The 137,847-nt window shown below is 37.9% G+C and overlaps 9 protein-coding genes and 1 long non-coding RNA gene across 11 annotated transcripts; 5 read left to right on the top strand and 5 right to left on the bottom strand.

Annotated features, from left to right (window-relative positions):
• The first annotated feature begins 4,409 nt into the window (after positions 1-4,409).
• LOC125238759 (histone H4-like) lies at positions 4,410-4,805 on the top strand. Its single transcript, XM_048146187.1, is given in 1 exon segment — positions 4,410-4,805. A coding segment is annotated over 1 exon segment (312 nt). The 5' UTR covers positions 4,410-4,424; the 3' UTR covers positions 4,737-4,805.
• A 3,877-nt stretch (positions 4,806-8,682) lies between these two features.
• On the top strand, positions 8,683-9,292 carry LOC125238800 (histone H3-like). Its single transcript, XM_048146243.1, has one exon. The coding sequence runs from the start codon at positions 8,742-8,744 to the stop codon at positions 9,150-9,152; it is 411 nt and encodes a 136-aa protein (XP_048002200.1). The 5' UTR covers positions 8,683-8,741; the 3' UTR covers positions 9,153-9,292.
• Positions 9,293-9,852: 560 nt separating this feature from the next.
• LOC125238831 (histone H2A-like) lies at positions 9,853-10,447 on the bottom strand. Its single transcript, XM_048146280.1, has one exon. The coding sequence runs from the start codon at positions 10,430-10,432 to the stop codon at positions 10,070-10,072; it is 363 nt and encodes a 120-aa protein (XP_048002237.1). The 5' UTR covers positions 10,433-10,447; the 3' UTR covers positions 9,853-10,069.
• A 1,322-nt stretch (positions 10,448-11,769) lies between these two features.
• On the bottom strand, positions 11,770-12,364 carry LOC125238659 (histone H2A-like). Its single transcript, XM_048146051.1, has one exon. The coding sequence runs from the start codon at positions 12,347-12,349 to the stop codon at positions 11,987-11,989; it is 363 nt and encodes a 120-aa protein (XP_048002008.1). The 5' UTR covers positions 12,350-12,364; the 3' UTR covers positions 11,770-11,986.
• Positions 12,365-13,613: 1,249 nt separating this feature from the next.
• LOC125238660 (zinc finger protein 595-like) lies at positions 13,614-36,741 on the bottom strand. The gene is made up of 20 exons (XM_048146052.1): positions 36,689-36,741; positions 36,197-36,303; positions 33,840-34,016; positions 33,188-33,308; positions 32,061-32,216; positions 30,823-30,940; positions 30,259-30,403; positions 29,117-29,224; positions 28,130-28,280; positions 27,252-27,367; positions 26,436-26,525; positions 23,875-23,981; positions 23,307-23,400; positions 21,980-22,084; positions 21,719-21,775; positions 21,024-21,168; positions 18,185-18,289; positions 15,816-15,936; positions 15,304-15,389; positions 13,614-14,220 (listed from the first exon to the last, which is right to left on the bottom strand). Exons 2-20 carry the CDS (start codon positions 36,253-36,255, stop codon positions 14,080-14,082), a joined length of 2,202 nt encoding a protein of 733 aa, XP_048002009.1. The 5' UTR covers positions 36,256-36,303; positions 36,689-36,741; the 3' UTR covers positions 13,614-14,079.
• Positions 36,742-38,284: 1,543 nt separating this feature from the next.
• Positions 38,285-51,587, bottom strand: LOC125238856. Its single transcript, XM_048146319.1, has 8 exons — positions 51,523-51,587; positions 50,488-50,603; positions 47,713-47,822; positions 46,965-47,063; positions 46,269-46,349; positions 45,014-45,066; positions 43,701-43,832; positions 38,285-38,396 (listed from the first exon to the last, which is right to left on the bottom strand). The coding sequence occupies exons 2-8, from the start codon at positions 50,598-50,600 to the stop codon at positions 38,367-38,369; spliced, it is 618 nt and encodes a 205-aa protein (XP_048002276.1). The 5' UTR covers positions 50,601-50,603; positions 51,523-51,587; the 3' UTR covers positions 38,285-38,366.
• A 1,772-nt stretch (positions 51,588-53,359) lies between these two features.
• Positions 53,360-93,212, top strand: LOC125238668 (mothers against decapentaplegic homolog 3). The gene is made up of 12 exons (XM_048146060.1): positions 53,360-53,667; positions 62,735-62,828; positions 64,486-64,591; positions 65,491-65,581; positions 66,193-66,300; positions 66,765-66,844; positions 68,079-68,259; positions 69,020-69,117; positions 78,618-78,725; positions 88,364-88,508; positions 90,493-90,616; positions 92,924-93,212. Exons 1-11 carry the CDS (start codon positions 53,465-53,467, stop codon positions 90,614-90,616), a joined length of 1,338 nt encoding a protein of 445 aa, XP_048002017.1. The 5' UTR covers positions 53,360-53,464; the 3' UTR covers positions 92,924-93,212.
• Positions 70,321-72,581, bottom strand: LOC125238669. The gene is made up of 4 exons (XR_007178459.1): positions 72,295-72,581; positions 71,834-71,984; positions 71,408-71,537; positions 70,321-70,903 (listed from the first exon to the last, which is right to left on the bottom strand). It is a non-coding gene; the product is annotated as an uncharacterized LOC125238669 (long non-coding RNA).
• Positions 93,213-102,743: 9,531 nt separating the features above from the next.
• Positions 102,744-114,374, top strand: LOC125238860 (GILT-like protein 2). 2 transcript variants are annotated; one of them, XM_048146324.1, is made up of 5 exons: positions 102,744-102,849; positions 103,188-103,225; positions 104,226-104,375; positions 113,073-113,258; positions 114,085-114,374. In XM_048146324.1, the coding sequence occupies exons 1-5, from the start codon at positions 102,759-102,761 to the stop codon at positions 114,337-114,339; spliced, it is 720 nt and encodes a 239-aa protein (XP_048002281.1). In that variant the 5' UTR covers positions 102,744-102,758; the 3' UTR covers positions 114,340-114,374. The 2 variants fall into 2 exon arrangements, with proteins under 2 accessions (XP_048002281.1, XP_048002282.1); XM_048146325.1 differs by lacking the exon at positions 104,226-104,375.
• A 13,567-nt stretch (positions 114,375-127,941) lies between these two features.
• On the top strand, positions 127,942-134,988 carry LOC125238664. The gene is made up of 4 exons (XM_048146055.1): positions 127,942-129,076; positions 131,789-131,948; positions 133,164-133,284; positions 134,453-134,988. The coding sequence occupies exons 1-4, from the start codon at positions 127,962-127,964 to the stop codon at positions 134,674-134,676; spliced, it is 1,620 nt and encodes a 539-aa protein (XP_048002012.1). The 5' UTR covers positions 127,942-127,961; the 3' UTR covers positions 134,677-134,988.
• The last annotated feature ends 2,859 nt before the right edge of the window (positions 134,989-137,847 follow it).

The following is a 137,847-nucleotide window of genomic DNA, read 5'->3' as shown; positions in this document are numbered from 1 at the left end:
CGTGTTTGTAACAAGCGTTGCTTCAACGATTCTGAAGAATGGAAGAATACATTTCACAAGATGACGGAGATCTGTCAAATGGTAGAAGAGAAAAACGTGAGATAGATGTATGTACTGACAAGTATATACTCTTTTCGACGACTGTCAAATCGCATGCCTAAAATAAATATGTAATTTTTTAAATTACTTTGGACTTTAATATCGGTGGGAAACGTCTGTTTTTAATCTACCTAAAATATTACTTATGTAGAAATAGGCATGTAATGAGGAGGAACACTCAAAGGATACGACAGATGGCGCCACCCTATTAGTCCGTGAGACGTGAGAGCGAGAAGCTGATAATTATGTTTTTTTCTCTCTCTCTCTCACATATGAATGACAGTGACATGCCTAGACTCTTGCATAGGCGCCGCCTGGCGGGGTAAAATGTCAGTGTACCTCCTCATTTACGTTAATGTGTAATAGAAGAACAGAATAAAAAGCATGCGACACAGCTCATCACCTACTCTCGGCCCAGCGCCACTGGCGTGATGGTTTGCCATATGGATTCCTAAATGTAAGACACTAAGGTCCAAACCAAACCACGCAAAAAATGAAAATATATTATTAAATAAAGGTCAAACTTATTGGGTGGATTATCATGCTGTTAATATTGTTAAATAGGGACAGTAAAAGTCAACCTCGTACTATTATCTGTTCCTAATTTGCCCGGTCAAATATTTAGATTTTTTTATTTCCATATAAATATATTGGTGGTTTTTATATGCTAAATATCTGAAATATTATGTGCTATTCATTTCTGCTTAAAAATATCTGTTGTTATATTTGCTCTAGAGCACGTTAGAAAAAATTCAAAAATTCTATATCATTAAAAAAAGTCTTATTTCCCGTCATATATTTAGGTGGCTTCGGGTTGTAAACCTTAAAACTGATTTTTTTTTATATGTGTCCACCATTAAATTACTGTGAGGTATTTTGCTGAAAGAAAACGCTTATTTTTTGGGCGTAGTTTTTTTTAATATCTTCCATTCCAAACTATTGGTGGATTCGAAAATATAGGTTTTTTAAATTGCGATTAAACGCTGTATATGAAAAAAAACTACTGTTGTAGAATTATTTTCAAAAATATCGCACCGTTCTTAGGCTATCAATAAAAAGCACATGAATGTTTATCTGTAGGCATCACGGACCTGGTAATGTAATAGGTCTAGCGAACTCAACCATTAATATTTTTTAGTTTTTCCAGATATTCTCATAGATGATTAAAAGAAACTAAAAATAGTTGAAACTATTGAAATAATAAATTATGTCACCTACACTGCCGTTTGTTTTATTTTCCATTTGATAGAGAAGATATTATTGAGGTAGGTATGTAGATTCTGAGTGGTGGACTTCACATAAGATAGATGCTAAATAAAAGTATTTTACTTAGGTCTTTGCGTAAAGAGAAGAGAAGAATGTATTGATTTCGTGTGTGTGTGGATTGAGTGAGCACCTTCCGAAAAAAAAAAAAAATATGCTGATCATTTAGTAAAAGTTCTAAAACAATTGTAAAACGAATCTCTGAATTTGTAAAAAGATAAATCAAAAGATACAGCCATTAACATGTGCTCACTCAGTTCTCACAAACTACCAACGAAAACAGTGAATATATACATTTAACATATAATATTTATATACTAACATTTAGTAAAAAATAGGCCAACCTACCTCTATAAATATTAGATCACCTAGTGACGTATTAAATTTTTTACAAATAGTTTCTTATGCTCACTCAATCCACACACTTTTGAAAAGCCGAATTTTGATGAAAAACATAAGATTTAGACCGCTATTATATGTGTATAGTTTAGTAAAAGTGAAATGGGAATTTGTAAAATACAAAACGAACCACTAACGTGTCAGGTTTTTTTATAATAAATTTTTGTAACTCACTCAGTCCACACGTTTTGAGAAAGTTAAAAATGTAAATATCTTACGATTTGTAGCACCTAAGACACTCGAAAGTACTTCAACATTTAGTAAAAATTTTTACTAAATATCCACCATCTAATATTTTATATTCGTTGCCTGGTTTTAAAGATATTCAGACATAACTTTTCTCATACAAATGTATCAAGTAGGATGACCACACTATGTCGGCTCCTGATTTTCCCCACCTTCCCATTGTCATATTGAGATTGGGGAGTTTCGTTCGTTCAATTTTGATTATAGTTTATATTAAACTAATACCATATTAATTCTCCATCTGCAAACTGTTTTTAGGTTATGTTCTTGGCCTAGTGATGATGTGTATTGTGTAATTTTTATCGACGTCAGGATAATAACCATATCGACATGCATGCATTAAAAAGGACATGAATGATAATTGGTAAGAAACAAAGAATATAATACTTTACTAGTAAGAAACCAGAACCTGGAAATCTAATCGCGCTAACAGATGAGCGTACCGGATTTGTAAGTGGGAGCGAGAAATAGTTATTCTTTTCTCGCTCCCACTTACAAATCCGGTAAACTATTATCAAAATTGAACGAAATTCCCCAATCTCAATATGACAATGGGAAGGTGGGGAAAATCAGGAGCCGACATAGTGTGGTCACCCTACTTGATACATTTGTATGAGAAAAGTTATGTCTGAATATCTTTAAAACCAGACAACGAATATAAAATATTAGATGGTGGATATTTAGTAAAAATTTTTACTAAATGTTGAAGTACTTTCGAGTGTCTTAGGTGCTACAAATCGTAAGATATTTACATTTTTAACTTTCTCAAAACGTGTGGACTGAGTGAGCACTTACAAAAATTTATTATAAAAAAACCTGACACGTTAGTGGTTCGTTTTGTATTTTACAAATTCCCATTTCACTTTTACTAAACTATACACATATAATAGCGGTCTAAATCTTATGTTTTTCATCAAAATTCGGCTTTAAAGTGTGTGGATTGAGTGAGCATAAGAAACTATTTGTAAAAAATTTAATACGTCACTAGGTGATCTAATATTTATAGAGGTAGGTTGGCCTATTTTTTACTAAATGTTAGTATATAAATATTATATGTTAAATGAATATATTCACTGTTTTCGTTGGTAGTTTGTGAGAACTGAGTGAGCACATGTTAATGGCTGTATCTTTTGATTTATCTTTTTACAAATTCAGAGATTCGTTTTACAATTGTTTTAGAACTTTTACTAAATGATCAGTATATTTTTTTTTATTTTCGGAAGGTGCTCACTCAATCCACACACACACATTGATTTCTCATATACTCGTATTTTTTACACATACTATTTAGGCCGATATTGCACTATCATAAAAATCACATGATCACAGACAACATGCCGTCCTTTTTCTTCGCGTCAAAGAAGAAGGGAGACATACACATCTATGATGAAATATATATGATAATGTGATATGGGCCTTAGTAAGAGAAGAATAATGAGCGGTTATGTATGTATTAAGTACATGAACAAACCATTTATTTGCAATCCGTAGGTATGGTTAGATGGTTAGCCAAGAATACAGTATGAATATGTGACTTTCATGGTCAAAAAGCCATAATAATCCAAATGAAATATTTATAATAGATATTGTATGTTTTCGTTACTTTCATATGTATCAAGTTTATATTATTTTAAGGTGAGAATATAAGTAAGTGTGTATTTTATCGATAATCGAATCGACAAAGTAGCATCCCTAGCAAAACAAGAACCTACTGACCACCTACCAAAAAGAGAAATAACTAGCATATATCCATCCCTTTTCAATACATTATCTAATTCATAAAGAAGTCAACGATTAGTATATGCATTTCACAAGCTTTGTTATTAGGGAGGCTTGAGGCACACTGACATTTTATCCCGCCAGGCGGCGCCTGCGCAAGTGTCGGCATGTCACTGTCATTCATATGTGAGAGAGAAATTCTTCTTCCCGCTCTCACGTATGGACTGATAGGGTGGCGCCATCTGTGGTGGTGCCTCCTCATTGTATGATGATGAGTGGTGGTGAGAAATATACACATTAACGAATGGACGGATGAACATTAGTCAACGTACTAATAATATTGTCGTTGCTCAAATGATTAAAGAACTTGCTGTTAGTTAACTATTTGAAACAGAAATTCAACAATCTCATGAACTATGTATACGACATTGAAATTCCTAATGAATGAAGGTATAAACTAAATTAATTTTAACGGATAATAATATCGGTTTTTTTATTGGCTTACGTTAGTTACCAAGCAGCCAATGGAAAAAGGCCCCGTCTCACACCATTTAAATATTCTGAGGGTACAACTAAAACTTCCTAAGCTCATCTACCCACCTAAATAAAAATCGTCATTCGACCGCGCCTATATAAATACCCAGCATATCGCTCCGCGCGCATTCTTCTATCAACCACCGAACTGTAAACATCTCACAATGACCGGCCGTGGCAAAGGAGGCAAGGGGCTCGGGAAAGGTGGTGCCAAGCGCCACAGAAAAGTACTCCGTGATAACATCCAGGGGATCACCAAGCCCGCCATAAGAAGACTCGCCCGACGCGGCGGCGTCAAACGGATCTCCGGCCTCATCTACGAAGAAACTCGAGGCGTGCTCAAAGTGTTTCTAGAAAACGTCATCAGAGACGCTGTGACGTAGACGGAGCACGCTAAGAGGAAAACCGTGACGGCTATGGACGTCGTTTACGCGTTGAAGAGGCAAGGCCGGACGCTGTACGGTTTCGGTGGATAGACTGGTGATAAATTTGATTATGGTTTGGTAATGTGAATGGTATTGACAAGGCCCTTTTCAGGGCCGCAATTATTCGTGTTTCGCACATCTAAGTCAGTGGAAAGAACTTTTTTTACAGGTTACCATCGTTGTGAAGTTGAAGCTACAGTAAGAATTAAGTAAAATAAAATTTCTAAAATGCTTTTGTTGGCTTCAGCTCCGCACACGCGTAGAAAGTCTCTGGTAAATTTTCACTTATACGGGAATGGTTTCTGGTATAAGTGAGAATGCTAGATATTTTGTACGCGTGTGCGGAGCAAAAGCTCAAATTGAAAAGCCAGGGCACACTGGCTGCATGCGTGTGCACGCACACGTAACTCAAGCACACAACGCTTGCGTGACGTGTGCGTGCACACCCTTAAGCCTCCGCCACACATAAAACCTTTTGTTAGCGTAGCGTAATGCACGCGCATCTCGCTCGCAATCCGCGATCGTTAGTTCCCGCCGGCGTCCGCTGGGCGCAACGCCAGCGTCCGTCCGGCGCACCGCTATCATTGCGCTCCGCCTACGCTCTCAAAACGCGCATGTGTCTCGTGTCTCGCGATCCCCTAACCTCTCGTGTATTGCGTCGCCATTTTGTTTTTCCTATGGTTTCCTCGTACGCGGATCCGCGTTCCAGCATAAGAGTTAAGTGTATGGTAGCGTTCCATTATAAGGACTTTCTGTTGAAGTTTCAAAAATAAAATCGTCCTTATTTCACTAATATTATGGTGACCCTTTTGTTGAAAGCCACATTACTTAGGTACAACACGACTTGCATTACACAAGTGTAAGTGTGCAAGGCAATTTTGAAATAAAACAGCTGAATAACGGTACTTTAACGGTTATCATATTTTTTCTTGTAAAATAGCGGGTGATTTCAGTTTTATTATTCCAATCTACCCTCAAATCAACATAAATCTTTCCAGCTACACCTATAAAAGTCGAGTTATATCATCTTGGCTTTCACAAAATAAAGTAGCGATTTGGACATCGTAGTTATATGCCCTGATCACACGTTCCGAGGATAATATGACCATTGTGCTCGGCACGTGTGGTCAGGGCCTTAGGTTAAAGTTAGGTTAGGTTAGGCAAACGTACGTTAACAAAACATTATTAATATTCAACATGTATCGTAAAGTGTATTAAGAATAGTTTGACTAGACAAGGCCCTTTTCAGGGCCGCATATATACATGTTTCGCACATACTTCAATTGTGGCTTTTCATGTAGAAGAGTCCTTAAGGATAATGACGTTTTCAATCTGATATTTCATCAGAAATTCGTCCTTATAGCACATGAAGCGTTTTCAAATTATCCGATCCGATATCGCGATAACGATATATCATACGTAGAGTGACTGGGAAGGATGTCAAAGTTGGCGCCTTTTATACAGGATATCCGTCCTACCTATTTCAGATCGGATAATGTAAAAACGCACTAAGGACCAGCCTTTACTTTATATTTCAGTCACTAGGTACTTCAATATCTTTACGGCTAGGGCGTTTATTGAGTCCTGAACGAAGCGAAGAATAGAATCCTGAGCGTAGTGACTGGTGGAAGTGTTCACGTCCAAAGTAGAAATACTGCTTGGTCTGCTTAGCAAAAAAGAGTAAAAGTGGAACTTATGATGTGTAGGTATGACAACAAAATACGTAAAAAATCTACATCACATTTTAATAGTTATTTGTTATACAAGGGGGCAAAGTTGTATTTTAACGCCGAGTGTGGAATTTTTAACACACGAGAAGTAAAATATATTTGCACCCGAGTGTAACACAAAACTTTTCCTCTCACTATATCCCTCTATGGGATAAGTTCGCCTTTGTACTTCGCATCTCAATGTATGTTATTTTTAATGTGTTTTTGTACAATACCTAAAGAGTACTACTACGACTACGACTACTACTACTACTACTACTATAGCGAGGAAACTACAACGCAAAAAATGCGTTTTCACCACACCAACTGGTAAAGGCTTTCTTTGCTATTCGAAAACAGATAGCAAAATTGCATTTTATCCACAAGTAATTTCATACAAATTTTAACTTGATGTATTAAGCTGGCTGGTAGAAGTTACCTACAAATGATAATTTTGAATCATAAATATTAAATAAATTGATGGATTTGATTTAGTTTCATGTTTTATAGTCAGTATTTTGTTCGTGTTGGTGTGGTGAAAAATTTTGTGTTTCACTCGGTGACAAAGTTTGTTTAACCTTCGTGCCTTGAAACCCTCGCAACGCTCAAGATTCCACTTTTTGAACCACTCGCTACGCTCGCGGTTCAATATTGGAATCTTTCGCTTGCTCGGGTATCAATATTGGCACGTGCAGTTAAACAACAACTGCTTCCAGTAGTTCCACAGGTGGTAAATCATCTTTATTACTAGATTCACCTACTTTTATCAATTTTAAAGCAGTTAATTTGACTTTATTCAAGGTCAAATTACTTTACCCACTAGTGGATAAAATGCGTTTTTACCCGCTGGTATTAAAGGACAAAACACGTGTTTCCGAGCTAGTGAGGGGAAATAGTTATTTGTTATACAAGGGGGCAAAGTTGTATTTTAACGCTGAGTGTGGAATTGAAAAACGAGCCAGTGAAAGGATTCTATAGTTGAACCACGAGCGAAGCGAGTGGTTCGAGAATAGAATCCTGAACTTGCGAGTTTTTTAACACACGAGAAGTAAAATAGATTTGCACCCGAGTGTAACACAAAACTTTTCCCCTCACTATAGCGAGGAAACTACAACGCAAAAATAGTTATTTGTTATACAAGGGGGCAAAGTTGTATTTTAACGCCGAGTGTGGAACTGAAAAACGAGCAAGTGAAAGGATTCTATAGTTGAACCACGAGCGAAGCGAGTGGTTCGAGAATAGAATCCTGAACTTGCGAGTTTTTTAACACACGAGAAGTAAAATACATTTGCACCCGAGTGTAACACAAAACTTTTCCCCTCACTATAGCGAGAAAACTACAACGCAAAAAATGCGTTTATCACTGCTTCCAGTAGTTCCACACGTGGTAAATCATCTTTATTACTAGATTCACCTACTTTTATCAATTTTAAAGCAGTTAATTTGACTTTATTCAAGGTCAAATTACTTTACCCACTAGTGGATAAAATGCGTTTTTACCCGCTGGTATTAACGGACAAAACACGTGTTTCCGAGCTAGTGAGGGGAAAATGCGTTTATCACTGCTTCCAGTAGTTCTACAGGTGGTAAATCGTCTTTATTACTAGATTCACCTACTTTTATCAATTTTAAAGCAGTTAATTTGACTTTATTCAAGGTCAAATTACTTTACCCACTAGTGGATAAAATGCGTTTTTACCCGCTGGTATTAAAGGACAAAACACGTGTTTCCGAGCTAGTGTGGGGAAAAGTTTTTTTTTGATAGTGGCTTTTTGAGCCGAGCCATTTTTAACCCCCGACGCAAAAACGAAGGGGTGTTATAAGTTTCACGTGTCTGTCTGTCTGTGTGTATGTCTGTCTGTCTGTCTGTTTGTCTGTCTGTCTGTCTGTGTGTGTGTCTGTCTGTGGCATCGTAGCTCTCGAACGGATGAACCGATTTTGATTTAGTTTTTTTTGTCCGAAAGCCGAGTTAGTCGGGAGTGTTCTTAGCTATGTGTCATATTATGAAAATCGGTCCAGTCGGTCGCGGTCGGGGGTTTTTTCAAAATTTGAATTTTGTGGTTATTGATAGTGTAGTGGCCTTCCAGCCGAGCCATTATTTTCAAAGTGAATAAAGTAACGGCACATTAACGGCTAAAATTATTATTTTAATCAAACGCGGGTAGTTGACTTCTAAGAAAATCAATATACCCTCATTTACAATGAATATTTGACACTACAATAGTGGGGGTAAGAAGAAGCTATATAAACGAAGCGTACTCTAAACTTCTCGCACAAAGTAAAGCAGTACATAATAATAATAATATACACACACTATAGTTAAGTTAGGTTAAGTGAATTTAACATAATGGCTCGTACGAAACAAACAGCGCGGAAATCTACAGGAGGGAAGGCCCCACGTAAGCAGTTAGCCACAAAAGCCGCAAGAAAGAGCGCTCCGGCTACCGGAGGAGTGAAGAAACCGCACAGGTACAGACCCGGCACCGTCGCGCTTCGTGAAATAAGAAGATACCAGAAGAGCACAGAACTCCTCGTCAGAAAGTTACCCTTTCAGAGACTCGTTAGAGAAATCGCGCAAGATTTCAAAACGGATTTGAGGTTTCAGAGTTCGGCTGTGGCCGCTCTTCAAGAAGCAAGCGAAGCGTATTTAGTAGCACTGTTTGAAGATACAAACCTGTGCGCTATCCACGCTAAGAGGGTCACGATAATGCCGAAGGATATACAGCTGGCGAGGCGAGTGAGGGGAGAACGCGCGTAAAGAAGAAAGAAGAAATAGCTAGATTATATTTAAAGAAGAAAGAAAAAAGAAGAAATAGTTACTATGTAGTAGATATATTATTTAGTAGTTAATTAAATAAGAAGTGAATCTCCGACAAAGCCCTTTTCAGGGCTGCAAAATTTCGTTGTTTCTCTGTCAATCGATCTATCACACTATGCTACTAACATAGTACCTGCTTACTTAAAATTGTGTCGCTTAACTTCAAACTTGGGTAAATCCATTCTGCTTCAAGGTTGAATATATAAAAAATATAATATGATCTAAAAGATAATCAACCTTATAGCAGAATGGATTTACTGTAAAAAACTTGAAGCGACACAATTATAGGTACCTACCTATACATTATTTCGTACGTTAGATACCTAATTACCTACACTATTCTTTCGCAGTAAAAATGTATAATTTAGTACCTATTTACTTACCTAGGTGAAACAGAAATTAATAGGTATTCTACGATGGGATCTGATGATAAAATTATGTACTCCACATACGGTCGAATGTACCTAAACCTAATGTGTCATCGATACCTATTTACTTATTTCAAAAAAATACCTACAAATAATCCTAAAAACATCCAATTGAGAATTTGTAATAAGGCACTTTTTATTTACCTATCAAGCAACTCTAATGCACTTTGCGTTTTCGATTGACGCTCAAGTTACAGAAACAATGAAAAGGATGTTGTCCTGAAAAGGACATTTGTCTTTCATAAATAAGCAGGCAAAATTAAATTATTCATTGAACACTATTAATATATTATTCTTCACTGACTTCTCGCATTTAACGGCTTCTCATTTGAAAACTCTTCACAGCGCTTCTCATAATTTATCTCAGCGCAGCGCGCGCGTCTTCATTTCACTAGAAATTTGTCGGACTAGATCACACAGTAACTTTCTTCAATCATCAGACGCTGGTTTGACAGTCTTCTTAGGCAGCAGCTCTTGACGGATAGAAGGCAGCACACCTCCTTCGGAAATAACGACGCCAGCTAACAGTTTCCTCAGCTCTTCATCATTTTTTACTGCTAGAAGGATATGTCGAGGAGCTACGCGACTTCTGCTGTTATCCTGGGCCGCTTGCGCTGCTAACTCCAAAATCTCGGCTGCTAAGTACTCTGCAACGCCAGCGAGGTATACAGCGGAGCCTACGCCGACTTTTCTGGCATAGTTCCCGCTTTTCAACAACCTATGTATGCGGCCGACGGGGAATATGATCCCAGCCTTCGAAGAGCGGGTCTTATTTTTCTTCTTAGAGTCCATGGTGGGATGAAGAATGCAAGATGTTGGCGGGTTGTTACAGAATCTCAGTTGTGCAACTAGTGGGGGGTTGATGCAGAATATCGAGGTCAGAGAGTGACCAATAGGAGGCTGTGAAGTGTTTTATTTACCTACCCTTAAGATAAATCTAAGTATCTACTCGATTTTTCGAGTTTAGATATTACACTTAGGGCCTATTTAGACGGTACGAGAACTCGCATACGAGTTTTATTACATTGCGGTATTTCATGGCTGTACAAAATTGTATGTAACCTCAACATCCCGCAATGTAACTGAAATCGCATGCGAGTTCGCACGCCGTCTAAATCAGGCCTTTTATAGATTGATGATAAAAATCGTCTGTGATTTTGTCGTGATTACTTATTTTGAAAATGTAAAAACCTTGGAAATATAAGACTAAGTCTGTATCATGACTACGCAGGGCGTGGAATTGTAAAATAACTTGAAGCATTGACCCTTCTCATTTCGCGACATGGCTTAAATAAAAACAATGTGTCTACAATTTAAAGACTCCATAGTTATTACCCTAAAAATAATCCATAACGGTTAAAGCTCGGCCACACATGCGCGTTTTGATAGCGTAGGCGGAGCGTCAGCGGAGCGCAACGATAGCGGTGCGCCGGACGAACGCTGGCGTTGCGCCCAGCGGACGCCGGCGGGAACTAACGAGCGCGGATTGCGAGCGGAATGTGCGCGGATTGAGAGAGGAACGCCAGCGTTCCGCCGGCGCACCGCTAACGATACGCTATCAAAACGCTTTATGTGTGGCGGAGGCTTCATGCGCGTTTTGTTAGCGTAGGCGGAGCTATCATTGCGCTCCGCTAACGCTCCGCTATCAAAACGCTTTGTTGATATGTTCGATCAATGTCTAACACACATCCGAATCAGATTCGAAGAATAATATTTCTCTGTGAAATGAGGGTAGTTTTATTTGTGCGTATCTCATCTACCCGCACAAAGCATAACAGAAATAAAATTCAATGTATAGGCAAGAAGCTACACGCTTTTATCGTCTTGTAGGTAGGATCTTGTATCGCAATAATCATCTGCCTACAAAATTGTAACTTAGTCAGTACCCCCTAATACGAGTAAAAAAACCGCTTCCCATCAGGCCGACCGTATGCCTGTTTACCACCGACGTGGTATACGAAAACTATTATATGTACAAGTGAGTATCTTACCTATTTAAATCTAGCTGTTAAAGTTAGTAAATGAAAAACAAAGTTTAAATTATTAGCGTTTTATTACAAAACTAAGTAAAATATCATATTGCACTTAAATGACTAGGTAAATATAAATGTCATATAAAATGAAAAGGATGTTGTCCTGAAAAGGACATTTGTCTTTCATAAATAAGCAGGCAAAATTAAATTATTCATTGAACACTATTAATATATTATTCTTCACTGACTTCTCGCATTTAACGGCTTCTCATTTGAAAACTCTTCACAGCGCTTCTCATAATTTATCTCAGCGCAGCGCGCGCGTCTTCATTTCACTAGAAATTTGTCGGACTAGATCACACAGTAACTTTCTTCAATCATCAGACGCTGGTTTGACAGTCTTCTTAGGCAGCAGCTCTTGACGGATAGAAGGCAGCACACCTCCTTCGGAAATAACGACGCCAGCTAACAGTTTCCTCAGCTCTTCATCATTTTTTACTGCTAGAAGGATATGTCGAGGAGCTACGCGACTTCTGCTGTTATCCTGGGCCGCTTGCGCTGCTAACTCCAAAATCTCGGCTGCTAAGTACTCTGCAACGCCAGCGAGGTATACAGCGGAGCCTACGCCGACTTTTCTGGCATAGTTCCCGCTTTTCAACAACCTATGTATGCGGCCGACGGGGAATATGATCCCAGCCTTCGAAGAGCGGGTCTTATTTTTCTTCTTAGAGTCCATGGTGGGATGAAGAATGCAAGATGTTGGCGGGTTGTTACAGAATCTCAGTTGTGCAACTAGTGGGGGGTTGATGCAGAATATCGAGGTCAGAGAGTGACCAATAGGAGGCTGTGAAGTGTTTTATTTACCTACCCTTAAGATAAATCTAAGTATCTACTCGATTTTTCGAGTTTAGATATTACACTTAGGGCCTATTTAGACGGTACGAGAACTCGCATAAGAGTTTTATTACATTGCGGTATTTCATGGCTGTAAAAAATTGTATGTAACCTCAACATCCCGCAATGTAACTGAAATCGTATGCGAGTTCGCACGCCGTCTAAATCAGGCCTTTTATAGATTGACGATAAAAATCGTCTGTGATTTTGTCGTGATTACTTATTTTGAAAATGTAAAAACCTTGGAAATATAAGACTAAGTCTGTATCATGACTACGCAGGGCGTGGAATTGTAAAATAACTTGAAGCATTGACCCTTCTCATTTCGCGACATGGCTTAAATAAAAACAATGTGTCTACAATTTAAAGACTCCATAGTTATTACCCTAAAAATAATCCATAACGGTTAAAGCTCGGCCACACATGCGCGTTTTGATAGCGTAGGCGGAGCGTCAGCGGAGCGCAACGATAGCGGTGCGCCGGACGAACGCTGGCGTTGCGCCCAGCGGACGCCGGCGGGAACTAACGAGCGCGGATTGCGAGCGGAATGCGCGCGGATTGAGAGAGGAACGCCAGCGTTCCGCCGGCGCACCGCTATCATTGCGCTCCGCTAACGCTACGCTATCAAAACGCTTTATGTGTGGCGGAGGCTTCATGCGCGTTTTGTTAGCGTAGGCGGAGCTATCATTGCGCTCCGCTAACGCTCCGCTATCAAAACGCTTTGTTGATATGTTCGATCAATGTCTAACACACATCCGAATCAGATTCGAAGAATAATATTTCTCTGTGAAATGAGGGTAGTTTTATTTGTGCGTATCTCATCTACCCGCACAAAGCATAACAGAACTAAAATTCAATGTATAGGCAAGAAGCTACAGGCTTTTATCGTCTTGTAGGTAGGATCTTGTATCGCAATAATCATCTGCCTACAAAATTGTAACTTAGTCAGTACCCCCTAATACGAGTAAAAAAACCGCTTCCCATCAGGCCGACCGTATGCCTGTTTACCACCGACGTGGTATACGAAAACTATTATATGTACAAGTGAGTATCTTACCTATTTAAATCTAGCTGTTAAAGTTAGTAAATGAAAAACAAAGTTTAAATTATTAGCGTTTTATTACAAAACTAAGTAAAATATCATATTGCACTTAAATGACTAGGTAAATATAAATGTCATATAGACGCAGAATTTAAAAACATATTTGTTTAGAAACATGAATTCACAAGTATTAGCCAAATTATGTAAACCGGGATACTTGCGGCTGGTCGTTAAAGCCAAAACGTGAATAATGTTCGACCATTGAAGGACGACTTTAGACATCCTTGGCGTTGCAAGGGTTAATCGGTGACGTCAGTGTGCATCTGCTATGCATTTGACGAGCACAGTATCCAACCACTGGTACTATGACGACTTTAGACGTCCTTGGCGTTGCAAGGGTTAGAGGTTGACGCCAGTTTGCATCTGCTGCGGCGGGGTGTTGAAGAGTAGCTTCACGTCGATCATTTAACGAGCGCAGTATACCACCACTAAAGTAATGACGACTTTATACGTCCTTGGCGTTGCAAGGGTTAGTGGTTGACGTCAGTTTGCATCTGCTGCGGCGGGGTGTTGAAGAGTAGCATGGGATCGAGCATTTGTCGAGCATTTAGAGAGGGTTGCTCGAGAAGGTTGTCTTGTAGAAGCATTTCGACGTTTAAGCCTGTCAGGTCCTATGTGGAATAAAATAGAGACTATGAAATATAAGCCTATATTAACAAAACTATTAGCTATAGCATAGATTAAATATAAAAAGATCATACCATCCCATACATTAAAATGCGACCGCCTAAGAACGCGCATACACTACACCACACATAGATGGCGCCACAAAAAATGCCTTGTTGCCATCGATTATTTGTAGATTGGCGTTAAGTGTCATTTTCGAGCCATAAATCTATGTCAAAAGTGACACTTAACGCCCTCTACAAGTATAATTGCAAGCTAAAGACATTTTTTTTGTCGCGCCATCTATGTGTATGCGCCATCTATGTGTGTGTGTATGCGCGTTCTTAGGCGGTCGCATTTTAATGTATGGGATGGTATGATCTTCTTATATTTAAGGCAGTGGTACCATCGCGAGCTAGTAAGCTATCAGCTATCGGCTATAAAAACGAACAAAAGATAAGCACCCGTGCAAATAAAAGAGACACGGCGATGTTTATAGTTACTCGTCCAGCGGTGAGCTATCAATATAGCCGTGTCTCTTTTATTTGCACGGGGGTGCTTATCTTTTGTTCGTTTTTATAGCCGATAGCTCATAGCTTACTAGCTCGCGGTGGGACCAGTGCCTAAGCTATGCCTAAAAGGTTTAACAATGTAGCTTGAGCAATTTTTGACACCAATCATTAAACAATTCAAGGGGAAATATGTGTTATTCTCGGCTCTAAAAATTAATACACACCTATAAGGCTAATTCGAATTACATATATTTTAGAAACTAATTAATTTATGAATTTGATTAATAGTACCCATATTATTGCAGGAGCCGAGAAACTGTACTTTCTAGATGAGTATTAACTTCCTATTTTATTTTTGTAACAAAATTTTTGGATCTAATTTGTGTCGCTTAACTTCAAACCAGGGTAAATCCATTCTGCTTTAAGGTTGAATATATAAAAAATACAATATGATCTGAAAGATAATCAACCTTATAGCAGAATGGATTTACCCAGTTTTGAAGTTAAGCGACACATTTGGCCGGTCTATATTATCAATCATTATGTATTTCCAGGTTATAAATTTAAAAAAAATACCTGTACTTGTGAGGGCGGGCCAACAAAGCGAGTACTTCTAGCAATGCCGCGCCCGCGCCGTGCGTACGTGATATTGGGGATCTCCGCTGCGATAAAATAACAATTCCAAATATACATCATCTTAATAGAAACAAGACTAAATACTCGAGCTAGTATTTAGTATGAATGAAAAGGTTAGTTTCCTACTAGTCAAATCGGCTTCTTTTTAAGAACTGTCAAAACGATTTGCTAATATGGAATTACTATGAAATACTGAGGAGTGACGTCACGGTCACTTCATTTACTTTATATCTTTCTCTTTGACTTATTAAATAGAAATTATGTTTAAACATAACTACTGTCCATATATTTCTTCTAATTGTGTGGTGCTTTATAACGTGCACTGCATAATAGTACATTACGATACAAGTGCGAAAAAAAGGAAGTTCGAAAAAGATTTTATTTTAAGTATAGGAAACTAGCCTATTATTGTTCATCTGCTAAAGGTGTGTTGTAAGTTTAGTTGCACTTACCAGCAGCATAGTTGGTTGCGTGGTTGGTGACTTGCGGCGCGGGGGTCCAGTTCACATGCTCCCGCGGCGCGTCCAACAACGCTAGCGCACGGGCGCTGTCCGGGATCGCGTGACGAGTGCCCTGACAAATAACAATCATTTTTATATTAAAGGAAAAAAATAAAAATATAAAAATGTTTAGAATCGTTAGCAGACGTTTCTGCTTAATAAAAATTAAATAACAATCATGTTTATAACCTAACCACAAACAGTTAGAATAATACTGTGTAACCTTTTTTGAGTAAAAAAAAAAATTAAAATTTTGAAAAAACCCCCGTCCGCGACATAGTGGACCGATTTTCATGAAAAACTCAGCTTTCAGCCAAAAAAAAAACTAAATCAAAATCGGTTCATCCGTTCGAGAGCTACGATGCCACAGACAGACACACACACAGACAGACATACACACAGACAGACACGCCAAACTTATAACACCCCTTCGTTTTTGCGTCGGGGGTTAATAAAAAAAGTGGAAAATGTCTGCCCTGGGTGAAACTTCAACTCACGGCATCTGGATCCAGAGGCCGTGAGTTCAAGTCTCACCCAGGGCAGAAATTTTGCATTTTTAAATTTATTCTAAGCCTAGTGGCATCGATTGCAGACGTTTCTGTTAATCAGAAGTTAATCAGAACAATCATGTTTATTTTGACCTCCGACGCAAAAACGACGGGGTGTTATAAGTTTGATGTGTTTGTCTCTGTGTGTATCGTCTGTGTCATCGTAGCTCCCGAATGAATGAACTGATGTAAAATTAGTTTTTTTTTGTTTAAAAGCTGAATTAGTCGAGAGTGTTCTTAGCCATGTTTGATGGATATCGGTCTACTGTGTCGGCAGTTTTTTCAAAATTAAAACTTTGTATTGTGGTTATTTTTAAACAACTTCAGTAACAAGCACTGGTTTTTGAAGATTTTTTTTTCATGCTTACTTGTAAGATAAAATAATACTTATATGCAAGAAAGTGAGTTATAAAACTTATAAAAGTTACTTTTTAAATTAAAGGAAATGAAATATAATCACGCCTCGTGCAGGGGCCCATTTCTCACAACTGAAAGTTACGAGTACAAGTGACAAGCAGAAGTCTCTTTCCCCTGGGGCCCATTTCTTGAAGCTACAAGTTACAATTTACAAGTGGTTAGCAATGTCTAATATGACAAGTTGAAGACTCCCGCTTGTAACTTGTAACTTTCAGTTTTCAGAAATAGGCCCGGCCACCATTGGTCGCAAATTCGAGCCGGCATCTTTTCTCTGAATTTAAAGCTATTCGGTATAGTTTAATTCAGTCCCTACACGATTCAAATAGATGAGTGATAAGTTCGCCTTTGTACTTCACATCTCAATGTATGTTATTTTTAATGTGTTTACAATAAAGAGCTACTACTACTATGTCGAGGAATACTTAACTCGAAATATGAATGTATAATATGAAATCTAATTAATAAAATAAATAAATGTATACCTATATAAATTTACGAATTGTTCTGTGATTGTAATTATAATATGTAAGCTTGACCTGTAACTGATATTATTAATAAATATGAGTATGAACAAAGATATAATAGGTAATTAGGTACAGTAGGCGACTAAGTAAAATAATAGTTATTTGTTATACAAGGGGGCAAAGTTGTATTTTAACGCCGAGTGTGGAATTGAAAAACGAGCAAGTGAAAGGATCTTATAGTTGAACCACGAGCGAAGCGAGTGGTTCGAGAATAGAATCCTGAACTTGCGAGTTTTTTAACACACGAGAAGTAAAATACATTTGCACCCGAGTGTAACACAAAACTTTTCCCCTCACTATAGCGAGGAAACTACAACGCAAAAAATGCGTTTATCACTGCTTCCAGTAGCTTCCACAGGTGGTAAATCATCTTTATTACTAGATTCACCGGTCTACTTTTATCAATTTTAAAGCAGTTAATTTGACTTTATTCGAGGTCAAATTACTTTACCCACTAGTAGATAAAATGCGTTTTTACCCGCTGGTATTAAAGGACAAAACACGTGTTTCCGAGCTAGTGAGGGGAAAAAATATTAATCAATTGATCCCATACAAGCTTTTGATCCTGGATAGGAATGAGATCGATTGTCGTTAAAAAAAATGTTTGTCAAAAATGCCCTTATTCTCGCACCCTATATGTTTTTTCCAAAATCTGTCAATGCCACTTTTCATCAATTTGAAATCGAGGGGTCTCCTTAGACCATTTTCGCGTAAGGCTACGGGATCTCATAGCTGCCCTTACTGAACCGCTATCAAAATACACCCTGTATACTCACGCTTTTTCAAAATTTACAATAAACATTTTGTATAACAGTAATCATAATAGACTTACCTTAGCGAAGGAGACCTTGGTGATTTCAAGGACGCTCTCCCGGGAGATATTGTTGACGGCGAGAGCATGCATCACCTGCTCCGAACTGGGATCCAAGCCCGCAATCTAAGGATCAAACATAAATATTTTAATACATACATACATACATACATACAATCACGCCTGTATCCCATAAAGGGGTAGGCAGAACACATTAAACTACTAAAGCTTCAGTGCCACTCTTGGCAAATAAGGGGTTGACAGAAAACGAAACTGTGACTGTGAATATTTTATGAAATATTGGACCTAGTTCAAAAGGATTAGGGATTGCAGTACCGGTACTGTTTTAAAGAACCGGGATTTTCGGTACCGATCCAATATGGAACCGGGATTTCCCGGGATTTTCGGTACTTTCGAGACTGGTGTAAATATTTCGCTGTTTTAAATAAAACCATATTTTTTTTGGGATTTGACATCTTTTATTATACATATAACTACTAGCAGTACTAGCGAGCCGCCCCGGCTTCGCTCGGCGTAATAAATAAATAATAAAATAAATAAATTAGGACATTCTTACACAGATTGACTGAGGCCCACGGTAAGCTCAAGAAGGCTTGTGTTGTGGGTACTCAGACAACGATATATATAATATATAAATATACATAGAAACATCCATGACTCAGGAACAAATATCTGTGCTCATCACACAAATAAATGCCCTTACCGGGATTCGAACCCGGGACCGCGGCGCAGCAGGCAGGGTCACTACCGACTGCGCCAGACCGGTCGTCAATAATATTTTATCTGCCTCTTTATTATTTCTTAGTATGAATCGGTAGAACATGGCGCCCATAGGTACCGTTGCAAATAAAAGGATCCATCGTCTAGTACAATTGCCATACAAATTAATAATTTTTCTTTTTGACAAAAACGAACCTAACAATTTCATCTCAACGATCATCAGCTCAACGAGGGTGCGGTGTGCTGGTGGCGGAACTAATTTGTTCCGTCTATTGTCCTTTGAGTCGTCGGCAACCCGAACCCTCCTTGGAACTTGTACTCTTTTCTGCTGTGTACTTAACACAGCGAAAAGGAGTGTACAAGTTTCTAATAGGCTGGCAACGCGCATGTGACACTCCTTGGGTTGCTGGCGTCCATAGGTTACGGTGACCGCTTTCCATAAGGCGGCTCGTATGTCGGTTTGCCACCGACGTAGTATTAAAAAAACATCTAATAGAATGAGTTTCTAATGGGCTGGCAACGCGCATGTGACACTCCTTGGGTTGCAGGCGTCCATAGGTTACGGTGACCACTTTCCATTAGGCGGCTCGTATGTCGGTTTGCACCGACGTAGTATTACATACGACGTACTATTAAAAAAAATCTAATAGAATGTAGTTACTTAATGTGTCTAATACTAATGATACTAGTAACTTACTTCTAAAAAGAGTTTAATTAGCGGATTTTCCAAAAAAATCTTAAATTTCTTGAAAAATTCACGAAACTTTCACGAAAAATAAAGGGAATTTAAATTTATGAAATGGAAAGTTTCCATCCATACAATTGTCCAATTGTCGTATGGAAAGTTTCCGAAGTTTTCCTTCACATAGGAATTTCAGAATTTTGGAAACTTTCCGTCGGCACATCAGTATGCGTGTGTCTTGTCTTGAGATCGGACCGGATCGAAAAACATCCTAGAAAAGTAGTCCAATAGTAGTCCAATTTTGTCCTTTATAAAGGACATTGGGCACTAACCTCTATAACAGCGAGATGTAGCGGGTGCTTGAGCCGCGAGTGCGTGTTGAGGTCGGACCGGATCCGGAACAGCTTGGGGCAGCGCGCGCAGCCCCACGCTCGGACGCCCGTGTGGATCAAGCGGTGGTTACACAAGACTGTACTAATATTGGAGTAGATACAACATAATTCTATAAAAGTACACTATTTTATCTATTCTAAAAGACACTGGGTATCTAATACTTACTTTTAAAACAGCCAGACTAAGTAGGCGCCCCGAGTCGAAAGTGTGTTGAGGTCTGATGAGCGGATTTCAAAATCTGATAAGTAGTTTTTTTTGTTCTGTATAAGGGACACTAGGTAGTTTAATTACTAACCTCTATAACAGCGAGCTGAGTTAGTCGGGAGTGTTCTTAGCCATGTTTAATGATGTCCACTAATCGGGGGTTTTTTCAAAATTTTAATTTTGTGGTTACATATTATATCTAAGAGAATGTACTTAATGTGTCGAACCCTAATGATACTAAGTACCTACTTACCTCCAAAAGAGCTAATTCTAGTGGATGATTGAGTCGTGAGTGTGTCTTAAGGTCGGACCGGGTTCAAAAACATCCTAGAAGGGTAGTTTAAACATATCATCTCTAAAAGACACTGGGCACTAACCTCTATAACAGCGAGATGGAGCGGGTGCTTGAGCCGGGAGTGCGTGTTGAGGTCGGACCGGATCCGGAACCGCTTGGGGCAGCGCGCGCAGCCCCACGCTCGGACGTGGATCAAGCGGTGGTTACACAAGACTGTACTAATATTGAAGCAATACACACTTTTCCTCATGTCATTTAATTTAGTACAAAGTAAACTTATTGTGTCCATTCCAAATGCTACCAGGTACTTACCTCTAAAAGAGCTAAGCCCAGCGGACAATTTAGTCTTGTGTGTCATGATCATGATTAGAGTGGATTCAAAAACCTTCTAGATCTACTTAAGAGTATTTTTCTGTTCTATGTAAGAGACACTAGATAGTCCAACGCCTCACCTCTATGATTGTGTATTGAAATCGGACCGGATCTAAAAACATCCTAGAAGAGTAGTTTAAATATGTCTTTTATAAAGGACACTGGGCACCAACCTCGATAACAGCGAGATGTAGCGGATGCTTGAGCCGGGAGTGCGTGTTGAGGTCGGACCGGATCCGGAACCGCTTGGGGCAGCGCGCGCAGCCCCACGCTCGGACGCCCGTGTGGATCAAACGGTGGTTACGCATCGCCGTTGCTCTAAAAACAGACAAAAAGGTAAAACACACCGAAATGAAATTAGAGTCCCAAAAATAGCGGACAAAAATAATCAAAATATTTGTGTATAAGTATTATGTATACTTAATGATATTCTGAACGTATTATATATTGCCTGTATAATTACATTGTTAGTAGTTATTGTAAATTGCTTATAGTTGTTATGATTTCTAAATTAATCACTGAACACACTTTCGCGAATTTCTGTTTTGCCCTATGGTTGACTGGTAGAGAATGACTTAAGGCATTAAGTCCGCTATTTGTACTTTTTTTTTCAATTGTGCAATATAGTTTAAGCAAATAAATAAATAAATATCATCGTTTATGTAACAATAATATTTTAAAATCACTAATAAAAATCACAGTAGAAATCACAATCACAAAGAAAATATTGATTGCATTGAAAGTACCTACTGCTTGTGGGATTAATAACCAATACAACATAATTGATTACATTAATAATATAATTACGAAATGCGCAAATCATCAACCATACTTTTAGCCTTTTAGCATACTTATAATGTAGCCTCACCTTCTAAAAGCCACCCCACAAACATCGCATGGAAAGGGTCGTTCGCCGGTATGAATCCTGTAGGAAAATTCAATTTACAATTAATACAATTACAATTAATATTTAACTAAAAACTACTGAGGCGATTTTTTTAATACCTATATATTTTACTGTAGTAATAATTAAAAATAGTGGATTTTTCAAAATTCGAGTTTGCAACACTGAGCGTTATACGTTGAACGTGTTAAACGTTTTCAAAAACAAAAATGCTAGAAGGCCCACCTGGAGTGCTCAGTAAGCATGGAGGCCGTGCGGAACGCGTGTCCGCAAACGGTACAGGTGTGTGATCGCGCACTTGGGTACTGCGTGTCTTGTCCGTGGACCTCTCTGTAGAACATTATTTCTATTTCTTTAATCTCGATTGCAATATAAGTTGAAAATATACAAATTAAGCTACATTAAATAAAAACCGGCCAAGAGCGTGTCGGGCCACGCTCAGTGTAGGGTTCCGTAATTTTCCGAATTTTTCTCAAAAACTACTGAACCTATCAAGTTCAAAACAATTTTCCTAGAAAGTCTTTATAATGTTCTACTTTTGTAATTTTTTTCATATTTTTTTAACTTATGGTTCAAAAGTTAGAGAGGGGGGGGGGCGCACTTTTTTTTCCTTTAGGAGCGATTATTTCCGAAAATATTAATATTATCAAAAAACGATCTTAGTAAACCCTTGTTTATTTTTAAATACCTATCCAACAATATATCACACGTTGGGGTTGGAATAAAAAAAAAATGTCAGCCCCCACTTTACATGTAGGGGGGGTACCCTAATAAAACATTTTTTTCAATTTTTTATTTTTGCACTGTGTTGGCGTGATTGATATACATATTGGTACCAAATTTCAGCTTTCTAGTGCTAACGGTTACTGAGATTATCCGCGGACGGACGGGCGGACGGACGGACAGACAGACATAGCGAAACTATAAGGGTTCCTAGTTGACTACGGAACCCTAAAAACGCAGTTTTAGCAGTTACTGAGAGTTAGCTATAAATATAAAAATACCACGATTTACATGATTTCTGTTTCTAGGTAAAGAGAATTCATTTCGACTGAGTAGCGCATAAACTCGTATACGATTCTCGCATACGTGTTTTGTTTACACGGATACATACAAACATCAAAGGCGAGGCGATTATCGCCTCCTCCCGTGCGATATCGTACGCACAGTTTACATGATACGATATCTTTTCTCGTACTTCGCGATAATCGTACGTTCGAGGCGAGAAACTCGTACCGTCTAAATGGGCCTTAAAACTCAGAAGAATAGTACAATAAGTACGTGGCACGCGACTACACAGGCGGGCGTACGCCCCTCGGCCACTTGTTCATTCGAATGAACAGCTAGCGCGTAGGTACTTAGCGCGCGACCGCGAGCGAGTGACGTAGACCCGGCCTCAGTGAAAAATTGGAAGCGGTTAACCATTTGAACGCTCAGAACCACTAAAGTGGCTGTCAAAGTATATCGTTTATTAATAGTGTTGACGTGTAGGCCACATTTTGACGCGAGAGGCAAAGCGTTCAAAAGGTTGAAGAAAGGGACAGATAGTTACTTGAGATGGTGTGGCAGCAGGTTGACAGGAAAACTTAGTCCGCAGTGCGTGCAGGCGGCTCGCGCGCCCTCCACGTGCGTCTGACCACTCAAACCTGTAACGTTTACATTCTTACCCCACTAATAAATAAATAAATATAATAATAAATAAATATTAGGAACACCATATGTATGTATTTATTTATTTAAGTATGTATATCGTCGCTTAGCACTCATAGTACAAGCTTTGCTTAGTTTGGGGCTAAGTGGATCTGTGTATAAGGTGTCCCCAATATTTATTTATTTATTTAATTAAGGGTGCTTTCGAGAAAAACGTCAAACTAAGCAAAGCTTGTACTATGCTATGGGTGTTAAGCGACGATATACATACTTAAATAGATAAATACATACATCGTCACTACTTTTAAAAAACTTGTATCTTCGTCTGTCAATGAAAAGAAAATTGTAGTAAGTATGTATGGAATGTATATAGACTTACTGCGTTTTAACTTTGAGAAGCAGCGTGAGATACGAGATTTTTTCAAAGTAGTGACGATATGTACAATAGGTACCTTGTAATGATAATATACCTTGATTGTCACTGATTGGCAATGACACGTAACTGTGCTCCTTCTTCCTATGTTTATAGAGCGCAGTTTTGTTTGGCAACACTTCGTCGCAGTCTCGGCACGGGATTCTTCAAAATTTATATTAAATTAAAATTAATATTTTCATGTGGATAATCGGGATGACGACTACATAAAAAAATGGCATTCTGTTTAGTCCGTCAGTTAGATCGTCCAAAAATACTGAACACATATTTTTCGCTTTTTCTAATTAATGAAAAAATACAAAGATATAGAGCATCAAAGTTCCGGAATGGGGGCTTGTGACGTCACTTCTAAGCAAAAAATTGTACCTAGGCGTGACGTCACGCGAAACTTCAACGCGCTGTACCGTCGTCATTTTTTGTATACGAGAAAAAATAAAAAATACGTGTCTAAAATTATTTGATAATATAACGTACGGATTAATTAGTTTTTTTTAGTCGTCTCGTCTATTATTAAAACACCACTTTAGCCTAGCGATAAGAGCGTGCGATCTCCAATCCGGAGGTCGCGGGTTCGAACCCCGGCTCGTACCAATGAGTTTTTCGGAACTTATATATGATGTCATTTAATATTTGTCAGTCGCTTTTCGGTGAAGAAAAAGATAGTGAGGAAACCGGACTAATCCCAATAAGGCCTAGTTACTCTTCGGGTTGGAAAATCAGGCCCCGTAGCCGAATGACATTTCTACAACGCGAAACGAAAACGAAACGCCGCGAAAGGTAGTCTGGCTCTGTCGCGCCAATACGCAAGAGCGATAGAGATAGACATCTACGAGCGTGTCGTTTCGTGAGCGTTTGTGCCATTCGGCTACGTATTCTGATGGCAGCCGCTTTCGTAAAACTAGTGCCTACGCCAATTTTTGGGATTTAGTTGTCAAAGCCGTGGTGAATGCCGGTATAATGCTAGGACGGGGAGGAGTTAGAACACTACTTTATTGTTGAACAAGTACTCTTATACCCAAAATTAACAGGCAACGGTACCTTTCGCTTAAAAATATAAATATTGGGGGACACCTTACACAGATCAACCTAGTCCCAAACCATAGAGGAATAAGTAAGGGAAGAGCTGTAATTCCATACATCAGTAAATGCGGGTTATTTGTATAGGCATAGTTAAGTGACATCTAGCGACAATCACGCGTCAACTAGCGTTAATTATCAGTACAACAGTGTCTCGTCTGCCAAAAATTTAATATTAGAACAGTTTACAACTTATATTACAAGCAGAAGGAATTGAAAACAGAATACTGATTAATACTATTGTAACATTAGCTAAAAATTGGTGAGCATTAGACTTTTCGTTCGTCGCGACATCTATTGACAAGTAGCAGTACTGATAATTCACGCTAGTTGACGCGTGATTGTCGCTAGATGTCAATTAGCTATGCCTATACAAATAACCCGCATTTACTGATGTATGGAGTCACAAATCTTCACATACTTATTCCTCTATGCGCCAAACTAAGCAAAGCTTGTATAGGCTACTTGCCTCCTAGTCAAATCAGCTTCTTTTTAAGAACTGTCAAAACGAATTTGAACGACTTGCTAATATGGTATTTATATGAAATCGAATTGAGTGACGTCACGGTCAACTCAGTTACTTTATATATTTCTACCTGACTTATTAAATAGACATTGATTTTAAAAATAACTTCTGTCCATGTTTTTCTTATAATTATCTGATACTATTCCTCCTCCTCCCTCCTTATTCTTATCCTTTTTGCTGTGTACTTAACACAGCAAAAGGGAATGTACAAGTTTCTAATAGGGTGGCAACGCGCATGTGACACTGTTTGAGTTGCAGGCGTCCATAGGTTACGGTGGCCGCTTTACATCAGGCGGGCCGTATGCTTGTTTGCCACCGACGTAGTATAAAAACTGTCAAAACGAATTTGAACGACTTGCTAATATGGAATTTATATGATATCGAATTGAGTGACGTCACGGTCAACTCAGTTACTTTATATATTTCTACCTGACTAAGGGCCAGTTGCATCAACCACATTTGACAGACACATCATCGTCACGCAGCAGAGGTCTATGGAACTTCCCATACAATAAAAAATAACGAATGCTTTAACGGTGACAGACGGTTTTGTGCAACCGGCCCTTAGAGAGAATAGAAATTAGATTTAAAAATAACTTCTGTCCATGTTTTTCTTATAATTATCTGTTGCTATATTTCGTGCAAGGTATAAAATATTTTATCTTTACTACCGTCAAGTTTCCTATTATGGGTGCTAGGCGACGATATACCCACTTATATAGATAAATACATACTTAGATACATAGAAAACATATAAGACTCAGGAACAAATATCTGTGCTCATCACACAAATATATGCCCTTACCGGGATTCGAACCCGGGACCGCGGCTTAGCAGGCAAGGTCACTACCGACTGAGCCAGACCTGTCGTCGTATAAACGAAAAGTGTAAACGAATGACACGTTGGATAAACACCCAGCTTATTTTCTTCGATGCCTATGGACACTGGACAGGTAATGGTTTACATCTATCAGGACAGTTCTGTCAGTTCTTACCTATAGTCAGTGTTGACAGTTTTCGTAGCCCCGGTTCCCTTTTCTGCAGGTTTGCCGTGCACCTTTTTTCTGTGGTAGGCCACGCTCCAACTAAAAAAAAACTATTTAGTATTTTGTGGAAAATGGGAACTAAAATGTGACAAATAATCCATACTATACTATATCATATACTGATCTTCTAAGATTATAAATGGGAAAGTATGTGTGTCTGTTTGTTTGTCCGTCTTTCACGGCAAAACGGAGCGACGAATTGACGTGATTTTTTAATTGGAAATAGTTGAAAGGATGGAGAGTGAAATAGGCTAGTTTTAGCCTCTCCCCCCCCCCCCCCCCCACATCCCTAAAAAGGGTGGAATTTTCGAATTTAACGCGAGCAAAACCGCGGGCATAAAATAGCATCCAAATAAGTATGAGCAATACACCGTGTTTTTTTTTTCCGTTAAATTCGACACGTCTTTAGGTTCATTATCAGGAAACACCCTGATAGTTAAACACTTTTAGTTAAATTCGTAAAAACATTTTTCATCGTTTTCATACTTAATAAATGAATTTATTAGCGTGAGAGACCCTCAAGAAAAACATTTAAGGTCACGCCAAGTGATTGACGGCACATGTCAAAACAAATAACATTAGGAATTGGTAAAGGCTGTCACACACGTGTTCAGTAATTATCTTAATTATTTTAATAACTCGATAACTTAAGAAGCTTGTTCCTAACATAAATCAATTGTATATGATCTAAAGAACCTTCCCTTAAAGTTAACGGATTTCAATAAAAACACCGTGTATAATCAAAAATAAATGAAAATCACTCGCCTGTTAGGAAAGGTCTCCTCACAATGTATGCACTTGTAGATGAAGTTTTCGTTCGCATGCTTCATTCTGCGATGCACTTGCAAGTACGTCCAGTGCAAGTAAGACCGCCCGCAGTCCTAAGCATTTTGAGAAATAAATATTATAGGACATTCTTACACAGATTGGCTAAGCTCAAGAAGGCTTGTGTTGTGGGTACTCAGACAACGATATACCAATATACGACAGGCTGTTTCATCATTAATATAGTTATAATAGTAATTATAACGCAACCAGTATGCTGTCCCGCACATCTCGCTGGCTCCGCAGAAAACCAGCGCCGTTGACACGCCTGTCGTGTCAGCTGCATTGCTGAGTGGAGAGCATTTCGGCCTCTCATTTCTACTTCTACTGTTTTGTTTTAAGTCTTTGTATTTCTATTTCTGATGTTTGTAGTGATGTATTGGCTGAATAAATGAATTCTATTCTATTCTAATTAATAGGTGGCGCTAAAAAAACGAGGTACGATTCTTAGTATGAACAAAGACCTATATAACTTCGTATAGACAGATAAAGTCTAAGAAAAAAACGTACCCCAAAACCATACAGAAAATGGTACGGTGAGCTAGATGGCGATACACCTTTGGGGTACGCTCGGCTAGATGGCGCTAATATTCATATTTGACATTTTAAAACATATCAAGCTAAGAATATGGGCCAAATTGTCAAAACTGAGGTTCAAAAGTTTTAAGCCTGTGACGAGAGATGGCAGTCTATGCACTGTGATTACACATTTCACTTTGACAGTAACGCTCTTTAATACTCGATCCTCTTTGGTATGAAGTATGTAAATTAAATAGTTCTTGGTAAAAGTAAACACCAAATTTGTTTAGAACTGTCACCTCGCACAAGAAGTGTTTGACGACAGGGAAGCCTCCATAGCCGAGCACGCCGCGCGCGGAAGGACCGGAATCTGCCCTACTCGGCCCTTCGTTCTTGACGTCTGCTAGCGGCCGTTTGTAGAAACCGTGCGTTGTTTTGTGGGTTGTACATCTGATGGAAAAATAGTGGATAATAATTTTATTTTCAAATAATAGCATCCTTCAAATGGATCTTTTTTTCTATATATACTACGTCGGTGATAAACTAAACAGGTATACGGGCCGCCTGATGGAAAGTGGTCACCGTAACCTATGGACGCCTGCAACTCAAGGGGTATAACATGCGTATTGCCGACCCATTAGAAACTTGTACACTCCTTTTTTGAAGAACCCCATACTGTAGTTCATCGGGAATACCATATTGTAGGTATAATCTTTTTTATATTTGAAGCTGCTTCTTAAGAGAATGAGTTCTTTCCATTGTGTCTACTCTAGAATTAAGACTTAGTTCTCTTGCATCAACACCGCTCTAGTCCGGTGGTTGTTTATCTAGATGAAACACACTGTAAGAAGCAAATTTTCATACATCGCAACTATATGGGTTCTATCCCTTGTGAAAGGCTCTAAATACGTACCTAGCATACGTGGCGAAGCTGACTTTGCAGATTTGACAAGTGAACGGGTTCTTGACCCCTTTACGGATAGTCTGATGGTTGTTCTAATCCTTCTCTAGGTAAAACACGGAATTCGTCGTCGATGTAGGAATCTAATTTTCATATATCGCAACTATATGGGTTCTATCCTTTGTGAACTGCTCTAAATACGTACCTAGCACACGTGGCGAAGCTGACTTTGGAGATATGACAAGGGAAGTGGTTCTTGACCCCTTTACGGATAGTCTGATGGTTGTTCTAATCCTTCTCTAGGTAAAACACGATGTAGGAATCAAATTTTCATATATCGCAACTATATGAGTTCTATCCTTTGTGACCTGCTCTAAACACGTACCTAGAATACGTGGCGAAGCTGACTTTGCAGATGTGGCAAGTGAACGGGTTCTTAACCCCTTTATGGATCGTTCGGTGGTTGTTCAGATCTTCTTCAAGGTAAAACACGCTACAAAGAAAAAAAAATCTTATTACAATTTGTTTACATGCCATAACGATTTATTTTGACATTTGATCGTTAACATATTTAGATATTTTTTTACAGACAGTTAGTAGAATACGTCAGTGTAACAGGATAGATAGCAGGATAGAAGCAAACACATATGGGTGTTGTATCAAGGGTGTATGCCTGTGCGGGTAACGGGGTATATTTACTTACTCTTCACCACAGAATTCACAGCGGAAAGCCTTGTCGACTTTGACAGCGCGTACAACAGCTCGTAGGGACGCCAGAAGTGACGTATGAAGTGAAGTGAAACGTGAAGTATGTCCATACTAATATTATAAATGGGAAAATGTGTGTGTCTGTTTGTTTGTCCGTCTTTCACGGCAAAACGGAGCGACGAATTGACGTTCAAGTGGAGACAGTTGCAGGGATGGAGAGTGACATAGGCTACTTTCTGTCTCTTTCTAACCCCTAAAATGGGGTTGAAAATTTGTATGGATCATTTCGTAATTTTTGAATTTCACGCGAGCGAAGCCGCGGGCAAAAGCTAGTAAGTAATACAAAATATGACTCACTCTTCACAGCTCGCAGGGACGCCAAAAGAGCATTTCTTTTTTTTGCCAATAATTTTGTTTTTTATTGTTTTAGGGAATTTTAGGTCAATTGTACTCAGAATCACGAGTACTTTCAATCTCACTGGGAGACAAAAAGTGTCTCAGAATTTCCATACATTTTTTTTTACTTTCCACTTTTGTTACCTCATACAACATATACGGAAAATGGTAACAAAATAAGAAAAAATCGTATGGGACAATTTTTTTAACTACTAGGATTGAAAAGGCTAGTAATTCTGAGTAGAAATAGCATATTTTTTTTTTTCAAAAATATCACACTTCATAAAAGTGGCAAAAAAAAAAAAGAAATGCTCAAAAGCGAGCCTTACACTTGAATATTATTGAGTTTATACAGGTTTAGTTAATTTTGGGTGTGATATATATACAAGCTGTATTAGAATAGAATGATATAATTTTGCTCACTCTTCACAGAATTCGCAGCGGAAAGCCTTGTCGACTTTGACAGCGCGTACAACAGCTCGTAAGGACGCCGGAAGTGACGCCAGGAGCGCCGCCGCTCCGGCGCATTGCGCCTCGCGTTCTATGCGCAGCGGCTGGCTCGGTTGTTCTAATAGGAAATAATACAATACAATAGAATACAAAACAGAATTGAAGTGACAGACAGAGTTAACAGACCGACAAGAAACTGAGTTGAAGTGAAGAGAAAAAATTAAAAAAATGAGGTTTTTAGAAAAAAAAAAAACTCATTTGAAGTGCCAAATTTATGAATAATAAACCTTATTACAAATGAAAATCTTTTTTGCAATTTTTTTTTTTCAAATTCGTGTAACATATTTTCTTTCTATTGGCCTCCTCGCGAACAGCCCGTATAGAAAATATGTAAGTAGATAATAGTACATTGTGCAACACGGGGAGGAAGTTGAATTTTACTAACGAGAGTAAGTTAAATCGCGACCGCTTGCCGGAGACTCAGGCAGGGCATTCCACTCCTTGGCATTGAAAATAAATGATCAATATCTATTTAACCTTCTTGTGTGGGCCGCACGAGCCCACTAGTGGGCGACAGCACGGCGGCAGGTTTGTCCTCTTCGTTTAGATCGCTGGAGAACGCTCCCAAACATTCTTGAGATTTCTTCACATGCTCCTGTTAATTACGAGAAAATATGTCGCATCATTTATGCAAAATAACCACGAAAAATAATCTATAAGGGACCGGCGGTATCCCCTTCAAGGATTTTGGAAAGTCAATACAAAATTTTTTGCCTTCTTTTGGCCTCTGAAAAACGTAGTTAAGTTCAAATCTTTCGAATTCCTTATGTTACAGCGCGTATAACTCTCTCACCATGTCAGCACAGCGGCAGGTGGGAGCGGGATAAAGCGAGTAGTATATAGCTGTCATCGTAGCTGCTGGAACGTTCTGGAACGTTGTGGAATGTTGTGGAACTGACCGACATTACAGCGGGTCATCACGGCTAGCAGTATATAACTGTCACCATAGCGGCTGGAACGTTCTGGAACGCGGGACACACTGACATTAAAGGGGGACAGGTCGAACAGTATATTACTGTCTCACCAGTGGCTGGAACGTTCTGGACGTTGTGGAACGTACCAGCACTATAGCGGGATAGAGTTAGCAGTATATAACTCTCTCACCTCTTTGGTTCTGTGACTGATCACATCAGAAATGATGTGATCCGTCACAGAACCAAAGTTACCGACATAGCTCAGTGAATTAGCAAACTGAAGTGGCAGTGGGCTGGTCACGTTAGTCGCAGGACAGATGGTCGGTGGAGCCGAAAGGTTCTTGAGTGGAGACCGCGACTCGGCAAACGTGGTGCAGGACGCCCTGTGACAAGATGGAGTGACGACATCCGCAAGTTGGCTGGTGCGGGCTGGATGAGATTAGCTGAAGATCGGGAGCAGCGGCGTGCATTAGGAGAGGCCTATGTCCAGCAGTGGACGAGGATAGGCTGATAATGATGAACTCTCTCACCATAGCGGCTGGAACGTTCTGGAACGCCCGTCGGCAAGCGGCACAGACTGGCACTAGGGCGGGACAGAGCTATTCTGCGTGCCCTCGTATTTGCATGCGCAAGCTAGAGCGGCGGGTAAGCTGCTTCATGCAGATGTGGCACTAGAGTGAGACAGTGCGAGCAGAATATCCCTGTCTCATAATAACGGCTGGAACGTTGTGGAATGTTATGGAACGTTGTGGAACAGACCGGCACTAGATCGGGATAGAGTCAACAGTATATAACTCTCACCATAGCGGCTGGAACGTTCTGGAACGCCCGTCGGCAGGCGGCACAGACTGGCACCAGAGCGGGACAGAGCGATTCCTCGTGCGCTCGCATGTGCATGCGCAAGCGAGAGCGGCGAGTCAGCTGCTTCATGCAGATGTGGCATTGGTAGGGTTTGATCTGGAATTACAAACATACATTAAACATACATTATTTCCACGAAGAACGAAGTACAATAAATTAAAAAAAAAAACGCCGCTCTTGTGTTTTTGGTGAAAGGTACTTCCGAATGTTGGATTATGTAGAAATGTGTAGGTATTTATTAAAACTGTCAAATTTTTTAAATTTTTTTTTTTTAATCGGTCCAGTAACGACGCGACAGCGACGGAGATATCGTGGAACAAACATTAAAAAAAAAGACGAATTGAGAACCACCTTGCTTGAGATTTGGGCGGCGGTTAAAAAGTAGGTTTTAGCGAAAATAAATTTTTAGTGAAAACTTGACTCTCTTTCCGCAGGAAACGAGTACTCATTGTGTGAAGTCTAAAAACTCCAAAAAATTAAAATTTTGAAAAAACCCCCGACCGCGACATAGTAGACCGATTTTCATGAAACATGGCTAAGAACACTCCCGACTAACTCAGCTTTCAAACAAAAAAAAACTAAATCGAAATCGGTTCATCCGTTCGGCAGCTACGATGCCACAGACAGACACACACACAGACAGACAGACAGACAAACAGACAGACAGACAGACAGAGAGACAGACAGACGGACAGACAGACAGACACGTCAAACTTATAACACCCCTTCGTTTTTGGGTCGGGGGTTAAAAAACCCCCGTCCGCGACATAGTGGACCGATTTTCATGAAACATGGCTAAGAACACTCCCGATTAACTCAGCTTTCAGACAAAAAAACTAAATCTAAATCGGTTTATTTATCCGTTCGGGAGCTACGATGCCACAGACAGACACACACACAGACAGACAGACAGACAAACAGACAGACACGTCAAACTTATAACAGCCCGTCGTTTTTCAAGTCATGAATTACGCAAGTGGGAACCATTTTTTTTTAGTTTGAATAGTTAGGTAGTAGGTACGCTTCATCATTATTTCTTCTAGTTGGTGAAAAAAGGAGAAAAATACCTGCAAATGCGTAACTCCGTGCTCATCCAACGTTTGCTTATCCAGGAATCTCTTGCCGCAAGTGCCGCAAACGTAGCGTCGTGTGTCTGTGTGCGTGCGACTATGCTTCGTAAGGGACGCTCTGTAAAAAAAGCCGTGTTTTCACTTAGTGTTCTGAACAGCTATGAGCGAGCATTCGTTCGTCCGTGCACCGATAAGGGTATGGAAGTCAAGTGTTTTCATCTGCGCACGAACGAACGTTCGCTCAGAGCTGTTCAGAACACTAAGTGAAAACGCAGCTTTATAAAGTAGAAAGCATGAAAAAATCAGGGGCAAGACGATGACAAAAATAAAGAAATTATGTTCCAGTTTTAATACTTAAATCAATAATAAATAAAGAATATGCCTACTTACAGGACCCTCGATCGCTAGCGGGTCTGCTTGTCACGTTAAAAGTGTACGTGGTCGAATATCTCTGCCCCTACATTTATACAGGATTCTAAAGGTAAATTAACAACTTATCAGGGTACCTGAGAAAGAAAGTCTTCCCACAATACTTGACAGGGCACTGGTATCGGTTCTGCTTATCGTGTTGAAAGTGCACGTGGTCGAATATCTCTGTCCCTACCTTTGTACAGGATTCTAAAGGTAAATTAGCAACTTATCAGGATACCTGAGGAAGAAAGTCTTCCCACAATCCTTGACAGAACACTGGTATCTATTCTGCTTGTCATGTTGAAAATGCACATGGTCGAAAAGCTCCGTTTCTGTGTTGAAAGTGATTGCGGAACATTCGAGACATGTGTACTGCCCGTTGGCATTCAGCATGTCTGTGTTGTCGTGGAATTGCCTGGAAGATTTGGTCACAAGAGAACAAAATTAGATTGCTGTTAGACCCGCTATACACAGGCAAGAAAGCTTGCAAGTAATTTGCAAGCTACAGATATATGTATTGCTGGCTTTTTTTAGTATGCCCTTATCACAATAATTGCATGGAGGATGGCATAAATTTATTTTTCTCCTCACTAGCTCGGAAACACGTGTTTTGTTCTTTAATACCAGTGGGTAAAAACGCAGTTTATCCACTAGTGGGTAAAGTAATTTGACCTTGAATAAAGTCAAATTAACTGCTTTAAAATTGATAAAAGTAGGTGAATCTAGTAATAAAGATGATTTACCACCTGTGGAACTACTGGAAGCAGTGATTAAACGCATTTTTTGCGTTGTAGTTTCCTCGACATAGTGAGGGGAAAAGTTTTGTGTTACACTCGGGTGCAAATGTATTTTACTTCTCGTGTGTTAAAAAACTCGCAAGTTCAGGATTCTATATATTGTCGAAACACTCCCTTCGCTCGTGGTTCAACTATAGAATCCTTTCACTTGCTCGTTTTTCAATTCCACACTCGGCGTTAAAATACAACTTTGCCCCCTTGTATAACAAATAACTATTTTACCCCCGACGCTAAAACGACGGAGTGTTATAAGTTTGACGTGTCTGTCTGTCTGTTTGTCTGTCTGTATGTGTGTCTGTCTGTGGCATCGTAGCTCCCAAACGGATGAACCGATTTCGATTTAGTATTTTTTTTATTGAAAGCTGAGTTAGTAGGGAGTGTTCTTAGCCATGTTTCATGACAATCGGTCCATTATGTCGCGGTCGGGGGTTTTTTCAAAATTTTATTTTTGTGGTTAGGTTATTGTAGTATTTACCGTAGTTAGAACTCACATAAATTATAACTACCTGATTGAATAGATAAAAGAAATTTATTTTATGAAAGGTAGATAGCAATCACTTAAAATATAACTATTCGTGTTATTTGGCAAAAAGGGTAGATCTAAATAACGTTAGTAGTTCCTACCCGATATTTTAATTGTTAAGGGTAGATTTAACATTATATTACTACACTCATCATTTATGTTTTTCGAAAAGGGTAGACCGAAATGAGGTAATTTACAAATACCTTCTCACTTATATTTTTAATAGTAGCTTTAAATAAATCAATTGTAACTACACTTTTTTAATTTATAACTACAATCATTGTGATTTGTGGAGTCCACAGGTGTTTTCATGATATGTTTTAGGCTTACATAAAACATTGTAATTTGAAGGCATATTTTTATTTACACACACTTAAATAAAAATATTGTACTAAGGCCGATAGTCCACTATCATATGTTTATGGTATTTATTTAAACTTTATTACACAGTAAAATAATGTACAAAATTACGTGCCTAAAACTGCCTGATTACGTAAAAGTATTCTTTAATAGTTATTTGTTTTACAAGGGGGCAAAGTAGTTGTTTAACCGCACGTGCCAATATTGATGCCCGAGCAAGCGAAAGATTCAAATATTGAACCGCGAGCGTAGCGAGTGGTTCAAAAAGTGGAATCTTGAGCGTTACGAGGGTATCAAGGCACGAAGGTTAAACAAACTTTGCCACCGAGTGAAACACAAAAATTTTCACCACACCAACACGAACAAAATACTGACTATAAAACATCAAAATAAATGAAATCCATCAATTTATTCAATATTTATGATTCAAAATCATCATTTATAGGTAAAATCTAGCAGCCAGATTAAGACATCGAGTCAAAATTTGTATGAAATTACTTTGCCCCCTTGTGGATAAAATGCAATTTTGCTATCTGTTTTCGAATAGCAAAGAAAGCCTTTACCAGTTGGTGTGGTGAAAAAATATTTTTTGCGGTTTGTAAGTCATAAGTAATAAAATATAGTGTTTTTTTTTTCGGTGTTTGGACAGTAAGTAATAACATAAGACAAACTTTAAAAAGGGTCAAGTAGCCTATTGGGCGGGGCATGTTGCCAGGCAGAGTGATGGTGGACCAAAATGTTGACCGAATGGTGGCCGCTATCGGATGTAAGAAGCGCCTGGCATCCGTTGGCTCGTTGGGTGGACATTCGAAAAACTGCGGGGCACTTCTGGATGAGATTAGCCCAGGACCGGGATAAGTGGCGTACACGAAGGGAGGCCTACGCTCAGCAGTGGGCGATTAACGGACAACGTACATGTGAAACTTCAGTCGCACTTTGGACGTGTAGGACTCATTGCAATTGTGGCACGTCATGATCTGAGGGTCTGACGTGGGTTCCGTAGCTCTCTTCTTACGGGGTCTCTGAAAATACATACATTAATAGTACATTGTGCAACGCGGGGCGTAAGTTGAACATTGCTAAGCAGAGTAAGTTAAATCGCGACGACTGGCCGATTCTTACGCCCCGAGTTACACACAATGTATTAAAGCACAATTGCAACAAAAATATGTAAAAAGAAAAAAAATTTGGTACTTGAAATTTCATAACTCCCCCGGGAGGACAAGTTTTCTATAACTCCCGTTCCGCCTGCGTGCAATGGCACATTTACTGGGCGAGTATGATGAAAATTTATTATATATTTTCCTCGCAATGTTTTCTAACGAAAAGCGATTGGTAATTATCAAATTATATTATGACATTTATGACAAAGTCAAAAATATAAATCTGCTTGTTTTATATACTTACTACCAGTAAATCATTATCACCAGAGTCCGATTGTTTAGGTCTACCTAGAGGTCTCTGTAAAAAAAAATCATTTTTATTTCTAGCTCCCTGCAAGTGAGTGAATCAACTTTTTCTTGCCTGTTATTGCCATGGTTACGGTCCCCTTACTCACACTGTTTTACGCAAAATTATGCTACTGAAATTATGCAAGCATGCATGTAGTCCATGTTTGTAGGTGGCAATTGGCAAATTAAGGAAAGGGCTTGTTATTGTTAACAGCAGAAAAATGCAAGTTTGCATAGTTTAAATAGCATAATTTTGCATAAAACCAGCGTGACTCAGAGGACCGTAACCATGGCAATAACAGGCAAGAAAAAGTTGATTTGCCCAAGTAATTTCTTGTATAAAGTAACTAATATAGGTCGAGACAATCCATTCCATACTAATATTATAAATGGAGAAGTGTGTGTGTCTGTTTGTTTGTCCGTCTTTCACGGCAAAACGGAGCTAAGAATTGACGAGTTTTTTTTTTTAAATGGAGATTGTTGAAGGGATGGAGAGTGACATAGGCTACTTTTTGTCTCTTTCTGACCTCTTCTTCCCAAAAGGGGGAAGGGGGGGAGTTTGTATGGAGCATTTCACTTTCGAATTTAACGCGAGCGAAGCCGCGGGGAAAAACTAGTATTATATAATATATAATCCAAACATATACGCGTGTCCCTAAAACCAATGCCAAAATGAAAAGGGGTGATAGAACATCTCATTAGCTATCACATTAAGCGAATTTAATGAATATTGCATGGTTTTCGAAGTATTGACACTTTTTTTTCTTTACGTTTTATCAAAGAAGATCAAGTATTATAGAGAGTTACTGTCAAAGTAAAATGTGTAATCACAGTGCATAGATTGCCATCTCTCGAACTCTCGACACAGGCTTAAAACTTTTGAACCCTAGTTTTGACAATTTGGCCCATATTCTTAGCTTGATATGTGTTAAAATGTCACATATTAATATTAGCGCCATCTAGCCGAGCGTTCTTCAAAGGTGTAACGGCCCAGCCACGACATTGGTCTAAGCGCGACAGCAGCGAGCGGCAACCATACGTGCGAATGAAAAGCCCCATCGCTGTGTCTCGCTCCAATGTATGGCCGCCGCTCACCGCTGTCGCGCTTAGACCAATGTCGTGGCTGAGCCGTAACGCCATCTAGGTCACGGTACCTTTTTCTCTATGGCTTTGAGGTACGTTTTCTTAGACTTTATCCGTCTACTTATACGGAGTTACATATGTCTTTGGTTTTATTAGCCACGAGTTTCATTAAACGGTTAATATTACGGATTGTAATTGTCTGAAATAAATGAATTTTATTTTATTTAATATCTCAAAAACCATGGTATTTTCATTAAGGTCAAATTCACTGTATGTGAAAGCTAAGAGATGTTCTATCAGTCCTATCACCCCTTTTCATTTTGGCGTTCGTTTTAGGGACACCCGGTAAATAGAAAATTTATACATAACGATACAAGTGCGGAAATGAGGAATCGGGTGGTGATAAACTGATAGATTAAAATACTATCGAAAAGAGTACTACTAAAAAAATCGTTACTGTGAGATGTACCTTTACAGTGTCCTTCTGAGAGGATAAAGTGACATTTTCATCCTTGCCCGAGCTCTTCCGCTTCCGGTTTCGTCGCTTGCATTTATGTGTTGACATGTCCACCATGATTTGACTGCGAGGTTTTAAAAAATATTATTATTTTGGTACTCAGTTAAAAGGTAGTAGTCAGCTGTATGGATGTGGGTGCTGGGCCGTCAAGAAGAATGATGAGAGAAGACTGCATGTGAATGAAATGTGTTTAGATGAAGATCTAAATCGCGAAGTTCCTACTTGAATTCTAATAGCAATGCAGCGAAGAGGATGATTTGTAGTTCCTTTTTCATCTGTACATATTTCTAATTTCAATTGTTTTGTCATATTTTTTACTGTCAATATTCATAAGATATTCATTGTAAAGAGACTATTTTAATACATAGTTTTTACAAATTCTGGAGTTTTAGACATAATCCCGTTATTCCCCGGTAACAAAATGAATGTTGCGATGGATGTGTGGTGCATAGCTGGGCACCGTTAATCAAATAGTTAACTTCCTTAATCGCTAATCCGTTACTAAAAAAGTTAACTTCGTTAATCGTTAAATCGATACATTTCGACAAATTTAACGTAAGTTAAAGTTAATCGTTAATCCGTTAACACGTGAAAAAAAACCGGCCAAGTGCGAGTCGGACTCGCGCACCGAGGGTTCCGTACAAACCTTATGAGGAAATGGGTAGTAAGGTTAAAATTATTTAAAAAAAATATATTATGTGATGTAACTAAAAATTTATGGTTTTCGTAATTTTTCCTTTATCTATGCAATAAGACGTTGCTTCGTACCAAATTTCAAGATTCTGAGTTCACGGGAAGCACCCTGTAGGTTTTGATTCCCTTGCAAGTGTCGAAAATTTGCGGCATAAACGGCTGTATCTTTTGATTGCGTTGGCTTAGAAGTTTGATTTTTTCACAGCTTCAAGGGACAGTAGACCTGAGTAATTGATATAAATTTCAGCTTCATACCTCCACGCGTTCCTGAGAAAAAGGGTCTTGACAGACGGACGGACGGACGGACAGACGGACAACAAAGTGATCCTATAAGGGTTCCGTTTTTTCCTTTTGAGGTACGGAACCCTAAAAAATGAACTTTTCTTTAAATATTTAGTTGCATCAGTATCCACTATAACGTATTATATTTCTGTAAAAGGCCGAAGTACAGCTAACCTATTGAACTCTAGGCTGCACGTGGAAGGCAGTGATCGCCTGAGCTACTGCCAAGAGCTGTGTCAGGAGAGATGCTGGCATTGCTGGCGGTGACGGGACTGTTGTGGCACTTTGGGCGGTAGAGGCTAGGGAAGCGAATGTGGTCGTAAATAGGGCTCGAATTTGCTGCCCTATCACTACAACAGTCGCCATGGTAAAGCTTAGGATTCACCGAATCAAAGTTAGTAAAAGCAAATCCATTCATCCTTTTTTAGGTAATATTTCGGACTTTTAGCAATAGACATCGGCAAAACCTAGGATTTACCGGCAAATCATAGGATTTGCCGTACTTCGGGCTTTTATAGTAGCGTTCAGAACGTGTTTTTCGCAGCGCGAATGGCGCCTGTGCCCTACTAGATTAACGATTAACGGACTCGGAGAAATTTAACGGAAGTTAACGAGTCCGTTAACATTTTTTCAAGTTAACTTAAAAGTTAATTCGTTAATCGAAATGTTAACGTCGTTAATTAACGATTAACGGATTAACGAGTTAATGCCCAGCTATGGTGTGGTGTGACAAGACTGGATAGGATTCGGAATGAGTATATAAGAGGAAGCCTGAGAGTAGCGCCAGTGACAGAGAAGAAGAGAGGAAGTACATTAGCATGGTATGGGCATGTAATGCGGAGGGATGAAAGCGATGTTATAAAACGAGTGGTAAATATGAAGGTGGATGGATACAATGGTAGTGGTAAGTGGAAGGCCTAATAAAAGATGGATGGAATGTGTGAACAATGATATGAGAGTGAAAGGTATTAGTATGGAAATGACGGCTGATAGAGAGTAATGGAGGAAGATGATCTGCTGCGCCGACCCCAAATAATGGGAAAAGGGCAAGGGAATGATGAGTTAAAAAATATTCTGAGGGAAGGGTATAGTTATATCAAGCCCATACAAAAAAACGTACCCCTGACATGTATGGGCATGGCGCTGTTTCGCAGCCTGGTAGTGGCCAAAATCATATTTTTTGCGTATTTTTTATAAGAACAGGCCCCGTAGCCGAATGGCATTTCTCCGACGCCAAACGAAAGCGATACGCCGCTGGCTCTGTCGCGCCAATACGCAAGCGCGATAGAGATAGATATCTACTAGCGCTTCGTTTCGTGAGCGTTTCGTGAGCGATTGTGCCATTCGGCTAGCCACCCTGATGACATGCTTCTTTATTTTAATATCATGATATCACGTCTATACACATTTTGAAAAAAAATTATAGGCATCATCAGTGTAGTTATGATACTATTTAATAGATGGCACTAAAAATGGAGTGTACGATTCTTTGTTTGAAGATTGTAAATCCATACTAATATTATAAATGGGAAAGTGCGTGTGTCTGTTTGTTTGTCCGTCTTTCACGGCAAAACGGAGCTACGAATTAACGTAATTTTTTAAGTGGAGATAGTTGAAGGGATGGAGAGTGACATAGGCTACTTTTTGTCTCTTTCTAACGCAAGCGAAGCCGCGGGCACAAACTAGTCCTATATAAATCAATCAATCATCGCCCAAATCAATTGTTTAATTTTATTTTTAATTTTGTTTTCTTTATTTTCTGTGTTTTTGTTATCTAAGTTTCGTGACGCATTGGTTTTACCACAGTATAATAAAGAGTACTATCGTACAGTATGGCCACTCCCGCTCCCCGCTGAAAGTGCCGCCCACCCCCTCTCAGTTACGTGACAGTTACCGCCTGTCAAAAACGCAGTCGACCTGTCATATCTCACTCATACAAGCATGGTACGCGTTCACCTACACGAGCTTAGAATGTGTGCTAGGAACGCGCCTCTTTCATATATTTGATCGCCAGTGTCCGAGGTGTGGTTTTACTGTAATGTCATGTAAACATGTTTTTACTAATAAATAAATAAATAATAAATAAATAAATAATCCTTGGTGATGACTGATGATGATGACAATGTAGCATCTAATGGCGGCCTAGCAGTCAGTGTCAGTTACTTAATGATGATGATGACTATCGGTATATTATATGCATTATAAGCTACATTATTCGGCTACTTCTAGATACATTTTCTACCTGCACTTAGCACATTTTTGAGGTTTCTTGAATACTGGATCTTCGATTTTTTCATCACCCTAGAATCCACAGAATTAGATTTAGATAGAAGAAACAAGTTCGTCTATTTGTATGGAGGCCGAGCATGTCAGATTTTGTATTGAAGTTGTTACTTGCCTATGATTTTAAATATGTCTCAGGCCCTTGAGAGTTTATATTTTTTTGTGTTGTTGCAATTAATATTACTTAAAGAGGCATTATTAATGTTTTTGTTGACTTCAACTTACAAAAATTGTCGCCCGAAAGCTGCAAGCTGCGATTAAAGACGGACAACTCAGTGTATTTTACTGAGTTCATTTGACACGCTAAGTAGACTATATGTTTGCTTGATCTATGGTATGTATGACATCTGTGCTAGAATATAATTCATATGGAAAATGTATAGGCAGATATTTATTGCAAAGTTACAGTGACGAATTTTTAGGTTATTGAAATTTTTATTTTATTCTAATATCAAAAAACCGGCCAAGTGCGAGTCGGGCTCGCGCACAAAGGGTTCCGTAGCAGCAAATATAATAAACTTATTATGTCAATTTATACACCTGGTGATGTTTCAGTGTAAGCACAATAACTTAACCAAAATTACAGTTAAATCAACCTATCTCAAAAACTATAAGAGATACTTTGATCAAACCAAAAATCGTTGAAAGAGTTAATTAGCATGCATCACCTCTATTTTTTTTAGAATTTTATACCCCGTAGTTATAAAAATAGAGGGGGGGGGGACATACTTTTTACGACTTTGAGAGCTGATATCTCAAAAACCGTTCACTTTAAGAAAAATGTTTTTTAGAAAACTTTATATCATTTTAAAAGACCTTTCCATTGATACCCCACACGGGTATGTACATCGAAAAAAAAATTTTCATCCCTCAGTTACATGTATGGGGGGCCCACCCCCAATTCTTTTTTTTACTATTTAGTGTCATAATTTTGTAGCGGTTCATACAACACATATTCCCATCAAATTTCATCACTGTAGTACTTATAGTTTCCGAGTAAATCGGCTGTGACAGACGGACAGACGGACAGACGGACAGACGGACATGACGAAACTATAAGGGTTCCGTTTTTGCCATTTTGGCTACGGAACCCTAAAAAAGGCCGTGCCAGAATAATCTAAATGATTCTGCTCCCATTGAGTTTGGGCTTGTAATTATTATGAGTGGTTTGAGCACTCTATGGCACTGGTCCCAGTGCGAGCTAGTAAGCTATGAGCTATCGGCTATAAAACGAACAAAAAATAATCACTGCCGTGCAAATAAAGGAGACACAGCTATGTTTATAGTTCGCCCAGCGGTGAGCTATTAAAATCGCCGTGTCACTTTTATTAGCATGGGTGCTTATCTTTTGTTCGTTTTTATAGCCGATAGCTCATAGCTTACTAGCTCGCGGTGGGACCGGTGCCTAAACTTTGTGTAAAAAATAAAATGCCCGGCATCTGAACAAAGTTTAGGAGTGAACAAAGTTTACATATGTAGTGCGAAAAGAGTTGCCTTCGTATTGTTACGGAAACGTACGAACGTGTCATGCTATTTCAGTCAGTCTCAGTACAAGATGTACTGACATTGACTGAACTAGCATGACAAATACGAACGTTTCCGGAAAAATACGAAGAAAACCTTTTTCGCACCACATCTGTAATGTATATAGTAACAGACATCATAGATTAAATATTAGAAGAACATACCATCCCATACATTGATATGCGACCGCCTAAGAACGCGCATACACTACACCACACATAGATGGCGCCGCAAAAAATGCCATTGTGCCATCGGTTACTTGTAGATTGGCGTTAAGTGTCACTTTCGAGCCATAAATATATGGCAAAAGTGACACTTTACGACATCTACAAGTATAATCGAAAGCTACAAGACATTTTTTTGTGGCGCCATCTATGTGTGGTGTAGACGGTGTAGTGTATGCGCGTTCTTAGGCGGTCGCATTTTAATGTTTAAAAAAAAAATGTTTATACTCAAAATAAACCCTTTTTAACAACATCAAATCTTCTGCCAAACTGCAGGACAGTTTGTTGGCAGAGGCATGGTTTGGGATGATATAATATGATCTTCTTATATTTAATCTATGCAGATATACAGACAGACTTACATGCAGAAGAGAGTGTAGCTGTTCTGCCGGTGTGTCGTCGGTATGAACGATCCATATTGCTTCTTCGTCGCTTGTGTCTAAGGCCTCTTGTTTAATTTCTAACTTGATTTCCATTGTGCATTCTTGTTTTTCCTAAAATACAGAAAAATAACTGAAAATGATTTTACCCACAACCACACCTCGGACACTGGCGATCAAATATATGAAAGAGGCGCGTTCCTAGCACACAGTCTAAGCTCGTGTAGGTGAACGCGTACTATGCTTGTATGAGTGAGATATGACAGGTCGACTGTTCGCGTTTTTGACAGGCGGTAACTGTGAGGTAACCGAGAGGGGGTGGGCGGCACTTTCACAAGCGCGGATCCAGCTTCGTGCCCAGGGGGGGGTCACGTGGTAAAGGCCCGGGGCCCCAGGGGGGGTGGGGGGGGGTCACGTGGTCTATTTGTATGGCCAACTTAGGCTCCAGGGGGGGGTCATGACACCCATGCCCCCCCCCCCTAGATCCGCGCATGCACTTTCAGCGGGGAGCGGGAGTGGTCATACTGTACGATAGTACTCTTTATTATACTGTGCCACAACAGTGGCCAAGTCATATTTTTATGCAAACGTGTATACTCGTTCGCATGAAAATCGCCTGATGATAAACCCAAGACACCAGAGGGGTTATCAGTTCGTTGCCGGCATTTAAGATGGGAGAATGTAATTTTCTTAAAATCTGTAAGGTCGTTTTGATCCGACCGAAAACACCGCAGGTAATATAATAATAGTTCATTCCAAAATGTCTACATAGCTGTAACTAGGTAATAGACTAATAGACTACTTGCCTAGTCAAATCAGCTTCTTTTTAAGAACTGTCAAAACGAATTTGAACGACTAATATGGAATTTATATGAAATCGAATTGAGTGACGTCACGGTCAATTCAGTTACTTTTAATATTTGTACCTGACTTGTTAAATAGAAATTGGATTTAAAAATAACTTCTGTCCATGTTTTTCTTATAATTATCTGATGCTTTATTTCGTGCATGGTATAAAATATTTTATTTTAACTACAGTCAAGTTCCCTATTAGGTATATTGTTCATTTACGCACTACAACTGAACGAAAATATTATAAATCCATACTAATATTATAAATGGGAAAGTGTGTATGTCTGTTTGTTTGTCCGTCTTTCACGGCAAAACGGAGCGACGAATTGACGTGATTTTTCAAGTGGAGATAGTTGAAGGGATGGAGAGTGACATGGCTACTTTTTGTCTCTTTCTAACGCGAGCGAAGCCGCGAGCAAAAGCTAGTAAAGTATAAAACATACCGTTTCAGGTTCCCCTGATTTTGTATTCTCCTCTTCCGACTTCGATACATCATCTGAAAGGAAATATCATAGATAAGATTCAATGCACTTTAAACTTTGCAAAGTATGTGCAAATAGGCGAGACCACTAAAAAAAACTAATTAGTCCGTCAGTTACAATATCAAAGAATTTTAGACACGTATTTTTTATTTTTTCTCGTAAACGAAAAATGACGACGGTACAGTGCGTTGAAGTTTCGTGAGACGTCACGCCTAGGCACAATTTTTACTTAGAAGTGACGTCACAAGCCCCCACTCCGCGCGGAACTTTGATGCTCTATATCTTTGTATTTTTTCATTAATTCATAGATTAAATATAACGTTATATTTAATCTATGATTAATTAGAAAAAGCGAAAAATATGTGTCAGTATTTTTGGACGATCTAACTGACGGACTAAACAGAAAGCCACTTTTTATGTAGTCGTCATCCCTTATTAAGTTTTTTCGCAAAAAAAAAAAATTTTTTTTTGCACAAGCTTTTATTGCCGACTGTACTTTTCTTTCAACAGTCAGTAGTCATCTACTGTTCTCCGAGACGTTTCTAAATACCCCTTACTCGATGGGGATACGACATTTCATTAGCGTTCCTACGGCCACCTTTCTGCTCCATCATCAGATCAGCTCCATGATACCATAATATTGCAGAAATATTTCAGCTCAATCGGAAACCGGGAAGTGGGTCAAATTTAACTTGCGATATTAGATTACACACAGACAAGCTTGTAATAAAATGAGAAGGAAGAATTCGACAACCGGTCTGGCTCAGTCGGTAGTGAACTAGTGACCCTGCCTGCTAAGCCGCGGTCCTGGGTTCGAATCCCGGTAATGGCATTTATTTGTGTGATGAGCACAGATATTTGTTCCTGAGGCATGGATGTTTGCTATGTATATACGTATGTATTTATCTATTTAAGTATGTATATCGTCGCTTAGCACTCATAGTACAAGCTTTGCTTAGTTTGGGGCTAAGTTGATCTGTGTAAGGTGTCCCCTATATTTATTTATTTTTATTTATTTAAATCTGTTTGTTTGAGAAAATGAATGCCACATTCACTACCAGACAAAAAATGGCGCACTACGTCAGAAACGGGTCGTAATTTATAACCGCCCGCTTGTATGGCGAGAACCCGCCACGCGGGTTCTCCGGCATCTGAGCAAAGTTCACGAGTGCCCACCAGGCGGGTTCTTCATTGCGAAAGTGTTCAATTGTCAAACCTTTACAATCGTCGCCACTTTTCTTATCATTACTCCTAGTTCTTCTAGCCACTGGGGACTGCTCACACTGTGTTGGTGATCCTACAATAAAATCACAGGAAATTCAGTATCACAGAGGCTTAGGTGCCTTAGGTACGGTACGTCAAACTATAACCCGGCAACCTTCAAATCTAGGGTGAACAGGCATCTTCTAGACGAGCTCACTCCATCGTAGGCCACGTCTTTACATTTGGCTAGTCTGTGGCCAAGAGTAAGCCCTTTTATAATTAAAAAAACTACATTTTGTAGGTAGGTAATCTTTACATCATAATTATACGGAGTCACATTAAAACTAAACTAAACCTAACTTAACCTAGTGGGACTACATTGTATCCGCAGATGTCTCCCAAGTCGCTGCCAGTACCTAATGTGCCCATAAGACTGGCCGGGTTTCCTCCGGGGATATTGGGCGATGCCAATGCGCTGAGTGAGGAACGAGCCAGCCTTACGGTCACCAGTGGTCTTAATTAAAAGATGTTTAAGCCGTTGAAATAATTTTGAGGCCTCCGGCCCCCATGGCCCCAAAGTTTCCACAGCAAAGGCTGCAAAAACGTAACCATCGCCTAAAGATTGCAGAGTTAATAGTAAAGCATGTTCAAAGTCAATATAACAATACATGACAGTATTATAATTTATAACATTAAAAATGTCACTTACCTTCCTTTTCATCGTCGTTTTTGCTTTCAGTTCGGGGCTTCGGAGCTTTATCGTGAGCTGCTTTAAGATGGCCCTTGAGCCATTTAAAATTGGCGTATCCTAAAATAAAACTAAATTGTAGATTTTCACTACAAAATTAGGAAAAATATTTAGGTAATCATTGACAAATAGAAGAAAGAATAAGGGGCCGAATATCGAACCCTGTGGGACTCCCTGACGAATTTTCGCTACCCGATGTTCATACCCACTATTTATTTCAAAACGGTTAAGGTTGTTTGTGACATGCTGTTCAAATATTTTGAAAATATGGCTTTTACTGACAGAGAACTGAGATTTGTAATCAAAACCTTGTGGTTTACTGTATCAAAAGCTGAACTACATTCCGATCAATTTTTAGCTTGGAACAAACACCTTGTCACAGTTTTCATCAACAATGGGGATATAGTTTGGCTTACAGACTTAAAAATGTGTAGATTAGGCACTGGTCCCACCAAAAGCAAGTGAGCGAAGAGCTATCGGCGATAGACACGAACAAAAGATAGTCGCTAGAGTAAATACAAGAGACGCGATGATAGAGCGAGCGAGTTATAGTTCGTCACCGGGCGATGAACTGTAAATCATTCGCTCTCTCTTTTATTCACACGGGAGCGACTATCTTTTCTACGTTTCTATCGCTCATCGCTTACTCGGTTATGGTGGGACCAGTACCTAAGGGGGGGGGCAAGATATATTATGTTTAGTATCTCACCATAAAAGCACAAAGGGCACGGAAACACCTCTCCGTCTTCTGTCACGTGCTTGTGAACATCACCATGCTCAACCAACTCCGTGAATTCTGCGAAAAGGCGCTCGCAAAACCTAAGACGAGAATTGCCGAGATAGTATCAGCATAGAGGAATAAGTAAGGGAAGTTGTAACATCAGTAAATGCGGGTTATTTGTATAGGCATATTAGTTAAGTGACATCTAGCGACAATGACAATAATTACAATCACACGTCGATTATAATCACGCGTCAAATAGCGTGAATTATCAGTACCACTACTCGATACCAGGTGGCAACTGTGTCTCGTCTGCCAAAAATTTAATATTAGAACAGTTTACAACTTATATTACAAGCAGAAGGAATTGAAAATAGAATACTGATTAATACTATCGTAACATTAGCTAAAAATTGGTGAGCATTAGACTTTTCGTTCGTCGCGATATCTATTGACAAGTAGCAGTACTGATAATTAACGCTGATTGACGCGTGATTGTCGCTAGATGTCACTTAACTATGCCTATACAAATAACCCGCGTGTAACTAATGTATGGAGTTACAACTCTTCCCTTACTTTTTCCCCTATGGTATCAGGTAAAAGCGCTGGTGGCCTAGCGTTAAGAACATGCGACTTCTCAATAACTGCAATCTGAATAAATTATTTATATTCTATACTAAATTTGATATTTGCCAATCGCTTTTCGGTAAAGGAAAACATCGTGAGGAAACCGGGAAAATCCCAATAAGGCCTTAGTTACTCTTCGGGTGGGAAGGTCAGATGGCAGTCGCTTTCGTAAAAATAATGTCTACGCCAAATGGGATTAGTTGTCGGGCCCCAGGCTCTAACCGTGGCGAATACCGGGATTATCAGGTAAATATTATTTTAAACAGTCTCTGAATGGATGAGCCAGTAAAACTAACCTGCATTTTAATTCAGTAGCTACATTATTATCACTCTGATACATCCCTAAAAACTCCTTTACTTCCTCATCCGCTTCTTCCAAATTGTCTATGACATCGTCTATTTCGGGACCCTCAATTATTTCAACATCACTAGAGCTGCCCTCTTTAAAAATATACGTTTCCGTGTTTATTTCTTTCGCATCGTCTTTAGATATAATTTCTCCGTTTGAACCGATTTCAACTTTGACAAAATCAGTTTGTTTCACCTGATTCCCTTTTAAGATTTCAGTCTCTATCTTGTCTATTATAGCACTTGCTTCACCAATGTTCACAAAACTGCTTTTTATGTTTTTGAAGTCTATGGAATTTGTTTTCTGAAATATATATTGCTGGTTGTTCCTGATCACCAAATATTCGTCAGGATTTAAGCTTTTACTTGGACTCTTTAATCTACAGGGTTTGAAATTATTGTCTAAGCACTGTTCACAGATGATTTTCAATTGGGTAGATAATTTCTTTTGCGGAGATGATCTGTGTAGTTTCTGATCTTCGTTGTCAAACAAATAAAGCTTATCCATACTGTTATTAACGAATTTCTCACAGATAAAGCAATTTTGGCTCTCATTTTGACCAATCAAAGTACCATCAACATCTATGTAAGGCATCGTTTTAACATTTGCAGTCTTATTAATAGGGCGAGAAGGATCAGTTTTGCGTCTCCTCTTATCACTAAAGCTTTGACTCTCATAAGGTACTACCGGAGTATCTTTAAACATGTTCAAAACTTCATCTCGCGTTATAAAATCGTTTTTATTATAAATGTTATCTTCATATTTCTTATAGTTGTCTCTAATAACACTTCTTGGTGATTTATTTCTGGATGTAACTGGATTTAGTGGTGTAAATGTTTTATCCATACTAGATTCTACGAATTTATGGAATTGAGCTGCAAATCCTGAAGCATTATTATTAACCAGTTTAAAAGGAATGCTGTTTATGAAAGGTTTCTTTGGGCTTGATGTACTAGGCCATTGAGATACAGGGCTAGCGACTATATTGATCATTTTCGTGCTAATTTCGTCTGATGGTTCAACGTCATCTATGTAATCATCAACATACTTGATAAATGGTATTTTTTCTGCTACGAAATCAAAAGGGGGGTCTTCATTGTCAAAATGTATTTGGGAAGCTTTGATTTGTGTTCCATCACCTAGAACATATACTAGACCATCTGTAGTATCATTTGGTTCTAGCATTTGATCAAATGTTTGTGTCATTGGGTACTCTAGGAGCCCATTTTCTGAATTTAGTAGGAACTGGTATATGTTGTCTGTTAAGGCTACTGGCTGGTTTCTGGTTAGTGAATTTAGGTCTACTTCATAGCCAAGTAATGCACTGCAATTAAAAATGATTTTGATTTAATTAAATGTGAGTGATAAGGACTGAAGTTTAGGACCTCAGAGGGTGAAGATCAAAAACGATCAAGTCTACTAACAAATGTTAGAAATGAAGAATAGGTGCCTAAAGCAGAATGGGATCATCCAAGACACTACCCGATAGTCCAAAATGGGCAAAAAGGTAATTTATTTTAACACTTTTCTGGGCCCTGCCAATCTAGAAAGTTTTATACAAAATCCAACATCTTAGTGATGTTTTTGCGATATATTTGAAGGCAAGCCACTATTCAGAAAAACGCAATCTAATTTGTACCCTTGATTGCAGTGTGTAGAGTGTAAATCACATTGAGGCGTACCTACGTGGTTGATGAAACATACTTTGCCAGGTTATGCTAAAAGGTCTGTTAGAAAATGCCTTATACCAATAATTTTTTTCTAAATAAATAATTTTTTATACTGACTTGGCTTTTATTAGGAAGGAGTGGAAATCATCATTCGGCTCGATATTGAGAGACACCTCCTCACCGGCTGCATTCTCTAAACAGAGCATCAACGGAGGCTGTTCCTCTGCCATTTTCTACAATAAAAAGACAAAGTATAATTTATTTACCATGATTCACTTAGCTACTCTATCAAAAACATATATAGCTCCGTATAGACAGATAAAGTCTAAGAATAAAATGTTCCTTGGAACCATCAAGAAAAATGTATTGTCGTCTAGATGGCGCTACACCTTTGGTGGGTTCTCGGCTAGATGGCCCTAATATCAATATTCGAAAATTTTAACATAAGTTAAAAATTTGGGCCATGTTATTGTCAACTGAGGTTCAAAAGATTGAATCCGGTGTAGAGAGATGGCAGTTTAAGCACTGTCACATCTGTGACCACACATTCCACTTTTTGATGATTTTACCTAGTTATTAATCAGTAGGTATGCTTAGTTATAAACTGCAAAGTTTTGCAAATAAATAGATATTTTAAAAAGTTTCAATAAATCTTCCTAATATCCATGATTACTCTGGGTTTCATTTATTGTACTTCCTAGTTATTTAAAATGTACATACATACATATAAAAATATAACTTTGTGCTCAAGTAATTTAAATCATTTTTTTAACTTATGCCAATCCAAAACTATATTGGAAAGTGATTCTACCAATTCTTTTTGTGGCATTCATATTAATTTTATTAATAAGTATCATGATCTAACGAAAGGAAAGGTAAGCATAAAAGTTATTCGTAAGTTTCGTAAGTTTGTAGGAACTTGCAAAGTAGATGGTAAACTTTTATCTTAAATCCTGTGATTTATATTTCCAGCCAAGCAAAGTTCATATTGTATACGACAAGGAAATGTAAATAAAAATTACTGGCTGGTAAAATACCAAATAATATTCAACTGCCAGTGTCATCAGAAAGTTCAGCACAAAATTTCGCAGTTTCGTTACATAGCGTACGCAAGAAATACCAGATTTGTACAGAAATTGCTGAAAAACTCACCAGTATTTCTATTCAAAGCAAAAATTCAACAGTTTTCACCAACAACTGGCACATTTTGATCGAAAAACAATTGAAAATTGAATAATTTGAAAGAACGATTTCAAATCATAACATAAACATTCCATCAAACCATAAACAAGATGACTGTTGAAATGTCAACGAGTAAAATGGGTTCCGTTTCGTAATTTTGTTTTAAGTAGTTTGCAAAATATTTTATTCATTTAGATTAACTATGCAATACAATATCCTATCATTAAGTCGAAAAATACTTGTTCATAGTCTATCAAACACAACTAATCAATCAGTAAGAACCAGGAAAATTATATGTACCTTCAATACATGTAATTCATGTCACTTTACCTACGCTAAAACGAGCACCCAAAATGAAAATGGAAAACCATGAATAGGTCACAGATATTGTGTTATAAATTAAAAAAGGTTTGGGACCTCCTAGTAAGTATATCAATACTTGTAACAGGACTCAAAATAATTGGATTAACAAATTTATCTTCTGTCAGACTATAGAGACAGATATATGAGTAATTTCGATCTTATAAATTAGTGATTATACTATTCTGTGACATAATAAAGACGCGGTTGGCCTTGTGGCAAAGGATGGCGTCCATTAGGCTCGCCAAATTGAATTTCAATGATTCACCTCCTAAAGCCTGGCGTCCACTAGGCTCTCCGAGTCAAGCCTCGTTAATTCGCTTTCTGCATTTCTTATGAGACTGCGTCGATAGGCGCAATAGAGCCGCCTCGAATCGCATTCAAAATGTATGAGGACTCGATTCGACGTGGCTCGATTCCGCCTTAGTGGACACCAGGCTTTACATTTATTATGAAACTGCGTCCATTGGCGACGCGCATGCAAGGTTCCAGGGGGGGGGTCATGGGGATCACCCCCCCCCCCGGGGCCTAAGTTGGCCATACAATTAGACCACGTGACCCCCCCTGGAGCCTAAGTTGGCCATACAAATAGACCATGTGACCCCCCCTCTAAGCTGGATCCGCGCTTGGCGACGCATCGAATCGAATTCACCGTTTTTAGCTAGCACAACTCGCTTGCCAGCTACGTACAAAATACTTGCATCTTGCATGTCAGTTCATTAGCCAGTTATTTTGTATGTGGCTGATGGCATGCTACTTGTGAAAATTAGGCATGTGTATCGCAGGCATAAGACTGGCTCAGTCACTTTTTCGGGTAGAACTAGGCAACAGAATATGTAACATTCACTACCATCTACCTATTTTAACTACTTGTATTGTTCACTAGACATACATTTTCATACACAGAGATCATTTTAACGTTACAATAATTTTATTATAGCCAGCCAAAAAATCTACGAATATGTTTAATGTATTCAAATTGTCTCAGGAATGAGTAACCAATTCTAATAAATATTAATACTTGCAGTAATTTTTTGTAATTATAATATGTATATTTTTTTGTAGTCATTGTAAAATAATTTTATTTTGGTTTTTTAATTATGGATCCCTAAAAGCTTTATAGCACTGAATTTGGGACTGGCTGGTATGTCTATGGATGTCTTTTTAAAAGTAAACATGTGCGAGAGGGATAGATGATACGAAAATTTTAATACAAGTATTTATATGTGACTTTTATTCCTTCTAACATAATTTTATATCTTCTTGTTAATATTGCTCATATTTTGTGTATCGCGTAAAATTATTCATTGAATTCCATATTATTATCAAATCTAGGATACGTATGCAAAACGTTTTAAAATATTTCATCTGTGCGAAAAGGATGGCTAGACCCTGTTGATTGACAACTGTTCTGTCATTTTTTCATTCATATCTCAACATGGCCGTCAGTGCTTTATCTAAATACGGATTGTAAGATTCGTGTGTGAATTTAGGAAAGTGTTTCATTGAATTTAATATTATTTTAATGACTTAATTGATACAGTATTGCGGCATGTTTCCTTTAACGCCGCCAGTTGTGAAGCGACTGTTAGGGTGGAAAAAGGGCCCCGAAGGGTCGTCTGTTGCTGAAGATAAGTGGTCTGAGAAGGCTGTCAAGAGCTTAGTAAAGAAGTTGAAGAAGAGTGGAGCCCTAGAGGAACTAGAGAAGGCAATCTCTAGCCAAAATAGTCATACTAAATGTGTTACAATACCCAGGCAAGTGCAATATTGATTTGTTTTTTTTGTGATAACAATCATGTGACGTTTCCGGTCGCTAAATAGATTTACAGTCCTTTCCAGGCAAAGTCTTTGCTCTCTTAAATTTTGGTTTCTGGATAGGTTGAGCATCTTACAACTTCGATTTAAACATTAGATAATTACTATGATTAGTGAACTTTATCAGTATACATATATAGTAGTTTTATTTTCTTGTTTGTTTATATTGTAAACAAACATTTTTACGACCATGAAAAACGTGTAACGGAACGTTAGTTCATTTCAATGCGGCTGGGTTGGTCATGCAACCCGGCTAAATCGGAGAACGCGCAAAGCGCATTGACCTTTACTTTGTCAACGACCACCGCATCTTGGTTACATAATCCCAGACAGGACGCAAAATCCAAAAAGGTCAAATTGCCGTCAAAACAAATCGAAGGAAAACGCAACCCTTGGCAATATGGCGGATGCATGGTTGTGACCTCGCGAATTTTTTATTGCCGTTTTAACGTAATAAAACAAAGGATTTGATTTGATCAGTGTGTAACAAAATTAGTGCAGAAACCGGTGATGTAAAGTTGGGTCCTTGATCGTGCTAATAAGTGGAATTGTGCGAGGATATTCTTGTTTAATATACAGCTTTGGATATTTCCTAGTCATTTTCGTAATTTCGTAAGTAAAACAACTTGTTAATATCTTCTTTTGTATTCCAATCAGAATCTGATTAGATTAGCTTTCACTCATATTTATTGAATACTTACTTGATAGGCTGATATTCTGCGAAAGATACATAAGTATACAGTCATGTATACATGTATTCAAGTAATACGAATAATAGTGATTTCCTTAGATGTGTAATATTTCTATGATGATTTCTATACGTATTCAATTCGTATGATAATCTCACTATTACTATGTCTACGATCACAACAATATCACAAACACGTTTAAACAATACATTATGTTAAATACTTCCTGATTAAAGAACATTTTGGTAATTAATACATCACTAGAATTACTATTTTTACTGTATTATTTGGCATTGCTCATTGTATGATTATTTGAATAATGTATAAATGGAAGTATACCTGGATGTTATTAATAATATCTGAGCATAAATAGTACATAAAAACCGTAAAAAAACATGTTTAATAGTAGTTTTTAGTCAAAAATGTTCATCAAAACATGAACATGTTGAGAAAAGTGCAGAGTGCCACTTATATAAGATGTCAGTGCCCTTCAGGTCACACTGGGGTCAAAGGACCTAGGGTAAAGGTTAAAGCTTGGAGGGTGAAGGAACTGCCTAGGTGTTTGTGTAGTAGGGTAATGGTGACTATTTGTACTGCTAGGAATAGAATGGTAAAACTTTTGAGGTAAAATATATGTTTTAGAATTTGTTTTGTTTATGTTGAAAAAAGGTTTATAAATTCTAAAAGTGTAGAGGAGATGATCCATACTAATATTATACATAGAAACTGTGTGTCTGTTTGTTTGTCCATCTTTCATGGCAAGATGAAGTGACCAATTGAAATAATTTTTTTTAAGTGGAGATAGTTGAAGAGATGGAGAGTGACACCCTATTTTATCTCTTTCTAATCCCCTACTTCCCTAAAATGGGGGTGGAAGTTTATAAAGTTGCCGTCAATAGAAATTGCGAACAATGTAAACAAACTGAATGGTTGAAATATCCATATTCCAACACTCTTTTATTGTTTTAATGGTCTAGGATCATGGTGTTATATTAATTGACTGAATAACACATTTTTAAGTCAGTATTTGATTAGTCAGAATGTAAATTAAAGCCATTTTGAATACGAGGTTTGTTTACATTGTTCACAAATTTTGTTGACGGCGACTTTATGGAACATTCAGCAATTTAATGCCAGCAAAGCCACGGGCAAAAGCTAGTTTGATAATAATGGATTATAGTCCTGCGGCGCTGGCTATATTTTGGGTCCTAAGTTAAAAAAATATTAAAGTTTATTTTGTTTTCGTTTATAAATACTTTGCTAACATATAAAATTTAATATTTCGTTTTGGGTCACATTCCTAGGGTGCTTTTTCAGTAATTTGGTAATTTATGGTTATAATTTTTAATTTCACCTAATGTGGTCAAAAAAATATTCGAGAGAAAAAATGTAACTGTAATGCATTTAGTATGACATTTTTAGCGTGTATACGTAGTTTGTGTTAATTTCCTCGAATGCTATATGACAATTTGTCATACCTAGCGAAACAGACGCAAAAAAATATTCATGTTAAAAAAAATTACAGGGTGTCCACTTTCTGGAAAGTCAGGGAAAGTCAGGGAAAAGTCAGGGAAGCTCATAGTGGTCATGGAAAGTCAGGGAAAGTCAGGGAAATGATTTGGAGGTCAGGGAAAAACTTGGCACCAAAAAAAAAAATCAAAAAGTATTTAAAAAATAATATGATTTCTTGGGTTGACCACATCCATGACAGCAAAGATCGATTCCCGGTAGTGATTTTAAGGCAACTTAAAATTGTCACTTTAGACTTTTCATTTCAAGTATAGTACCATGGCCTCCATCCCAGTGATTGCTAATGAGAGATGTCAGACATATCTTCATGCTCTAGCTGACCTTAATTTATCCGGCCCAAAATCGTAAATGCGGAAAAATCCAGATTTTTTTTTTACATTGCGTGCCCTACCCACATATTCCAAAATGGCGAAGGGGGTCGGGAATAAATTCAGTTATTGTGATTCAGATTAACTGGAAAGTTGCACCACAATGTCACCATTCATAACTTGCTTTTGCTAGGGCGATGTGAAAACGAAAAAGACAAAGTTACGTCGCTGTCCAAATTCTAAGTATCTATCCGACAATCCAAAGCGGAGTTCCTCATAAAGTCAATGGCGCATAACGTCACATAGAGGCGCAATTTTGTATGAGTCAAAGGAGCATAGGAGGATAATAAGCGTGACGATGATAGAACTTCAAAACACTTGGAAACCTAAAGGCATGTAGTGGCAAAACACCTAAAAGGGCATCCCGACGCTGAAAATAAAGAAAAAATTTCGCGCTCGCTTCGCTCGCGTTTAGTATTTTCCATTTCATCAATTTTTATTCCCTTTATTTTTCGTGAAAGTATCATGAAATTCACTCTGCTCTGATAGACTAGGTACTCCATTTTGTTTCCTATGTTATGTCCATAATAACTACTATCAGCCCCAGGGACGTATAAAAGTGGAAAAAATTTCGCGCTCGCTGCGCTCGCGACTTTTTTTTCTGCCGTGGGTTACCAAAGGGCGCCGAAACTAAAACTCGCTCTACTCTGATAGAGAGTGCACTGGTATAGCCAAAAGTAAATGGCGATAACTACCAACTACAGATTTCGTTAATTTTAGTTTTATAAAACCAGAAATTAAAGTTTGATAGTTAACATAAAGATATAAAAAACCGTAGGTATAAAAGTATGAACTGCCTTGCAAATTTTATTATTTCGTAGAAAACAAACATATTCCAGAAAAAAAAATCTGTGACAGACGGACAGACAGACGCACGAGTGATCCTATAAGGATTCCGTGTTTCCTTTTTGAGGTATGGTAAAAACTTATTTTTTTTCAGGTTTTTTTTTCAAGACAAAGAAAAAAACCGTTTTTTTGCAACTCTAAGCAAAAGTGGTAATAGTTGAATGAAAATTTGGTCAGGGAAATTTTCTTAAATGGTCATGGAGAGTCAGGGAAAAGTCAGGGAATTTTTTTTGGGTTTAGTAGTGGACACCCTGAATTAGTAAAGCCGCATTAGCTCCTTTAAATATATCAATAAACTGAAATTGTGTTTTTCTACTCCAATGCTTTATAAAATTTGCGATAATTTAGCTAAAATAGGTTCTTACCATTACAAAAAAATATTAAAGTTACTAGAGTTCACATCTTAATAACTAAAAAGACAGGGTAAATAAGATACATGAATTTGGGTCAGTTTAATAGAATGCTTCGAAAAATAATACGGTATTAATATTTGCGTTCGATCAAGTCAAGCGGGCGCGTCCGCGCGGCCGTGGCGCGGGAGCAGGGAAGGGCAATGACCTCTCTCGATATTCGACAAACCGCACGTTGCGTACAAAACGCAAATTTATTTCAACTGTGCACCCGAATCACGCTATTTAATGCTAAGCCTGAAAAGGTTGTATTTGATAAGACCACTAGAGTAGCAATTTTAATTAAATATACCTATTTTCCACATGCATCAATAAAATAATTTCATTTCTAAATAATAAATTTAGTATGCAACGTGGAATCTACTACTACTACTGTCAAATAATTAGTCGATTTATCTTCTAAGTACTTTAAAATTATACTTATATTAAGCGTGTCACTCACTATGCAGATTGAAGAGCGCTTATCTTTCAATATGAATCCACATATATTGGGTTGGCACAAAAGTAATGAGACACTTGGTTTACGTTTTATATTTTTTATTATTATTACAATACAAAAAACTTAGTCGATGATGTAATCACCATTAGCATCTATGACTTCTTGCCAACGATCCGGCAAAGTTTGGATGCCTTTCGCCCAGAACTCTGATAGCTGTGCCTCGAAAAAGTTGTTCAACTCCACCTGTACATCATGGAAATCATTGAATTGTTTACCCCGCAAATGTCGTTTCAGGGCTCTAAACAAATGAAAGTCTGATGGTGCGAGGTCTGGAGAATAAGGTGGGGTATCGTCTCCCAGCCCAAGTTCTGCAGCTGTTGGCGAACGGTAGATGCGACATGAGGTCGAGCGTTATCATGTAGTAAAATTACAGTGGCTCGTCTTCGTCGTTTTTTCTTGATAGCAGAAGATAGTTCGGTTAGCTGTGTTGAATATTTGTTAGCGTTTACAGTTTCATTGTGTAATAGTTCATGAAACAGCATGCCTTGCGAGTCCCAGAAACAACAAAGCAAAACTTTTAAGCGGTTCTTTTGACTCAGCACCGGTTGAATTGGTGGCGTTTCTTCTTGAGGCAGCCAAAAAGCACGACGTGTATCGTTCTCATAATAAATCCATAATTCATCTCCCGTAACCAGATCAGTCAAAAACTCTTTACGTCGGGGTCGCAGCAAAAGTGATTGACAGATGGCGACACGGACTGCACGACTGGCGTCGGTAAGGATGTGTGGTACCCATCGAGCCAAAACTTTTCGATACCCAAGCTCATGCAGATGGTATTCCACAGCGTGGTGACTGCAGTTAAGTGCTTCCGCTAATTCACGAGTAGTAGCATCAGGATTCGACTGTAGTTCGCGGCGTAAATCGTCATCATTGAATGCAGATGTGGTCGCCCTGAGCGTGACTGACTTTCAAGGCTCCTGTCTCCTGATTTAAAACGGTCAAACCATCTGGACACCGTGGCATGGCTTGTACTTCCAGCGCCCAATGCAGTGTTGATATTGTCAGCCGCAGCCCGCGCACTGTGGCCTAACAAGTACTCGTATAAGTAAAGTGTTTGAACTTGTCGCTCGTCCATTTTATTTCAATCTAACTAAACCAATCACGAGGGCGGCTTTATATACCCTCACATTAGAAGTACCTAGAATGTTCTACAACATACTAGAATATTATCGAAAACAATTAATAAAATAATATATAATTCAATGAGCTAACACACGCACCGCTGATTATTTATATTTTATATTGAAGTACATGTGGGCATCGACGTAGGTACGTCTATGCCCACATGTACTTCAAAATATTATATCATAAAACGGTGAGGAATTTATCTGTATAAAATACAGGATTATAAAGCAAAATACAGGATGTACTTTTTATAACCGGCAATATTTAAGGAGGTGAAGTCATATAACTGTTACCGAATACAAAACACTAAGTAAAACTGCATCATAGTAAAAAAAAAACGCCCAATGGACTTGCCTCGCGTGACGTCACGTAGTGTTTTTAACCGTCGCCTCAAATCTTTCAAGAAGGACGGTTCTCAAGTCGTCTGTATGTTTTTTATTTTATGTTTGTTCCTCGATATCTCCGTCGTTACTGGACCGATTTTGAAAAAAAAATTTTTTTTATTGAATGAATATGCATACAGATTGGTCCCACTTTTCTCAGAACCCAGTTCTGATGATGCGATCCTGGAGAAATCGAGGGAACTCCTCAAATCTGAAAGGTGTACATATGGTGATTTTTGTGTTTTTAAAGGAACAGCATGCATTTACGTACGGAACAGTGACATTTGGTGCAGTGGAACTGCTGATGATGGCCAGAACGGAACTCTTCAAATCTGAACGGCACGCTTATAGTGACTTTGGTATTTTTCTAAGAACAGCATGCACTTACATCCAGAACAGTGACATTTGGTGCAGTGGAACTGCTGATGATGGTCAGAACCGGACTCCTCAAATCTGAACGGCACGTTTATAGTGACTTTGGTATTTTTACAAGAACAGCGTGCACTTTCGTCCAGAACAGTGACATTTGGTGCAGTGGAACTGCTGATGATGGCCAGAACCAAACTCCTCAAATCTGAACGGCACGCTTATAGTGACTTTGGTATTTTTACAAAAACAGCGTGCACTTTCGTCCAGAACAGTGACATTTGGTGCAGTGGAACTGCTGATGATGGCCAGAACCAAACTCCTCAAATCTGAACGGCACGCTTATAGTGACTTTGGTATTTTTATAAGAACAGCGTGCACTCTCGTCCAGAACAGTGACATTTCGTGCAGTGGAGCTGCTGATGATGGTCAGAACCAAACTCCTCAAATCTGAACATTGAGAAATAATACATAGATTACAAAAGGACTTTTAAATAAGACAATTTTTAATCATGTATTTCTTATATTTAAAAAAGAAACAACCCCAATGAATGATCGATTAACGTTACACCGTTACGCCACCGTTTTTGACTTTCCCAAAAAAAATTCTCATTCCTATTTTTGGCCTCCGGTTTTACCTCGTGCCAAATTTTACCGCGCTCGGACCGAAGATAAAAAAATCAAAGTCGGCCATTTTGAAATAGTGTAGTTTAGGGATCCTTTTAATTTACCGAAGATTTTTTTGTCGAATTTCATTTCCCAAACGAATTTTGCCAACTACACGTTTGTCAACTCAATCTTTCCCATAATAACATTTGACAACGTTAAAATCCGTCAAATGATTATTTTCCAAACTGTTGTAATGCAACTTTTATAACCCCAACTGTTCATTTCGCAAATGTTTCACTTTGACTAGAAAAGTTTGCTCAACTTTACTTTCGTCAAATTAATTACTAGACAATTTATTTGCATCCATAAATATTTACCGTCATAAAAATTACACCCTGTATTGTGTAACTAAAAACTGAAATCAATAGTTACAATAATATTAATCACGGTATATGAATAGGAGTGCCGGATCGAATTAGGCACTTCAATATCGGAACAAAGGGTTCCGGAAATTCGAGGGAAATGTAAAATAAAATAATAGTGCATTAGGGTAATTCCGAAAGTCGTCTAATTACGAAAGTCACATAAAAATCACTATTATTTCCATCATATCAAGATTCCCTTTTCGGAATTACCACAGCATTTTTGTCATTCGGTATTACCCTAATGCACCACAATAAAACTTAACTATAGTTTAGCTAGTTTAATTCGTTTATTTTAGATACTTTTACGTGTTTTCGAGATTTATAATTGGTCTGTTTTCATTACTAATGTAATACAGTTCTTAAGGTTAGTAATGTATAAGTTTTAATTGGGAAGACATGCAAAAAAAAATCAGGAGAATCCCGCCAAAGCCCGAACTTCTGGCAGTTCTGGCAATCTTAAATTATGTATGACTGCGCACGAGAAGTAGGTACCTACGCCTCGTGTCACAGCGCGGCGTCGCACCAGCGGCATGCGCCAACCTGATTGGCTATCGGTTGCGCGCCACACAGCGCGAAAATTTAAAATACTATTGCGTTGCGTTTTATTCTGCCAAATATTGAAAACCCATGGATGAAAGTGACCCAAATTAAAAATGATGACTTGATATCATATTATAATTATGTAGACGTCAACTTTTTAACATGAAAATTTTTTTGAGGCTTTGACAGGGTTTTTATTAAAAAAAATTTTTTTTTAACCTAAGCATTGGATGAATGTGACACACTTTTAAAATATATATATATAACAATGTCCTGAATAGTATAAGACTTCACTTACCAACTCTAATATTTTATTAGGTGTTTAAGGGCCAATATTAGACATTTTTAAAATATAATTAAACCCATCTATGAAAATGACCCAAAATGCATATGTACATCGGCAACCACGTTGTTTTTACATAGATACAAATAATTTCTTCTCGAATATTTTTTTGACTGAACACTGCTTAAAAATAGAAATACCTAAATTTCGAGCTAAGCAAGTACCTAGGACGACCCAAAATATTATTTTTATATTTGATCAGTAGTCTGAAAACCATATGCAAAAAGTAAGCAACATGAATATTATCGAAACCTCAAAAGTTATCGCTACCCGACTATTACCTTGTAGGCTCCTTGATTATTTTGTAAAATATGTATGTTTTTGTTGAACAACTGTATTAAAAAATCTTTGCATGTATTGATCAATTGCTACTTCTGTTGTCTCTTAAATGGTGCCCACATTTCCTCATTTGGTGGTTCTGACTGTGCAGACCAGCATTGCAAGCACATTATGTGCATGACAGTATATCCATTATTTTCTAATCTAACTACATTAATTAGAGTGGGCCAGATAGTTTTCAACCCCCGACTCAAAAACGACAGGGTGTTATAAGTTTGACGTGTCTGTCTGTCTGTCTGTATGTGTGTGTCTGTCTCTAGCATCGTAGCTCCCGAACGGATGAACCGATTTAGATTTCGTTTTTTTTTGTTTGAAATCTGAGTTAGTCGGAAGCCATGTTTCATGAAAATCGGTACTCGGTACTATGTCCGGATCGGGGGTTTTTTCAAAATTTCATTATTCTATATTTTCACTGTTTATTGTTATCATGTGCATCCCAGGCACAATATTTAAACAAATCCCTTATAGTAGAATTGTTGAAAGACTTAATATACTCTGTTCCACCCAATGTTTATTTAAATTTGTATCTTTACAGAGTGAAGCCAAATGAAAATATAATAAACGGCCAGAATCGCAAGGGGTTGCCGCATGTCGTCTACTGTCGGCTGTGGCGGTGGCCGCAGCTTCAGGTGAGTGTTGCCAGCTCTTTAACCACATCCCAATTTCCTTCTTAGGGAAATTCTTAACATTAGTGACCTGCCACATCTAAGAGACGCATGTCCTGAGGTGCGGAACGGACGTCCGCGCCACGCCGCCTGAATGTAATTCAAAAAACGTCTCCTCAGTACATTTTGTATAGGAAGGACGTAAGACGCGCCGCCAAGCGGCGCGGTGCGCGCGTTTTTTGAATTACATTCAGGCGGCGTGGCGCGGACGTTCGTTGCGCGCCTCGAGACACGCGACGCTCAAGTGGGAACGCTGCCTTAGGTGGTCAATACAAACCAGCAGCGGCTGGCCCCTGTCCCTGTCTTGTCCCGGTCCCTGATTCCCACCGGCTTGCCTAAAATTGATTACTTATAAAGTACCTAATGTAAAGGTTGGTTTCTTTTTGGTTTGGTGTTGCCTAGCAGAAATTTTCACCAGCCGCCACTGTGCACTGACACAAACAGACTCCAATCTAACTACAGCAGGACCTCTTTAATCCGAATTCCTTCTAATCCCAAGGCCTCTGTAATCCGAACGCACTTATTCACTCGTCTCGCCGAATGTCGAAAACTTTACGAGAGAAAAACAAGACCAAGCTTTGTATTTGTCATAAAATACTACCCGATAAAGTAAATATTGGATTTTTTACAGAAAGTTTAATAAATATTACATTTACAGATGAATACGCATTTAAATTTCCCAATATTATTAGTTTACTTTCATACAAACCTTCAAAAAAAGAGCGTACACCCATTTTAAAGGCCGGCAACGCACCTCCAACACTTCTGGTGTTTCGGGTGTCCATGGATGGGCGGCAGTGATCGCTTACCATCAGGCGACCTGTCTGCCCGTTTGCCTTCTATCTCATAAAAAAAAATACAAAATAATCTATTTATACTATAATCCGAAGGGGGGTAAAATTTTCTGGGTTCGGATTAAACAGGTCCTTTGCAACTTTGCAAGAGGTTCCCACACAATTTGAAGTTGAGATATAGTCTGCCTGTATTGGCTCTATCAAGTTGTTTTTACAAGCTTTTATTCAACTTGCCTTGTTAGTATGTTAGTTTGGGCACACCTCGGACACTGGCGATCAAATATATGAAAGAGGCGCGTTCCTAGCACACAGTCTAAGTTCGTGTAGGTGAACGCGTACCATGCTTGTATGAGTGAGATAGGACAGGTCGACTGTTCGCGCTTTTGGCAGGCTGTAACTGTGAGGTAACCTGTGAGGGGGTGGGTGGCGCTTTCAGCGGGGAGCGGGAGTGGCCATACTGTACGATACTTTTTTATTATACTGTGGTTTGGGTCAAAACGTAGAAGCTAAATTTTACCTACTTTCTGGGTTCCGATTGAGCTGAAATTTTGCACACATGTAAATCACGTGACAATGCAATTTTATGGTATCTGATGATGAAGCAGAAAGGTGGTCATAGGAACTCTGTTATGAAACGTCGTATCCCCGTCGAGTAAGGGGTTTTAGAAACGTCCCGGAGAGCAGTAGATGACTGTTGGAAAGAAAGGTACAGTCGGCGATAAATGCTTGTGCCAAAAATGAAATTTTTGCAAAAAATCTTCTTAAAGCCAACCAATTTCATAAATAGGTCAACATTTTCAATATGTAACAAAAGGTACTAATTTCAGAGTCAGCATGAACTAAAGCCGGTGGACCACTGCGAGTTCGCGTACCAGCTGAAGAAGGACGAAGTGTGCATCAACCCTTATCATTATCACAAAATCGACTCGCCTGGTAAGTGGATCGCATACATTATGAAGTGCAGTATACCATTGTTTACTTGCAACACTTGTCTTGCTAAAAGTGGCACTGGAATTTGAGCAGTTTCATGTGCTCAGCCTACACTTTTGGGGAGGTGTGAGCTTATGTAAGTACTAAAGTTAAATGGCGCCATGGTGATGTTATGTTTAACTATGATTTATAATTACATCATCATCCTCATCCTCCTTGCGTTATCTCGGCATTTGCTGCGGCTCATAGGAACCTGGGGTCCGCTGTGACAACTAATCCCAAGATTTGGCGTAGACACTAGTTTTTGACGAAAGCGACTGCCATCTGACCTTCCAATCCAAAGGGTAACTAGGCCTTATTGGAATTAGTCCGGTTTCCTCACGAGGTTTTCCTTCACCGAAAAGCGACTGGCAAATATCAAATGACATTTCGCTCATAAGTTCCGAAAAACTCATTGGCACGAGCCGGGGTTACAACCCGTGACCTCCGAATTGAAAGTCGCACGCTCTTACCGCTAGGCCACAGGCTAGGTTTGTATAGGATGTAGGAAATGTACTGAGGAGACATTTTTTAAATTACACTCGGGCGGCGCGGCGCTGGCGTCCGTTCCGCGTCTTAAGATATGCGTCGCCTGTGTGTGGATAGTTCCTAAGGTGTCCCCTGATATTAATTTAACCCCTGACGCAAAAACGACGGGGTGTTATAAGTTTGACGTGTCAATCTGTCTGTCTGTGACATCGTAGCTCCCGAACGGATGAACCAATTTAGATTTAGTTTTTTTGTCTGAAAGCTGTGTTAGTCGGGAGTGTTCTTAGCCTCGTTTCATGAAAATCGGTCTACTATGTCGCGGTCGGGGGTTTTTCAAAATTTTAATGAATGAATAGATTGATTGTGTGCCGCAGCCCTGCCGCCCATCCTCGTGCCGCGCTGCGAGGGCGAGGCGCGCGCGCCGCCGCCGCCGCCCTACTCGCACTTCCTGCGCGAGCCCGAGCCGTGAGTCACGCACTTTATATCAAACACTATCAAGTATTAGACAGTTACTCGTCATCCTCCTTGCGTTATCCCGGCATTGGCCACGGCTCATGGGAGCCTGCGGTCCGCTTTGACAACTAATCCCAAGATTTGGCGTAGGCACTAGTTTTACGAAAGCGACTGCCATCTGACCTTCCAACCCGAAGGGCAACTAGGCCTTATTGCAATTAGTTCGGTTTCCTCACGATGTTCTCCTTCACCGAAAAGCGACTGGCAAATATCAGATGACATTTCGCACGTAAGTTCCGAAAAACTCATTGGTACGAACCGGGGTTCGAACCCGCGACCTCCAGATCGAAAGTCGCACGCTCTTAGCGCTAGGCAACCAGCGCTATCGAATAAGTAAGGGAAAAGTTGTAACTCCATACCTTCATCAGTGACCAATCATTTTGCCTCTTCTGTTTTCTATTTATTTAATTAGTCTTCTTTTTTCTCCTACAATTTCCAGCTCCTCTTCATTAGTTCTTCGTTGTGTGTCGTTAATTTTTGTGTATATTAGATGTATTGTTATCGTTGTTATTAAGTGCTTACGAATAAAAATATATCTATTCTATTGTATTATTTGCCATCAGGGAGATGCAAACAGGCGGTGTGGTGGGCGTCGGCGCGCTGACACACAGCGCCATGTACCTCGAGGCCACGCTCGGGCAGCAGGTCCCCTCCAACACCACGGTGCACGTGTGAGTACCCCGTCACACACTCTGTACCCTATCACACACTCTGTACCCTGTCACACAGTCTGAGTACCCGTTACACTCCCTGTGTACCCTGTCACACATTCTAAGTACCTTGTCGTCACACTGAGTCCCCCGACACACACTCTTAAGTACCTTGTCACACACTCTAAGTACCTTGTCACACACTCTGCACCCTGTCACACAGTCTCAGTACCCGTTACCCGTAACACTCTCTGAGTAAGTGAGTACCCTGTCACACACTCTTAGTACCTTGTCACACTGAGTCCCCCGTCACACACTCGTAAGTACCTTGTCACACACTCTGCACCCTGTCACACAGTCTTGAGTACCCTGACACACATTCTGTACCCTGTCACACAGTCTTGAGTACCCTGTCACACAGTCTGAGTACCCTGTGTCACACTGTGAGTACGTTTCTTGTACTGAAGTGAGTTATGTTTGGACAGGAGCGCGGCCACGGTGGAGACGCCGCCCCCGGGCTACATGAGCGAGGACAACGACCCGATGGATCACAACGACAACATGAGTGAGTTTGTTGACAATTTGCACATTTCTTACTAGCACTTACTACCTAACTCGTACACAAACGTTCACGCTGAATATGTAGTTGGATAACAACCAAAGTTCTCTCATTCCTAAAAAATAATTGAACAAGAATCTAATTAGGTGGTGGGCAAACTTTTTTTATTGCGGGCCAAAATTTTAAAGGAATTTTAGATGTGAGCAATATTTACACCAAAAATGCATTTTTGCATTTTGCCCACCGCTGGTCTAGTTTGAAATAAAATCATGGGAACGAATTATATCGCGTATAACGAATTTCAACACATCCCGACGTTTCTAACCCTTTACAGCATTCGTGGTCAACGGGTGACTTCCGTCACCCGTCAATCACCCGTTGCTCAAGAAGACGATATTGACAATATAGTTTATTTTGGTGAATTTGTGGCAATGAATGAGTTTTGATTGTCATCTGATGATATATTATTATGTATATTGTATATTATTGTGTTTGTGTATATGCCCCACACCGGCTCCCGTACCAAACTTTAACCAAATCCAGCTTAAAAACTTGTTAAATGAGTCTCGATGATATTGTGTCCTTGTATCAACTTATGATCGACTTATTTTTTCCATTTTGGTTTAAATCACTAATTTAAGAAAAAAATATAATTGTCATAAGCCGGGTCCACACTGGCCGCACGCCTCGCGAGGAAAACGTCGCGCACGTTTTCCTCGCCCGAGCAAATTTGTTCGGCAAGATGTCGGCCTGGGCGAGGCAAACGTGCGCGCATGAGAACGGACGTTTTCTTCGCGAGGCGTGCGGCCAGTGTCGACCCGACCCACGTATAACCGGGGGATGGTCAAAGCGGTCCCGTGATTTACGCAAAACAACTATGAATAGGGAAAGGACACTTTACATATAGTTGTAAGATGGCGACCTTACATCTTCATTCAAAGGCAAACGGATTCGGACTGAATAATATGGCGCACGCGAGTGTCTGAATGATTGGTTGAGTGAATGTGATGATGATGAATGGTGAGTGTATGAATGTTAAGGTGTTCACAGACGTGTGTATGAGGGTGTGTCTACACGTTTGGGTAGGGAGTTAAGGCTGTGCTACAGGCTCCCCCTTCGGGAACTTGTCTATCGATCTTATTCTTCTATTTTTGTAGTTCTTAGCCATTTTCTGCATAATGTGTAGTTTATTACGAATAAATGTTTTGATTGATTGATTGATTGATTGATTTTGTGTCAGACTTGGCTCCTCTCACGCCTCCCCCCGGCGGGCCCGAGGCTGCGCCCGTGCTCTACCACGAGCCCACCTTCTGGTGCAGCATCTCATACTACGAGCTCAACACCCGCGTCGGCGAGACCTTCCACGCCAGCCAGCCCTCCATCACCGTGGACGGGTTCACTGACCCCAGCAACAGCGAGAGGTACACACTATACACACGCGAGACACATGCTGGAGACCTTCCACGCCAGCCAGCCCTCCATCACCGTGGACGGGTTCACTGACCCCAGCAACAGCGAGAGGTACACACTATACACACGCGAGACACATGCTGGAGACCTTCCACGCCAGCCAGCCCTCCATCACCGTGGACGGGTTCACTGACCCCAGCAACAGCGAGAGGTACACACTAGACACCCGCGAGACACATGCTGGAGACCTTCTACGCGAACCAGCCCTCCATCACCGTCGACGGGTTCACTGACCCCAGCAACAGCGAGAGGTACACACGACACACCGCTAGACGCAGCACCGCAGACACCTTTTATTGTCTATATACCTGACTCAGGAACAAATATCTGTGCTCATCACACAAATAAATGCCCTTACCGGGATTCGAACCCGGGACCGCGGCGTAGCAGGCAGGGTCACTACGCACTAGTCCAAACCAGTCGTCAAAAAAATCCTTACAACTAGGGAACAAATCAAACTATTTTACTGAATTTTTTTTTGTTCTTTTTTTCAAGTAGTCACACATATATAAATTATAAATTGAAATAGATATCATACACGAAAGAAAAAACCGCGGGCGGGTGGTCTAGTGGTGAAGACGTTAGCCGCGTAAGCTGAAGACCCGGGTTCTATTCCCGGCTCGGCCACCAGTGGGTCTTGTCGTTTTTTCTTTCGTGTATGATATCTGTTTCGTCATAATCCTTGTTAAAACTAACATATTTTATCCCCAGGTTCTGCCTGGGTCTGCTGTCGAACGTGAACCGCAACGAGGTGGTGGAACAGACCCGACGGCACATTGGCAAGGGAGTGCGCCTCTATTACATTGGGGGTGAGTTTATGTAAAGTGTACTTGTTTTTATATCATTTCTTTATTTGCTGATATCATCATTTAGATCGGTTTATCTATATATTGGTTCAAAAACAGAACTGACCCTTACTGGCGACTTCGGCATTGGCACAACAAGACATCCTTTTTTCACGATCATTTGGTTTAAAAAAACTCCGAATGACCGAAGGGTTAGTGCCATACAGGAAGGGAAAAATAAATATTGAATAGGCCGCTAGCGACCGCTGTCGAGGTCGAAAATGGTCACGTTTCGCCTCTTTTGCACTCATGGTATGTTCATATTCGTGACAGCTCTTTAGCACGCTTCAGCTGCCCTTAAGCGTAAGCTAGCGTAGGGCTGGGGTCACGCACGTTGCCAATACTATTATTGTATTGTCAGAGTTATAATAAAGAGTACTGTCGTACTTTATGGCCACTCACGCTCTCCGCTGAAAGTGCCGCCCACCCGCTCTCGGTTACCTCACAGTTACCGCCTGTCAAGAATGCGACCAGTCGATCCGTCATATCTCACTTATACAAGTATGGTACGCGTTCGCCTACACGGGCTTAGACTGTGTGCGCAGGAACGCGCCTCTTTCGTAATAGGCTACTTGACCCTTTTTTAAACTCTGTCTTATATGATAAAGCACTGTCCAATCATAGAGTATATTGAATAGAATGGTATAGAGTTATCAGTCACGATTTTCGATTGCAGCGCCATCTATTGTTAATTTCCCGCAACTTTTCATGTGACTTTCCACGCCTGCAGGTACCTTATAGCATATTAAGCATGTGGGTCCTTTAGACATGGAACGCCACATATTTACGGCGGGCTTTTTAAATAGGATTGATGTTTTGCATTCTGAGGCTATGTTCAGATGAACACGCGGCGATGCGCGATTTTCTCACCGCGCGGTTTAAGATTGTAACAAAATTAATGGCGTTGTGTACATGACCGCGCGTTGCCGCTTGTGATCGGTCATGTAAACAGCACATTTGATTTTGTAACAATTTTTTACCGCGCGGGCGGCGAAAAATCGCGCGTTGCCGCGCGTTCCTCTGAATTTAGCCTGAGTCTGAGCAAACAGAACCCGATTACAGTTATCATGTGTGAACCTTCAATGCATTTCTCACCAGGAAACTGCTACAGAAGTTCACACAATGCCTAGACCAGTAGGAAATCAGGAATATAATAAAACAATGAAGCAGGGGAATAGTTTTTAATAATTTATTTTAAAATATGTTTTATAGTTACGTAATTGGTGGTGATACTACTTAGCTTCAAAAACCAGGAAAGAACTAGTCGAAAGCGTTTAGAGAATTACTTCTCCTAATGCGTCTTAATTATTTCAAGCGCAGTGTTTCCTACCGACAATTTTCACCACACCAACACGAGCAATAAACGAACTGTAAAAAAACATTTCAACAATTAAATAAACATTTCCAATTCAAAATCATTACTAAAAGGTACATTCTACCAGCAGTTTAGAACTTCAATTTAAAATTTGAATCAAATTACTTTGCACTCTTATGAATAAAATGGACCTTTCTTATTAGTTCAAAGAATCAAGAAAGAGAGAGAGAGAGAGTGTGTGTGGGTGTGGTGAAGAGAAGATGTTCAACGATGAAACTCCTAATAGCCTTTTGAAAAGATGTGTTTGTGGATAGACACATAAGCTTTTTTTTAATCTTACAGAATATTTTTCTTTTGTCTCAGTAAGGTTTTTTATTTGTTTGGCCAAACTGCTAGCTTCCGTGAAAAATCGGGGTATGTGTCGTGGCGCGTGACCTGAAATAAATTCTGTAATATAGGAGCTGTTAGATATCACTAGGCAGTCGTGTGGAGTTAAAAATATAAAAAACTTAAATACGGTACTAGATATTTCATATACATTACATACATTTGATGTACAAGTGTGACTAAAATAACTTAACGTCATCCAAAACTTTAAATATGTTTCTGGGCTTTATCGTCCATATTAAAATAGTGCATTGTGCAACAGGGGAGGCTAGGGTGATATTGATAAGGACAACCTGGAGTGAATTATAGACACGAGACTGTTTCTATACTGTGTAGGTACCTATAGCTTAATAGTCAAATTCTCTCAGTGCAACGAAAATGCTTGACATGATGGTATTTATTTTTCTTATCCCTCTTTTAGGAATAAAATGGTATGATGTAGTACTCGTTCAGTACACGTAGATGCAAGAAGACCTTTTAGCAGCAAATGTGATGAAAAATACACATTATGTTATTGATATTACTATATAGAATAAACTTATTTCAACTGACCTGAAGTTGACGGCTGAGAACTGACATCAGTGATGTTCCTCAAAGGGGCTCTGGGTATTTGATCATCTTGCATCGGTTCTTGAATATTGCTAGCAAATTGCAGCGATGCGGTTTGCTTGCTTATCAATTCCTGAAATACATATACATAATATATTTAACTAATTTAATGCTGAAATATTAGTACTTAAACAGTAATGTTATAAGAATTGAATATAACTAGGTAAATGTAAGAGGCAACGGGTAAATATTACCCTAATGTACCCTAATAAAAACAATTTTTCCACTTTTTCAGCGTGATTGCTGGAATTGCAATAGCACTGACCAAGTCGAGTCTAGTCTTCCAGATGAAGTATTCTATTTTTTGTCAAAGTGAATACATAATATATTATTGATACTACTATATAGAATCAACTACATTTGACTGACCTGAAGCTGACGGCTGAGATCTGAGATTAGTAGCCGCCCTGTGGGTACTGATTGGTGATGTTCCTCAAAGGGGCTCTGGGTACTTGATCATCTTGCATTGGTTCTTGAACATTGATTGGAAATTGCAGCAATGTGGTTTGCTTATCAATTCCTGAAAAAAATATACATATAAATATATTCAATTTAATTCCGAAATATTAGACAACCATATAAATCATATAATAAAGTATATTCAATTAAAGCTATAAATTAAAAAAATAAATGAATGCTCCACGACTCTTCTCTTTCGGAACAGACTAGACATAAGAACAAAAATCTATGCTCACACAAATAAATACCAATACCGGGATTTGAATCCAGGACCGCAGCTTTGCAGGTAGGATTAACACCTGATAGGCCAGACCAGTCATCAAATGTTAAATTATTATTGTAACATCTTAAATTTAAAAGCTAAAACTTACCATACCCCAAGACCTCAATAGAGAAATGGGTAAAACGGAGCCTTCCGCTTGAAGTATTATATTTTTTCTTAAAGTGAGTATGACACAGTTTTCCATTGCTAACACATCACTGCCATTAGAAGAAGAAACCAGTCAGGCTCAATAATTGGATTGGGTCATTGGTGAAGAATCATATTATCTAATCCTGAAAAAAAAACATACAGATTGTATTTTGATAGGTCTTATTGGAACTTCATAGATTTGCGAAAATACATACTGAATGCGAGCAAATTTGGAGCAAGTGGTAATTTTTATAAACTACTAGCTGCCCGGCGTACTTCGTATCGCCTTATACTTGGAGGCGCAAAACATAGGGCAAGGCAAAGAAGTGACCATTTTTACTTGACACAATTAAGTAGCTACATCATTAATTACATTATAGCGTACCTATTTAATATACACATACCCATAGCTGGGCATTAACTCGTTAATCCGTTAATCGTTAATTAACGAAGTTAACATTTCGATTAACGGATTAACTTTTAAGTTAACTCTAAAAAATGTTAACGGACTCGTTAACTTCCGTTAAATTTCTCCGAGTCCGTTAATCGTTAATTTAGCAGGGCAGCGCCGCGAAAAACACGCTACTGTAAAAGTCCGAAGTACGGAAAATCCTAGGATTTAACCGGTAAATCCCAGCTTTTACCGATTTTGATCGCCAAAAGCCCAAATATTACCTAAAGAATTGTTGTTCACATGGGTTCGCTTTTACCAACGTTGATTCGATGAATCCTAAGTTTTACCATGGCAACTGTTCTAGATTATACTGTGGTTCTAGTGACAGGGCAGCAAATTCGAGCCCAATTTAAGACCACATTCTCTTCCCTAGCTTCTACCCGGCTTCCGCCTGCTGTGATCTTGCAGCTCTCCTGACACAGTTCTTGGCAGTAGCTCAGGCAATCACTGCCTTCCACATGTAGCCTAGAGTTCAATAGGCTTGCTGTAATTCGGGCTTTTACAGTAATATAATACATTATAGTGGATTACTGATACAACTAAATATATACCTACAGTAAAAATATTTTTTTGTCACGCGTTAACGGATTATCGATTAACTTTAACTTACGTTAAATTTGTTGAAATGTATCGCATTAACGATTAACTAAGTTAACTTTTTTAGTAACGGATTAACGATTATCGAAGTTAAATATTTGATTAACGGTGCCCGGCTATGCACATACCTATTGAAGAGATAAGATGACTTACCTTTTTCCTCTTGTGGCAATCATCCGGTTATTGCGTTGTTTTAGTTACTAACTGTAATACTTTAAATTGCTTTTGAAATCAATTTGGAGTTTTTTTACCATTCATTTAAAATACACCATTTAAGCTAGTTTATTCCAACTACAAAAATATACTATTTTTATTTTATCTCAAAACACAAATAGTATGTACGTTGCTTCTGGAAAGTTATGTATGAAAATATTGGCATAATTAATGGAAGATTTTTTTTGATTGGGATATGTACATTATAGGCCGAAGTTATTTTTCATCAACCCTCCCCATCTCTCCCCCCTCTGCGTCACCCCTCTTCCCCCCTTAAATAGCCGAAAATGCGGTTTTTCGCGATTTCTAACAAAACAGTTGAAGATACAGAAAAAGCGTGTAGAAACAAAGTAATCCTTAATAAATTTACTACAAATCATTCATTGAAACTTTGGTTCTAGCACTTACAGTTTTCGCGTGATCCATCACGAAAGTTGGTCCTTTGCTGCAATTTTCTTTAGTGAATGTTAAGTTTTCTCCCAAATTGCTTACGAAATCTGTTTGATATTACTAAAATATTATAAACAGAAAATGAATTTCAGGGGGAAAAAATCACTACCATGGGTGGAACTTGAACTCACGGCTTCTGGATTGAAACTCCAGGGCTCTACCAACAGCTACCAAAAGCTCATCCCCAGTCATCGATATACTATATGGATCAATGGTACTCCTAGCGACTACTACTGTGAAAATATTACGTCTTAAATAGTTATTGGAATTCCAAGACATATTGGAAATTCCACTCATGGTAGTGATTTTTCCCCCTTAATTTTATTTTAGTCATGTGTTACAATATTTTAGTCATATCAAACAAATTTCGACGATTTCGTAAGCATTTGGGCGAAAACTTAACATTCAATAAAGAAAATTGCAGCAAAGGACCAACTTTCGTGACGGATCACGCGAAAACTATAAGTGCTAGAACCAAAGTGTTAATGAATGATTTGTAGTAAATTTATTAAGGATTACTTCGTTCCTACGCGCTTTTTCTGTATCTTCAACAGTTTTGTCAGAAATCGAGAAAAACCGCATTTTCGGCACTTTAAGGGGGGTGACGCAGAGGGGGGAGGATTGGGGAGGGTTGATGAAAAATAACTTCAGTCTATAACGTACATATTTCAATTTAAAAAAACCTTCCATTAATTATGCCGTAATTTTAGCTAATTTCCCCCTACTAAAATCACAGCAATAACAGTTGACAACGTCTAACAGATTTTTTTTCTGTTATGACAGCTCATTCTCATTCATTTCATTTCAAGCAATATTTTTTAGCCGCATTACCTGGCCGCTACATATTAAGGTGGATGATACACTGGCTCCGGTTGTGCGATGCGAATCGGAGCTAGTGTGACATCCACCTAATCAACTACTTGTTGCACGATTAGAGTGAGATGGAGCAATAGGTAGAGAAGGAGAAACATGTATTGCCTCACTCTATCGCTCTATCTCACTCTAATCGAGCAACCGATCGCCATGTGTGTAGAGATCTTGAGGATTGTGATCGTTTCGGTTTCCTTCGCCTAAGTTTTGCACGGAGCGAATGTAACTATTTATTTGCGATGGTACCGGTTCATCACTACTTTTGTGAAGTATAAAATTAATAGCTGTAACAAACTGTCAGATTTAGTTCGAGTCGGACAGCGGATTTAATTCGCTCCGAACCATATCCGGCCGTCTGTAGAGCACGCGGACCAAATCCGACCGGTCCGGCCCGAACCAAATCTAACCGTCTGTTATATTACAGCTATTAGAGAAAATTTATAAATCTGGCAAGCAATTTGACAATGACAACTTCATAGACTACTTAAAATAGCTGTAACAGACGTGTGCGTTCCGATTTAGTATTATTTCTTATTTCTTTAACGGAATAATTACTAATTTTCACATTATTTTGCCATTCCTTATTTCTTTAACGGAATAATTACTAATTTTCACATTATTTTGCCAAGATAAATTAATAAAATCACAATGCGTTTGGAACTCATCCGTCATTAATGTAAGTTTGGAACGCACCTGTCATTAACGTCACGTCATTGTCAAGTTGTCAGGTAGGAACAATTTGTATGGGAAAAAAGAATCACTGTTTTCTAATTATCATCACAATATTTACGTTCAAGGACGATTATAAAAAAAGGACCAGCAGAGTCCATACTAAATACCCATACTAAATACCGTACCCCGTTGGCAGCCGTAAATCTATGTCGCTAGATGTCACTAAGAGTGTCATTTGAATAAAAATGTCGTTTTTTTTTTAAAATACGCACGCGGTAGTTCAACGGCATTACAAGTGATACAGTGAAAACTATATAGATGACGCTAGGGGCTCGTGTCATGTTTCAGTCCCTGTTTACAACGCAAGCCATTGTTCTTATTTTGAATTATGACAATCATGCAAAAGAGTACCATACTGTCAAATTTTCTATCTCTTTCATTTTGAGCGTGACGTCAATGATTAGTAATATTACTTTCAATATATTTAAAATTTAGATTTTAATGAGGCCATTTCGAAGTGTTTATGATAGATATCATGTTGACAATCAATCTAATATTATAAATGACCGTCTGTCACACTAATCGTATCCATATTTAAACGAAAACGTGCGACCGAAACAGTTGAGTATTATTGAAGATTTTTGAATGTCTGAAATCTTATTGGCTAGTTTTTGTCGAAAATCCCCCTTTTTCCATAAAGTGTTGGCGCGATTTTCGAATTTAACGCGAGCGAAGTGGGTGATAGGCGTACGAGCAAGTACGCGTTGGATGAGTCGACTACTATGAGCGGCGGTTTTTACGCGTACTTAGACCGTTTTCACATTATCCGATCCGATATCGGATGTCGGAAGGATTTAAATGGAAAAAATCCAAGATAGCGTCTGTAATGTATGGGGTATCAGTCCTACATCCGATATCGGATCGGATAATGTGAAAACGCATTTAGTCTCATTAATTATTACTTATGTCAGAGTTTCACTAATTATTTCTTTTTATTCATTTATTATCTCAGTTTAGGTTTATACGAGTACCAAACGAGTAGTATACGAGTAGAAAATATATTACCAAAACAATACAAACTATCATTAATTTATTATAAATACGTAATCCAAAGTGCCACACCTAGTCGGCCAGTGCATGGCCTACGCTGCCAATGGTTAAGGGTGCTCGGAGTGACATACAAGAAACGCTGAACTATCCGCGTTGTGTCCAAGACGAAGCCTGACCGATGAAGCTAGCAAGTCTCTCTACTTGTTAGCTGAAATACTGTCAAACCGTTCACTGTGATTACTCAGATTATTATAAGCAAAATGATCTTCGAATGAACTTTCTGGACAATTGAGATGCATGGGCGCAGTCGAAACCAGCTCGCCCCTTCAGCCGTGTCTCGTTGAAAATCGGAAAGATTATTTTCCTTAGCACATTTAATGTTTACAAATTGGATTCGCCTTCTGTCACCTAAACTGGTAAATTTATGTATGAGGTTATTGGTCATACAATTATTAATTTATACCGTTATTAATTCTGTATCTCTACTCGCATTGCTGCTGCGATTCTAAAATATTTAATATCCATATTATGAATATTCAATAAATCATACAATGACATTTGTGATGTGACATGGATGTCACATCTGTTGGCACAATGATTGCGTTTTGTTGAACGTATTTGAGTTCAACATATAGGTTTATTATCACTAAGTATGTTATATTAATGAACAACGAAACGGATGTGACATTTTCCTAGTCCACCAACGTCATCTAGTCATTTTATTTGGCAATAATTAGACAACTTGCGAACAAACTTAGCCAGCGAAGCGATCACAACTACGTCGAGGACGACCAAAAAATATAATTTGTAAAAATTGTGTTTTGAACCAATATTTTGATATTAAAATAAAGTTTTTTGATAGTTATTCATAATATAATATAAAAACAAGTAAAAATATGGGTGAAAATATGTTTTTTTCCACTCCCGGGTTACGAAACAACGCCATCTAGTTTTAAAGCAAAAATTAAGCTTTTTTACAGGGGTACGCTTTTTTAAAGTATGGGCTATATCAGTCTAGTATTAAATGGTCCTTGCAAGTATATCCAAAGTACATCGGATTTACTATTTCCTTTGAGTGAAAACACCGTGTGTCCAATTACCCGAAATAAAATATTACCATATTTTATTATGACTTAAAAACAACAAAAAATATTTTTAAAGTATACTTTTACGAAATCAAACGAAAACAACACAGTCATGTTAATCTATAGATTATCTGTGCATCAGGTCATTCTATTCGAAAACAACATTTTCTGTCTGAAGTATGAAGGCATAAAGTACAATATGTCAGTGATTGTTTTGACATGCAGCAAGGTTCGAATTCGATGACGTCACTTCATCGCTGACAGCGTTTTCGGTGGCCAAAATAAATAAAAAATTACACATACTTTTAATCGAAAATACGTAGTCAAAATACACTTTTTATACCCAAATCTGTAAATATTGTTTTTTTTTTATGTCAAATACTCAATAGAAAATCATCAGTAGCCTATTATATGGCACTAGCTTTTGCCCGCGGCTTCGCTCGCGTTAGAAAGAGACAAAAAGTAGCCTATGTCACTTCCCATCCCTTCAACTATCTCCACTTCAAAAATCACAATTCGCCGCTCCGTTTTGCCGCGAAAGACGGACAAACAAACAGACACACACACTTTCCCATTTATAATATAGGCTAGTTTCCTACACTTAAAATAAAATATTTTATGCAGTGCATGAAATAAAGCACCACATAATTAGAAGAAAAATATGGACAGTAGTTATTTTTAAACATAATTTATATTTAATAAGTCAAAGAGAAAGATATAAAGTAAATGAATTGACCGAGACGTCACTCCTCAGTATTTCATAGTAATTCCATATTAGCAAATCGTGTTGACAGTTCATAAAAAGAAGCTGATTTGACTAGTAGGAAACTAGCCTATTAGTATGGATGGTATTGTGTAGTGAGTATCTAATGTAAAATGTATTGTTTGCAGGTGAAGTGTTCGCCGAGTGCCTGAGCGACTCTTCCATCTTCGTGCAGAGCCCCAACTGCAACCAGCGCTACGGCTGGCACCCCGCCACCGTCTGCAAGATCCCCCCCGGTACGTTATTACGCCACTCTACTGTCACACCTCGGACACTGACGATCAAATGTATGAAAGGGGCGCGTTCCTAGCACACAGTCTAAGCTCGTGTAGGTGAACGCGTACTATGCTTGTATGAGTGAAATATGACAGGTCGACTGTTCGCGATTTTGACAGGCGGTAACTGTGAGGTAACCGAGAGAGAGTGATGGCAGGTGGACCAAAATGTTAACGGAATGGTGGCCGCTAACAAATAGAAGAAGTGCCTGGCATCCGTTGGCTCGTTGGGTCGACGACATCCGAAAAACTGCGGGTCACAACTGGATGAGATTAGCCCAGGACCGGGAGAAGTGGCGTACTAGAAGAGAGGCCTATGCTCAGCAGTGGGCGATAAAAGGCTGATATGATGATGATGATGATGAACCGAGAGGGGGTGGGCGACACTTTCAGCGGGGAGCGGGAGTGGCCATACTGTACGATAGTACTCTTTATTATACTGTGCTACTGTTAACACTTAACTCACACACACTCAAACGTCGGCGACGCATAAGTGGCTCCCCTGTGTGCGTAACCGAATCATAGAGGAATAAGTAAGGGAAGAGTTGTAACTCCATACATCAGTAAATGCTGGTTATTTGTATAGGCATAGTTATAATACGGGGAAATTAGCTAAAATTACGGCATAATTAATGGAAGATTTTTTTTAAATTGGGATAGGTACGTTATAGACCGAAGTTATTTTTCATCAACCCTCCCCACCCCTCCCTCCTCTGCGTCACCCTCTACCCTCCCTCAAAGAGCCGAAAATTAGGTTTTTCTCAATTTCTGACAAAACCGTTGATGATACAGAAAAGGCGTATAGAAACGAGGTAATCCTTAATAAATTTGCTACAAATCTCTCATTAACACTTTAGTGCTAGCACTTATAGTTTTCGCATGATCCGTCACGAAAGTAGGTCCTTGCTTCAATTTTCTTTAATGAATGTTAAGTTTTCTCCCAAAATGCTTACGAAATCGTCGAAATTTGTTTGATATGTATTACTAAAATATTATAAGCTCAGAATGTATTTCAGGGAAAAAAATCACTAATGGGGACTTGAACTCACGGCTTCTGGATTGATACTCCAGGGCTCTACCAACTGAGCCACCAAAAGCTCGTCCCTAGTCAGCGAATCTTTCTACTATGTATGTATATGGATCAATGGTACCCCTAGCGTCATCTACCTATCATAATATCTATCAATCCAGAGTGAATTCAAGTCCCATCCATGTAGTGATTTTTTCCCCTGAATTGATTGATTTTTCCATATACTTTTTGGTCTAAGTACCTATATAAATATATATTTTATGAGTATTTGTTTATTTTATCCTTTATTTATTTCTTTTCTTAGATTAGGTTTTTTACAATATGAGTATAAAAGTAAAATAAAATAAAACACTTACAAAACAATATAAAACATATAAACACATTATAAAAAACCTATTTATAACCTATTTATTTGTTTATTTATTATTATATCCTCGTAGCGCCCACCATATAAAATTTTTGCTAGGGAATTTTGATTCTTATTGTACTTGAAATTGAATTCAATTTCATTTGTTCGAAAAATTGTACAGAAGAAATTATATTTTATTTGTTTACATGAAAGTTAAAATTCCATTGAAACCATTATGTACCTTAGAAAGTACATTGGGCGCCACGAGAGATGCTGGCAACCCCAGGCTAGCAAACACTTGTATTCAGATCTCTACGAGTTTTTATTTATTAAAAATATGTAAAGTTATATGAAGATCAGTATAAGTGCACAAGAAAGTTGTAGAAATAAAAGGACTTCAGAAAATAACAACCAATCGTCAATTTAAAACGGATTGTAGCAGAATCTTATATTGGTAAGAATAAACAAACTACCGTTTATGTTTGAAATCTATCAACAAACTGCATTTATATGTCACATTATCCTATGATTGGGCGAGAGGCCTGACAGGATTGCACTACTGCCAACCTCAGGAGCAAAAAAAAAAAAAAAGTTACCAGCACAAAAAAAACCGATTGCGTTCAGAAACTAGATCACAAAAATCGATTCTCGATCGATTTTTAGTATCGATTATAGTAAATAAATTGATGTCCTATTTGGAAAAAAAAAAACAATGTCGCCGTCTAATGTAAAGCATATTTCATGTTCAAAATGCGATAAAATTATAAAGAATGGCGAAATTATTAAATGCGAAATATGTCAAAATTATTATGACTTACCTTGCGCTATACTTACTCGGCGATTATTTGATCTGATGACAAAGGAAGATAAAAAAAACTGGAAATGCAGAATGTGTGTAAGAAAACCAGTAAATAAAATCGCATCACGCCAAAAAGCTAACACTATGTAAATTAATAATGACAAAAATAGTAAAGACAAGTCCGAACCGAGCACTGCGACTAAAGTTTTATTACCTGAAATTTCTGAAAATACTAAGACCGACGGAAAAGTCCCTGAAAACTCTTGTACATCTAGCGATATGGTAATATTGCCTACAGCCACATCGCTCGACCTAGACAATTTATCAGACTGTGACGAGATTCATTCCAATCACGCAAACTCAACTCTAAACAGCAGCATGCGAAATACAGCTTCACCTATTGCAAACGCTAAAAATACTATTTCTAGCACACAGCAGACATTAACTAAAGTAATTATGAGTAAGTCAAAACATATTCAAACCCCGGTCAAAGAAAACAAACCCACATCAGAGTCTTCAGATGAGCAGACCGAATCAGAAACAGATACACTTTCGGAGACGTCTGAAATTCGTGACACAACTTCACGGAGCCTACCCAATATTGCAAGTGAATACAACATAGACGAATTAAGTAACCAAGTCACCATATTATCAACGCAACTTGCTAGCGCACACTCGGAAATAGACCGCCTCAATACGGAAGTTACGACTCTCAATAAACAAATTGAAGAAAAAATGAAGCTGATAAATACTTACAAAAAATTACTTACTGAAAGTACATCACCTAGTATAAAGAAAACGCCTGCAAAAACTAAACATCTCCACAAAGATACAACTACGCAGAAGAAGAAGAAATCGAGAAAGAAAAATCAGCAACCGAGTCAGCAAGACAAAAGTTTAAATAAAGAAACCAATTCACTTGAACATTCACATGATTCTAGAGCGTACGAATCAGAAGCGGAAGAAGCAGCGATATCTCCTAACAACCGACATTCGACTACACCAACAGTGCAGAATGAAGAAAAAATCGTGAAACAAAAAATCTGTATGTTAAGTTCTAACAAATATAACAAAGTTCTCAATAACACTGAACACTTTTTAGGCTCCGATTATGAACTATGTCATTACCTTTCTCCAGGTGCAGATATAGAACATCTCTTATGTAACCTAGATAATAAGTTGATCAATTTTACAATGAATGACCATTGTATTATATTCATAGGCGAGCAAGACTTTTTAGTAACAAAAAATTATGAAAACCTTGTATTATCCATAAGAAAGTCATTAGAAAAAGTCACTCATACCAATATAATAATTTGTATACCCACTTTTAACTGTGGAAATTTTAGTAATATGTATAACAGAAGAGTAGAATTGTTTAGTGAATTACTATATCAAGATGTGTATAAGTATGAATATGCTTATATATTTGACAGTAACCGTAATCTGACCTATGACAGTGTAATGTTTTCTCAGCAAACGGGGCGTCTTAATAACAGTGGTTTTAAGGCTATACTTAAAGACTTAAGAAATTTTCTTCTCCAAATTAACGAAGAAAATAACATGTCACTTCTTGAAAGGTCATTGTTTTTTCGAAAGTAAACCTTTAAATCAATGTCGGGACAAATTACCAATAAGATTACTACATCAAAATATACAAGGAATTTTATCGAAGCTCCATAGTTTGGAATTGTGCCTAGCAGAATTTGCAGGGAATGATATGTTGATCGACATACTGTGTATGACTGAAACTTTTGTAAAACGCGGTAGCGAAAAAAGTATTCATTTAAAAAATTATAACTTGGCTTCTAGCTTCTGCAGGGCCGAGAAAAAACGAGGAGGAACTTGTATTCTATTGAGAAAGGGGATTGATTATAAGGCGCTACCGTTATGCAATGAACTTTCTGTAGAAAAAGTATTCGAATGTTGTGGTATAGACATCCCTTCGCTTAATTGTATTGTTATTTGCATATATAGAATACCACAAAATAACTTAATCCAGTTGTTTTTCGAACACTTAGAGAATCTTCTTCATAAAATCTCCTATAAAACAAAAAAGAAAATAATAATTACTGGAGACTTCAATATTGATATTTTGAAAGAAAATACTGCATCATATACGCTCAGAAGATTATTAAAAAACTTCAACTTAACATTGCATATAAATCAACCAACACGCTTAAAATCATGCATAGACCATATAGCAAGTGACATCAGTGATGCTAAGGGCTACGTATTCCCTGTTCAATTATAGTAAGGCGGCGGAATTGAAAAAAGTCGTCTAGTTTTGATGTGACTGGAGAGTATACTGCTGACAAGTGGTATCGTTGTGATCGGTAGACTTTACTGAGTACGAAATAATGACTTGTCACTTTCTCAGACTGTGGGGGGGTTAACTATGACGTCACAAAGATCGCGGTCCCGGGTTTCAATTTTTTGCCAATTTGTCTAGAACCCCTTATCCAATTTTGAAAAATGAGGTGTCGATTGAAAGCGTATAACATGCTGATTAAGATTTATTATATGTGAAGAGTATAGTTTTGTTAGTTATTTTTTAATTAATAATAATGCAAAAAATACTTTTTTTTTACTCTCTTTTTTGATTTTTGTGACTCAAAAAGGCAATGAAAACGGCCACTTAGCTAAAAAATATGTTATATAAATCATTTAACTACATTATTAAGCTATCTGTTGCTTTTTAAATTTCTACGATCGGATAATAAATAAGCAAACTACAACCACATACCTGTAGGCGGGGAGTACCGCTTGACACGCGTTCCCATACATTCGGCGTCTACCAAATTACACCTCGCGCAAAATTCGTTTCAAGCAGATATACCTCTAATCTTATTCATCGTAACCTATCAATATTGGTATCATTTGAAAGTACAATTAAAGTACTTTAAGAAACAATGTCAATCATTTTCATAAAATCAATAATCGCCAGTCTGCGGTGGTTACAAAGGAAAAAAGTGGGTATGCAATTTGACTGGTTTCCTAGGTTTGATACCCTAGACGAGTTTAAAAGGGGAGGTAAAGGTGACATATGGGTTGTTCTCTGGCCTAAAAGCTATACAGAGGGTCAGGGAGAAAAAAACTAGGGTTTAAGTTTAGTTTTAAGTTATTTTTTCTTTTATTTGTTGATTTTATTGTGTTTAATTTTTTTGTAATTTTATCAAGGATACACATTGGTTTCTTTTGCTGAAAATTCCCTTTTTTATGAGAAATGTTATGAATTTCATGGCATTTTCCGATAGAGACTAAAATTAACTTTCAAATAAGGCCACATAGTCATACTGATACATAGTCATACCCTTAATATTATATAAGTAAAAGTATGACTATGTGGCCTACTGATACATAGTCATACCCTTAATATTATATAAGTAAAAGTATGACTATGTGGCCTTATTTGAAAGTTAATTTTAGTCTCTATCGGAAAAAGCCATAAAATTCATAACATTTCTCATAAAAAAGGCAACTTTTAGCAAAAGAAACCAACGTGTATCCTTGATAAAATTACAAAAAAATTTAACACAATAAAATCAACAAATAAAGGAAAAAATAACTTAAAACTAAACTTAAACCCTAGTTTTTTCTCCCCTGACCCTCTGTGTAGCTTTTAGGCCAGAGAAAAACCCATATGTCACCTTTACCTCCCCTTTTAAACTCGTCTAGGGTATCAAACCTAGGAAACCAGTCAAATTGCATACCCACTTTTTTCCTTTGTAACCACCACAGACTGGCGATTATTGATTTAAAAAAAATGATTGACATTGTTTTTTAAAGTACTTTAATTGTGCTTTCAAATGATATCAATATTGATAGGTTACGATGAATAAGATTAGAGGTATATCTGCTTGAAACGAATTTTGCGCGAGGTGTAATTTGGTAGACGCCGAATGTATGGGAACGCGTGTCAAGCGGTACTCCCCGCCTACAGGTATGTGGTTGTAGTTTGCTCATTTATTATCCGATCGTAGAAATTCAAAAAGCAACAGATAGCTTAATTATGTAGTTAAATGATTTATATAACATATTTTTTAGCTAAGTGGCCGTTTTCATTGCCTTTTTGAGTCACAAAAATCAAAAAAGAGAGTAAAAAAAAAACGTATTTTTTGCATTATTGTTAATTAAAAAATAACTAACAAAACTATACTTTTCACATATAATAAATCTTAATCAGCATGTTATACGCTTTCAATCGACACCTCATTTTTCAAAATTGGATAAGGGGTTCTAGACAAATTGGCAAAAAATTGAAACCCGGGACCGCGATCTTTGTGACGTCATAGTTAACCCCCCCACAGTCTGAGAAAGTGACAAGTCATTATTTCGTACTCAGTAAAGTCTACCGATCACAACGATACCACTTGTGAGCAGTATACTCTCCAGTCACATCAACTTTTCCCGAGACCCTCTCGCCGCTCTACTATTATCTGATCACGACACTTGTCAAGTTCTTGAATTTCCAGTAAAAGGTATCCCAATAAATAAAACCCAGGACTACTGGTATGTAACAAAACGAGACATGTGTAAGGAGAACATACAAAAGTTTAAAGGTTATATAACTAATCTTTCATGGGCTGAAGAGTTTTCCATAAAGAGTATAAATACAGCTTTCAATGGATTTCATGATACCTTTACATTATTTTACAACCTTTGCTTTCCTGAAAATATAATAAAAATTAAAGCAAATAGCGGCGGTCCTAAATGGATAACAAAAGGACTCAAAGTATCCAGTAGAACGAAAAGAAAACTAAGAGCAATATATTATAAAGAAAAAACTACCCAGAGTAGATTAGAGTTTAATTCATATTCTAAATTATTGAAAGCTTGCGTTATTATATCCAAAAAAAATGTTAACAGCAAATATGTACAAAAGTCAAAAAATAAATGTAGAGCTGTTTGGAATGTTATTAAAAATACGCATGATCGAAATTTTACCCGACAAGAAATCGAATCCATTGAGTCTGATTCCAAAACTATTACGGACCCGTCTGAAATTGCAAAGTTGTTCAATGATTTCTTGATTGACTCGACAAATGTTGACATAAACGTGAACGCGGAAGAACACAGCGAAGGGCCATCATTGAAGGTCGAAAGACTTCGGGATAGTATATTTCTAACGCCATGCACAGTACACGAAATAGAGAAGATCATTAAATCCTTAAATAATACAAACTCTACAGGCTTTGACGATGTAGCAACTTATGTCCTCAAGGAATGTGTTTCAGAAGTTTCCCCTATTTTGACTCATTTAGTCAATCTATCCTTCATGGAAGGTACTTTTCCTGAGCGGCTTAAAAAGTCCATAGTGAAACCTATTCACAAAAAGGGTAGTAAAACTGACATACGAAATTATCGCCCAATAACACTAGTTCCAATATTTTCCAAGATATTTGAGCGAGCATTTCATAATCGCGTAACAAAATTTCTGAATAAGTTCAATGTGATTGCTACAGAACAAAATGGATTTCAGAAGCAAAAATCGACCACTCATGCATCATACTCACTTGTTCGTAGAATCACTCAATACATAGATGACAAAATTCCAGTAGTGGTAACATTTTTTGACATGACTAAAGCATTCGACTTTGTTGAACATAAACTCTTGATTAAGAAATGCCAACATTATGGACTTAGAGGCAATGCTCTTAGCTGGATCGAGAGCTACTTGAGTAATCGTATGCAATGTGTCGAATTAAACAGACTTGACAAACTCAATGTTAATGTCGCTTGTCGATCAGACTACAGATGCAACGGGTACGGGGTCCCTCAGGGAAGTATTCTTGGTCCACTGTTGTTTCTTTTATACATAAACGACCTCCCTAAAGAAACAGAGTACCCCATGTCCCTGTTTGCTGATGATATAGCCGTAATAATACCTGCTGATGACGCCACAGATACTTATGAAAACAAGCTAAATGATGCAATAGACACAATAGACTCATGGCTAAGCAGAAACAACTTGCAAACGAATGTATCAAAAACATGTTATATTCAATTTCGGAACTACAAAACAGAGCCGATGGATCTACAATTATACTGTAGAAGTCAGAAAATTGAGCAAGTTAATGAGATGAAATTTTTAGGCATAACCTTAGATGAACATTGCACATGGAAAAATCATGTAAGACTGATCTCCGATAGACTCGATAGGTTTGTTTATGCTTTGAAACAGCTTAGAACTGTCGCTGGAGAAAAGACAGCATTGCTTGCTTATAATGGTTATGTTGCATCGGTTTTAAGGTATGGTATATCAATATGGGGCAACTGTACAGATGTCAATAAAGCATTCATAGCTCAAAAAAAGTGCTTAAGAGCAGTATGTGGAGTAAAGCCAAGAGACTCTTGCCGACCTTTGTTTAAGAGACTGAAACTGCTAACCTTATTTGACATGTATATATTAGAATTAGGATGCCTTGTACGCAAACTTCCACAGTTTTTCAAAGTAGTTTCAACTAATAGTAGATTAAGAGCAAGGGATGAATTTTAACTACAGATGCCACTATGTAAGACATCCTTATTTAAGAAAAATTGCTACGTAATGAGTATTCTTGTATACAACAACTTGCCCTACGAGATAAGACAATTACCCGACAAATTATTTGCTACCAGATTACACAATTGGTTAAAAGATAAATGCTTTTATTCTTTGAATGATTTTATGCACTATTCTGATAATATAAATGTATGAATTTAAATTAATTTTGGAACGCTATTTTAATGCTATTATTTAATGTTTTTCTTTTTGTAATTTCATTTGACCTTTCTTATTAAATGCGATTGCGTATTATTATTTATTAAATGTAATTATTGTTAGTTAAATGTGTTTATAATGTATTTATATTGACCTCTGAATTGCGTGTGATTAATGATTATGTACAATTTATATATTTTAGTTTTAAGTTAATTTGCATGCCATATTTGTTTTGGCTAAGCATGTGATACAATTTAATTAGTAATTACTTTAAACATCTGTATGCAATACCATGTTTAAGCAAATAAATATTTTCTTTCTTTCTTTCTTCTTTCACGAGGATATTATTATATGTATATATTGGTGTATTAATGTAATTGTATATGTATATATTTGTTACCATGTGTATACAAAATTTGCATTTAATTATTTTAGTGGTTGTACATTATTAAATTGGTCACTCATCGTTAATTCGCTTCTACTCATTTTCTCAAAGGTTGACTGGAAGAGATCCCATTAAGGGATAAGTCCGCCTACATTGTATATTACTGACTCTGTAACTGTGTCTCTTTTGTTTCCTTTATGTACAATAAAGCTTATACATACATAAAGGAATCTTAAGTAGTTTCTAAGGACTGAGTATTATTAATTTCGCCTCGAACTTTACAACGGTACTGGTAATGGAACAAGATGTCTAATTTATGTACATTTGTCGCAGGTTGCAACTTAAAGATCTTCAACAACCAGGAATTCGCCGCGCTGCTGTCCGCGTCGGTACCGCAGGGCTTCGAGGCCGTGTTCCAACTCACCCGCATGTGCACGATTCGCATGAGCTTCGTCAAGGGCTGGGGCGCCGAATACAGGTACACTAGTCGTCTCTCACCTGCTAGTGTGCTACCTCACTTAGGGTTGCAAAAAAACGATTTTTTTTCTGGCTTGAAAAAAAACCGTGAAAAAAAAAACAGTTTTTTTTTCTGGAGTATGTTTTTTTTCTAAAGTACGAAATCTCAAAATTTGCAAAGTAGTTAATACTTTTATACGGTTTTTTAGACTTAATGTTAACTATGAAACGAATTTAATCAAATTACTTTAATTTCTGGTCTTATAAAAGTAACATGTCGTATTATTTGTTCATCTGAAAAAAAAAACATATTTAGAAAAAAAACCATGGTGCTCGGTTTTTTTTCACAATTCTGAAAAAAAAAACGTTTTTTTTTCTATTTACAACCCTAACCTCACTGCTACCTAGCAAGCACAGGCCGAGCTCCGCGTGGGACTTTAGACCCTAAGCAAGCACTTCAACTGGCAAGAGTGACAGAGTGACCTTCGTCAAGGGCTGGGGCGCCGAATACAGGTACATTAGCCGCCTCACACTGCTACCTAGCAAGCGCAGATCGAGCTCCGCGTGGAACTTAAGACCCGAAGCAAAGACCGGCACCTTTTTTAGGCTTTATGGGAAATAAGTCGAGTTTGAACGGGTGTGGTAGGTGAATTTTAATTCTAAGTTTCGGCTTTGCTTTTGTCTGGACCTGAAAAAAGAAGGTTATCAATCTCATTTACTAGACATATGACGGTCTTGTCTTAAAATGCTGATATAAAAGTATGCCGTATATAAATAAAGTATGCCGGTCTTGCCAGCACTGACCTTATAGGACATTCTTATACAGAGTGACTGTCCCACGGTGAGATTAAGGACGTGTACAAATGATTCAATGGATTCAGATTCAATGGTTTATTCATGGTAAACACATAAATTATTTACATAAGTAATTCATAATTACAAAAAAAATATAAGAAACTAAAATATGTCGTGTTTACCACGAAATGGTCCCGCCTCAGCGTAAATGCTGACCCCTAGGGGTCAGCGCTGATCTTCCGGCGAGACCAGTTTGTGGGCCACGAACGCAGCTATGCGGCCTGCCCTTCCGGCATATCTGAACGCACCCACTATTGCGAGGCGGTAATCAGCGCCATCTGGACTGCGGGTAGGTTTACACATATTGACACAATAAATAAATAAAAATGGCCGGTCAGGTCGCACAGCGTGCCAATGAGTTCAAAATAACAAAATTGAACCATTTCACTCATATACCTACATTTTAATATTAAAACTTACATTAAGTATTAAAGTACTACATAATTAGTCCTGTGTACAAATATTTCTAAAAGAAGAAGCCAGAGAATTATGTTATGTTAATAATATATTAAGTTCACTACCCGCTAGGCCAGACTGGTGGTGTAATGTTATTTTAGCCCTTGTTCCTTGTAGATAACCAAGTTTGATAACTGGTTTTGTATGAGAAAAAATAATTCTTCCTAGCTAACTGGGTTATGAAATAGGATTTTTTTTCTTCATAGAAAACCATTATTTTTTGCAGTTTTCTACGAAGAATTTTTTTTCTTTGCTTACCCGGTTATGAAATGGGTTTTTTTTCCTCATAGAAAACCATTATTTTTTGCAATTTTCTATAAAGATTTTTTTTCTTCTTGACTTACCCGGTTTTGAACTGGGATTTTTTTCCACAAAGAAAACCATTATTTTATGCAGTTTTCTACGAAGATTTTTTTTCCTCTAAGCTTAAAATAGAAACCTGCAAAAAATAATGGTTATCTACGAGAAAAATTATTCTCATTTCATGACCGGGTAAACAAAGAAGAAAAAAAATCCTTCATAGAAAACTGCAAAAAAGAATGGTTTTCTACGAAGAAATAAAAAATCCTCTTTCATAACCCAGTTAGCTAAAAAGAATTATTTTTCCTCATACAAAACCAGTTATCACACTTGGTTATCTACGAGGAACAAGGGTATTTTAGAATCGGTATAATGTCGTCGGTCGTTTGTCGCAGACGGCAGACGGTGACGTCGACGCCGTGCTGGATCGAGCTGCACCTGAACGGGCCGCTGCAGTGGCTGGACCGCGTGCTCACGCAGATGGGCTCCCCGCGCCTGCCCTGCTCCTCCATGTCCTAGGTACTTCTTTTTTTTATAAATGGGCTTACTCTTGGCCACAGACTAGCCAAAGGCAAAGACGTGGCCTACGATGGAGTGAGCTCGCCCCTCAGACGAAGGATACTATAGACTTGACGCAAGCGTACACCCGTAAGGGACAGATATAGAATAATGGAGCGAATTTAAGAATCACTTTAAAAATGGCTAACAGTTTACCATAAACAACCTACGTAATTTGGGCGGATAATAAGCTTGACAAGCCACGTCCTTATTGTTTGCCACAAACTCGTTTGTGGCAACGGCGGAAAAGTGAAACTATGACAAAGACAAAAAATAACATTTTGCTCTCTGTCACTTATTATAATTTGTATGTGACCATCTCGTTCGGTAGTGGTATTATTATTTGGCTGTCTAGTCTATAGTATCCTTTGTTTAAGGCTCGCCCAGAAGATGCCTGTTCACTCTTGATTTGAAGGTTTGTTGTTGTCTTTTCTCTACACAAACATGTGCTTAAGCCCATTTTTAGAATTCGGGACACCCCAATAGGCTACTTGCCTCCTAGTCAAATCAGCTTCTTTTTATGAACTGTCAAAACGAATTTGAACGACTTGCTAATATGGAATTTATATGAAATCGAATTGAGTGACGTCACGGTTAACTCAGTTACTTTATATATTTCTACCTGACTTATTAAATAGAAATTGGATTTAATAGTTATTTGTTTATACAAGGGGGCAAAGTTGTTGTTTAACCTCACGTGCCAATATTGATACCCGAGCAAGCGAAAGATTCCAATATTGAACCGCGAGCGTAGCGAGTGGTTCAAAAAGTGGAATCTTGAGCGTTGCGAGGGTTTCAAGGCACGAAGGTTAAACAAACTTTGCCGCCGAGTGAAACACAAAATTTTTCACCACACCAACACGAACAAAATACTGACTATAAAACGTCAAACTAATTCAAATCTATCAATTTGTTCAATATTTATAATTCAAAATCATCATTTATAGGTAATTTCTACCAGCCAGCTCAAGATATCAAGTTAAAATTTGTATGAAATTACTTTGCACTCTTGTGGATAAAATGCAATTTTGCTATCTGTTTTCGAATAGCAAAGTAAGCCTTTATCAGTTGGTGTGGTGAAAAAATAATTTCTGTCTATGTTTTTCTTATAATTATCTGATGCTTTATTTCGTGCATGGTATAAAATATTTTATTTTAACTACAGTCAAGTTATTAGCTTAAGTTGTTAACAAAAATTAACTCACTGTCAGTTTCGTGACGATAATTAAGCATGAAATTTCTATATAAATATTGTTTTTGTGTTAATAATATGAACAAAAAAGCGCTGGTAGTCTAGCGGTAAGTACGTGCGACTTTCGTTCTGGAGGTCGCGGGTTCGAACCCCGGCTCGCACCAATGAGTTTTTAGGAATTTATGTGCGAAATGTCATTTAATATTTGCCAGTCGCTTTTCGGTGAAGGAAAACATCGTGAGGAAACCGGACTAATTCCAATAAGGTCTAGTTACCCTTCGGGTTGGAAGGTCAGAGGGCAGTCGTTTTCGTAAAAACTAGTGCCTACGCCAAATCTTGGGATTAGTTGTCAAAGCGGACCCCAGGCTCCCATGAGCCGTGGCAAATGCCGGGATAACGCAAGGAGGATGATGATAGTGGGAGTGTTCTTAGCCATGTTTCATAAAAATCGCTCTACTATGTCGGGGTTACTACTACTACTTCACTGGCTCAGCGACCCAAAAACCACCAGGCATCGCTTACCATCAGGCGACCTGTCTGCTCGTTTGCCTCCTATCCCATAAAAAAAAAAAAAAAAAAAAAAGGATCTTGGCCTCCGACACAAGAGATCGCCACTCTGCCCTATCCTGCGCCACTTCACGCCAGTTGGGTACACCGAGTGCGGAGTCTTTCAGGGCTTCCTCGCACCAACGATATCTGGGACGCCCACGCGGACGTTTTCCACCCGGGTGACCCACATATGCTCTTCTCACACCACGATCCTCTCCCATCCTTTCCAGGTGGCCGAGCCAGCGGAGTCGTGTGGCTTTGATCTCGCCAATTATATTAGGCACCGCCATTAGCTCTTCCAGCTCTCTATTTCTCCTGCGCCTCCAGGTTCCATCTCCCTCTTTGATTGGCCCTAGAATCTTCCGCCAGATTTTCCTTTCCACCACTAAGAGCTTGTTCTCTTCTTTCTGTGTCAGTGTCCAAGCTTCACACCCATACATCAAAATTGGTCTAATAACAGTCTTGTAGACTCGAATTTTGTGTGGGAATTTTAATTGTTTTTAATGACCTGATATTATTTGTTACAGAGTCCCACTACATAGGAAGCACCGAACAGTAACCTAAGCGTAGCTCAAACCTAATCAAATACCTCTGTCATGAGTCTTAGTAACTAAAGTAAGGACATTGCTACACTTTTATATAGCTGTGCTATGTTAGGACACAGCCTAGGATTTAAGTTACAACCTAAAAGCAAGTATTTTATAGCTCCAAGTTGTAGACAAAAATACTGGTGTTGGGCACTGGTCCCACCGCGAGCTAGTAAACTATGAGCTATCGGCTATAAAAACGAACAAAAGATAAGCACTCCCGTGTAAATAAAAGAGACACGGCGATGTTTATAGTTACTCGCCCAGCGGTGAGCTATCAGTATCGCCGTGTCTCTTATTTGCACGGGAGTGCTTCTCTTTTGTTCGTTTTTATAGACGATAGCTCATAGCTTACTAGCTCGCGGTGGGGCCAGTGTCTTGTGCCCAACACAAGCCTTCTTGAGCTTACTCTTGGGACTCAGTCAATCTGTGTAAGAAGTCCACAGATGTCATATACCATAATCAAGCAAACGTATCTACTTAGCGTGTCCAATGAACTTGTAAAATTCACTGAGTTGTCCGTCTTTAATCGCAGCTTGCATCTTGCAGTAACAACAAATCAGCAGTTCTCGAAAAGTTTGTAGAAAAATTAAGGAAAAAGTTAAATTTGTTTTTATTATTCCTATTTTGTTACCAAGATTTTTTTGATGAATTGAGAGTTTAGTAAGTTTTATTTCGTCTTTAAGGTTCTCTAGTATCTATATTTTCTTAATTATAATAATTATCCTGTATATATCTTACGAAAGTCGATTTATAAGTACTAAACGTTGCTGTTGTTAAACTAAAATTTGCTGACGTGGCTATGTACAAAAATATTCGGGAACTGCTCAAATATCAACAATTTAAATATCTGGATCTGCCCCTTTGGGGCGACAGTTCTATATTATACTTGCTTTTAGTTTAAATCCTATATTTTAAAACCTAGATGGTTTGAAGAACCCGGCTTGCGAGTCCATTTCGGCCCCGTGCCAACGGAGCCCTATATTGTATAAAGCACACCTATATCGTGTATGTACACAATATTGTATAGTTTTATATCGGTTCCCAACCTTTAGATGGTATATTTTTACACCGCATATTACTAGTATACTAGCGGGCGAAATGTAATTTTTACTTATTTGACTCACTTGTTCGTTTTGCAACCGGCTCCTGGTTTGCACTGGTCACAAGCTATGAAACGAACGAAAGATACCCGCTCCCGTGTTAATAAAAGAGACGCGATGATAGAAATAGAAATATTTTTTATTCATGGCAAAATAATTAAAAAATAAACTACACATAAATACAGATCAACAGAAAATTATTTACACACATAACATCACAATAAGGTAAGTAGGTACACATAATTGCCACGAAGATGGTCCTGGCTCATCATGGTGTTAGCCTGGAGGGCCAACGCTGATCTTCCGTCAGGGCCATGCCGAATGATAGCTCGAGGGAGTTGGGCCATTTTTTTTTTCAAAGTTGTCCACCCCACTTTTTTTATAACATGGGTATTTTTTACGCGATTAATACTCAGAATCGCGAGGTCTTTCGATCCTGATAGGAGAAAAAAAATGTCCCAAGATTTCCATACATTTTTTCGAACCTTCCATTCCGTTACCGCCATACAAAATGTATGAAAATATGGTAACGGAATGGGAAAAAAACCATGGGACACTTTTTTTCTCTTATTAGAATTGAAAGAGCTAGCGATTCTGAGTGGAAACCACAAAAAAAAAATCCAAATCAAAAAAAAAAGTGTGGTGGACAACTTAGAAAAAAAGGCCCAGTTATAGTTCGTCGCCGAGCTATGAAGTGAAATCGCTCGCTCTCTCTTTTATTCACACTGGAGCGACTATCTTTTGTCCCTTTTTATCGCCGATAGTTCATCGCTTACTCGGTTTTGGTGGGACCAGTGCCTTATGGGGGATTTTAGAAAAAAGTGTACTGTTTACTTTAGCGAAAAATTTAGAACACGCATCTTCTGGGCGAGCTCACTCCATCGTAGGCCACGTCTTTGCCTTTGGCTAGTCTGTGGCCAAGAGTAAGCCCATTTATAATTAAAAAAAAATAGACATTTTGGGTTATTTTGCGTGAAAATCGGTGAGCAATCATTACAATAAAGTAAATATTTTTTTATCTAACCTTCGGGTGTACGTTTCGTCCTCCTAAAGTTGTGTGAAAAATTCCTCAGATCCGACTATATTTTTCTGGTTTTAAATCAATAGTTCACATGATTCCGAGTTGAAATACAAATATACAAAAAAAAAATCTCGAAAAAATGAAACCGTACATTTTTTTTTCTGAAATGCTCCTGTTATGTGATATTGTTAAGTTTAATGTTGAAATAAATTCGTGATACACTTTTATACATAGTTTTATACGTCATTACTCCCGCTAGTGCACCGACAGTATACTTTCTAGTCTAACGAACAATGATACAAAGTTATTTTGTACATTTATTATAATTATAGACAAGAAATTGTGAATTTTTTAAATAGCTACACGCTCTCCTTTTTTTACTGATTTTGACGTAGAAATGTAGGAATATAATGTTTATTAATTTTTATGATATTCACACAATTTTTTTACAGTTTTGTCCAGTTAAAATTATCAAAAATCGTCAAGAGCTTAAAGCTTTTCACAAAAAAATGTGATTAAAAGCATCAGATGTTTGAAATTTTTCCGTGACCTTCTAAGGGTCTTGTATTACATACATTTTGTATGACAAAGTGGTTGAAAAGAAATACGTATATAAGAGTAAAATTATGAGAAGAATATTTTATTATCTGGTGTCAACCGAATCAAGCTTTACTCAATGTTTTGTAAATCATGTTAGGGGATTGACAAGTTTGTATGGTAAACATAGTTTTCTAAAATATACAATTATGTTGACAGAGAGCCGACTGAATATTTGTCCAACTCCTTTGTATCAAATAAGAGCATAAAAAATGTAAACATTTTTGTCGTAAAGATGGTAAGTCTAACGTGTAAGAACTTCCAAAATTACATACTTTTGTGTGTGTGTAAGTTGGATATAAAAATAACATAAAATCGAAATATTGATGAGCTTTATTTGGCAAACGAACCTTATAAGATGAACTTGTAATCTAAATCTGAACGCCCTGTCAAGTACAGGATTTTTAATATTTATTTTTGTAATTGGGTGAATCAACTTTTTCTTGCTTTTTGCAAGAATTACCCTTACTTATTATTAGGTCTACTTTTGTGATTTTTAACCTTACCATCGTGAATAAAGATCCTTATTTCACGTATAACACGTATTAGGAAAAAAATTAAAAACGATTCATTTTTAATTAAAACAATATGTGACCCAGTGGAAGAGACACTTTTTTCATACAAAAGTGAGGGACAGCTATGTCCACTGGGTCACTGCTCGAAACAAAGTTATAAAATAGGAAATCCTATAATTACATGTTGTATTGTGTAGCTAGTATATTTGTCTTTAATATAATAAGTATACATTAATTACACTAAATCCCAATTAAATTTTCTGACCACATGTAGTCGAAGTATGCGAAATTTTGCTGGCAAAGAAAAGTTGATTCACCCAATTACGCATACAATGTTGGTCTGGCCACGAGAATGTTCATTACGAAAAGCTTTTGCCTATTTGGCAGCTAATTCAATAAAATCCGAAAAGCTCGAGAATATACTGCCAAGTTCCTAGCCAAGTCATGAAATATTTTCAGACACAAAATTTCGGTGTTCTCAAAGGTATTAGAATCATGCGTAAGGGACACTCTCGTGGAACGCCTCTTGACCAGTGCCTAACATCAAAGCTGTCTTACGACATTGGCAAGTATTCAGTCGGATCCTGGTCTATATTACGTAAGGAGAGTAATCGAAAGGAACCCAACCCAATAAGTTGTTAAGTTATTGTTAAAATGCCATTATAATCATGCATTTATGATTTCATCATGATCTTATTTGTATGTGTCCGTCTATAGTAAATAAAATCTCTGCGAAAAATCTCTCCAAAGTCAATTATGTACTACCAAATAATATATGTATAAGAAAATACTCATAATGCATGCATATCTGTATCACTGGTTTGTAGAATTGACCTTTCAATTATGATTTTGAATCATAAAAGATTTAGTTTGAAGTTTTACAGTTATTATTTTTGCAACCCCCGCTACGCTCAAGATTCCACTTTTCGTATGACTCGCTGCGCTCTTGGTTCAATATTGGAATCTTGGTCTTCTCATGCTCGGGTAGCAATTGTAGCACGATCGATAAACAATTTTGCCCTCTTGTAGGACAAATAAAATAACTATTGTGTCTATTTCTTTTTTTTTGTCATGAAAAGAACTAAAATATGTTTAACCCTTATATGCATAGTGATGTATATATGTTTCATGTATTTTTGACTCTGTTGACAGCATCTCAAAATTGAAATTTGAATAAATCTTTGTCGTCATGCATTCAAGAGTTAAAACATTGCTAAAAAAACGTAGACATTATTTGAACGTAGGAACGTACCCTTAAATGCATAGTGATGTATATATGTTTCATGTATTTTTGACTCTGTTGACAGCATGTCAAAATTGAAATTTGAATAAATCTTTGACGTCATGCATTTAAGAGTTAAAACATTGCTAAAAAAAAATAGACATTATTTGAACGTAGGCTTTTAGACGGACACATATATTATGCTTGCATAAGTTATATATATTAAGTTTGTTAAGTAAAAATGTTTTTTTTCATCGCTTATTGACTGAAAAGTCGTTTTTTACGTTTGTGCATATTTTAACCCATGACATAAGTTTTTACCAAGTCAATATATAACCATGTTATATTTGTATTTTTGAAAAGGAATTTGATATTGTAAATATTTTTGTTTTTCATAATGTAGTCGTACATTTAGTTTGTGGAGGAAGCAATATGGCAGAATGAGTGATCTAAATAAATAATTTGGTATTGATATGTTGTTTTAATAGAAATCTCTAAACTGTTTCACACCACCCATTCGGAAAGGGTACTTTTCTTACCTGTTTGGAGGGAGCAAAGTGGCACTTCTGTTGAAGGACTTTATGATGCCAGCATAAAAAATTCACGCAAAATAAAATATCAAAAGAGTTTGCACATAGTATAGTCTATACTATATAATATTGTGTCGATTAAGTGCATAATATTTTTACAATTAAGTATAATAATTGATAATACAACATACAACAACAACATACAATCACGCCTGTATCCCGTAAAGGGGTAGGCAGAGCACATGAAACTACTAAAGTCTCAGTGCCACTCTTGGCAATTAAGGGGTTGAAAGAAAACGAAAATTGTGACAATACAGCCCATTTATAATAAAAAAGTAAAGAAAACATCCTAGCATAGCAACCCACCTATTCATTGCATATAAACCTTACAAAATAATGTTACATTATTTATCAAATTATATAATTTTCATAGGGTCATTGTGCTAGTTTTCGTCCACAGTGTGTAATATATGCTACACTTGTGAAATATCGTTTATGCCGATAACATAAGATGTATTGTTTAGACAATAAGTCTGGCAAAGAAGGTTTAAAACTACTTAAGGTACAGCGGGGCAAATCTCGACTGGTGAGCAAATGTAACTGGTCCATTTTTTCCATGTTTTACAATGTTTGCATTATTAAATAGAGTGTCCGCCGGTTATATATGGTTGGCGTTTTCAGTGGATACATGTAGAACTCAACATCATAGTGTAATAATGGGAAAAATGGATCAGTTACAATTGCCCCCCAGTCGAGATTTATCCCGCTGTATCTTATTCAAAAAACCGGCCAAGAGCGTGTCGGGCCACGCTCAGTGTAGGGTTCCGTAGTTTTCCGTATTTTTCTCAAAAACTACTGAACCTATCAAGTTCAAAACAATTTTCCTAGAAAGTCTTTATAAAGTTCTACTTTTGTGATTTTTTTCATATTTTTTAAACATATGGTTCAAAAGTTAGAGGGGGGGGGACGCATTTTTTTTTCCTTTAGGAGCGATTATTTCCAAAAATATTAATATTATCAAAAAACGATCTTAGTAAACCCTTATTAATTTTTAAATACCTATCCAACAATATATCACACGTTGGGGTTAGAATGAAAAAAAATATCAGCCCCCACTTTACATGTAGGGGGGGTACCCTAATAAAACATTTTTTTCCATTTTTTATTTTTGCACTTTGTTGGCGTGATTGAAATACATATTGGTACCAAATTTCAGCTTTCTAGTGCTTACGGTTACTGAGATTATCCGCGGACGGACGGACGGACGGACGGACGGACGGACGGACGGACGGACGGACGGACGGACGGACGGACAGACAGACATGGCGAAACTATAAGGGTTCCTAGTTGACTACGGAACCCTAAAAAGCGATAAATGGACGCAAGTTAAAATAGCGAAGGACGAAAACTCATACACTCACCCTACTTTCTACCGATTATTATATATTTTTAAAGTATTATAATGTGCATTTTATTAATGATAATGAGCATTTAATCGATTAAAAGCCGTGCATAAATAAATCTAGAAAAGAATTTAGATTTTCTCAAGGCCGTTTCAAATTTCGGAATAATTATTATAATAAAAGGGTGTGCTTGAAACGATCGTCAAGTAAATACATATTTTTTTGAGGATACTTTGAACTACAACGTACATATATTCACGCCTCGCCTGTATTCCCATAAGGAATACGCAGAGCACAAGCAGCCAGAGTACAATTTCAGCGCCACTCTTGGCAATGAAAAGGTTAAAAGAAAACGTACGAAAACAAAAATCTAATAAACAATATTTAAGATTCATACATAATATAAACAAAAATATTTATTTTAGTTAAAAATACAAATAAATCGGTATATCTCTTTTTGCGTACTTTTTTAAGGATTTGATATCTACCCCTTTGGCCTCAGTGTCCCAAAGAATGCATCATCACCAAACCATCACCTGGGCCATTTTATTCAAAGTTGTCCACCCCGAAAAAAGTTGATATGAAAATGAAACCGATAGAAATTTATTAAAAGCTATTTTTATAGATTCTTTAATAAATAAATTTATATAAAATATAGAAGGTTCACTTGAATTTTAAGTAATTAATGAAAAAAATAAGTTTTTGTTGAGTTGAGGAAAAGCGAGTGTTCCGTTCCGCAACCAAATTTAATCGCAGATAATGTAAATATAAAAGGTTTGGGAATTTTACAATATGTTTATTATTCATTCTAAAATAACAAATGAAGAAATTACACTTTTATTTTCACATAAATGCGGACTACTATTTTTTTAAACCCATATATATATCCGTTCCGTTACTTTCAGTACAAAGTAGAGGAGAATTTTTAAGATTACTATACTGTTTCAAAAGTTTATAGGATGCCATCACTTGTAATCAATAGTTTAAACGTTACTATTTCAATATAAAATAACGGAAACGTAGTTTAATAACAAATTGTATTTAATTTTTGCAAATAAAACTATTTGAAACATGGGACAGTAACGGATCTGACTGTATGGGTAACGGATGAAAGCTAAGGTCTCGTCTACACTTGAACGTGAGTACCTAAGACCTCCAAAGCATATCGCGCATAATGACTAAAACAACCGGAGTGTGTAATCCGTGATTGATTACCATATTTTAGATGAATTAGTTTTAATTCCATACGTTTTTCTTTTATTTCCCGCAATAAAATTAAACTAAAACATCACATTAAAACCACATGAATACCGCTTTATACTTCCATTCCGATACGTTTTTCTTTCCGCCTATACGAAACCAACGATCTAGTATCGGATCGGAAGTAACGGAACGCTACCTCCGGCGATATTTTACTTAATTATTTATTAAATAATCACAAATCTTGCTTCTAATTGGCTTATTTGGTTTCAGTATTAGTGCTTTGTTTTAGGAATCGATGTTAAAAGGTTGCATATTACGTATTTACCCGCAAATTTGGTTTCGGAAGGTGGAATGAGAAAAAGTTACCCCTGAGTACGAGCTACTTTGATGCGTGTTTGGCGGCAACTGGCAAATGCAAGATAGCGGTATTGAGTAGTTTTAAATTAATTTTGCCAAGCTGAATAAAATGCTACCAAATGTTAGGAACTTTCTTTTAATTTTAACAGTCATTCTGCGGTTTCGGAATGGAAAATTCCACAATTACCAGATTCCGTCTCGGCAAATTATACTTAATTTTAAATAGTACGTTTATTTATTAACATGAAATATTTTATAACATAATAGCGTATAACTCAATCTTTTCAAATTATGCCGTCATCAATATTTAGTACAATTAGTTATAGAATAAAATCCATAACAAAATCGATATTTGACGTGGGACAGCAAAAAATTGCCCATTTTTTATCACATTATAATTTTTAACAAATACATAATTATAATAAAAATTTAAATGAATATTGTAAATTACTGTTAACTAAATTTGGGTTCGAATAAAAAATAGTCTTCATTAGTTTAGACTCTTTAAATACGCTAAATATTATATCAAAAGTATGGGACAAGCCAAAAACGGGGTGGACAACTTTGAAAAAAATGGCCCACCTCGTTGCGTTATCATCAACGTCGCTGGTGCGTGCGTCGCACCTTTACAACAGTCATTTTACGATAGTCAGGGCCTCGTTTACCAAGGCGATTTAGGTTTTTTCCCCTCATTAGCTCGGAAACACGTGTTTCGTCCTTTAATACCAGCGGGTAAAAACGCATTTTATCCACTAGCGAGTAAAGTAATTTGACCGTGAATAAAGTCAAATTAACTGCTTTAAAATTGATAAAAGTAGGTGAATTTAGTAATAAAGATGATTTACCACCTGTGGAACTGCTGGAAGCAGTGATAAACGCATTTTTTGCGTTGTAGTTTCCTCGCTACAGTGAGGGGAAAAGTTTTGTGTTACACTCGGGTGCAAAAGTATTTTACTTCTCGTGTGTTAAAAAACTAGCAAGTTCAGGATTCTATTCTCGAACCACTCGCTTCGCTCGTGGTTCAACTATAGAATCCTTTCACTTGCTCGTTTTTCAATTCCACACTCGGCGTTAAAATACAACTTTGCCCCCTTGTATAACAAATAACTATTAATATTAATAAATTGATGTATTTCATTTTGTTTGTAGTTTTTCACCACTCACAGAAATAACCTAAGAATTGAACTAAAAATACCCAAAGCGATGATGTGGGTAGATTCATTATTTGGAAAATAATCTTACCTCCAAGGTTTGCAAGTCCCAATCTCTTGACGTAATATCTGAAAAAAATATATAATTTAGTATAATATTACATACTCGCTTCGCTCGTGGTTCAACTATGGAATCCTTTCACTTGCTCGTTTTTCAATTCCACACTTGGCGTTAAAATACAACTTTGCCCCCTTGTATAACAAATAACTATTAATGTTTTCTAGTGTTTAAAGCTTTTTTAAAGTCATTAAAATGGCTGAAGCATAAATTATTTCTTCTAAAACTATATTTAACATTTTTTTATCGTCAGAAAACTGCTTCGGTACAGCAATGCTTTATGTTTCCTTAAGTCGTTAATTTATCTATTTTTTGCGCTGTAGGTAGTAGGTACTGTCAAAATTAAACCTAGAATATATGACATGCAAAAGATAATTTTCTTTAGTTACAAACACGGTTTTCTAACTTATCTTAGGACAACCTGTGTGTTTATTATGAGTGTTAAAAGGTTGGGCACATCTGACAATACAACTGTATATGTAAAGACTATACAAGTATATATTTATGAACGCCCACTGTACTGCCAGAACAGAAGTTGTTCAGAAATTGTTCAGAATGTTACATTCTGTGTTATTTTGTTTCACGGCTTTCATCGCCGTGGAATGTGGTTTTCTCACAGACATATATCGAATAAGTCCTGTGGCTGGTATGTACAGTTGTACACTTGTTATTTTTGATTTCCGTTAAATTTTAGGGAAGGTTCTTTAGGTCAAATACAATTTTCTCAGAAATCTCTGAAATCTGAAATCAACTCGATATTTCAAATTGATAAGAAAGAAGAAAATCGTGGACGATGGGTTTTCCAAGCAAACAGAATCCTTATTTTCCTGTCAATATATTTAAATAATTTTATCCAGTTATTATAATTTAAATTTACTTACAAAATAACTAGTTAAGTGTTAATAATAGGTAAATGTTACAAACACACTTTCGTATTGGTAATGTAATATATAGGTACTATACTAAATTATATATTCTTTTCAGATATTACATCAAGAGATTGGGACTTGCAAACCTTGGAGGTAAGACTATTTTCCAAAAAATGAATCTACCCACATCATCGCCTTGGGTATTCTTAGTTCAATTCTTAGGTTATTTCTGTGAGTGGTGAAAAACTACAAACAAAATGAAAGCCATCGATTTATTAAACATTTATGATTCTGCCAACTTCGGACATCTATTGTCTTCGGTTACCGCGATAGTTACTCATGAAATAAAACTATGGAAAACTATGAATTTAAAATTCATTATACGCGATTTAATCCGTTTCCATAGTTTTATTTCGGACATCTAGTTAAAAACGGTTTTTACCAGTTGGGGTGCTGAAATAGTACATTACGATACAAGTGAGTAATTAAAACACGACCGAAGGGAGTGTTTTAAATCGACACGAGTTACGAATTTCCTTTTCGCACGTGTATCGTACGACGTTTTTCAGTACAGATAACCGTCCGAAGTTTCGACCTGGCATATAATGAACCACTTCTCGCACTAGTGCGTAAAAAAAACACCATCTGTACTGAAATAGTACATTACGATACAAGTGCGTAAAAAAGGAAGTTCGAAACGAGTGGCGATAAATTAAAACACTCCCGACACGAGTTACGAATTTCCTTTTCGCACGTGTATCGTACGACGTTTTTCAGTACAGATGAGCCTCCGAAGTTTCGACCTGGCATATAATGAACCACTTCTCGCACTAGTGCGTAAAAAAAACACCATCTGTACTGAAAATGTAATTTTTGATGTAGAGAACAAATCAAATTATTTTATTAAATATTTTTTGATTTGTTTTTTTAAGTAGTAACACTACTATACATAAATTATAAACTGAAATGGATACCTACACCCTACACTAAAGAAAGAAGAAGAAGAAGTTCGATTCCCGGTTCGCCACCAGTGGGCTTGATCGCTATTTCTTTAGTGCATGGTATATGGTATCCATTTCAGCCTTTAATAATATGAGGATAAAGTAAGTATTGAATGCGTTTACCAATTCCTAAGTCATTATTTCGATTTCAGATAATGAACGAAGACAAAGTGGATCTAGACTTGTACTACGAGAGTTTGTGTCCATATTGCGCAAGATTCCATATAAAACGTCTGGACCCCGTTTATAAAGAAATGAGCTCGTATATAGACCTAAAGGTGTACCCTTATGGAAATGCTCGAGTAATTTTGTGTATTTATTAATAACTAGCTTTTACCCGCGGCTTCGCCCGCGTAATAAAAGTATTCATTAAGATTTTCATTTGGATCCGTAGGGACCGTAGGTTTCTCTGTAGGTATATTTATCTGCGATTATTTCGATTGCACATAATACTTTTGCTTGCAATGATTGTAGAAATATTACACATCGACCACAGCGTAGGTAATTCTATATAAGCTGGGGAAACCTTTATAAACATCCCACATAGCCCGTATTTCGACACTATGATCGGTGGGTAAAAAGTACTTTTTTCTATTATCCCTTACAATTTTTTACATTTTGCTTATACTTATCGCAAACGTAATCTTCAAGCAAGCAAACAACGATCGTCTTAGAGCACATTGATTGTAAGAGACCGCCAACCGATTATCCGTATCCCGCTAACGATACCCATATTATCCGTATCCGTATCCGTATCGCTATCGCTATCGCTATCCCTATCGCTATCCCTATCGCTATCCCCATCGCTATCCCTATCGCTATCCCTATCGCTTTCCCTATCGCTATCCCTATCGCTATCCCTATCCCTTATCAAGATGTTTAATGATATAACACTTTAAGTTCTCGCGCTTTGTACACATATTTAAAGTCACATACAGGTCGAACGCGATTAATTAACATTATTTTTACCTTTTTTCCCAACGTTTCGGCCAGGTTGCACTGGCCGTGGTCGCGGAAGACTGACGTCCCAGCAAAATGTCACCGGAGATGTAAACAACACAAAACTACCCGATATTAATTTATATAAATGTTCGGGGTAGACAAATAAATATAATCTACCCGCTTTTAGTTAATGTTTATTTCCCACCATGTTTATTTTAAAGGTAAAAATAATGTTAATTATAATCGCGTTCGACCTATATGTGACTTTAAATATATGTTTAATGATTTCTTATCAAGTGCTAAAATATAAAGTTTCATGGTTTTATCATTTAAAATTAAAGAAATCCCATACAAACTTTCAACCTCTTTTTCAACCCCTTCATCCCTTTTTTAGACCAGGAAAAATAGCTTGACCTGGACATAATTCGATAACCGTAATTTTCTTTTTCTGTCGTATAAAGTATCATTAGTGATAGTTAAAATACAAATTATTAATCAAATTAGGGTTCTGATTCAATTTAAAAAAAAAAAACGAACTTTGAATATTTTTTGATTTTATAACTAAAGTATTAAATGTAATCCGGAAAAAGTGCTTGTATTATGTTGTGACACCTGCATTTCATATAAAAACATCTAATTTTTATAAATAATTCATACAGAACTATCATATAAAGAAGGTTTAGTAAGTTACACATTTTCAAGCGTATTTCACTAGAAAATATTGTTAACCGTAATCCTGCAATTTATTATGAATATAATATTACGTGTGTTGATAAATTATTAAAACTTATACCAATACTTTTGGCGCTTGTTCAAAATCTTAAATATTGATAATTTTAGGAAAGGAAAAATACCTAACTAAATTGAAAGATGGTAAATTTTGCCGTTAATATATTCTTAGTACTATACGAAATCAATTAAACAACAAATATGTAAGATTCATTACTTAATTGATATTTTTCTTACTTGCGCTTTAATATGAACGTTATTACCTGCAGAATAAGGTCGTGCACAGAGTAGGTATAGCTAGTATAGTAGTAGCGGGAACGGGCGGCGAGTCGTCAACACGTGTTTCATATCAAGGGCGCCGCGTTTTCAAAACGCTTCGATAACAAATATTTCACCGTCCAGTATAAGAGAGCTCCCTTATTACAAGTGACAAAAGTCATACAAATCAATTAGTCCGATAGGTCACGTTAAACTGGTCAAGTCGTTAGCTCAATAATAGTACCTATCGAGCTTGACGAGATGCTTGGATCACAACAACGTAATATGTATGAAAGCTTGCGGCGCTTAAGACTGTATTCTTTCGAGTCGTGTGTAACGTATTTTGGCGAGGCAAATTTGAAGCACAGTGCGTGTCTGTCTCACTCACTCTTACGGTAAACCTAATGAACTGTTTCACTTTCAGAGGATTTTTGAAGTAATTTGGGTAATATGACATTGTCGCGGTGAGGTCTTTCCGGTACAAATTTATCGGTGGATCTTTTCGGATTTGTGGATGATGAGCCGATGCGATGTCGCTTCATTTTGAAGTGTCGACTCTCGCGAGGGAGTTCTTAGAGGACCGCGAGGAGCGCGTGTGACTGTTGAGTTTTTGAATGATTTGAAGTTTGTGAATGATTTTATTTTGTGTGTATTTGTGTGGGCATGAGGTGTTTGTGTTGCGAGAGTCAAATCAATAATATGAGTGGTACAAATTTTATTAGGGGGCCTCATGTGTGAGAAACTCAACACTCGAATGCTGCGTAACAATGCGAGCCGAAATCGCCTAATCGGAAGTGTCCGACTTGGTATCGACTAATCTATACACGTTGTAACATGAGAAACCAGAAATCAAAACCTGGTTTCTGGTATCTAGTACCCGGTAACCGGTAACCGGTAACCGATAACCGGTAACCGGTATCCGGTATCCTGTATCCTGTATCCGGTATCCGGTAACCGGTATCCGGTAACCGGTATCCGGTATCCGGTAACCGGTATCCGGTAACCGGTAACCGGTATCCGGTAACCGGTATCCGGTAACCGGTATCCGGTAACCGGTATCCGGTAACCGGTATCCGGTAACCGGTATCCGGTAACCGGTATCCGGTAACCGGTATCCGGTAACCGGTAACCGGTATCCGGTAACCGGTAACCGGTATCCGGTAACCGGTATCCGGTAACCGGTATCCGGTAACCGGTATCCGGTAACCGGTATCCGGTAACCGGTAACCGGTGACGGGTCTCCGGTATTCGGTGACCGGTAACCGGTAACCAGTAACCAATGACCGTTAACCGGTATCCGGTAAACGGTGACCGGTAACCGGTAGACGGTAACCGGTATCCGGTAAACGGTAGACAGTAACCGGTAACCAGCATCCGATATACGGTATCCGATATCCGGTTTCCCGTGTTCGGTTTCCCGTTTCTGGTTTGGTTTTGGTTTTAGTTTTAGTTCTGTTAGTTTAAACAAAAACAAAACTGAAAACGAAAACGGAAACCGAAACGGGAATGGAAACGAAAACCGAAATCGAAACCGAAACCAAGACCAAAACCGAAACCGAAAAAAATATTTAAGTTCCTAGAAGTAAAGAGTGACAGAGATAGCACTATAATCATTTAAGTTCCTGGTAGTAAAGAGTGACAGAGATAGCACTCATGTTAGTCAAACTCGTGGTATGTGCACTTCCCGTACACAGTAAAGAGTGACAGAGATAGCACTATAATCATTTAAGTTCCTGGTAGTAAAGAGTGACAGAGATAGCACTGTAATAATAAATATTATGTTCCTGGTAGTAAAGAGTGACAGAGATAGCACTATCATAATTAAAGTTCCTGGTAGTAAAGAGTGATAGAGATAGCACTCATGTTAGTCAAACTCGTGGTATGTGCACTTCCCGCACACAGTAAAGAGTGACAGAGATAGCACTATAATAATTTAAGGTCCTGGTAGTAAAGAGTGACAGAGATAGCACTATAACAATTTAAGTTCCTGATAGTAAAGAGTGACAGAGAATAGAGATAGCACTATAATAATTTAAGTTCCTGGTAGTAAAGAGTGACAGAGATAGCATTTTTGTTATTTAAATTTCTGTTAGTAAAGAGTGACAGAGATAGCACTATTGTTATTTAAATTTCTGTTAGTAAAGACGTAAAGAGTGACAGAGATATCACTCACGTTGGTCAAAGACGTGGTTTATGGACTACTATTTGGACCCCCCAATGTCACGCTTTTTTAATCCTTTAACATGGATTGTCACATTTAGTATGACGTAATATATGAATGACGCCTAAAGATTGAGAGAGACAGCAATATTGTTCTTCAAATTCGTGGTAGTGAGAACAGGGTGCGTAGCCGAATGGCACAAACGCTCACGAAACGAAACGCTAGTAGATATCTATCTCTATCGCTCTTGCGTATTGGCGCGACAGAGCCAGACTGCGTTTCGTTTTCGTTTCGCGTCGGAGAAATGGCATTCGGCTACGGGGCCTGAACAGAGACAGCACTATGTATCGCGCGGCCGCCGACTACGCAAGTCGCCGCGTAATTATAATAACCGTTCGGCTCCTTTTTAGATCGTGTACAGTCAACAACACAGCTGGCAAGACAAAGTGCCAAAAATATGTATAGAGTATTTTATTTCCTGTACAAGTGTTGGTACTTGGTACATTAAGGTATGTGTATACATATATTTGGCACTTTATCTTTATTCACAGCTGAGTTGCTGACTGTACCAATAACGATCAACTATGAACTTTTGTGGTTTGTTTTAAATAGTTCTATGCAGATATAGATTAGAATACCTATTCTATCGGTACTTTTTGTATAGGTTATTATAATAACTGGACAAAATAATTATAATCAGTGCCGGCGCACTCCGCGATCACGATTCTTTCGCCGAGCTACAAGGCCTTGATATATAGGATGTATTATTTTATCAGCAACAAAAATATGTGATGATATTGAATTAAGGCAAAACAAGACATATAAACGCTCTCCATTATTTCCTCCCTGGTTTATGAAGCTAGAACAATGATTTTTAACACATACGAAATTCGTACACTGAAATAAAGTGATGATACTATAAATATACTCGACATTCAAAGTCGATAATCTAGTGACGTGAGAAGTTATTGATATAACAGAATTTTGCACAAAATTTTGCAGAATTTTGCCCTTTGATGTTGAAAATGCCGCCACTCTATAAAACAAACAGACCGCACACGAGCAGCCGACATTAAATTCTATTGCACGGCGCGAAGGTCGAAAGCCGCGCCCGCACCTGGGCGTAGGTAGCGAGATCGGGTGCACGTGCGCTTACCTTTGAAATCGCCGACACACAGGTGTCGCCGTTCGCCCTCTCTTTTCATTTATGTTTCTGTTTCAATCGGTTAGCCGTATGCCGGCCGGCAATAAAGGTTGTTTTTTTAACCGACTTCAAAAAAAGTAGGAGGTTCTCAATTCGACTGAATGTTTTTTAGGGTTCCGTAGTCAACTAGGAATCCTTATAGTTTCCCCCTGTCTGTCTGTCTGTCCGTCCGTCCGCGGATAATCTCAGTAACCGTAAGCACTAGAAAGCTGAAATTTGGTACCAATGTATCAATCACGCCAACAAAGTGCAAAAATAAAAAATGGAAAAAAATGTTTTATTAGGGTACCCCCTACATGTAAAGTGGGGGCTGATTTTTTTTTTCATTCCAACCCCAACGTATGATATATTGTTGGATAGGTATTTAAAAATGAATAAGGGTTTACTAAGATCGTTTTTTGATAATATTAATATTTTCGGAAATAATCGCTCCTAAAGAAAAAAAAAGTGCGTCCCCACCCCTCTAACTTTTGAACCATATGTTTAAAAAATATGAAAAAAATCACAAAAGTAGAACTTTATAAAGACTTTCTAGGAAAATTGTTTTGAACTTGATAGGTTCAGTAGTTTTTGAGAAAAATACTGAAAACTACGGAACCCTACACTGAGCGTGGCCCGACACGCTCTTGGCCGGTTTTTGATCATATTAATATTTTCGGAAATAATCGCTCCTAAAGGAAAAAAAGTGCGTCCCCCCCCTCTATATTTTGAACCTTATGTTTAAAAAAATATGAAAAAAGATCAAAAAAGTAGAACTTTATAAAGACTTTCTAGGAAAATTGTTTTGAGAAAAATACGATAAACTACGGAACCCTACACTGAGCGTGGACCGACACGCTCTTGGTCGGTTTTTTTGTTACTCGATATCTCCGAGAATCGTGGACCGATTTTCAAATTATTTTTTTAATCGAACGGGTATAACCCCGAGATGGTCCTATTGGCACCAAGTCCCAGGCGGCGCGGCGCGCGCCACGCCGCCGCCACGCCGCCTGGGGCGCGTCTTACGTCCTTCCTATACAAAATGTACTGAGGAGACGATTTTTGAATTACACTCAGGTGGCGTGGCGCGGACGTCCGTCCGCGCCCCGAGACACGCGACGCTCTGGTGTGGCCGGTACCTTACGTCCCTAACCTATTAACCGATCCGCCGCGGTGACGCGGCCGGTGCGCGGCGCGCTCTCCCAGGCCCGCGCCCCGCGCGCTCCCCCGCCCCGCGACAGCCGCTCTACGACAACTTTGCACCCTTTTAAATTACTGACATTTACAGTTTCTTAAGCGCGACCTTCACAGTATTAATTTTGATAAAATCATGATTATAGTACACAAAAACCTGGTCTTAAGCAAAAAAATCTCAGTTACAATTTATACCTACTGAGAAATTCATGTTTATTTAAGCGTTAAAAATATATGTTTAAGATCGGTGTTAAATGTCTATATATACTTAATACAATGCAAATTGATATATATATCATGGTCACCATTTTTACCTACCTAGATATTCACATTAAATGAAAACGGTAAAAAAAAGTACACAATCAGATTTATTTTCTGTGTAATATCGCTAATAACTGATCGCATCTGAGTGCACCACAAAGTTAATCTAACAAAGTTTTCGGTTAACTATTTTGCTGTTAGCGAAAAGTGGGATAATGTACTTTATCTCATGATTTTTATAAGATATGAATACGATCGTCTTTTTTTTTATCTATGTACATAATTACTATTTGATGCTTAATAATAATACCCAATAAAATATCAAAAAGGACGAGTTATTGAATTATGTCCAGGGTACCTTACTTTTACTCCACTATTTTTCGAAATAAAAAGTAGCCTATGTTCTGTCTCAGGGTCTAAAGATTGTCTGTTCCAAATTTCATCAAAATCGGTTGCGTGGTTTAAGCGGGAAAGCGTAACAGACAGACAGACAGACAGACAGACAGACAGACAGACAGACAGAGTTACTTTCGCATTTATAATATTAGTATGGATTTTGTTTAAGTACTTGATGATTATACTCGTATGTAAGATTTATTGACGCGAGTTTATCCGTATTCATATATTTTTCCTCTCACTAGCTCGGAAACACGTGTTTTGTCCTTTAATACCAGCGGGTAAAAACGCATTTTATTCACTAGTGGGTAAAGTAATTTGACCTTGAATAAAGTCAAATTAACTACTTTAAAATTGATAAAAGCAGGTGAATCTAGTAATAAAGATGATTTAGCACCTGTGGAACCACTGAAAGCAGTGATAAACGCTTTTTTTGCGTTGTAGTTTCCTCGCTACAGTGAGGGGAAAAGTTTTGTGTTACACTCGGGTGCAAATGTATTTTACTTCTCGTGTGTTAAAAAACTCGCAAGTTCAGGATTCTATTTTCAACTATAGAATCCTTTCACTTGCTCGTTTTTCAATTCCACACTCGGCGTTAAAATACAACTTTGCCCCCTTGTATAACAAATAACTATGAATATGTCTCACGAATAAAACCGTTGGCCTGTGGAAAAACTAGCCCAATCGTTCATGATGCTCCGTAATTAATCATGAACTATTCAGTTAGCCCTTCTGTTTTAGTGCGACAAAGAGAGATGAAATACAACATGCCTCTTGCTTACGCAGCTAAGTACTAACAATAAATTAAGAGTTTTAATGATGAATCGTTAGGGCAACTTGGCTGAAAAGACGGTAAAAAGATGAAATAATGTTAATTTACGTGTTTTTTCTGGCTTGAAAAAAAAACATGAAAAAAAAAACCGTGAAAAGACCAGTTTTTTTTTCTGGAGTATGTTTCTTTTCTAATGTACGAAATCTCAAAATTTGCAAAGCAGTTAATACTTTTATACGGTTTTTTAGACTTAATGTTAACTATTAAACGAATTAATTTATTAAGCGAACTAGGGTCGCTGAAGATAGAAAGGCGTGGCGCGAGCTTGTGAAGGCCCTTTGCACCTCTGGGGTGCCTTAGGACTACAACATACGTACAACATTAAACGAATTTAATCAAATAACTTTAATTTCTGATCTTATAGAAGTAACATTTACGAAATCTGTAGTTGGTAGTTATCACTATTTTCTGTTGGCAACACCACCGCCTCTCCACGCTGCACGCCGCATCGGGGATTCCCCAATAAACGTTTGTATACTGAATGTTGATCGAATTAAAATGTACGTTATTGTTATTGTCAAATTCATCAGAAAAAAAATCAGATTTAGAAAAAAAACCATGGTGCTCGGTTTTCTTTTTCACAATTCTGAAAAAAAAACATTTTCTCAAACATGCAATGAAATATTGTCTTTACGTTCCTTAAAATGGGCTGGGAAGTATCGCTTTTTGGGCGCAACAACTCGAGAGGACTGTAAAGGGATTTCATATTATTTTTTAGGCCTAGGCCTGCAAAGTAACTTTTTTTTATAAAATATTGTCCTTTAGAGCATTTTTATTTTATTTCATTGTATGTTTGAGAAAAGCACTATACATGCCTCGGCGTGAAAACGGATTCCCGGCCTCGTATCCCTATCCGGCCTCGCTCGCACGCTTGCTCGGCCGTATATACCCACTTGGCCGGAAATCCTCATTTTCCCGGCCTCTGATGTAATGTACTATTGTTTTTTTTTCTATTTGCAACCCTACGCGTTACACCCTCGACTTTGTTTACATGTGTTCAAAGCACGAGAATTGAAGATGTTATATTAAATTTGCCGTTTCAGAAGCACGAAGAAGATGGAAAGACAGTAATAGTTTGCCAGCACGGAGAGAAGGAGTGCTATGGGAACAAACTCCACGCGTGCGCCATCGATATAGTCAAGGATATGACCGTGGCCGAGCCTTACATATCCTGCATGATGAATGGGACTTGGGGGGGAGGTGGGTCTACGGATATGGATGCTACTAAGGTAAATTTTGCTACCACGTGTCTAAGAAGTAAGTACTCGTATCTATAAAGCCGCGTATCGAGTTATCGACTGCGCGCGGCTGCCGCGCGAGCCATGTTCGACCGCGCCAAACCTGCGTTTTGGTGCGCGAGCCAATTTAAAGCTCAACATTTTCATATAGCGCGGCAGCGGCGCGCGGCAGGCGATCCGTGAACAAACATTCATTTAGGTCCGTCCCAAATATCCCAAAACCGACACGATGTGGTTCGCCGCGCGGCACGTTCGAGCGCGCTAATGTTCAAGCTGCCGCGCGCGGCGGACCCGTCCCCATATTGCGCGGCCGCCGCGCGAGCCAATGTTCGATGGTTTGCCGCGCGCAGTCGATGCAAATAAATTCCACACGTGTGCCATCAATATAGGTACAATTAAAGGATATGACGGATAGGGATACTACTAAGGTAAATTATAACATGGTTTTCCGAGCTAGTGAGGGTTAAAGCCCATGTTTTGTTCTGACCGTGGTCAGTGGTCACAGAAGACTGATGTCCCAGTTAAGTATCAATGGAGATGTAAACAACACTAATAATCTATTATTAGTTTTTATTAATGCAACGTGTTACCTAATAAATTATACGTAACTGGGGACACTAGATGATGTTGGTAACATTTTACCTAAGACAAAGGTTCAAATCTGGGAAGGTGATAATTTAATATTAGTGCGTTTTTAGTTTTACGTTATCTAATCCGATATCGGTTGATATTAAAGGCGTCATCTTTGTTATTTGCCTTTGACATCCGATATCGGATCGGATAATAACATTTTACTTACATATCAACTCAATTTCAGTGCGGAGATTTAATGAAAATCGACTCGAAGCCTATAATAGAATGCGCCAAAGGCAAAAAGGGCGAGGAACTTCTAGAATACTATGGAAAAGAAACAGAGAAGGTGAAATTCCATGGCGTGCCGGCGGTAAGAATTAATGGCGAGGATTTTGACCTGATCGATGATCTGAAGAAGAAAATTTGTGAAGCTTTGAAAAATCCGCCGCCGGAATGTAAAACGAAGAATCTTTTGAGCTTGTTGAATGATTTTATCTGAATTTGGTGGAAATATATGTAAATGCGGAGTTGTGATGAAATGTTTACTTACCTTAGTCAGGTGAATTATTTACTTACCTACCACTCAAAGTAAACCTACCTAGTTTTCATACAAACCATTTAACTAAGTAGTGTAATTTAAAAATAACACAGTGAAATATTTTTTGAAGATTTATTGTACCTAACCTACCTACTCTAATGTTAAATTCAGTACCTCATCTACATAGACACACGCTCGGGTTAGAATTACTGTGTACCTAGTAGTAGCACAGAATATAATATATTACTAAGACAATAAATAATGAATTTAAATAAACGCAAAGGTGAGGTAGATAGTTATTAAACTCTTCAGACATACCCTCGGATAGAAATCGTAAATAAACGCCGAGCGGAATACTAATTTAAATGCGGGGGCAGGTACTCATATTACTTATTACGCATACCCTCATGTGGAAATGGTTTATTTCAAATCTTAACTGAATATGTTACAGAGAAATCAGAGGGTACGTATACTTTAGTTCGAAAACTAATTTAAAATAGGTACATAATATCTACGACTGTTATCATGGTTGTAACAAAATATATTAATTAGAATGGGACATATGACGAATACAAAATACCTACTGTTGCAGTTAAGCCTTCAGGCACAGATTGATTACTACTTAATAAGTTACCTTTAGGGGCAGTTAGATGTGTAGATGTTACACTGAGAGAAAAACAACCAGTTTTCATGTTCTTTCACCAAGTTTTGTGGTTAAAATAGCGCCTACGTGCTCTTTGGTTCAAACAACAAGTTAAGATTTTGTTAAGTGTACTAATTAGTACATTCTACAAGTTACTTGTCATTTGAATCAACAATATACTTGAATCAACAAGTCGATTTTATAAAAGCAACATGACTCATATTGTTTTAAACACATGTTTGGCTGATTCAATCAAATACCTTGTTCGAACAAATTCGACTTGTACCTACCATCATTATTGTGATTTTTTCCGTTTACTACTAAAATATTTTTTTGTTTCAAACGGATAAACCCCCAACAAGTTGAACTTGTTAAATTCAGAATGCAAATTTCTCTCAGTGTAGGTCAGAAATGTCAGAAAGGCTACCTTGCCCAAATGCCCACCTTCAGACACCAGTGACCAGACATGATAAATGGTGTCGCTACTCAGTAGGTAAGTGAATGTCACGAAAAATGTAGGTATAGAGGTATATAGTATTTAATTTTTGATTCTAGTATGTTAACACTTAATTTTCGACATGCAATCAGGTCAATTCCGTGTTGTTGACGCTAGCCTAGTACGTAGCATATAAATTCATGGGAACCACTCCGTTGCGTGAAACAGGCAGTCATAAGTATTTAATACTCAATATTCAAGCTAGGAACATACTACGCGGACGTCCGTCGTAAAACGACCGCGACCGCGACCTATCAGTGTGCACGGAACAAAACATCCAGAGAGCCAGATTTCGATCGGACGTCCGTGCGCTCAAGGCCACGTCCGCGTCCGTCGACCGATAGTTTGCACGGCTATGTGTATTTCCATTGTCCAGATTCCCGTCCGCGGTCGATTCACGACGGACGTCCGCGTAGTGTGTTCCTAGCTTCATAGTCGAATACACGCCGACGCGACGCTCAAAAGACGTTAATTGCTAGTGTGGTGGCCCTTATGACATTTTTTCATGTTAAGTATCGATTAGACTCTGTGCTCAAAAGAAACAGAAAATTGCGGCCCTAAAAAGGGCCATTCAAGTCAACAATTGCAAATAAAAATAATCAACTCCAAATATCGATTTTATACATTAACCTATAAATTTAATAATAAAGTGAAATGAACAATAAACAAAGATAAATCAATAACTCTGGCTGTTCGAGTTGTTCTTATAGTTCCGAAGTGCTTTCTCTCCCTCCAGTAACGCATGTTTTCCGAGCTCGCCAGGAATGAGTAGTTTCGTGGCCGTTCGTATTTCGTTTTCGCTCATAGTCTTCTTCTTTCCATGTGCTATTAACCTTCCTGCTTCACATGCGATTTGTTCTAGAATGTCGTTGACGAAATTATTCATGATTAATATGCTTTTTCTTGATATCCCGACGTTGAATTCTGTACACGATTTTAACACTTTAAAAAGGTAAATTGAGAAGCTGTCGTATTTCTTTCTTGCCATCTTTTTGTCTTTCTTCTTTTTTGGGATTAGGCCACCGTTCGGCTCCATGGACTTGAGTGCTTTCTTCGGAACTTTGACTGGCGGCATTTTGTTTTTTATTTTTTTTTAGTTTACAACCTAGAACTCCAATAACTGTAATGTTCAGAATTATTTCGCGTATGAAGCTGTTTCAAACAGATCACCGGGTATTTATAGGTTTTTGAGACTTGTTGGAAACGCATCAGCCAATCAGAAACGAGAATCGCTTGTCCTCGGAAACATAGAATGATTTTGTTGGGTAGAATTAAAATATGGCGTTATAGACTACCCACAGTTTTAACATGGTATTAAACTAAACAATTTTTGTGTAGTACCTACTTATTCCGATTTTATTATGAATTTTAATCGTTTTAAAGATTTATCTGTAAGTTAAGACTTCCCTAACCAGGCTGTAGTATCTAAGTATGTAGGTATGTCCCTAAGCACGGAATACCTGCACTGTTTCACACTTTACTTGGGAATGGTAATTAATTCCGCCAGATACCGATCTAAGAGAGGTCTAGAATTTTGACATCATCCATAAAGCACAATGCTACTGCCCACATATAGGTATTAGGTAGGTACTAAAGTACCCAGTACTGCAGCTTACTACTATAGGTACTTACAAGAAATGCCAACGTCTGTAGCCTCGTAATTCCCACGCCACTTTTTACGATTCTGAATTTGTAACTTTCTTTTATTTAATACTAGCTTTTTCCCGCGGCTTCGCTCGCGTTAGAAAGAGACAAAAAGTAGCCTATGTCAATCACCGCCCCTTCAAGTATCTCCACATAAAAAATCACGACAATTCATCGCTTCGTTCTGCCGTGAAAGACGGACAAACAAACAGACACACACACTTTCCCATTAATATTAGTATGGATAAGAGCAGTGCTCAAAAAATTTGTACAAAAATTAAGGAAAAAGTTAAATTTGTCTTTTTTTATTCCTATTTTGTTACCAAGATTTTTTTGATGAATTGACATATTAGTAAGTTTTTTCGTCATTAAAGTTCTGTAGTATCTATATTTTCTTAATTGTAAAAATTATCCTGCATATATCTTACGAAAGTCGACTTATATTTACTAAATGTTAGTTACAAAATAGGATCAATTAGGAATTAAAGTATTATTCAAATAGGAATTAAAGTTTGCTGACGTGACTATGTACTACCTACCTACAAACTTTTTGAGAACTGCTGATAAGAGTTCAAACTCGAATTTAATTTAGGGGAAAAAAAAATCTACATGTAAAAGTAGGCCGGAACATACGAGGATAGAGCCGTGACGTCATCCAAGTGCTTATTACTAGAGCCCATATACAAAACGAGTCCTCGTACTAACCTACCTCTGCCTGTTCCGCCCTTCCAACTTTTACACAGTGTATGGACTATGAATGGTTTTCGGGGATGGCGCGCAGTGCGCACGCGCCGTAACGGTCGCGAGCAGCTGCTACCGCGCAGATGTGGACAGGGGTCGCGAACTGTTGGCAAGGGAAGTTTCAAAAAGTACTTGTAAGTAAGTAAGTAGGCAATGCAAATGAAAATCATATTAAACTCTTAAATCAGATCTGATATTCTTCAACATTCTTAGGAAGAGAAGAGCTCTCGCGAAGTGTAGGAAATATTACCTAATACTTACCCAATACTATTCTTAATAAGTATCCCCCTACCTACCAAAATTTACAAACCTATACCTATATGTATAGTATACCTATATTCATTTAGTTCGGACCCCTGAAAATCGTGCTACGCAGTCCGTGAACTCCTATTTAAGAAACTTTGACATACACGGATGCGTCGAATGCAACTAAAACACTACAACAATGGTACTAAGATAAACCATTGACAACAAAGTTTATCAACAGCCATAAAGGGAGTCAATAGCGATGCATATGTAGGGTTGAAATTCTATCTGAAAATTCTGAAACTTTCACGTTACTTTCTTTATAAAATGTAAACTAGGAAAAGGTTGTTGACCGCTCCCCGTATGCGCGAGCGCCGGCTTATCGATCGACTCCTGTTACACAAAGGACCGATATCGCGACATTGGCCGTAGCCTGAAGGACAAACATCCAGAACCATGTATGATTAAATTAATTTATGACCACCACCAGTGTTTAACACAGCTTACCTTGTTAATACTTACTGAGAGAGAATACATGTGAAGCTGGCAATCAAATCATACTTATAAACTTTTACGTTACGTTCTTTACAAAATGTAAACTAGGAAAAGGTTGTCGACCGCTCCCCCGTGTGCGCGGGCGCCGGCTTATCGATCGACTCCTGTTACACAAAGGACCGATACGATATCGCGACCTTGGCCGTAACGATGATATAATAATCGTAACCATGTTACAACCATATGATTGACCAGAGTCCTTCTCCTTTTACACTCAACTGTATGGAGTAGCAAAATTGTTTTTTTTTTTACATACTACGTCGGTGGCAAACAAGCATACAGTCCGCCTGATTGAAAGCGGTCACTCTCACCTATGGACGCCTACGACTGCCAAGGAGTGTCACGTGCGCATTGCCAGTCCATTAGAAACGTGTACAGTACACTCCTTTTTGCTGTGTTAAGTACACAGCAAAAACCGGCCAAGTGCGAGTCGGACTCGCCCACCGAGGGTTCCGTACAAATACAAACTTTTAATGGTCAAAATAATCTAATACTACTCATACTCATTTATTTGTAACGCCATTTTACACGTCAAGATTTGATTTAAAAAAATAATATTCATACAACAATAATACTTAGAAAATAAATAGACAGAAGATTGAAATTACAAAAAGTTAGGCAATATTCCATTGAGGTATATGTACTACGTAGTACATATACCTCAATGCAATATTCACATAAAAAATTAACAAAAATATTTTTCTAATTAGGTAATAAAAAAATTGTCATAAGTGTAGAACGGGTGCTCGACCAGCCAATTTTTTAAGCAATACTTAAAGTTCGACACTCTAGGTACTTCAACCACATATTGCGGCAATTTATTATAGACGGCAGGGTCCATCACACTATGAGCAAGAAGAAGTATTGCATAGATTTCATCGAGGGAACCGACCCCTTACCCTTCTCTTTGTAGGGAGTAGTCACGTGCGATTTCATGACTATTGGGATAAATCGGATCAGTTTGACCCAAGGAACAATTTTGCCAAGCAGCATCGCCACAGGCAAAAGTGCAAAGTCGCTGACCTTACTACAAAAAAAAATACAAAAATACAAAATCATTTATTCAGCAAATAGGCCACGGGGGCACTTTTACATGTCAACATTACAGAGCATTCATTAAAGTTAAACAAATGAAATTAATAGAAATATTAACTAAAAATATTAATCATAAGCAAAGTAGCTATACACTGATATAGAATTAGAGATGTATAAAGTCTCTAAATGTCATATTATTACTAACTATAATCAATACATAAAGAAGGCGCAAACAGATACAAAGATAAAAGAAATCTATAATACTTCAACAGTTGTAAAAAACTGAATGTTACAAGTAAAAATATTATACTTAATCAAATAATCCATGGAGATGTATAGAGTCTCCAAGAGTCAAATTTTATAAAATTAAAATATTTAAAAGTAACTTATCCTACTGGTCATTGGTGACACGAATATGGCAAAGGGAAAATGAGCATAGTTTGAAAATTATAAGTTCTAGCTATATACTTCCAAAGACAATATTGTAGAGAATTTTATAGAGAATATACTTCTCTTAGACGTTATTGTTGTAGCTTTTACGGTTTTCATGGAAATATAAAAAAACTGAAAACAGGCATACAAAAGTGGGGAGAAGGAGGGGAAACATTGACACCTCGGCGTGTTTCTACTTCAATTTTGTCTTATAACCCTATAAGCTATATACATGCCAAGTTTCATGCTTTCTGCCAGACGGGACTATACATTCATACTAATGCTCTGTTAACGCTCCACACTATTCAAGTATTTTCCCATTAATATGAACTATCAACGGCGTGGTCATGCGGCCCGAAAGATTAAAATGCACAAAGTGAGTCTTTTTGAGATTTAAAGCTAAGCCATTCCATGCGAACCATTGACGCCGTGGCTTGCGTGGGCGACGGTTGCGCGATGGTCGCGCGACGGTGATGCGACGCATACGAAATCAAACCTTATCGATATGGAAGTAGACGATGCGATGAGACGCGACGGCGAGTTATATAATGTCTTTGGCTAGAAGTATAATAGGTACTCTAATGAGCATTATTGTATTTAGCGCCATCTCTCGGCAAAATTTACTAAGTAATTTACGCGACTTGAGACTTGTGTGAATCTTTAGGCATGGAAAGTTACATGAAAAGTTGTCGAAACTAATAAAAGATGACGCTGCATTTGAATATCTTGACTGATAACTCTAATACTAAATTGAATATAATCTAAGGTAGAGCAGAGTCTAACTGGGGAAGTACCTCCGCTTTACAAAAGACTGCGGTCAAATAGGACTAGACCTTACTCATTGTTGTGTTCCTGCCGGTGAGTACCTAAGGCAGCTAGAGCTCAACGAGGGAGGACCTACGGAACTAATTAGGACAATAGATTGTCCTTTGAGTCGTCGGCACCCAGGCCCCTTCTAAGTACAGGTTTGTACAAGTTTCTAATGAGTCGGCAACGCACATGTGCCACTCCTTGAGTGGCAGGCGTCCATAGGTTAGAGTGACCGCTTTCCATCAGGCAGACCGTATGCCTGTTTCCCACCTACGTGGTACAAAAAAAACTGTCGACGAATTCACCTTAAACTCACCTTAAACAAAGTCAAAATCGATTGATTCGTTCGGGAGCTATGATGCCACAGACAGACATGTCAAGCGTCAAACCTTAAATTATTATAAAAAACTCCGTCGTTTTTGCGTTGGTGGTTAAAAACAAGAAACTTCCTTCAAAACTATAATAAAACACAACTTTCTATGAAAATTGGTCAAGTGCGAGTCGGATTTCGACATTTCCATACAAACAGGTCATGAGCGCCTGACGAAATGTAATGGCAACGTACACTAAATTTCGTACTTAGATTTCGCGTATATTTCGGAAACGATAAGAGATAGAGCAAAATGGACTTCTGATTTTGGTTGTCGATGGCACAATTTTTTTGTTTTCGTATATATACACCTTTTTTGGACCTATGTGGGCAATATTATGGTCAGTGAAGTTCTAAACGGTCTTAAGTGCCTCTTTTTTAGTAGGAACTTAAGTCATTTTGGAAAATGATTTTTTTTTTAACAATTTCTATAACAAACGAAACAGAAATTAATTTCTTTATACCTGTCCAACGCGATTACAACATTTTAAGACGTTTAGTAACTACTTGCAGCGGCAGTGAGTGAAATTCGTAATCTGAGTTTTTTCTCTTAAGTCCGACTTACGCTTGACTGTAGATTTCTAATAGGTTTTTCTGTAATCTACAGGTAGACGGCTATCTCGTGTATTTTTTTGAAAATTTTACGCTAAGTAATTTTGGAGATAAGGGGGGGAATGGTCATTTTTTGCGTATTTTATTAAATTACTTCTAAATTACCAAAATAAAAAAAATAAAAAAATTATACTTCAAATGCTTATAAAATGCTCTTTCATTTGATATGTAACACGATATTAATTATAGTTTTAATAACTTTGATTTTTAATTTTCAATGTTACCCCCCAAAAGTGGCCCCTGTGATTAAATTTCATTTAATTAAATTACATGTCCGTCTTTGGGCCACAGGTTTACATATGTGTGCCAAATTTCAAGTAAATCGGTCCAGTACTTTTGGAGAAATCGGCTGTGACAGAGGGACAGACAGACACGCGAGTGATCCTATAAGGGTTCCGTTTTTCCTCTTTGAGGTACGGAACCCTAAAAAGAGTACACGTTCAAAGGAGGGTTTGGGTTGCCGCTGCCTACGACTCAAAGGACAATAGACGGAACAAATTAAGGACTCAAAGGACAGGCGGGCCGTATACCTGTTTGCCACCGACGTGGTATAAAAAAAAAAAACAATAGAAGGATGAGACTAAAAGTTCAGCAAAGATTCTCATCCTTCACGATCGTTAAAAAACAAAACAAAATGCCTATACATACATATATGTATACTTCTACTATTTTGGAACATAGCAGTAGAAATAGCCAATTTTGTATTTTTGTGAAATTTGATATCAATACACTAGTCTAATCAGAACTTTGTGTATGAACTATTGGAACCAAACGCAACTGTATGGGTGGGCCATTTTATTCAAAGTTGTCCACCCCGAAAAAAGTTGATATGAAAATGAAACCGATAGAAATTTATTAAAAGCTATTTTTATAGATTCTTTAATAAATAAATTTATATAAAATATAGAAGGTTCACTTGAATTTTAAGTAATTAATGAAAAAAATAAGTTTTTGTTGAGTTGAGGAAAAGCGAGTGTTCCGTTCCGCAACCAAATTTAATCGCAGATAATGTAAATATAAAAGGTTTGGGAATTTTACAATATGTTTATTATTCATTCTAAAATAACAAATGAAGAAATTACACTTTTATTTTCACATAAATGCGGACTACTATTTTTTTAAACCCATATATATATCCGTTCCGTTACTTTCAGTACAAAGTAGAGGAGAATTTTTAAGATTACTATACTGTTTCAAAAGTTTATAGGATGCCATCACTTGTAATCAATAGTTTAAACGTTACTATTTCAATATAAAATAACGGAAACGTAGTTTAATAACAAATTGTATTTAATTTTTGCAAATAAAACTATTTGAAACATGGGACAGTAACGGATCTGACTGTATGGGTAACGGATGAAAGCTAAGGTCTCGTCTACACTTGAACGTGAGTACCTAAGACCTCCAAAGCATATCGCGCATAATGACTAAAACAACCGGAGTGTGTAATCCGTGATTGATTACCATATTTTAGATGAATTAGTTTTAATTCCATACGTTTTTCTTTTATTTCCCGCAATAAAATTAAACTAAAACATCACATTAAAACCACATGAATACCGCTTTATACTTCCATTCCGATACGTTTTTCTTTCCGCCTATACGAAACCAACGATCTAGTATCGGATCGGAAGTAACGGAACGCTACCTCCGGCGATATTTTACTTAATTATTTATTAAATAATCACAAATCTTGCTTCTAATTGGCTTATTTGGTTTCAGTATTAGTGCTTTGTTTTAGGAATCGATGTTAAAAGGTTGCATATTACGTATTTACCCGCAAATTTGGTTTCGGAAGGTGGAATGAGAAAAAGTTACCCCTGAGTACGAGCTACTTTGATGCGTGTTTGGCGGCAACTGGCAAATGCAAGATAGCGGTATTGAGTAGTTTTAAATTAATTTTGCCAAGCTGAATAAAATGCTACCAAATGTTAGGAACTTTCTTTTAATTTTAACAGTCATTCTGCGGTTTCGGAATGGAAAATTCCACAATTACCAGATTCCGTCTCGGCAAATTATACTTAATTTTAAATAGTACGTTTATTTATTAACATGAAATATTTTATAACATAATAGCGTATAACTCAATCTTTTCAAATTATGCCGTCATCAATATTTAGTACAATTAGTTATAGAATAAAATCCATAACAAAATCGATATTTGACGTGGGACAGCAAAAAATTGCCCATTTTTTATCACATTATAATTTTTAACAAATACATAATTATAATAAAAATTTAAATGAATATTGTAAATTACTGTTAACTAAATTTGGGTTCGAATAAAAAATAGTCTTCATTAGTTTAGACTCTTTAAATACGCTAAATATTATATCAAAAGTATGGGACAAGCCAAAAACGGGGTGGACAACTTTGAAAAAAATGGCCCGGGTACCTACCTCCAAAGATGGAGTTTGGTGACCTCTGAGGGCTAGCCAAGATGGCAATCATATCTACAGTCATCTTCAAATATATTGTATTGCAAAGTGGCCAATTAGTGCGTATTTGGTACGAACTATGTACATATTTGTGACTGTGTTTAAAGATGGAGTTTGGTGACCTCTGAGGGCTAGCCAAGATGGCAATCATATCTACAGTCATCTTCAAATATATTGTATTGCAAAGTGGCCAATTAGTGCGTATTTGGTACGAACTATGTATTTGTGACTGTGTTTAAAGATGGAGTTTGGTGACCTCTGAGGGCTAGCCAAGATGGCAATCATATCTACCTACAGTCATCTTCAAATATATTGTATATCAAAGTGGCCAATTAGTGCGTATTTGGTACGAACTATGTATTTGTGACTGTGTTTAGTAAAACGCCCCACTTTCTCAGTTACTTGTATCTTTATAAGAATAAGACCAAGCGGCTTTATAGCAATCGACAAAGTGGGACGTTTTCCCGCGCACACTCACATTTGACCACCTTCGAACTGAACGTCGATTGGTACGTCGGTACGTCATACCGTACGCACCCTGATATTCAAAGACAATCTGTTAGAACCTGCATAGAAATAATAAGATAGGTACTTACCACCGGTCACCCTTGGTTAGCCACCCCTCATCTATTAAACTTGCAATTTTATCACTCCACAAATCCCTATACATATTACAACCTTGCCACACCAACTGCACTAAACTTCACCAGCCAAACACTTACAAGCAGTTACAGCGACAAGGTGGCAATAGGGGCTAAAACTGACCACACTGACCTCTGCCCTAGTGTGAGTGAGAAGGCAGACGAGTGAGAGAGACAGATAGATGCATCTGCGCGGCAGGTGAGACTGTTGTTTTTATGTTCCATATGACTGGACACTGCTAAAAACTTGTAAACATACATACATACATGTATAGTGGAATCCACATTCGTACACTGGCGATCAAATATATGAAAGAGGCGCGTTCCTAGCACACAGGCTAAGCTCGTGTAGGTGAACGCGTACTATGCTTGTATGAGTGAAATATGACAGGTCGACTGTTCGCGTTTTTGACAGGCGGTAACTGTGAGGTAAGCGAGAGCGGATGGGCGGCACTTTCAGCGGGGAGCTGAAGTGGCCATACTCTTTATTGTACATACTGTACACAATTTAATGATGTATTGGGTTGGTAAGAAAGTAATGAGCGAATCATAACCAATATTGTAGTTTTTATTTAATTTATTATTTTAATCATTTATCAAAAATATAACGGCCTTCGTTATCTACTACTTGTCTCCATCGTTCTGGTAAAGAATGAATAGCATCGGCGAAGAAGTTCTTAGGTTTAGATTCAAAAAACTCAGCTATGTACTGTCGTAGATGGGCTTGATCATCGAACTTTTTTTCATTCAAGGCATTGCTTAGCGATCTGAACAATGCGTAATCCGTAGGTGCCAAGTCTGGAGAGTACGGTGGATGAGGTATCACTTTCCAACCTAGCTCCAATAGCTTTAGCCGAGTCACTTTCGCAATGTGTGGGCGAGCATTGTCGTGTAGGAAAAAAACTTTAGCATGCTGTGGACGATTCTGATAGATTTTTTGGTTTAAATTTTCAAGCTGATTACAGTATACTGATGCGGTAACAGTCATTCCACTTGGTAGGAGTTCCCAGTGAATAATACCATGAATATCCCACCAAACGGACAGCATAACTTTTTTCGGGTGAGGCTCTGTTTTTGGTGCCTCTATTCCTTTTTCGTTTGGAGCTAGCCACTGACGTTTGCGTGTGTGATTTATATATAAGACCCATTTTTCATCTCCAGTGATAAGATGGTCCAACCAGTTGAATGTGCGGCGAAAAGACAGAAGTTGTATGCAGATATCGGCACGGCGGTTTAGTTGATCTCTATCAAGTTCGTGCGGTATCCAAACACTGTATTTGTAGTTTTTTTCCCAACTCGTGTTAATGTGTTTCTATGGTGACATGAGAGCAGCCTAACTCGGTAGCAAGAGTACGACTCGTTAGCCTCGGATCTCCTTCAATTAAGGTTTTTAATTTGGCTACATCAATCTTCACCGGTCGACCAGACTTAGGTTGATCTGATAATGAAAAGTCGCCACTACGAAACCGCTGGAACCATCGTTTCGCCGTGGCCTCAGACACAACTTCAGGAGCAACACGCTGACATATATTACGCACTGCTTCGGCGGCTGAATGGCCAGACTGAAATTCATATAGTAAGCAATGCCTTACATGCACTTTTAATTCGTCCATTTTCTTCCTTATATTAGCTCGGCGACAGCTAGTGAATGACTGACGAGAAACTGTGCGACTCGCCCTTTATATACTTTCGACCATAGAAGATTCTAGAACTCTCTCAAAAATTTTATGTGGAATTCAATCGATCGCTCATTACTTTCTTACCGACCCAATAGTTGTCAAAGCGGACCCTTAGGCTCACATGAGCCGTGACAAATGCCGGGATAACGCAAGGAGGATGATGATGCCACATACAATTTAATGACATATTTTAGGTAAAGGGGGGTTGGGGTTAAGAATTTCACCTCCCCCTTTCTTCCCGTGGGTGTCGTACAAGGCGACTATGGGAAATGGGTTAAATTGTGGCGTAGGCGAGAGGCTGGCAACCTGTCACTGCAATGTCACAGTTTCGTTTTCTTTCAACCCTTTATTTGCCAAGAGTGGCACTGAAGCTTTAGTAGTTTCATGTACTCTGCCTACCCCTTTATGGGATACAGGCGTGATTGTATATATGTTGTATGTATGTATTTTAGGTATAGGTACACATCACATAGGTACCTAAATCGTCGTCATTTTGAAACCCCTAACCCAAGGATCCCTAAAGCGTTCCCTCTGTTTCCGCTCACCGGGCTTATTTAATAATTGCACAACACACAGACAGACATACAGACATAATATCAACACCTATCCATACAAAAACCAACCTTAAACGATTTGAATACGACTTAAAAGTAAATTAACAAAATGCTACTTACACCCTTTTAAAATCGAATGGGAATATAAAAGCATAACAGAAATTGTATCAATTTAAAATCAACCTTAATAGTTATAGTATAGAGTACAAATTAGTTAAATGTTGTTTGAATATAGAATAGCGCGTGCCATAAGGGTGCGCGTACGCGCGACCCCAAGTTTTTTTTGAAAAAGGAACAGTTGACGGTTATCCGTTGGACGAGACATACGTGTACACTATTAACAATTGTAAAGTAATAATAATATAGTGAAGTAATTATATAGGATAGAAAACACAGTGATTAAGAATTTATAAGTACTTAAATAAGAGTCTTTAGTGAATATAAAAGATAAGTTACCTATACTTAATAAAAGTGAAGTGATAAAGTTGCGTTCTTAAAAAGTGATCGATAAATTTTGAAAAGGTGAACGAGAAAGTTGCGCTTATAAATCTTTTGAAAAAGGTGAAGCATTGTGACTTAGGAATAATAATAACAGGAAGAGAGCACGACACCTTAACGGTCATGCTTTGAAGCACACCCCTTTAAGAAACCCAACGGAACTACTCGGGGAAACCTTACGCTTATAAAATGGATTCGCCTAAAATAGTGTATAAATATTACTCAAACCCAGCTTTCTGCGGACAGAGCGAAGCTTACACCAAATATGTCAAAAGTCCGGACAGAAGAATGTCCCCGCTAGGCGGGAACTCGCCGAGAAAAGTAGAATACAGTAACAGGATACTCAGAACAGATATATCTGATAATCCTCTAAGGATATCTCCAGCAGGAGCTTTAAGGAACAGAGATGAGCCTCCGGAACTGCCACCGAAACCGCCGAAGTTTCAAAAACAGTTCCAGCGACAGTCCTCTTTGATGTGCAAACCTACACGGACCCCTGTAAGGTGTCGGACAAGGAGCGAAGACTTAGAAATGGCACAGTTTAAACTACAAAGAACCAAATATGATAGAAACGCTGAAAGCGACGACGGCTTAGAAGATAGCCGTGTTAAACACAGATATGAAGTCATCAGAGATGATTTTGATGACCTAGTAGACTATTCTCCAACGAAAAAGAGGATAATTGAAGCTAATGCCAACGAAATAGAAGAATATAACGTTGACGGCCCAGATGAAAACGAATTGAAAGAGATACCAACAGAAATAGTCAAGACTGTAAATGGGAAGACGCATAGATACGCAATAGTGCCTTCAGATGATGATGAGCCGGTTAAAAAGCACAGCGTTACCATAGCAAGTCCAGTAATGACTAAGAAAAATATAATAGCGACACAAAAACTACACGAATTGTTATCAACTCCTAGGAAATTAAAGAGCTATGCAAGTCAACCATCAGTGAGGATAACTCCGAATAAGGCTACAAGTCCTAATCGTTATACAGCGACTCCTCAAAAGATTTTGCACAGTACACCTACTCATGGAGTCACTCCTTCAAAATCTTGTGCTAACCTGACATCTCCAAGAAATGCTACATCTCCTATATCGCCGAAAGCTCAACAAAAATTACATTATGGAACTCCAGAGGAATTTGAAAGGCATGATGTGTTTGTGACCAGTTTTAGAGAGAAGAGTAGGGAACGGAGTTTTGATATGGATAGGAGGGAAATGAGCAGGGAGAGTAGGAGGGATTATGATAGAAGGAGTCCGAAGAAGGAGAAGAAGAGTACAGCGGTTATTGTGCCCAGGTGAGTACATAACGAAATGAGGTTTGAGTCGGAGTCTATCAGTCAATTTTAAGAATTGACAAGCCAAGTTATGGTGGGTCCCATTTCCACAGAAAATATTTCAACAGGACCAGATTGTCTCATTTACCCTTACATTAGTTTCGCGAGTCAAATGACTTATACTCGATCCATATCGTCACTAGAGCTAATATTAGACGAGTCTTTTAGTTCGAATCGGGCATCAGACCATTTGAACCTATGATTTTATTTTCAAAAATTGTCATTAGGTGTAGGAAGAATGTGATTTTGCTTTGCTTACTAAAAAGATTGTTTAAAGGGACTCAAGCAAAAATAAAGAGGTTCTTGACCACACGTCAGGCCCGTCAGGGCCACCTGCGTATCCGCTATTTTTTAAAATTGCGCGTGCGCGTGCGCTTACTTATATCTTGCTTATATTAGGATGGCACCTGCAATGTTCATGACCATATTACTGCAACATGTGCAAATGCTAATTCAAAGAAACCCACTGGCTATCGCTATCACTTAATCGGACAGTAAGTGCGTTTTCACATTATCCGATCCGATATCGGATGTCGGAAGGATTTCAAAGGCAAAAATCAAAGATGGCGGCTTAATTGTATGAGATATCGGTCCTACATCCGATATCGGATCGGATAATGTGAAAACGCACTAACGCCTGTCAGTTATCAATTTCATTCCATACTAATATGGGAAAGTGTGTGTTTGTTTGTCCGTCTTTGACGGCAAAACGGAGCCGATTTGACGTTTTTTTTAAGTGAAGATAGTTGAGGGGATGGACAGTGACATAGGCTACTTTTTCTCTCTTGACCTCCCAATTCCCTAAAATGGGGGGTGGAAACTTGTATGGAGCATTAAGAAATTTTCGAATTTAACGCGAGCGAAGACGCGGGCAATAGATATACCTAGTTGTATGTACAGTCAAGTGTAAAAATATGGGTGCGTACAACTTATCAAAAATATGTCCCATAGCACTTTATGTCGGCGGAATAAGGTCTCGGTACATATTTTTGAGCGGATAAAATCGATACGTATTTTTGCACTTGACTGTACCATAACCAAATTTCCAAACGGTCTCATCGCGATAAGCTATTGCTTCTAGACGACCTCAGGATATTTGGTAAATACAATATTTTTTTTATTTTATTGCACAAGGAAACAAACATAATTACTCATACAGTTTAACAAATGTAGTTAACACAACGGCCAGAACCGTTTCCACTTGTAGTTAACACAATATATGCTCTGAGAAAAACATTCAGTATGTACAAATAGAAAATACAGTTATTCATTTTACTTACTAACGAGTTAACATATTTGAAATTTACAATACAAAACAAGAAATATTTATTAATAAATATGACGACCGGTCTGGCTCAGTCGGTAGTGACCCTGCCTGCTGAGCCGCGGTCCCAGGTTCGAATCCCGGTAAGGGCATTTATTTGTGTGATGAGCACAGATATTTGTTCCTGAGTCATGGATGTTTTCTATGTATATAAGTATGTATTTATCTATTTAAGTATGTATATCGTCACTTAGCACCTATAGTACAAGCTTTGCTTAGTTTGGGGCTAAGTTGATCTGTGTAAGATGTCCCCCAATATTTATTTATTTTATTTATTTTATTTTTATTTTATTTGTTATACAAGGGTGCAAAGTTAACGCCGAGTGTGGAATTGAAAAACGAGCAAGTGAAAGGATTGTATAGTTGAACGATTCAACTTGAACCACGAGCGAAGCGAGTGGTTCGAGAATAGAATCCTAAACTTGCGAGTTTTTTAACACACGGGAAGTAAAATACATTTGCACCCGAGTGTAACACAAAACTTTTTCCCCTCACTAGCTCGGAAACACGTGTTTTGTCCTTTAATACCAGCGGGTAAAAACGCATTTTATCCACTAGTGGGTAAAGTAATTTGACCTTGAATAAAGTCAAATTAACTGCTTTAAAATTGATAAACGTAGGTGAATATAGTAATAAAGATGATTTACCACCTGTGGAACTACTGGAAGCTGTGATAAACGCATTTTTTGCGTTGTAGTTTCCTCGCTATAGTGAGAGGAAAAGTTTTGTGTTACACTCGGGTGCAAATGTATTTTACTTCTCGTGTGTTAAAAAACTCGCAAATTCAGGATTCTATTCTCGAACCACTCGCTTCGCTCGTGGTTCAACTATAGAATCCTTTCACTTGCTCGTTTTTCAATTCCACACTCGGCGTTAAAATACAACTTTGCCCCCTTGTATAACAAATAACTATTGTTAGGGGATTACTAGATTCACCTACTTTTATAAATTTTAAAGCAGTTAATTTGACTTTATTCAAGGTCAAATTACTTTACCCACTAGTGGATAAAATGCGTTTTTACCCGCTGCTATTAAAGGACAAAACACGTGTTTCCGAGCTAGTGAGGGGAAAATAACTATTCCCCTCACTATAGCGAGGAAAGTACAACGCAAAAAGCGCGTTTATCACTGCTTCCAGTAGTTCCACAGGTGGTAAATCATCGTCATCACTAGATTCACTCACTTTTATCAATTTTAAAGCAAAAGAAAATACTACATTCAAGGTCAAATTACTTTATCCACTAGTGGATAAAATGCGTTTTTACCCGCTGGTATTAAAGGACCAAAACACGTGTTTCCGAACTAATGAGGGAAAAAATAATATTCAGCAATCTTTTAAACTGTTTCAGGGTAGCAGCACCACCGTCAGTGTACTCTGAGGAGACATACAAATCCTTCAACAGTACCAAAACCATGAGTGCTGCCGCCGCCTCTCTCACCATAGCAGCTTTGATGCTTACGTTGAGCGGGGGACTGACTACGGGACTTAGTTTCTACATGATGTATACGGTAAGACTAAGAAGCAACGAAGCAACCACCTGCTGAATAAACGTGACATTGACTTACAAAAAAACAATAGGGTAATTCCGAAAATCGTCTAATTACGAAAGTCGCATAAAAATCACCATTATTTACATCATATCAAGATTCCCCTTTCGGAATTGCCAGAGCATTTCTGTCATTCGGAATTACCCTAATGCACCTTACATATAAACAAAGATATATAAACTTTTGTTTTGTATGTATTTTTCCCCTCACTAGCTCGGAAACACGTGTTTTGTCCTTTAATACCAGCGGGTAAAAACGCATTTTATCCACTAGTGGGTAAAGTAATTTGACCTTGAATAAAGTCAAATTAACTGCTTTAAAATTGATAAAAGTAGGTGAATCTAGTAATGAAGATGATTTACCACCTATGGAACTACTGGAAGCAGTGATAAACGCATTTTTTGCGTTGTAGTTTCCTCGCTATAGTGAGGGGAAAAGTTTTGTGTTACACTCGGGTGCAAATGTATTTTACTTCTCGTGTGTTAAAAAACTCGCAAGTTCAGAATTCTATTCTCGAACCACTCGCTTCGCTGGTGGTTCAACTATAGAATCCTTTCACTTGCTCGTTTTTCAATTCCACACTCGACGTTAAAATACATTGCCCCCTTGTATAACAAATAACTATTAAGTTAAAGACATGATTTATTTGTTGTGATGCATGATCATCAATGATCATGTAAAATATGTTGTAGTGTGAGTGTAACACCTCACTGACACTGCTTTATGAGGACCCTGTATATAAGAAACCACTATGTAACATAAGACACAATAGACCTAATAAAGTGAAAATAAACTGAGTGGTGTAGGTACTCGTAATAAAGTGAAGCAGTGTGAGTGAGTCATATTAGTCCTGTGTTATATTTGTGTTTATTTATTTAATAGAGAATTAAAAAAGTTCTTGTTGAGAAGTTGTTTCTACACCGTAGACGAAATTTTTTATAATGTATAGTAGGTATCTAGATTTAGCATTTTTATCGTACCATCATATATAGTTTTAAGGTTTCAAACACAATACCTGTATTGTTTCTTGAATAAATGTATGAGTATGAGTATGAGTATGAGTATGTTTTGTGTTTTGTACCATAAAGAGTTTATACATACATACATACATACATACATGTTGCACTCACACTACAATGTTCAATGTCTTTACAAAAATCATTTTTTGTTTGACAGATTGGTCGACGGTACTACCTGGACTTCGGAGTGCTAGCGGGGTTCACCTGCTTCCTTTTAGGGCTCCTGGGGCTCCGCTCGCGCCGCCACCAGCTGCTTCCCAACAGGAACTACATCTCAGGTGAGTTGCCATATTAAACAATTTTCCGCCATTCTTCTCTGAAGGCTGCGCTGTGAGTGCCCACATTTACTGGGACTACTGGGCCATATGTGAGTGTGCACGGAAAAACGCCCACTTTGTCGATTGCTATAATGCCACTTTGTCAGTTTATTCATATAAAGATACAAGTAAATCTCACCTTAATGGTAACCGACAAAGTGGGACGTTTTACTAAACACACTCACATATATCGCTGCCTACTGTCATACTTACTAGTATATTACATTATTAGCGCTAGACCCTACTCATAGTATTGTGTTCCTGCCGGTGAGTTAAGGCTGCCAGAGCTCAACGAGGGTGCGGTGTGCTGGTGACGGTGGGATCTACGGAACTAATTTGTTCCGTCTATTGTCCTTTGAGTCGTCGGCAACCCGAACCCTCCTTGGAACTTGTACTCTCCTTTTTGCTGTGTACTTACTTAACACAGCAAAAGGGAGTGTACAAAGTTTCCAATGGGTTGGCAACGCGCATGTGACACTCCTTGAGTAGCAGGCGTCCATAGGTTATGGTGACCGCTTTCCATCAGGCGGACCGTATGCTTGTTTGCCACCGCCGTATTATTAAAAAAAAAAACCAGCACGAAGTTACGTAGATTCAGCGTCCAAACACACAGCAAACAGAAACAATACATTTCAAAACTTGCATTTTCCTACATTTTTAGCTATGGGTGTTTCGAGATCTCGAGTATCTTGGCCGAGAGTCTTGCGATATCGAGATTACAGAAACTGCTTAAAAATAAGGATTGTTACATAAGTATATCAAGATTGCAAAAACAGTCATTTTCCGAGGACGAGATTAAAACTCGAGACTTTGCTGGAGATCTTGCATCGTGTCACAATTTCGAGATCTTGCGAAATTGAGATAGTAATCCCTAGCTAGTTAGCTACTCCCAGTTATCGATTTATTTACTTAATTGACACTACATTTTTAATGTAAAATATTTATTTTTATATTTCATAAGGTACATCAGTACTTAATAAATTAACAAAAAAGATTATACATCCTCTTTTTGTATTTTATTTCTAAGAGCATTTCAAGGGTAAGACTTTTTTAAATTACCCTAGAAAAAGAAGAAACTGCTTGACTAAATTTGCGTACCTTTAATAATAATTGTTATTTTCTTTTCCAGGCTACATAGTTCTGTCCTGCTTCTCACTTCTCAGCGCGTTTGGTCTCCTCTTGCTGCTTTCCATCCAGCCTTCGCCCGGGACTCCGCTCAGCGACATAACCTCGGGCGCTGTGTGCGCAGTGTCGGCACTGTCGTTGTTCGTGGCCACTTTGGGAGTTTTTGCGTCATATTGTTGCGCAAGAGATCCGCCAGATAATAGAGTAGGGACTGTAAGATGGTATTAAGTGCTTAATACTTAGTTTAATGGTAGATTTAGAGTGACAGATAGTAAAATATCATTTTAAGTTACTGTTTGAATCGACGCTGGAAATGCTATCACGGTGCCAATGACATATTGTTGCGCGAGGGAGAGGGATTCGTCAGGTATTAAACAGTAGGAACATAATATATGTATAGATTATAAGTCTGTAAAGCTATATGTTCATAAATGCATAAAATAACAATTTGAATACATTTCTGTAAGAAATTTATCAGACAAGTTTTATTCATGTTTATAAGTTAAAATGATTCTTTAAAAACGCTTTTTTATATAATGGTCACCGTCAGGGCTTGCATTCCGGAATTCCGGAATCTCGAAATTCCGGAATTTCGGACAATTTTTCCGATATTACAGTTCCGGAATTGAAACACATAATCTCGAAAATTCCGGAATTGAAAAAAGATATATTTTTGGTCGAAAATGTGTAATATCAGCCTGGTTATTTTACAAAACTACCACCGCGTCTATAAATGATATCTAAATTCATTAAGTTAGACACTCCTCGGATTCAGGTAGTGCCTATTTTATGACCAAAGGGTTGCATCCAGGGCTAGTTAGAGCGAGATAGTGTACCTAGTTTTAACCCGCTAATATTATACCATTGTCACTTTCTGGTTTTGCTCTCAGTTGTTTTAGCTAATAAGTGAAATATATAATCATTTTAAAGTAAATATTTGTTGTAGAAAGTTTTGTTTTGTGATAATTTAAAATTACTAGCCAGGAGTTGAGTGTTATGCTCGAATACTGAAGGACAATTAAACATAAATAAATAACATTAGGTACATTATTAATATTATTATTTTATTGGCGTTATTTATGCTTAATTTATTAGATCGAACTTAAATTTCAGTAATAATCTAAATTAATCGGTATTAAAGCGGCATAAACTCAATATTTTACTTCTTTTCTCATAGCACTGAATATTTTAGGCAAAAAGTCTTAAGTTCAGAAGCAAATCGTAGTATTTGGTATTACATTCATTCACAAGCATAACGTCGTAGTTACTTTATACACTTTTCACAAAGACGTGTGCATATTTTACTAAACTCTATCTAAGTCTATTACCACTTACCACAAAATCAAAAGATTTGAGAAGCAAATGTATGGAAAATGATGTATATAAAAGGATGATTTATTTTTTTACAAAAAATTATGGTGTAGGTACATGTAAGTAGGTACCTAGGAATAAATCATAAAATCTGTCTTTTTGGGCTAGCTTGGATATCTTTTGTCCCTACTAGAGTCTGATAAAGGTAATTCAATGTTTCTTTTATTACAGTTATGTGAACAAGACGTTATGCAATTCTTGTAAATCGTTACTTTTATATTATTTCGATACTCAATGGACAAAAAAATAACTTTAACGTTGACCACTATCAGAAAACTGGCACTAAAACCTCGTTTGTATCGTTAACTGTAGTTCGAAATACCTTGCAAGACCGATTTTGACGCAAAATGGGCTTTCCTGTAAAATTACTATAATGAAAATTTCAGTGTTAAATGCCTTTCAGGTACGGAGTTATTGTTTTAAACGTCGATTTATAACAAATTTCAGTTTAAAATTGTATTATTTCATCAAAAATCCACCAGAAAACCAAACCAAAAAAAATTGTACAATTCCGGAACCAGTTCCGGAATTCCGGAATTGAAGTCCAATCTCGAAAACCAGTTCCGGAATTGAAAACCGTCCGATATTGCAAGCCCTAGTCACCGAGAATAACAACAATCTTAATATTATGCTAAGCATTTATTCTATCCGTTTGTCCATCTTTTTTATTTAATTATTAATACTCAAGTAACACAAAGACAGATTAAAAATGAGAGTATTGAGGTTTTTTATTTGTAGCAACTGTAAAATGTTGTACGCTTACTTTTGATTTGATATAGCCTAACTTTGCAATAGGAAATGCAATCTCGAGACTAAGCTTATTGATAATTTGAGATCTCATGCGAAAAATGTAGGATCTTGTCTGTTTTACTGTACAACTGAAAAATCCGAGTTTGCTGACGATATTATAACATATTATAACATATTCGTAACTCGAGATCTCGTGCTCTCGAGATCTTGTGAATGAGAGATTGCATTCCCTACTTAATTAACACGTATATTTATAAGTTGTATTATTACAAGATTTTAACGAAATCCTTATCATACGATGCATGTTTAAAGTACATCAAAGTTTTTATTATTGTAGAATATGAGTTAGAAATTGAATACCTTCTGACTGATTTTGTTTTGTCTGGTCATATTTGGGGGGATGAGATGCCGATTGCCGACCACAACGATATCGTGAAAACTCTTTTTACGCTGTTTCATCCACAGATTTTTTATCCAAATATCCATTTGTTATTAGGGACTTAAATCATATCCACTGAAATGTAAAATAGTTTTGAGTATTTTTCTACTCCCGAACTGTTATTCGTCATTTACAGGGTCGTGCATAGATCTTTAAAACCCTACATAAAAGTCTATTCCCCAAAGCCAGCGTCCGCCGGCTTTCCGCGCATGCGCGCAGTATCGAAAAAACTGAAAACGCATTGTTTGGCTCTGTAACCATGGCAACGCATTGTTATAACGATACTGCGCGCGTGCGCGGGAAGGTTTTGGGCAGCTGAGCTGAAAGTGCAAACCTTTGCGTCAAAATACAGGAAACAGTGTGAATTTCACGAAAGTTATTCAAGAACACAAGTGCATGGTCGTAGAAAAAGTATTGTATGCAACGGTGTTTAACTGAGTCAAAAAGTACTCGTGGCGTCTTAATAACAATTTTCGGCTTCGCCTCAAATTGTTACCCACGCCACTCGTCTTTTTTGACCTCCTTTAAACGCCTGTTGCATAAAATACTATTTTCTGTTCTCGTTTTTATAATCATAATTCATCATGACCATAATTGATCCCTCAAGGTATGATCACACGGTAACAAAACCACTCTGTATTTTTTTGTATTTAAGATCCTAACACATTTTTATCAAAGTTGTGTGCTAGATGGCGCTATAGTTTTTTTACTCGTTTTGATGTTGTTTGGCTAACGCCATCTAGTTCTAACGTTACGAACTACAGTACTTTTTTAAAGAAAAGTTAACTTTCAGAAGTAATAGTAAGGAGTTTTAGAAGTAATAATTATTACTCAATATA

Source organism: Leguminivora glycinivorella, chromosome 24, assembly GCF_023078275.1.
Source record: "Leguminivora glycinivorella isolate SPB_JAAS2020 chromosome 24, LegGlyc_1.1, whole genome shotgun sequence".
NCBI lineage: Eukaryota > Metazoa > Arthropoda > Insecta > Lepidoptera > Tortricidae > Leguminivora > Leguminivora glycinivorella.
This window is presented reverse-complemented; position numbering and strand designations above follow the sequence as displayed.

Coding starts and splice junctions, on each gene's coding strand:
- LOC125238856 (XM_048146319.1), bottom strand. CDS start 50,600: ATGGCAGAGGAACAGCCTCCGTTGATGCTCTGTTTAGAGAATGCAGCC. Junction 46,350..46,964: donor AAACGACGATGAAAAGGAAG/GTAAGTGACATT, acceptor ATTTTATTGTAG/GATCACCAACACAGTGTGAG. Junction 38,397..43,700: donor AGCTACACTCTCTTCTGCAT/GTAAGTCTGTCT, acceptor AAAACCTCGCAG/TCAAATCATGGTGGACATGT.
- LOC125238660 (XM_048146052.1), bottom strand. CDS start 36,255: ATGACGTGCCACAATTGCAATGAGTCCTACACGTCCAAAGTGCGACTG. Junction 34,017..36,196: donor GTGCGACTGAAGTTTCACAT/GTACGTTGTCCG, acceptor CAAATCTTCCAG/GCAATTCCACGACAACACAG. Junction 18,290..21,023: donor TACATCTCGCTGTTATCGAG/GTTGGTGCCCAG, acceptor TTTGATCCTTAG/ATTGCGGGCTTGGATCCCAG.
- LOC125238668 (XM_048146060.1), top strand. CDS start 53,465: ATGTTTCCTTTAACGCCGCCAGTTGTGAAGCGACTGTTAGGGTGGAAA. Junction 62,829..64,485: donor GGCGGTGGCCGCAGCTTCAG/GTGAGTGTTGCC, acceptor TACTAATTTCAG/AGTCAGCATGAACTAAAGCC. Junction 66,845..68,078: donor GGATCACAACGACAACATGA/GTGAGTTTGTTG, acceptor ATTTTGTGTCAG/ACTTGGCTCCTCTCACGCCT.
- LOC125238664 (XM_048146055.1), top strand. CDS start 127,962: ATGGATTCGCCTAAAATAGTGTATAAATATTACTCAAACCCAGCTTTC. Junction 131,949..133,163: donor GTTTCTACATGATGTATACG/GTAAGACTAAGA, acceptor TTTGTTTGACAG/ATTGGTCGACGGTACTACCT. Junction 133,285..134,452: donor CAACAGGAACTACATCTCAG/GTGAGTTGCCAT, acceptor TTTCTTTTCCAG/GCTACATAGTTCTGTCCTGC.
- LOC125238860 (XM_048146324.1), top strand. CDS start 102,759: ATGTTACATTCTGTGTTATTTTGTTTCACGGCTTTCATCGCCGTGGAA. Junction 103,226..104,225: donor GGGACTTGCAAACCTTGGAG/GTAAGACTATTT, acceptor TTTCGATTTCAG/ATAATGAACGAAGACAAAGT. Junction 104,376..113,072: donor ACCCTTATGGAAATGCTCGA/GTAATTTTGTGT, acceptor TTGCCGTTTCAG/AAGCACGAAGAAGATGGAAA.
- LOC125238659 (XM_048146051.1), bottom strand. CDS start 12,349: ATGGACTCTAAGAAGAAAAATAAGACCCGCTCTTCGAAGGCTGGGATC.
- LOC125238800 (XM_048146243.1), top strand. CDS start 8,742: ATGGCTCGTACGAAACAAACAGCGCGGAAATCTACAGGAGGGAAGGCC.
- LOC125238831 (XM_048146280.1), bottom strand. CDS start 10,432: ATGGACTCTAAGAAGAAAAATAAGACCCGCTCTTCGAAGGCTGGGATC.